The 139,606-nt window shown below is 46.3% G+C and overlaps 7 protein-coding genes across 18 annotated transcripts in view; 2 read left to right on the top strand and 5 right to left on the bottom strand.

The window, feature by feature from the left end:
* DIP2B (disco interacting protein 2 homolog B) overlaps positions 1-33,861 on the bottom strand; it is a 70,498-nt gene extending 36,637 nt beyond the window's left edge. For 3 of the 4 annotated variants that reach the window (XM_064498473.1, XM_064498474.1, XM_064498475.1), the window contains exons 1-2: positions 33,611-33,861; positions 2,251-2,322 (exon numbers count right to left, since the gene is read on the bottom strand). In XM_064498473.1, the coding sequence (XP_064354543.1) occupies positions 2,251-2,322; positions 33,611-33,698 (160 nt within the window). In that variant the 5' untranslated portion in view covers positions 33,699-33,861. Of the gene's footprint in view, positions 1-2,250; positions 2,323-28,762; positions 28,845-28,945; positions 29,181-29,340; positions 29,538-33,610 lie in introns of those variants that run through there. The other variant, XM_026114301.2, reaches the window with a different exon arrangement.
* A 2,395-nt stretch (positions 33,862-36,256) lies between these two features.
* LARP4 (La ribonucleoprotein 4) lies at positions 36,257-59,025 on the bottom strand. Of its 4 annotated transcripts, none has more exons than XM_064498489.1 (16): positions 58,829-59,025; positions 53,803-53,950; positions 52,038-52,196; positions 50,550-50,625; positions 49,840-49,976; positions 49,310-49,413; positions 48,227-48,337; positions 47,763-47,816; positions 46,861-47,070; positions 46,184-46,287; positions 42,263-42,496; positions 41,413-41,461; positions 40,605-40,763; positions 39,902-40,023; positions 39,452-39,620; positions 36,257-39,202 (listed from the first exon to the last, which is right to left on the bottom strand). In XM_064498489.1, the coding sequence occupies exons 1-16, from the start codon at positions 58,844-58,846 to the stop codon at positions 38,855-38,857; spliced, it is 2,202 nt and encodes a 733-aa protein (XP_064354559.1). In that variant the 5' UTR covers positions 58,847-59,025; the 3' UTR covers positions 36,257-38,854. The 4 variants fall into 4 exon arrangements, with proteins under 4 accessions (XP_064354559.1, XP_064354560.1, XP_064354562.1 ...); XM_064498490.1 differs by having other exon boundaries at positions 53,803-53,947; XM_064498492.1 differs by lacking the exon at positions 58,829-59,025 and adding an exon at positions 58,391-58,407.
* Positions 59,026-70,682: 11,657 nt separating this feature from the next.
* Positions 70,683-97,115, top strand: LIMA1 (LIM domain and actin binding 1). Of its 3 annotated transcripts, none has more exons than XM_064498627.1 (11): positions 70,683-70,798; positions 73,863-73,998; positions 76,232-76,277; positions 78,348-78,719; positions 84,113-84,224; positions 85,646-85,800; positions 88,110-88,217; positions 90,444-90,501; positions 91,247-91,362; positions 94,385-94,518; positions 94,935-97,115. In XM_064498627.1, the coding sequence occupies exons 2-11, from the start codon at positions 73,880-73,882 to the stop codon at positions 95,932-95,934; spliced, it is 2,220 nt and encodes a 739-aa protein (XP_064354697.1). In that variant the 5' UTR covers positions 70,683-70,798; positions 73,863-73,879; the 3' UTR covers positions 95,935-97,115. The 3 variants fall into 3 exon arrangements, with proteins under 3 accessions (XP_064354697.1, XP_064354699.1, XP_064354698.1); XM_064498628.1 differs by lacking the exon at positions 70,683-70,798 and adding an exon at positions 71,422-71,436; XM_064498629.1 differs by lacking the exon at positions 88,110-88,217.
* A 2,006-nt stretch (positions 97,116-99,121) lies between these two features.
* CERS5 (ceramide synthase 5) lies at positions 99,122-117,373 on the top strand. 2 transcript variants are annotated; one of them, XM_064498452.1, is made up of 10 exons: positions 99,122-99,374; positions 104,292-104,397; positions 106,540-106,670; positions 107,683-107,740; positions 108,306-108,356; positions 109,062-109,154; positions 110,516-110,644; positions 110,941-111,047; positions 112,938-113,094; positions 116,008-117,373. In XM_064498452.1, exons 1-10 carry the CDS (start codon positions 99,175-99,177, stop codon positions 116,158-116,160), a joined length of 1,185 nt encoding a protein of 394 aa, XP_064354522.1. In that variant the 5' UTR covers positions 99,122-99,174; the 3' UTR covers positions 116,161-117,373. The 2 variants fall into 2 exon arrangements, with proteins under 2 accessions (XP_064354522.1, XP_064354524.1); XM_064498454.1 differs by lacking the exon at positions 116,008-117,373 and adding an exon at positions 114,145-114,202.
* A 2,028-nt stretch (positions 117,374-119,401) lies between these two features.
* GPD1 (glycerol-3-phosphate dehydrogenase 1) lies at positions 119,402-124,574 on the bottom strand. Its single transcript, XM_026114309.2, has 8 exons — positions 124,454-124,574; positions 124,101-124,278; positions 123,369-123,509; positions 122,925-123,063; positions 121,941-122,053; positions 121,409-121,642; positions 121,130-121,236; positions 119,402-120,948 (listed from the first exon to the last, which is right to left on the bottom strand). Exons 1-8 carry the CDS (start codon positions 124,492-124,494, stop codon positions 120,852-120,854), a joined length of 1,050 nt encoding a protein of 349 aa, XP_025970094.1. The 5' UTR covers positions 124,495-124,574; the 3' UTR covers positions 119,402-120,851.
* Positions 124,575-125,461: 887 nt separating this feature from the next.
* On the bottom strand, positions 125,462-132,034 carry SMARCD1 (SWI/SNF related, matrix associated, actin dependent regulator of chromatin, subfamily d, member 1). The gene is made up of 13 exons (XM_064498451.1): positions 131,820-132,034; positions 131,479-131,666; positions 130,614-130,656; positions 130,390-130,512; positions 129,957-130,079; positions 129,693-129,809; positions 129,270-129,371; positions 129,011-129,172; positions 128,799-128,896; positions 128,229-128,364; positions 127,758-127,880; positions 127,418-127,519; positions 125,462-127,179 (listed from the first exon to the last, which is right to left on the bottom strand). Exons 1-13 carry the CDS (start codon positions 131,985-131,987, stop codon positions 127,126-127,128), a joined length of 1,539 nt encoding a protein of 512 aa, XP_064354521.1. The 5' UTR covers positions 131,988-132,034; the 3' UTR covers positions 125,462-127,125.
* A 3,170-nt stretch (positions 132,035-135,204) lies between these two features.
* The window catches only part of ASIC1 (acid sensing ion channel subunit 1), a 12,007-nt gene continuing 7,605 nt past the window's right edge, over positions 135,205-139,606 (bottom strand). The window contains exons 4-13 of one of the 3 annotated variants that reach the window (XM_064498448.1): positions 138,310-138,648; positions 137,320-137,470; positions 136,978-137,105; positions 136,750-136,900; positions 136,604-136,660; positions 136,169-136,322; positions 135,998-136,089; positions 135,822-135,901; positions 135,589-135,693; positions 135,205-135,417 (exon numbers count right to left, since the gene is read on the bottom strand). In XM_064498448.1, the coding sequence (XP_064354518.1) occupies positions 135,313-135,417; positions 135,589-135,693; positions 135,822-135,901; positions 135,998-136,089; positions 136,169-136,322; positions 136,604-136,660; positions 136,750-136,900; positions 136,978-137,105; positions 137,320-137,470; positions 138,310-138,648 (1,362 nt within the window). In that variant the 3' untranslated portion in view covers positions 135,205-135,312. Of the gene's footprint in view, positions 135,418-135,588; positions 135,694-135,821; positions 136,090-136,168; positions 136,323-136,603; positions 136,661-136,749; positions 136,901-136,977; positions 137,106-137,319; positions 137,471-138,309; positions 138,649-139,606 lie in introns of all 3 variants that reach the window. The other 2 variants (XM_064498450.1, XM_064498449.1) reach the window with 2 other exon arrangements.

Below are 139,606 nucleotides of genomic sequence, written 5' to 3'. Positions count from 1 at the left end.
TATCACAGCTCCATCACTTCAGTAAGTTCCATTTACAAAAATGGATGTGGCACCAGGAAAACATGTATCTTTAGGTAATTAACATTGTTGCCTTACCTCTAAAATAATGAGGCAAGCTCCCAGAGGCAATGTGAATGGAGTACAGATTTAGCAATAAGAATCTCCTGAATTATAATCCTGACTTGCTCTGACATGTCATCATACCTTCCTTTGTCTCATTTCACATCTATGAAATGGAGACATACATTAGGTAACATTAGGATGGCACTTTGAGAAATATAATGCACTAAATGCCAGGAGTCAATGTTTTTCTGTTGGTTTTCTGCTCATTAAAAAGGTGACCTAATTCTTAATCCCTCATGCATGACTTCAGGATTTTTACAACAGGAGATTCCCCAGTATAGGGACAGCTGAATACAGGACATATAAAAAGCTGGAGGGCCGAGTCAGAACGGCAGTCAAAATGCCATCTTAATTAGTGACCTGCTATTGGTCTCTAGTTTCCTCCCAAACTTCAGCTCATTCTGCAGCCTTGAAAAGCACGACAATTAAAGTAGCAGGACCACAGATGGTCTTGCCAAACATTTTTTCCTCCTAATTAAACAACATTTTCTGAAACAAACCAAACATGCATGCAAAGCGACAGGCATGAGGGGCACAAGATCATGTTGACAAATGAAAAGCAACTTGTAGAGCTTCAGCCTCCCCTGGACTCCACAACAAAAGCAAAGCTGCCAAGTAGGCAGCTGCACATATGAAAGGAGCCCACATCTCCTTCCAAGGCTCAGGTTCGCCACTGATACACACCTTGAACGGAGAGACTGTAAGACCTGCTTAACGAATATCTACCTATAAAGACTATGAGAGATTAGCCGTAAGTATTAATTTTGTTTTCTTTAAATAACAGATTTGATACAAAGGAAGCAACTGAGTCTTCAGAGATTCCTATCACATCATCGGTTCAGGGAGGCAGTTTTCAGTAGTCAGTGATGTTTATAAGAAAATCTCAAAGCTGAAGGCTAAAATACAATTTCTGCTTGCACTGCTACCTTTGGTACGTTAGCCTAGGCAGAATACACTACTCTTCTGCACATAAAGCACCTCCTATGGCAATAAGAAACTTGCACAAGGCTTCAGCAGACAAAGAGACTCAGCATTTGTTGAATATACAAACAAAACAAAGTTGAGAAACAACTGGGATGGAGAAGACCAGGAATGCAAACATCAAGTGTTTTGGAGTGGCAGAGTCTAGAAGCTACCACATGACAGGGGCAGAATTCTTTTAGGTTCCTTAAGCAGCTGCCTGAAGTGAACTGCTGCAATTTCGGCAGAAAAAAGCACGATGATCTTTCCTCAACAGAAGCAGTGTTGATGGTCAATCAATAAACTTTCGCTCTTTTTTCTTTTGGCAGTAGTTCAGTCTCAGTAAATTACAGTAAGTTAAGGCATAACTGCCTGTCACAATCATTTACCCCCCTAAACTGCAAAAGCCAGACACATTAGCTTTTAATGGTTAAACATTATCAGCATGTCAGCAATGTAATTATTTTGGGTGAGCATCCGCATATTAATTATTGGACATGCTTTTAATCTTGTCCTACAGTTTACAATTATATATAATTATTCTACATGGAGTCAGCCCTATTGCTAAGGATCTTCAAACCAAAAGAAGCTGATGTAAACAAAGTAAATGAATTCACAGAGTCAGGTAAAATAAGCTAACAAATTATGCAAATGCTAATGTTTCTCAAAGAAGAAATTAAGAATGGCTGAAAGCAGGGCAGAATACAGACCAACTTTGTAGTTAAACCATTTTAAAGAAGTTTAAGAATCATTCTTGAGGGCTTCACACTTCGTGACTGATTCAAAGCCTTTGACGTGTCAGCTGACAAGGGAGTAGGAAGTGATTTGTGTATGTGAGAGATAAAGACAGGGCATAAGAAGTGTTGAAATACACAGGCTCTGTCGAGACCCACAAACCAGCTCTGGAATTTCCAGCAATCCCTGGAGTTTAGTACGATCCAGCAAACCAGAGGCAAAATGCTCTGCCGCCCATGACTTCATGGCATCTGTGTAACCGCAATGTAATTGTTAGATAACTAAGAAAACATATATCAAAACATAATGGTTTAAAGTTAACAGACGAAATATCAACGCTCCACCACTCCACAGCCATTTCACAGGTTTCCTTTAATGTCAAGGTTATGCAAAATAATTATTCTAGTTGAAAATTATCATTCTAGTATCTACCTTGGGTTTGTGGGACATACGGAGCCAGAAGCTTTGCTCTCTTCTTCTCATATCCCTTCTGTGTGATGTCCCCTAAAACCAAGAAAAGAAAAGTTAGATTACTACTGTCCTCACTTTTTAGTCTGAGGTTTGTTTGGTTTTCTTTTCAGTGACAAGAAGGTTTAACCTGAACATGCCAACACACATGGAGAAGAAAACCTGAGACTAAATATATGCAAGTATGTTATGAGTTCAAAGTCTCTGAATCACAGAATTTCTATAACCTCCCTTGGGATTATAGATGTGCACCATATGCCATTTAAATGCAATAATTTGAATCAGAACAGCTATCTAAATGGAATATCAAAGCAATGAAAACCTAAAAAGGGAAACTCAAGGCGCATGAAAACGTTCCATAACCGCAAAGCCAGCTATGGTAACAAAACAGAATAATTCCCAAAGAACAGGGCACAGGAAGGTGCAAATTCAGAGTCTGGTCTTAAACTAATCAAATTGATAACAGCATTTAGCAAATAAAGTAAGCCCAATGCAGGAGGGAACACTGTTTAGAGCACCGCAGAAAGCTGAGCTCACCAGACTAGGATGAACAGAGACAATTTCTAGACTACTGCCCAGCAAGCACACACTATGATCCAGAAAATCAGACTTTTAATCATGCCTGTCTTAATATTCAGTGAAAGTAAGTTTATGGGGGCAGGGTATTTTTTTTTTAACTTATTAATAGCTGTAATTCCACAGATTGCCAACTAGGAGAATTATGCAGAAGATAGATGTTTGAGTTCCACAGATGCAAAAACTCTAGAGGAGAATAAATACTAGTAAACTTTTTAAAAAAAAAAAAAAAAACTAATCTGTCTGACCCCAGAGATGTGCCATCTGGCTGCTGTCTTTTGTTTTAATTTCTCACGTTACATCTGAACCACAAGAAAGACTGAAACCTTGAAGGGATTAAAACAAAAAACCCTGCAGCATTTCAAGCCTTTACGTAGCCTGACCTGCACTCATAACCTCATCTCTCTTGGGGCCAAAAGATTGGAAGCGATCAAATATGTAGCAATAAGAAAACAGAATTATTTCACAGTGCTGACTCCTACTAAAGTTAAGCCCACATTTGTATTATAGAAGAAACCAGTGATCATATATGGCACGCTTTCTTTGCCAGGAGCTTGATTATTGTGAGGCAACAGCGTGTTAGATATTGAACAGCCCAGGTCACTGTACTGTTGATTACTTTGCAGCATCTCTCTGCCAGACACTTTCAGCCTGATCCAGAGGATCACACCAGAAAGGTGATTAAAGAGTTTAGGCTCTGAGCCTCCCAACATGGCCCAGCATCTCTGCTAACTGGCCATTTTGGTTATAAAGGTGGCTTTGCAGTATCAAATGTCTGGAAAGGGAAGGAATCACTTTCTTTACACTGGATAATCAAGCCTCAGAATCATTTAAAACACCTAGACCAAAAGTCTCAAAGTTGAAAGGAATACTGCTTAGTGGAGGGCATGCACTTGCGCACAGAATTTTATCGCACTCCTCTCTTACTATGTTTGAGTCAGGCCTCAGCAAGTCCAAACAAATCCAGCAACAGAAAATTAGAATGTCCGTGAAGCACTGAAATGCCAACCAAAGCATTAATTTTAATGCTCGATTGCAATATATAGCTCAGTTAAATTAATCCAGCTCACAAGAAAGGTATGCTGCCAGTGTACCCCTTCAAAAAAGGGCTACGTAAAGCCAATACCGAAAGGACAGCATTTTGTTCAAACCAACTGGGTAAGCTACTACATCCACAAGCTTTTCTGAGATTCCTCCCTCCATTTGCAAAGGCAGTTTTTATTCCCCACACACATTCATTTGGGTAGCAAATGGACCAGGGTGACTTCTACTTCAGGAAAAACAAACCTGCACAGAAAAGGGGAGGGTTTTTTCCTTATAAGCCAACCCACAGATTCATTTATAGCTTGTTATTGTGTGATTAATTTTTCCATAAGATTTAATTGGACACTTGACATTGGTGGTTGCACACTATATATAATGAAACTTCTGCCATAGAAAGTTGTTGAAATTACTAAGGAACACCATGAGTAGTACCTTACTAAGGAATACCAGCATTCTCAATTTAAGTACTACTAGCATCACACTCCCCATTATGAACTGTGAAGCAAAGTGTTCCTTCTATAATCACTTGTTCCACACTAATATCCGAAAAAACAGAACATACCCTTCCTCACAAGAATGCAAGCCCTGCAGTTTGGAGTCACACTTGGAAATCTGAAGTTATGGGAAAATGCCACTGAAAAACAAGAAGGTAACTCAGGCCAAAACACCGTTTGCAGCCTTAGTTATGACGTGAGCCAAATAATTTATATTATTGTTTGAAAACTGGATTTTCTGAGCAAACTGAAGTGAACTAATGAACCAATAAAAAAAATTCTAATGCTATTTGACAATAGCAGGAGAATTCCAATGTAGGGAAACCCAAGCAACAGAAACGAGAGTGAAAAATTCTGGGGCTTCCCTGCAGCCTGCGTCTTTCTATTCCTGAATTTCCAAATAGACTCTGTAAAAATCAACTGCTATTTTGACAAATAGGTTGTCAGTCTGGACCACCTGCCTTACAAGATCAGAAACTGTAAGGCTTACTTTTAGACTAGCCCTAATGAAGTGAAACTAGCCCGTAGAGAATGAAAAGGTTGTTTACTCTTCAGAATACCAGGAATGCCCAGAGGAAAAACTCATTTGCCTATCAAGATCGTCACTGCAGACCGTATTTCCATACCGAAAATGTGGCTGGAACAAAGAATTCTGAGACATTTTGCTCACTTCTGTAGAGCCAAGTGTCTGCCTGTCCAAAACAAGCTCCCGGTAACACTTTCATTTTTCTTTTAAAATCCAACTCATTCTGAATGTTACCCTATCAACAAATGCATAAAGTTATCTTTCACTACTGGAAACAGATGCTTTCTGTTGGGGAGAGGAGAGAAAGGCGCGGGAGCAATTTTGCAGCTTTCTGAAATACTGCTCAAAGATCCCAGTAGCATTTTGGCCTCACTTGAGCATGAAGAGGATGTAGCATTTGATAGTGTACAAAAACTTAGGGGAAAAAAAAAGCCTGATAAAGTTCTTTACTCAGGCATAGCCACCAGCACAAGTTAGAAAACAGAAGACAATTAAGTGTAATAGGAACTCCAGCCAGACACGGGGACTAAGACTATTAGGAAAAAGCACGTGCGTAAGGCATGGGTGACAGGTGTAAAGTCATCTCAATAAAATTATGATCCGATTACTACAACCACAAGAGTTATGCCTAAATTGACATCACAAGTCTTGGAAGCAAATGTCCTTTTAATACGCTGCACAATAGGAATGAATTTATTGTGTAAAACCTCTTCTCTCTAGTCCTATGTAGTCCAAATTTGGTATCAATCTGCTGAGACAGAAACCAAAGATATACAAATAGAGAAACTTTCTTTCGCCCCCTCTCTTTTCTACTGATCGACAGGAAATGGAAACGGCTAGATTTGAACATAAATGAGGATTTCCTCACAGAGTATCATAAATTACAGCAACAGGAAGAGAACCAAGACAATAGGTCTGCAATCTCAAGAACCATTCCCTCCTGCTACATAAACCTGGTAAATTATCAACCCTGCTTCCATAAATTCAATGCTTTGTGACATATGTTGTGCAAAATTTTTCCAGATAGCTAAAAACCCAGCACCCTAATAACCACATCCCATCTCCGCACAGATGCGAGACACAGCACTACAAAGGAAGCTTTTGCAAAGCAAACGAGCGCCGACAATTTAGCTTTAAAACAGTGCTGGTGTTTGCTCACTCCTGGGAAAGAAGCTACAAACACCACCACTTAATGCTGAGGCAGTCTTTTGGCCCTCTCCCAGCTACAACTGTTACTGTTCAGTTGTATTCTATATTTATCTATATCTTAAGCTAGCCATGGTTATGCCTCCACAAGCTGAGGCCCTGATAAGGAAAGGGCATTCTTGTCTAGAAGAAAGCAAAGCTCCAGCTTCTTTTTAGATCAAACCCTTTCACCATAACCAGTCCTAAGACTCTGGTGTATTGTGATTTTTTTTTTTTTTAAAAAACGACAAATGCACACGCGAGCTAAGCTGAATGCTGATACAGCTGAGGTACAGGCACTCATTCCTTGCTGACAGCTCTGTTACCACGATGGCAACGTACAGCTCAGGTGCGGTGATGTCTTCAGCTTCCGGAGATAACTGGTACATTAAAACAGGTCAAAGTGTAAATACGGGCCCCCTTAACCACCATAACTCTGTTCATCAGCCCCACACATTACTGTTTTCTTTACTGGGCTACACTTCCACTTAGTTGTTCCCATCCCGACCAGTGCAAAATTCTGCTACCACCTTCACTTCACCATTACACAGGTTGACTGCATCCTTCTCATCCCAACATATGAGAAACTTTCTCCTGCACGGGCTCTTCAGCTGCCAGCTCAGAACTTCTCTGCTCATTTACACAGCACTCGGTGGACGAGCTCCAGCCAGCCTCACACAGCAGGTCCTCCAGCAGCAAGCTGGCCCTGGCAGCACTTTACCTGGACTGGAGAGAACATCTTTCCCATCACACATTGCTTGATGCGTTGCTTCATTAGTCCCTCCTCTCGCTATGTATCACAATACTGTTCCCCTCTTTCAACTGCAATTACAGACGCATTTAATCTCTTCTCTCTTGTGCCAATTTCTTCACGAGACAGTAAGAAAAACTCTACTTCAAGACACAGCAGATCCTGAAAATACATGGGGTGCCCTTCTGTTGAGTCAGAACGGGAAACAAATCTAGACACAAAGCTTGCAGTTCAATCAAGGAGCAAGACTTCTTTCCTCACTTGGAGCGCTGGACTACAATCCTGACAGCAGACACCTCCATCATGAAATCCAAGAGGCCCTACCTGTTTACGATTAAACAAGTGTATCTTTGAGAAACAGGACTGCCTAGAAAAATGCAAAAGAGGCTTCCAGAATTCCCCTTTATATGATTCACATTTCTTAAGAGAAAGTTGGAATTGATCCTCATCATACAAATCCAGTCTGCGTTTTCTGACTATTGAGAGGGCAAGAGAAAGGACAAACTCAGCAACGACCAAACAAACAAACAAAAAAGCCCACAAAACCACAACAACCCACACAGGGTGGTATGGGCTTACACAGGGCAGAAGGAAGCCCAGCAAATCACGACTGATCAGCCTTGATGTTACACCTATATTCAAATCGCCCAACACAGAGGCCTGAACCGTCAGGAGTCTCACCGCCCTGTGACGCCAGGCTGCTTTTCAGCAATTAGAGTTGATGATCTATTCTGAACAGTGGTGCTCAACCAGTGCAAGGTGGTAACACCAGCTAATCCTGCTGCGCTCAGACAATGCTCCTCTTTCAACATCCCTGCTCCCCTTCCCCCCATGGAATGAGAACACTGAATCATTTACTGTCTAACAAAACCATAATTACTACAGTGGAGAAATTAAGGAAAATGATCACGTAGTGCACAGCATCTCCCCAACAAAGCCTCTAAACACTTGGCTGTATCAAGTAAAAGATTCAAATTTGAAATGAGTTTGTATGCATTAAAAAAAGTTTGTATACATTTTTTTAGAAATTCACACAGTTCTGATGTTTATAGCAGTTTAACCTAACAGAATCCTGGAAATGCTTCTAGTACATCCACTATCCCCAAAATATGTATAGCTATTCTCTTTTAACAGCAAATAATGTAACAAGCTTACAATAAAAACAGGAAAATAAATTCTATTATGACCACTGCATTTGCACTTCAGATCTCTCCCGTATAAATTACCTTGATGACTTTGCCTTTCTTCTGTTTCCTATTCCCCTGCTTGATCTCTAGGTGCATATTACCTGCAAAGTCTCCCCATAGTTTTATTACCTCTAATGCACTCTCAGAGAATACAAAATAAAGCCTGGTTTTGCACAGCTAGATTTTCGATTTTCTGTTCTTGGCTAGAAGTAGATACCAAATCAGAGATACTGAAACCCAAAAGTGTAGCTGAAAGTCTAAAATGTTCTTCTGTTGTATGCCACATTTACACAGACTTTAAGCCTGCGTGGAAGTGTTGGGTGGCATGTTTGAGAAATGCCACGTACGGAGGGTACGTTTCCTTCAGCACTCGGACTGTCTCAGCTATGGCCTATGCAGAAATTAAGTATCAAACCAACCAGTTCATCACTTCAGTAACAAATGTTGTCACCACTCAGTGTTTTTAAATTAGTTAGCATGTCCTCAATCGCAGGCTCCAGCAATCCAAAAGACATTTAAATCTTTTTTCTGAAGCCATGTGTCCAGAGTGTACCTGTTAAATGGCCTTGCAGTCCCAACACTCTGGCTCTAGCTATAGCACTAAAACTATGTTTGAAACAAGTTTAGACAATTCCCTCTGTTTAAGGCCAAACGATGACACAGCTTCGAAGATTCCCTCCTCCTCCTATCTGATGAAGCTGTGTATCAGGTCTGAAGACAATACCAAGGTCTTCCATCTATACTGTCTTCCAGAAAAAATGTCACTGATTTCTTGAAAGAAAGCCTTACTCACTCTATATATCACACACAAAAAAAAAAAAAAAAAAAAGGCAAGGAAAACAAACAGAACAGGTTTGTGCTTTGCAGTTTCCCTTTAACAGTACCCATCTTTTCCCATTAAGAACATGAATAGGCTACTGAAAAAACAGCAAGCCTTACAAAGCTGTGTTTGTTAAGCACAAGCATTATACTGCTACAGTTTCAGTACTAAAAGTTTCACAGACAGATCAGCTCCAGATTAATTTATATACACTACAAGTCTACTTGGCTCCAGCACTGTGGGGACTCTGTTCCCCTGTTTCAAAAATCTATTCTAAAGGCTTATGAATGTTGCTGTACCAAATTAAACTCTTTTAATCCCAACATTTATTATTTCAAAAGAATACAATTCAAGATTAGATGTTTGTGGCACAGTCTACCCTATGCAAATGTTAAATGACAGACTGCCATACTGCAGGGGTCTATGTCTGTGTCATTTAAGGTCACAACTTGCACTTTACTACAAGCCACTTACTATGCTGTAAGCTTTTTAATTTTGCTGGTGGTGTTTTATATTTAAACAATAAAGGCAGCTACTAGAACTACAGTGAAAAATCTCTATCGTACAGCAGCATTTCAGAGTTCCAGATGATTTACTGTCCTTGATTCACCCGTCTGGGCCTGTGTATTACGGGTAGTAATCTTAGACACCATATGTGATGCATCACCAAACTGGGTGAGCTAAGGACAGAGTCTCATTTTCCTTGTGTGCGTGGGCAGGGGGTGACCAATGAAAAAGAGGTGCCACCAGACGAATTTCAACTGAAGACCTTCCCTTCCCCGCAAAATAGAAAACAAATGGTACTCTATTTCCATTTCTGCTGAAAATGACAGCAGTCTTGGTTAGCAAAATGAGCTCTCAAAGGCTTCACAAGACCAGAATGCTGAAAAATACTTGGCAGCTTACCACCATAAATAAAACTGTCTCCTATAGAACTGTAGTACAGTTCTGTTGATTCTTTGGAGCAAACGTGAGAACTCTAACATACATAACGCGTGCCTGGCTTACACAGCATCGGCATGACCCTGGTATTCTCAGCAGTTAACAGTTTCTCTAAAGGACTTTCCCTCAAATGAGTACAGAGCCAAGCTTTAAGCCATATTTCCAGTTCATTCATATGTAAGAACTAAGAAGCCAGAAATACTTTGCCCTTCAGATCCCTACATAGAGGCAAAAGGAGGCACAGTGCACTTGTATACCAGCAACTCAAACCACACTTTCAATGGAAGGGTAACATCTACCTTTACGTGCGTTTTACAAAATGTTCCAAAAAACTCTTAAGAAAACCTTTAAACCTATCACTAAATTCTAAGTTAACTAATAAACTTACTAAATGTTCCGCTTACAACCTCTAACAAACATCTGCAAAAATGCAATCACTGAAGTCAATTTTATAAGCTATTACGTTGCAAAGTGCAGCCGTATGATGTGTTACCCATAAAATCAGCATATGTGCATAAATAGCTTAATTCCATATACAAATAATAAATCTTGCATCTAACCCCACACTGGAAAAAACAACAACTTTTAAATAGCTATAATTTGTCATGGGGAAAAAAAGGAAAAAATGCATTTTCCTTTCTGAATACTATACAGGGCACAAAACCAAGGCTTTGCCGCAAAATAGGATTTTACAGAATCTATTCAAGAGAAGTGTTTTCATCTATTTTTACTAAGTAGTCAATGAGAAGTATGTGGGTTTAGATGTAGGAGCCCTTAGCAGTTTACAATATTAATTCTGCACCAAAACAACACGTTTAAATGAGGAGAAACAGTAAGTACCACATACATTTACGCAAGAACAACTATACTCACATTTATATAAAGCATCACATAAACCACAAAGTATAAAAAAAACACAACCAAAAAACCCCCAAAAGCACACGGATGAAGCAGTTCTGTCCTAAGAAGGCAGGATCTTTTTTTCTGGCCAGTCTCCTGATCATAGGCACTAGCAGAATTTCACAGTTATTTAATCCTTAACACAAATGCATGTGATATCACTAGAATCAAACAGAAGTTTCCCAGGAAATGACTAAACTTCATGCAAGACTAACAGCCCTGTGATTCAGCACTTGTTCAGTAGCTACATCATTGTCTTCCTCAAGGTAGAAACTGAATTATTAGAACATTAGTGTTGATAACCTTCTGCCAGGAGTTGTCCTTCCAGCCCAACTACAAAAGATTGCACATTAGTAAATGCTTTGCCTGTTCTAAACCACATACACTTTCTCCACAGGATAGTCTGGGATTGACAGATGATTTTCCAAATCAAGCCTATTCTTAACACAAAAATAAAGACAAAAAAGTGGAGGCACCCAAAGACAACTGTCTTACTTCAAAATATTTAAGACCCGTGTAGAAAGCCTCCCACAATTACAAAGTCAAAAGATTCCTTTACTTAGGTTTACCACAGCCTGCAGTAAACAACATTCAGTGAAGATCTGGGGCTCTGAAAAACATGGTAATTGATTAAAGTCAGATGTATGAAGCTTTCACCCCACCCACAGCAATCTGCAACACCACAGTTTCCAGTCCAAGGTATTCAATGAAACCAAATAGTCCCTGGTATTTAGTTTGGACTGTTCTGCACCCTCATTCCAGGGAAGGTAGGGCCTTCCTTAGGACTGTTTTCCTCTCAACTCTCTTGCAAAGAAATGGGATCACATTTTTGCAGCCTTCTGTTCAGCAGCTAACATGTCCACAAAAATATTAGGATATTACCATAGTAGATCTGCCTGGGATGAGATTAAAACAGAAGTTACAATGGATTTTATCTTGTGTGCAAATCCTATCACCTACCCTTTCAAAGCTTATGTATTGCTATATTTAATAATTCTCTGAAGTGCACTTCAATTTTTTTTTTTTAAACATAAGCCAACTGCCACAGGTGTTCACAGGTGCTGGCAACTTTCCTCCTCCAAATCTGACACCAAGTAGATTGTGAATTTCCAAAAGACTCTCAATGGTTCTCTGAAACTGAAGCTGGTTTTAGAGAGACACTCACAAGACAAAAGTCACAACGTGGTCCAAAGTCCTTCCTTCTCTGTATTCCAGGTTGTGACACACTTGCAAATTTACTGGCTGATTGCAGCTAACCCAGAATGTAGAAAAGAAGCCTGTGATTAAAAAAAAATCCTTTTTAAGTATTTGATCCTTGACATTCAGAATGCAAACTATTTTTCCCTTACAGCAACGTTCTTTAACTCTACAAGTTACAAAAATAAAGCAAAGAACCGAGTTGCTGAAAGAATGCAGGTTACAACTAAGAGAATACTAACCCTAACCTAAGAAGAGAGATTATAAAACTAACTGGTGTCCTGAAAATAAACTCTTGCAAAGCCCCTGAGAGCAAAGTTTGGAACACTAGAATTAAGTTTAATTGCAACCCCCAAAAGAAAACTCAGGTACCCAGGGAGTCTGGAGTAACTGGGCTGAGATGGGCTAAGAGGTGAATTTCATGGTAAACTCATGAGTAAATTTGATTAAAAACTAAGTAACTAACAGCTCAGAGAGCATTTTTTTAAGCAGCCTGTGCTTAGAAGCATCTGGTGGCCATTTCTGGAACAGGGGAACTCCATTGCCTAGATATGGAAAGCTACGGCACTACACATTTTTCTTAGAGCTGTTTTGGCAATGAAAAGGAACATGCCTGCTGGTTCACCTCACTTCCAGAAGAACAACGCAGCCACTTAAATGACTTTGTCAGCATTGCGACAATGGCAGAAAAGGAAGGTTGAATTACATTTGGAAAGGGAATGTAGTGTGTTCTGTTTCTGTCTTATCATTATAAATAAGACTTTCCCCATCTGATCAGCATTTAAAAGAGTTATTGCCTAAGTGACTTTATTTCTATTTTCCTCAAAGGAAACAACAGCAACACATAGCTGCACCATTCAGAAAAGTAGTTTGGATATGTAACCCATTTCAGTCCTTCTAAGTCGAAAACAGATACTGTAGCTGAAGTTACTTTCTGTAACTAAACTTTAGATTCTTGAATAAAATTCAAGAATGGGAGAAGGAAGAAGTTGAGAATAATTATTCCCCTGTCTATTGATCACATCCTGTAAGTGTTTCTCATCACCAAGTATTCAGACATGGAAATGCAACCCCAATCTTCCTTTAAGCACAATGCTGGCAGAGCACTAACCCAGTTGGCACATCACACTGCATCGTAGCACAATAATTACATACTTCCAGATGCGCAAACGCTATCTGAAATCATAACTGGATGAGCCCGATGGTTATGCATGATGAAACAAAGAAAACTATCTCAGCGAAAGCATTAGTGCTAAAAAAAAAAAAATCCTAAGAATAAATTTTTCAAAAGTGAAGAGGCAAGACATCCATTGCTACATGCTTTCCCACCTGCCTCCTGCCCTGATTTTCCCAAAGAGGTGGTACCAAGTGTATATTCATAAGGATGTCACTCCCATCTCACAAAAAAGGGCAGCAGAGAAAACGATGGCTGCTTCAGAGAGCAAAATACATTGCTTCCCCCCTAGCATTCACGAATCTGAAACGCAAACCACAGGTAGCTTACAGCATTAACAAGTGCACACTCTAGGATACTTACCATTAAACAGTATTAGTCACCATAGTAGGATTCCACTACTTAAAGTAATACAATTATTAAACTTTTACCTGGCCTCAAATTAATCTGTAACACTAGTAATTTGACTTGCAGAAACTCCCACCAAATTCCAGAAGCATACCTGACAAAAGGATAAGTGACAGAGCTGGTGAGCAGCTACTAAACTTTTTTTGGATTTTGCTGCTTTATTTCTTTTAAGCCTGACCAGTGCAAACAGAAGCACTGATAGATATCAAGAGTCATTTGCACTATGTTAAATATCCTTAGACCTGCTCTGCACATGGTAATTTAAAATAACACCAACTCCACCCCAAATACAGTTCTACAAAAACAGATCTACATTCAAGTCAATGGAACACAGCACCGTGCAGTGACCCTTGCCGTGTAAAAGCCCGGGAGCCTTTACAGGCTTCTTTATGCAGAGACCAGACCATCTTTTCTGGATTGAAGAGCACTCCCCATTCAAGTTGGTTACAAGCTTGGGAAACCTGATTTAAATAGAAAGAGCAGAAGAAAAATGAAGTGCACAGCCTGGCACAGGAAGCAGATTTCAGGCCCTGCACTCAGTACAGGCTGTGTTAAGCTTTCAGCTATGTTTACACCAGCAGCCATGGCTTCTTGAGGAATTTCACTGCTAAGGAAACCATGCTGGCATGTCACCAACAAGCCTAAGAAAACCCATTATTCTGTCAGCTGCAATGTTCTTTACAAGAAAGATCATGCAAGGAACAACTTCTGTTTGAGGATCTTTCGATATGCTAAAGAAGAGTCAACGTCTGCTTCCGAAGCACTTTGTTAGGATGCTGGATAGCAGGATGTGGCAAGATCCTTGTTACGTGAAAGCCTTTAAGCTGTGTGGAAGAGCAAAATAATGTGCAAAACACATTATAACAGCAAAGGTTTGAACCCTCACACCACAGCTTAACAATTTAGCCCTATTTTGCAAATCTACCACATAGCTACTGAGCTGGACTACTTCATACAGATCTCTGCCAGCACACCAATTCCCTCTTACTAATTCTGCGCATCAATACTTCTTTAAAGAAAATAGTTTAAAATTGTTGGTACAAAGTAGCTCCGCCCCATCTGCCTTTCAGTTAAAAAAACATGCTATTAGCATAAAGAGAAGGAATATTCAGACCAATAGACATTGCTGTCCTTCCACAATGGTAGGACCCCAGCAGATGAATTTTTCTTGCCTTGTATCAGTATATCACCACCGTCACAATATATTGTCACAAAATTCTGGGAGCAAGTATCCTTTCTTGATTGACACCAGTGGTCCTTGAACCTAATAGGCTTAAAGAAAGAAAGATCTTATTCAACAAGTTATCTCCAAAAACACAATTACTACTTTCAGTGAGTTTTCCTGCTATGGCCTCTTTAGGGGTGCAACATCTCCTTTCTCAGTTTAAATAAACTGAATTCTCAAATGTCTTATTTGCAGAAGGAAGGAAGTGTGGAGAAATCAGTAAGAGTATTTAAGGGCACAGAGTCAGCAATTTGCCAGAAAGAGAAAGAATGCAAGCAAAATGAACAAAAGAGCCTGCAAAAGAAACTGCAGATACAGATATGATTTAGTTTAAAGCTCAATCTTTGACAGCAAACTAATAAGGAAATATTTGCAGTAAAATAGTCTTCGAAAATATTGCATATGTTTATTATAAAATTTGCCACTGCAAACCTGTTAAAAAGTGTTTCTGAGATCACATTTTCCAGTCAAGCATTCACATAATTTTCTCTTGTGGATTTTGCTTATCTTGTTGATTTTTCCTTAGTGAAAAACAAAGCAGAAGATAACAATTGAGTAATCACAACGGATGACTCCAAAACACCTCGCTTGAGAATCTCAGCAGTGGGGAACAGAGGTGCTCAATAAAACAAAAAACAGAAGATGACACAAAGCTCTGGACAATAACTGCTTTGTTTACACAGCAAATAACTAAAATCTCTGCAAAAGTCTACAAGAGAGGCTAAGAAATCATCTCATCTGAGTTCCTGACAGTCCTTCCTAGCCCTGGGTCTACCTAGACCAGTATTTGCGTAAAGCTGCTTTATTATTCCAAATTACTCAGAAAATGGGACAGCCCTTTGCTCCTCTTTGAAATATAAGACCCTTCTCATTACAGAAGGTGTCCTCTCAACAGTCCAATGACTGGTTCTGGTGTGGTTGGTTCTACAGGCAAAAGTAACCTCCCTTCTGGAAGAGCAAAGCTATCACCATGACACAGATTAGGGCCTAATAATCTCGCTGACAGAAGCCTCATGAAGCACAAATTGGACAGCTTCCAACAAAACTGTCGTCACTTTAGAGGATCGCAGAACAGGGATTGGCCCTAACGATACATACGACACTTGTAATATTAATGAGTCAGCCCTCTACCTACATACAACAGCTGAATATCAATGAAAAAGCAAGCATATTTTACATCTGGCACCTGGCATATCAGAACAGCAAGCAAATACTGCTTGGCTGGATAAGCAAACACCTAACTACAAATATTCTCCAAATTGTTTACTTGATTGTGATGTTTCTACATTCTGCTCCCACGAAGGCCAGAGACATTTGATATAGTGGAAATAAACTCACTTTGGTTTATTTATAATAAAAAGGAAAGAAAAAACAAACATGTTCCTCTAATAATGAAACAGCTTTCACTAGGTAAAATGAAAAATTCCTGTTAGTAAACTCAGCATTGAAGAATCAAAAGACAAAATTAGCTATAAACGAATGCGTTTTAACAACAGATCAACTGACCCAGCAAACTGGCCGTTTGGAAAGTAACATTAACCAGTAAACAAAGATGGCCTCTGCCAGAGGCCAGAATGCTGACTGCATTTCCCCTTCATTGTTTCCATCTTGAATCACGAACACCAGATTTCAGAAGGCTCAAAGTGGGATTCAGTCACAGCTCAGGGTTGTCAGCTGAAAAGCATAAACCCCTGTACAGGCCTAATCAGGAACTTACCGAGTACAACGCAAAACAACTGTGAGCTTGTGTACTGAAGGCAGCTGCACAGTTAGAGTAAAAACACAATCAATCTCCAAGCAAGTTCCAAACATTTTTCAGGCCAAATTATCTCATGTACTGAAAGGCAACCGATTTAAATCAGATCTGCCCTCGTATTCTGTGTGCTTCACTTGAACAAATATCTATAATTAGAATGAGGAAAATGCTTATTTCTGACAAGTAAAAATTTTACAGTGTATTTGTGTACAAGCTGCAATCTCTCCAAGAGAGATAAAATATTATTTCTATACACTTACAAAAGCAAAACAGCAGTGTAAATAAGTAAGTGCTTTTCAGCCCTAACAAAGTAAAAGCTGAACATTTCCTTGACACCAAAACACCCGTGTCGGCACTGCTTATTTGCTGGCATGAAAGCAAGACAGGGCTGGAACTGAGCACGAACTGATTTCTGTCATGACAACAATCACTTCCAGATTCAGAAGTCCAACATCACTGCCTCACTGTAAGCATGAGGCAGAATGGGAAAACAACTGCTGGTAGAGTTCATGTCACTAAGGGTTTCTCTGAAACCTGCTGCTTCCCACACAGCACAGCTGACTGCTGCTCTTCTATTTGTTTTTCACTAGAAAATGCATGGACTGGTATTTACAGGCAAGAAAAGTCTTGTTTGGATTTGATATAGTATCTGCTTGGTTAGACTTTAGCTGAAGAGACGAAAAAACTGCGGGATCTATTTTATGGTTAAGTTTATGTCAAACTTACTTACAGAACAGGATGAGCTTCTTAAAAGTTCTATCAATAGTAAATCAAAATAAATAAAACCACATTCCAGATTGTAAGTTAATCAGAACGTTCTCTCAAGTTGACCTCACATGTACCACTACAGGGCAGAAAGCCTGACAAGTCTGCTAAAAGCTTTAAAAAGCCTGAATTAAATATTAATATTCTAAAAATGATGAAGCCAGCACGAAAACACAAGTCTCCTTTGCCACTCCAGTTCTGCACAGCCCAGAGCTAGAGATGAAAGATTTCTTGCAAACAGGCATGCTTTTTTATTTAAAACATACTAGATGGTATTATGAATAAAACAGGAAAAAAGCAGGCTATAGCTGTACAGGTTGGGAACTGTAAGCTATCTGAAAAAACAATAAGCAACAAAATGCATTCACAGTAAACTAGTAGCAACAGTTAATTGTTATGATGCCAGCTAATGAAAAGCACAGCCAAAAGGCTATCAATACCAAACTGGCCTTATAGTTATATTTAGTATAAGAAAAAAAAAAAACAACAAAAAACCAGCAAACTGTGCTGAAGATAAAATTAGAAACCCTCCCCTTCAAAGTCCCACTTTTGATGTTCATTCATATTCAGAACACTCTTCTTCAAGCTAGGTACCTGAAAAGACAAGCACATTAAGACAAATATATTCAGCTCTTTGTCAGAATTTTGCTTTTGCCTTAATCTAACTTCAGGAGGAAAAATCTCCATAAAGGAAAAGGACATTGATAGCACTACTGTACCACACTTGGAGGGGTTTTCTTGTTTTGTTTTGTTTTGTTTTTTGCTAGTTAGGTGTTTAAGATGCTCCCTTATCTTTCAGTTCGTTAACAGAGAACTATCCCTGTTCTGTCCACTTTAAGAATGCCTGGTGTGTCAGGTCTTAATAACAACACAGAATGACTTGCCAAAAACTCCCAAGAAAATCTTCTAATTGAGTGATGACATCAGTTACTTAATTTTAATGAGAATGAGATCACATTTTTATTTCTCTTTCTATAATAAATTTAATGTGAAGGTGACTGTGCAGTTTCTCTTAGCAACAGCCAATCTCCCTCAAAGGTATAAGCAGTATTACTTTAAATAAGGTACTGATCTTTGTTTATTCCCCATTAGCACTTAACTCTAGCAGTATTAGCCTGCTTTTATTACTAAGCAAAAAATATCCAGCCCTTCAGGACATCCATGTAAAACAGAAGCCCAAGAATGTCAACCTTATGGTTCTCACTGGAAAAAAACTGAAGCACTAGCCAAAGTTTCTTTAGGTAGAGACAGAGTAAAATTTAGGAATATACAACTGTAAAGCGTACAAAAAAAGAAAAAAAAAAACACTTAACAAAAGCATCACCAGAAAAAGCAAGCTAAGAATTGCAGAGGGGTAAAGTCAGGCTTATCTTACGACTGAAGTGGGGACACAGGAGTGTCTGATTCCAGCTCACACCATAGCTGTTGAGAAAACATGAGGGAAGCCACAACTGAGCACAGGGTGCAAAGGGTAACTGTAGGTGTTTGGTAAAGCTGCTTTTTCAGCTCCAGAACATGACGCTGGCAAAGTTATCTGATGTCCATGGTTTAATTCCACCTTTCTTTGGGGTAGTAAAGAAGGCAGGGACTTTCCAGGCCTCTGCCTCTAACTTAGTAACTGCAGGAGTTTTACCTCTTCTAGAACCTGGAAATGCTACAGAATACTGTGGTCTATGCATCTGAAGACTTGTCTGAAGACACCGGCTTATTATTCATTTTAGTATCCAGGCTTTCCGTGGTCATGCTCCAGCATGCTTCGTTACTCCTCTCCATTCTATTTTGCACATCCTAGACACCAGCTTTCATTTTTCCCTTGGTCACACAATCTTTCACTAATACAAGATCCTCCACCACATGCTAATTTCTTATCTCTTGCCATTCAGAGATTGGAACTTAACATTCTCTTTTGTTTCGGTATTTCTGCTATAGATGACAACATTAAAAAGTACTTGCATATTAACCATCTGTTACTGTACCTAAGCCATAATCACTAGATACCAGCCATTTCAAAGAGCACTACAATGTTTATAAAGTAAGTGTGTCAATGTAATAATATTAACAGGGAGAGGCTTGTACCTTCTTTTACAAAATATTATATGCAGCAGGATTTGTTTTCAACTACAAATGTAGTGGTCTTTCCATAGCAATTTGAAGCACCACAGATAGCACTACACATTTGGGGGGTGGGAGGGGAGAAGCAGGAAGGGCTAAGGAAGTGTTGACAGCAGTAATTTAAGACAAGATATTTTTCCAAGAAAGAAAAACTAGAGAATTAAAGTCCAAATAGAAAGCTTGCAATCAAGCAAAAACACTGAAAAATGAGGAATGCAGACAACAGGCATTGGTTTGGAATACTGCCTTCCAATTTGTTCAGTAGAACTTGCCTGCTGACTCCGTATGTTTCATATGAGTTAAATTTGTGCCATGCTACTTAAGACTCCTGAGAGAAATCATGATGTTTGGGAAATAAAGCAGCTACTGCTCTTCAATATCCCTTGTACAACAGGATCATTTCTTCTTAAGCATTTGGTGTTCTAGAAGCACAAGACACTACTATACAAAAAGAACCACAAACAAAATAAATGTCTCAGCGCAAACCAGCTTAGATACCCCTACCAAACACGATACTGACCCCGCCTTTTCAGGGACAGCCGATTTGGAGCATCCATAGCCCCCCCTTGCAGAGTGTAGTACCTCAGTCTCTTCTCAAGAAACTCTGGACAGACGTCCCACCTAGCCCCAGCCAACTCTGCCAGAGGAAGAGACAACAAACTTCTGAAATCCAAGACACATCCTCGGGTAGCTATCATCTTCACGAAAAACGCACAAATGCGCAAAAGCCACAAAGAAAGAATGTGCTCACCTGCACTACAGTTCTCTGAAGTGATATCTGTGTTAATTGTGCTCCGCACAGATAATGATTGAATATTCCATGTTACAAGCTCTAAAGGAAAAAACCAAACTAGCCCAGAAACAGTCTGTAGAAGTCTCCCCTTCAACTACAGCAGACAGTACTTTACTAGGGATTCTTAGGACACTGCCGTAACAGCTATAAGTCACTCCAAAATCTTCTTTCCATGCAGAGGGAAAGGAAATGGCAGAACAATGCAGATTTGGAAGTGTGTCTAATCTGTATTGGATTGGTTTTATTGGCTTAAAACTGAAGTTTGAAACATGACTTTGCGTGTCTCCATTTTATTTCAACGCACAAACTGAGAACAAGGGATTTATCACAAGGAGAAAGCAGTCGTCACAGAGGCAGACACCCTTCCCAGAGGCAGGGCAGCAAACGCCTGACCACTGGAGACACCCCTTTCCTTGTGATCACGATGAAGAGCCACGTACAGGCTCTGAACACTTCAATGACAAGAGACCAGCTTTGCAAGCATTCTTGCACAGAAGACACTTTCCTAATGATTTAGGATCACCAGATGGATTAAGTGCTATACTGACAAACCCACAGGATGAAAATCCTGAGAATCACACGCAAGGCTTTAGCATCGAAACACAGCAACCAAGGCCTGAAGAGCTAATGTAGACTGACATGCAAAAGTGTGCAATCATTTCCATGCGGCTGCCTTCATCTTCTTTACATGTGAGGCCAAAAAAGCCCCTGGGGCCGTACTACTGCCTAAATGGGCGCAGGTTTCCTTTAGTCTCTAACAAAGGCTTTAAGCAATTGGCAAGCTGCCCTAGCCTAGCTGTCTTCCTTTTCATATGTGCCTCCATCCATAGATAACGCAGGGTGGCTTTGAATTTGCACCCTGCACAATCGGAGGTAAAGGATATCACAGGAAACCCAAGTCAGCTTTTCCCCTTCATGAGGTAACTCCCTGGAACAACCAACACAGTCTTTTTCATTTACGTACCTAACAGTAAGTAACACTTAAATAGCAGACAATATGTTCAAAGCTCAAACATTAACTGGTTTAGTGAGTTAAGAAGAGAGATACTGTCTGCAATTGCTTGGGGCAGAATGTGCTGAAGGAGCAGAAATTTACCTTTCAACTAGGAAACTACAAAATAGCTTCAAACAATCCCTTTAAAATATGGAAATAATCCAACAACTGCTAGCTTACTTGCATGTGACAATAACTCTTAGAGACTTTTGCCACATTTCAGCCACAGAAAATTTAAGCTATTCTTGCATTTAAGAATAACCACCATTTAAGAGCCTTTGGGAAAATGCTACCTGAAAAAAAAGATTAATATTTCAGGTCAATTCCATTACAGTAGTTTTGAAGACTTCTGAACTGAAGCTGGTATCTCAGAAGTAGATGCTGCGGGTTCTCCTCTACAAGTAAACATCACTCTTTCCCTTCTACCCTTTCAACTGACAATATTTTGCCTTGTGTAAAGTACCTACACATCTCCTCAACCTGCCTTCCAGATACAATAGCAGAGTTGAAAAGGAAAAGCTAGCATGCAGAAAAGAGAAAGAGCAAGGCCAAGACTAAACACAAAACTGACAGCAGAATTACAGAAAAAAAAAAGTCTTCCATCTTCCAAATCTCTCCACTTCAGTTCCTTTCATTGTTCCTTTCCTGAAATATTCTGTAGGCTGTTCTCTCATGACGTCAAGTGTTCAAGAGCAATATTGTTCAATAATGTTATTATTTTTTTTTTAAAGCCCGTCAGCTCCTCAGTCCAGTTCACAACACAGGCCCAGGAACAGCTGTACCAGCACAACCAAGAGGTTGTCCCCTTGCAGGGCAAGGGCAGTAGAAAGTAGCAAACACGTTCTCAGCTGTTCTGTTGCCAGATCTTTCATAACCTGAAGCCAAACTCAATTATAATAGAAGACTATTTACTCCTTCCCCAGTTTTCCATGCCAAGTCTTTCCTTTTATCCTTCTGCCCAAATAGTTCTGTCTCTGCTGGAAGAGGAGTGTGCCTGCAGTGCTGTACAACACGTCTGTGTCTCTTTCGCACCATTTTATTGATCACGGGAAGGTATTCTGTAATTTTAAGCAGCAGAACACAAGAATTAACTACTTTCCTAGAAGAAAAGGCCAAGTTATGGCATCCGGCACAGCACAGATAATTTCATCCCCACCATCCACCTTGCTATATCTATGTGCCCTCTTTCCTTGCTTTGCTGTATCCACTTCCATCTCTAGAATGTGAGAAAAAAAAAAAGTGTCGCCTTTGCTACATATTCAGTGCAGATGAGAGGGAGCCTCCACCGACCAGCCCCTGAAGAGCTGCCTGTACGTGAACCTCTAGTCTACTTGGCTTTCTTGATCAGGCTTAAAACAAGGAATTACCTTCTCACTCCAGGGAAACACATGGGTTGAATGTCACGAGCTGTCACACTGCAGCACTGATAAACCAAGGATTACTGCAGGTAAGCATGCATAAGACAAATCTCTACAACTCTTTTCCGCCAGAGTATCACACTTCATAGGTCACATACAAAGCCCAAAGGATAGCAGTCAGTACAAAAGACAATGCAAAGCAAGTGGTATGTGTTTGGACAAGAACCAAGGAATAAACCCTAACCTCTATTAAAAAAACCCTTGGAATTAATGACAGCCATGCTTAACAGACAGGACTTCAGGGCTCCCCTTAAAGGTCTACAACAGGGAGGAAGAAGGGCCTGACTTTTTTTTTTTTTTTTTTTTTTTTTTTAATTAAAGCCTCGTCTGACAAATAGCTTCATTCAGATTTCTTAAAAATCAGCCTATTCACCATCAATGAGGGAAGGAGAAACATAGTATTAGGTAACTAATTATCTAGTAGGCTACATGACAGCCATCATGATATACCAAACATGATTTTACAAGATCCCAAGCCCTTTCTTTATACCTTCCATGTTATAACTAAATACTACTAAAAGTGTTTTACCAAAGCTTGATACAGTGAATAACCTTCTGATACACAAAAGCCAAGGGGTAATTACATATTCCTGTTTGCTGTTCTAGCCAGACATTTTTTTAAAGGCCAAATGCAAAAAAAGAGTTGTCCCAAAAGCCTTTTAAAGTAACATCAGCGCCAAGATTTCTTTTTTTTTTTTTTTGTGCTTTGGGGGAAAACATGACAGCAATGAACTTACGTGCTATCACAGGCAGTTGTGTCTCAGGTCAAACTTACTAAAACATTCACAAGTATTTAACACTAATGGCGACTAGTCCTACACAATTTTTACATGCTGCAATTTTAAAACAGGATTTAACAAGTAAAGTGTATCAAACACAGGAATAACTAAACAGAACAGCAATGTTTGTTCAAGGTTTCTAGGTGTGGCTGCAGCCAAGACATAATAGGATTATTTATATCTGACTCATTTACTTTGTCTTCATCCATGATTCTCCCTGCTTGGGACTCAATAACCAAGTCTTCTGCAACATAGGACTTCTTAACTTCAGGACATTTTAAAGAGGAACTCAAGAATTTAAAGAGGACAAGAAAACATAGTTATGCTGAGAAATTCCTCCACCTGGAAAACATATCTTTCAGAAATTCCAAAGATACGGCCAATTTAAATCAACCCGTGTTCAACTGAAACTTGCACCACTGGCAGAACTGATTTTCAGATTAACTAAATCTGTTAAAGAACATACGAACTGTCAGCACACCATACAGACGTCCCTTTACCAGTCGACCAGACCGCATGTTTCGAGTCTCCTCCCTTGTCAGTGACGACACACCCTTCTCTTCCACGGAGCAGAGGGCCGAGTGTCAGAACATCTCAGTTCTGTTCCCAGCTCTGCTGCCGATTCGTGAGACTGACCAAGTCACCTCACCTCTGTGCATCTCGATTTCCTGTCTGTGAGTTGAACATAACAGTACTTCCCCTTTTCCACTGAAGTAACTTCCAATCCAAAATTGCAGAAGTGCAGAGGTTTTCATTCCAATTACAATAAGAATTGTTCACATTTTTTTTTAATCCACAAGGGATCACTTTCAAGTTTCTGCCCTAAGAATAAACAAAGGTCTCAGTCCTGAAAAACATTTACATGCACACTTTACTGTTTTCTACTTTAACACAAGACAGACTTCAGTATTTTTTCCAGGATTGTCACAAAAGTTAAAAAAAAAATCTGTACAAAGATCAGTTGTAAATTTGATTAACTGCAAGTGTTTTGCTACACATGAAGCAAAGTAAATGGTTCAATGAGAGCGAGAAACCTGCATTCTTAAAAATTCAATCGCTTCCCCTCTCCAGTTCATCATGCAGCTCCAGAGACTGCACAGCTGAGGTGACTGTGCTCTCCACAACAGAAAAGAGAACACCTCGAGCCACTATTACTGCCCAAAGCTTTGTTATGAAACCAGGGCTATAATTGAGGACACACCATGGGAACATAAATGCTCTTCTCTAGCTTGGAGATGCAATAAGGGATCTGAAGCAAACTTTCCAGCAATACCCTTCTTTCAGACAGAAGACAGAGCATTACAAGAAGTCCTGCATTTAGCCAATCCAATTCCATTGTCACCTTGCTGGAACCACCCCCAGGGAGCATGTAACAATCTTTTTTTTAAACACCAGAAATGGAACACCTTTAGCAGGCATTTACCATTTATATTCAATTAAGAAAAATAAATACCTAAATAAAGGACACCGTAGTTTAATGAGCTGTAGTTCTGTTTATTCTTCTGGCAGAATGCTGAGGATCAAGGATCTTTTATCTCCCATGCTGATCGCCGACTCGGCTCTTCACTGCATGGTGAATAATCATAGACTGGAATTTGCCATGTCACTTCCCAGCTCTCAGGAGTAACTCATTCTCCTTACCGCAGTGACAATGCACATTGCAAACAAGAATGGCAGCTGCTGTATTCAACACAAAACTGTGCTAGCTACAGATCTTGCTGTCTTGACAGAAAGGCAAATAGTGACCTTTTGCAACTGTTTGTTAACTTTGCTCATACTGCTTTCTAGAAAGTAACCAGAAGGCTTAAAAACCCTTTCTCCCCTCAGTTTCCTTGGGCTATCTATGGGATCATTGTTCCCAGACAAGCACAAAGTTTCTCGTGGGTAATTGCAGTGAAAGGTGATGATAAGGACACAATGACTAGGCAAACAAAAAAGTCTTATCGGAACATCCATACTGACATACATGCATTCTCTTCTGTTCTCAGTGAGCAAATTACAGCATTTCCAGAAAAGGTGCTTCATATTGAAATGTCTCTTCTTTTCAAAGATTAATCACCACTCTAAATGAAGAGCTGCTGCAGTAAAGGCACAGATGGGCCAGCAGGCAACATAAAACTTTCCTTAACACATCCTCATCTGACTCTGCCCTCTCTGGAATGATGGCTGCGAAGCTACATAATGAAATCATGCAGACAGAAACTGAAACTGCATCTTCCAACTCTCAACCTGGTGCTTTATGTGCTGTATCATTCCCACTTCATATCATACCCTTCAACTTTACGACCAAAGGGCCTGTCACAACTTGTGGGTGCACTCCAAACTTAGCACTTCTGTAACCTTCCATGGCTTGTGCCACAAGAGCAGCTTGCCTTCCTGGTCACCCCCCTTCCTACTGACAGCAGCACAGTTCAATCACATTCAGCCACAGAACATGCTTGTGGCAGCTACAGCAATTGCTCATATGGAAAAATATTACTGGGAAAATACTTATTCTTAGCTCCCTTTAATGAAATTCAGCAGCTAGAAAGGAGGAGCTGGAAGTATCACATGATCAGTGAATTCCCAGCAGAACAGTAGGCTTTGTCTGCACTAGCGATGTGTGCAGCTGGAATGACACTGGTGCCTCTCCTCTGCGCAGAGGAGCTGTGAGGAGAGTCAGGGACAGAGCAGAACTAACAGCAGGCTGCTAACCTCTTTTTTTTCTTGCAGCAAACTACACATGCCGCTCTTAGAGGAATTTATTAGAAGCTTGTATTAGAGGAACACCAACACTGCTATACTTACACAAGTTTTCTTCATGCAGAGTGAGCTACAGTCTAGAAACATAAGCGCTAAATCCTCTTCTTTGCAATTTATGCTTTATTTCCAGTAATAGCACAGTTTATTCTCAAACTCCTTTAGAACTAAAGTACAGGAACAGCATCCCTGTTAGGAGCCAGAGACAGGAAAAACATCCCAGACGAGCCTCTTTCACTGCTGCACTTTAGACCTGATGTTTGACATTAGTCCTGATCCCAGAGGCAAAACAGGAGTGCTTTATCCACTAAGTCAACCAGCTCCCACGGCTATAGCCATCCTAAATGGAATGCATTATTCCTGCATTAAAACATATGTTTTTCAAGGCAGCTAGCCATCCGGCTGTTCTGAGAGAGATTACAGAAGACCTAATTTTATCAGGCAGAGATACAATTCTTTTGGTTGTTTTTGCTCCCTGGGGACATGGGCTGGTGAAAGCAGGTTGCCCGACTGCTGGGGAACCATTCTGAAAGGCTCAGTTGCTGATCACTGAGGCAGCAACTCACACTCTGGGTTCCCAAAATACATTAATGCACACTCTGTAGGCTCCCATCCCCACAGAATTCAAAGTCCAGAAAGACCTACTTTGTATCAGCAAATCTCAAAACAACAAGAATTTAAAAAGGTTATTTTGGCAAAGGAGTGTTTAAGTTGCTTTAAAAGAAAAAAATTATTAAAAGATTAAGTTACACTAAATAAAATGAGGTGCTTACTACAGTAAAAAGGACAAGTTAAGTTACTATTACATTGACTATCTTTGGTATAAACATAGAATACAAGCAGCAGAGATTAAGCACTATTTCAGATACTCTCCGCTTTGAAGTTTGGAAGAATGTTATGCAACCTGATAGAAAAAGGCATTTTATCCTCCCCCCAAATGCAGGAGACAGTAACAACCCGCTACTGCCAGGCATTATTCAGAATGAGAAATACAGGTGTGAGGCTTTTCCCAAGACTTTTCATCAAAATGTAATGGCAAAATTTGTGTAACAGATGGAACGCTACTGCCTGCAGAGCATCCGTTAGCTATAAATCACTATTTCCCCTCACACACGGTGCAAATTTAAGAGTCTCTCATTCTAATTAATACAAGGAGATATCCCAGCCTGATGACTCTTCCCTGATTTCATGAGCCCTAAGAAAAATTTTGGATTGAATCAAACTTAACAGAGAAACACTTCGATTCCTCTATCTATCCAGCCAGGTCCAAAGAGCCTGGGCTACAGAAGCTGAGTAACTTACTGTGCGATTCAGGAAATGCTTTTTATAACTTTGAGGCATGCAGTTTAAAGAAAACCATTTTAAGAAATTATCTGAACATTATATTTGAAGCAAATCAAAACAGGAAACTATTCAGCTTCTGCTTGCACCTCTGGGACTCCTCACCATTAGTTCACTCTTTGGCTTCTGAAACTTGTCCCTGAACAAACATGATAAATCCAATGAATAAAATGCTTCATGACAAAAACTAATCAGATGGAGGGAATCAGGAAGGAACCCATTACCCTTTCCACAATATTACAGACGAACTGGAAACACGAGGGGTCCCCTGCATGCATTATTTCCTATGGAGATCCAAGCACTGTCCAGAGGCAGCTGTGTGTTGGAAAGACCAGCAATTTGGCTCCATGCAGTTATGCCACCATCCATCACATCTACCATTCAACATTTCACACTACAGAATTTAAAACGGAAAACTGAAAATCATTTACCTAGGACATCATGAAAAGAACAGAGGACACTAACACAGATGTGCCAGGCTAACAGGTCTGATTAACATGTGTAGCCTAAGTAACCAGATGAAACTGCAAATATCACCCATGCTAGAAATAGTAACGATCATAAAGACAAACCAGGAATCACTGCTACCAGATGTCCTCTCCACCCAACAGAGGAAAACTGGTTCCAACTATAGCAAGGCTTCAGAGAAGCAATCAGGAAGGAGGTGGAAGACTCTCTCCAAAGCCTCTAATTTCCTCCTCTCCCTAAGGCAAAGGGTCAGAGTTGCAGCTTAACCCCCCCCCAACCCCTCACTCCTCATTTCCTAAGTATAAAAGAGAGAATAGAAAAATATGCACATTCTTTAACTCTTGTTATTCTTTTTTATTCCAAACCAGATCCTCCAAAAAAACCCTCTTTTATTTCATCACATATATATGGTTCAATCATGTACCAACGGTAACACCTACCTCTGAGTCACAGTCTAGCCAAAACATTTCTTTCAATATTTGCTCTCAACTCACTCTATCCAGCCCTTAAGCATTTTCATCATTCTGCTTTGACCATCTGCATAGTCTAAATTTGTGACCATCTTATGGGCTTTGTTTGAGGCACTGGTGATAGGAAAGATTTGTTACTTTGCTCCTCTGTCAAGCATGACTCGAGCAGTATTTCCTTTTCCTCTGAGCCACAGACATTGCAGAGAATCCATGTATTACCAGGCTTGCGTCACTTTTTCCTGGGTAGTAAGGCTTAAGAAAATACAGTATCATCAGAAGTGAAGGCTCTTATCAGAATCTTTATAAAGTTAAACAAGGCAGGAATGATGATCTCTGGATTTGCGTAAACACTCCCTGTAACATGCTCCAAGAGGAATTTTATGCATTTCAAAGCCCTGCCTCAGAACGGTACCTTTGTTGGCTGCATACAGAACGACTCTGCCAAAGCCATACGCAGATTTCTCAGCAGATTTGGTACCCATCAGCTGTCAGCCCTGCAGGTAAATTAAGGAAGCAACATAAAGGGTTTCCCATTACTAGTTTTGCCTAATGCAAGACTTGCTGGTGAGATGCTGCATAAATGCACAGAACCCACCTGTAAGTCTTGCCAGCTACAAAACAATCAGATCCGACTTGCTCCTATTCATAAGCTCTTCTTCAATCTTCACATTCAACCCTGCACCAGCCATAGTTCCCCTCTGAATGCTAGGGAAATAACTGAAGTGAAACCTTTCTGCCCGCTCAGCAAAATCGACATAAGTAGTCCTTACTCGGACAATTACTTCAGCTGACCCTTCTCCAGTCTACTTAAATTCTGCTCTTCAGTTAATCTGAAGAAAAAAGAAAAAGAAAACCGACTCACCTACTTTGAAAGGTGCCTGATAATCAAAGAATGAAAACCAAAACACACAACTTTCAAAAGAACAGAAAAATACCATGATTCCATAGGAATTTTTCAAGCCAAATAAAATAAAGACTCTACCCACTTGCCTGAGTCAACATGTTTGCTTCCAGTAAGATTCTATCCTATCTGGCAGGCCTTCAGACCTGGGTTTCAACCATTTTGCTGATACTACTTTTTCCAGACACGCCACCATCCTTGCTATTTCTTCTGCTTCTGAAAATCGTAATACAAAGCCTTCCTCCGCACACAAGAGCCTCAGATCTTCAGTAAGAGACAATCAGCCCTAAAAGTAACAAACACAGGTACTCGAAGCCATTCACAGAAACACCCACACAAAATCACAAACCAGACAGCCAAATGTATGTTTAACCAGAAAAGTAAACAGAAACCAGCTCCTTCAATCCATGAAGCAAGAGCAATGATACGATAACCCTGTCACGTAAGCCAGAAAAGATTCAAATTATGTTCCAGTACCTGAACCGCTAACAGGGGAAATTCTTCCTTATTGCTAGGTGGAGTTCCCCTCCCGTTACCTCATGCTTTCATAGATGTCACAAAGTGAAGTTCACTCCACTGACATCCCTTTACTGCTCAAAAACATCAGACAAGACAGAAACCATAGTCAGACAAAAACTGGCAGCCAAATAAGCTCTTTACGAGAACACTTAACACTCTCAGAGGCAAGTTAGCCCATACAGCAGAGTCTGGGAGACAGCTGTCCTACTTTCAGAGCAAAAAGCTCTTGTAACACCCCCATCTATGTTGTACCAGGAGAACAGATTTAACCACACAGACAGTACAACAGCCTCATAACATGTACTGTATAACACAAATCTACTTAACATGCATAATTAGAACCTTTGAATCTGGCTATTTCAAAACTTCTTAGCTCTATTAACACTACTGTGATGACGTTAATATGAGAGAAGCTGTTTGAGAATTTCAGCCCAAAAGCACAGAAATAACTACACATCCCCAACGTGAGTGCTGAAGTGCTTTAATGCTAACATTTTAAACTGAGCAGAGGAGGAATTCAAGCACTGACCATGCTCTGTGCCTTCACTGGCACAAACTGCAAACGTTTTAAGAAACAGCATCATATCGTGGATACAAAGTCACCTTCACACACAGCTGCAGTTCAACCCCCACAGGTGTAAAATTGAGTTCCTGTTCCTTACAGAAACATGAAACCTGTTCATTCTTTTGCGCCTCAGCCAATGGTGGGGGTAAGTCTTCTTTAAAGTTAATATCCCTGGCACTTTAACTCATTAAGAAGCAGCAGATGCAAATACAAAGTCAGCCCTACCCATCATTAGTGATGCATAATGCGGGTGTTACTGACAAATGAAGAAAAGCACTAGAAAGAAAAAAAAATTGAAAGTAAGAAAAGAAGGAAAACACGAGTAATCAGTAGGTCACTCGCGCACTTCCAGGACTTAATTCATTGCTTACATACAGTTATCGTTATTCAAGAATTTTAATTGGAGGCAACAGCACTGATTTCTTCTATAAGGAAATTAGATGTCTCCATGAAGTATGCTGTTTAAGAATCCGAGCAGATAATGTATTTCAAGCTGATAGAAAACAACTGAATTCCTATCCAAACTCATTTAGAAATAAATGAGTTAAACTCAAATCAATCACTGAGGCCAAATGAAGCTGCACAATGAAAGACTAAGGGGGGAAAAAAAAATGATCTCTGCTAGTGAGAAAAGTTTGTTTCCTGAAACACATTCCACTATTTTGCTTAGAAGTTTTAAATGTATTCAGGAACGGGACTGCTCTTCCATTCTGACCACAAGGCTCAGTCAGGAGCTCACCCAGAGATGGCAGAGGTATAATTAGTCCTGTTCCTCTGCCCGCACAGATTGTTCCTGTGGAAAGCCTCATGCTTCATATCACTGCAAACTACAATTTCTATTTCAAGCATATATTAAACTAATACTTCTGTTACACTTTGCATTCTACGTGCTGACGCAGCATCCTTCACAAGCACAATACTGGATAAGATTTTAATACTGTATTTTCCCCCATATTGTTACAAGTTCTCTAAACTGTGTTAATTAATGGTAAACTAGCCCCCCATAAAGCTAGCTGTGAGGCTTAGCATATGGTCTGTTTACACTACTAGCCTGCTGTCTGACTGCACCTGAAGCTATCTTTCAAATAGTCAGCTCAGATGCTGCCCAACATAACATCCTACATCAAGAACAGAGCAGTCTCTCAACTGTTACCATCAGGGACCCTGGCCTACTTGTGTGAACTCATTGCAGGTGCAGGTCCTTGCCTTGTGTGAGGCATTCACGTTCAGAAATGGTGCAATTCTTCTCCTGAATAAGCTGTTCTTATTCAGAAACCCGACAGAAACATTCCCGTAGTAGGCTATCAAACCTAGAGACAAATGAAGCTGCAACAAGGCGGGGGAAGAAAAAGGCTTCTTATCTGAGCAACATTAATTAGTTCAACATGAACCACTACTGCCTTTTTTAATAAAACACTACTATTCAATATTGTTTACTGTAAACAGATCCATCGTTATATTCACTGGAACAATGCACGCATGCACCTTAAAATCTTTAAGCTTAAATCTCTCAAACTAAGGTCTAATTTTCAAGAAATGTACGCTGACAGTCCTTTGCTGCTCGCTCAGTTCCTCTACAGGTCAGACCCTGGTTATCTCAGCAACATTGTGAAAGATGTTTCCAAGGAGCTCGAGGCCACAGTCACATTAGATTCTTTGTGCTGATGGCTTTTGGAGAGAGAAACTGATTTGCACAACAAATACATAATACACTTATTAAAAAAAGTGGGTATTAAATTTGTACACTAATAGTGGATTTAAAATTCACAGAATTACTTACCTAACACAGGAAACTTTAGTCTGTAACTTGGAAGCTTAAGTTATTAAAGCAGCTTGTTAAAATTAGTAGGATGCGACGACCAGCCGTTCTAGCAAAAAGATTATTTTTATTTTCACAGTACTATATAGTAAAAGGTCAAACTATAACAGGCTTTTAGTACCACAAAAAATGAGTTTTAGAAACTACAAAACAAATGTTTATTCAGCACAAAAAAGATTCAGTAAATTCTTCACACAAAATTATTTCATATTACATTTTTGAGCAACATAAAATTATGTTCTTTAGTTCTTTGTTATCACGGGGTACCGAAAAGCAAACAGAGAGGGTTATCACTTTCCTTAAATGTTTACAGTAAACGTATCTGAAAAACATTTGACAAAAAACAGCTAGCAATACAGTTTCAACCACAAATGACTTATGTTAAAAGAGCATTACTGTAGTGTTTTCATCCTGCAAAATATTGAGCACAATATTCCAACGCAGGCAGTGGGAGCTGACAGCACCCAGAAGCTCAGTGAATCCATTCCTAATCTTCAAAATTGCAAACAGATCTCCTTTACATGCTGAATGGTCTGGGACAAGGTGGCAGAGCAAAGGAAGACGTTACCACAACTTGATTTTTCATAAATTTTAATGCAAAGGGAGATTATCGCAACCATGCAGTGAGACCTTCTGGCGAGCCACCGATTATAGCATCAAGTTCAGTACCTTGATGGAACTGGGGCATTTCGAGATAGGCAAAACAGAGCTACCTGCTCTGCAACCTTCCCTCTCTATCCCAAAATGAATCCCTCACCCTACAACTTCGTGAGGGAATTTTACAACGAAGATGTATCTTAGACACCAGGAAACATGAAGACGTACCCATGCGAAAAGGGAAATAAGTTTACTGGGTTTTGCTCTCAGCAAAAAACGTGAACTCTGTGCTGACTAGAGCTACACAAAAGAACTTACTCACAAAGTGAAGAGAACGCTGGTTAGATCTTCACGATTTATCTGAAGTTCCGTCACTTCCCTCCCCCCCCCGGAACCGCCGATTGTCCCAAGAGCCTCCCCCTCCCCCGCAATATCCTCAGGGAAGAGCTTAGAAAACTGTGGAAAAACGCTCAGAAGAGCTTAGAAAGCTGTGGAAAACGGAACACGAGAAGCGCCCCCCCCCCCCCAGCAGGGTCCCCTCCGAAGAGCGCGGGGAGGGGGACGGGGACCGCTGCGGGGCCAGGAAGGAGATCAGCCCACGCAGAAACAAAGCGCGCAAAACCCGCTCCCCCCCCCCACGCAGCCCCCTCCTCTCACACGCACCCACGGGGCCTCCGCAACCCCCCGCTCCCCACGGCCTCCTCGCGCGGCCTCCCTCGCGGACACGCAGAGCGGCGCTCGCGGCCTCCACTCCCGCGCGCGAAGCCTCGCTCGCGCCCCCCCCCCCCGCTGCCCCCAGCCCCGCGGGAGGCCGGCGCGGCCGGGCCCCGAGGGCAGGCGGCGTCCCGGCGCTCCTCACCTTCGGAGAGCTCCAGCTCCAGCTCGGCCAGCTGCTCGCGGACCTCGCGGGGCAGCGAGGAGACGCCCGCGGCCGCCGGTTCGGCCATGGCGGGCGGGGGGGACGGGCCCGGCCGCCGGCTCGGCGCGGCTCCGGCTCAGCGCCGGGGGCTCCGGATCGCGGGCGCAGCAGGAGCGGCCGCCACCTCCGCCATGCTGCGCCCTAGCGCCGCCGTCACGTGACGGGGCGGGGCTGGCCGCGCCCCGCCTCCGCCGCGCGCCCCCGAGCGGCCGGGCCTCGCGCCGCACGCTACCCCCCCCCCTCCGGCGCCCTTTCCCGGGGCCTTGCGCCCCCCGCCGGCACCGCGCCGCAGCCGCGCGGCTCCGCCCGCCGGCGGGACGGCCTCTCCCCCGACCGCGCCCGCACGCACCGGAGCCGCTCTGGCAGCCGGGACCCGGCTCCTCCGTCGCCTGCGGCGGGAGCAGCGCTGAGGAGACGTGGCGAGGCCGCGACCGCGGCGCGAGGTACCGACCCCTCAGCGCGCCCCGCCCCCCGTCCCTCACAGGAGAGGGCGCGCGCGCCCCCCGTCACGCGCCCCCCCGTCCCTCACAGGAGAGGCGCGCGCGCCCCCCGGTCAGGGCAGCAGCACACCGGCGACACACGCACTTGAGAGCGTTGGGGGTTTGGGGGGTTTTCTTTCTTCTTTTAAATCAGCTTTATTTTTTTTTTCTAACTGTTATTTCAATTTCCCATAGCACCTTGGCAATGTCAAAAACAAATACAAATACATGTATTATCATTTTAACATTTAAAGCATGAACCTACTTTACACAAATTTCGTTTTTGGACAGTTTTGACAACAGGAATATACCAGAACAGACAAAAGTAGAGAAGCCAGATAGGTTGCTTTTTCTCCTTTCCCTGAAGCCCTACCACTCTGAAAAGAGATCATAAATGCCAAGGGGAAGCTAGATTCATCCGGGAGGAACAAGATGTCTGTAGTAACTTGAGCTCAATATATTATCTGAATCTTTTGTATTCTATAAAAATTAGAACAAAAACCATGTATGCACAGTCTGTTTACATTTGAAGTTGCATTTTTGGAAACTGTATCCATAACTGAAGCTCCATAAAAATAAACCTCTGGTTCTTAAATATAAAATTTTAAAGTTGTTACAGGTTAGTTTGCAGATGGATTTTTCAGAAATAAGTTGATTTAACTCCATTTCAAGTCCTCCCAACTGTACATTAAAAACAGACTCAACCTCTTGAAGTGCCTATGCTAAAGGCACTTAAGAGAAGAGCCAACTAAAATACTACAACAAACCAAAATTATGTACCATCCTAAAGGAAGCTCAGACTATATGTAATATATACACACAAAGAAGAGCATGATAAATCATTCAGATTAATGGCAACAATCTTATGTTTCAGAAGGAAATATCAAAATTAGAAACAAAAATTCTATTGCATATCTGTAGTAATCAAGGATTTACAAAAAAACTTATCAGAAGCAATTTCCCCCCGAAGTGCATTTCTGTTGCATCGTCTGTAATACAATGGCGTGTTTTACAAATTTAAAATATCATCTGTACATACCAGATATTTTACCCCAGGTGAACACTCACTTGGGTAACAGTAAAAATAGCGGACATTTTCAAGACAATTAAGCTGATATTGACAAAGTAGTAAGGCCATAGCTATTTAACTACAGTAAAGCATTGATTAAGTCACTTATTTGCTACTGATCTGCCACAGTATCATCTTTCTCTCTTAGTTAATAGGGTGGGTTAATTTTTTTTTAAACCTACTGCTAAAACTGCACCATCATACTGTGCCAGGCTAACTTTAAAAAAAAAAAAAAGCAGGAATGTAAGATACTATAAAAAACTAACTTAATTTTAGAAAACAAAAGAAAATTTTGCACTTTAATTTTACTATCACATGCAGATAATTACTCTTTTCACTCCCCAGCAGAAGTACAAGAGAGTGGCCCAATCTTTTCCATGCACAATAATTCGGAAAAGAACTTAACTGGGGAAGTATACTTCTGTAGCTAACAAAAGTCACTGCTTCTGAAAACAAGTCACAGTTCATGAAACCGAAACTGAACTTATGGTATTTAATATCAGCAGAGTAGGAACATTTCTGTTTACGCCATGTGGTGAGCTACCAAAAAGGAACTGAGAACTATTATTTCTCACACTGAACATCTTGGTTGAACACGGGACAGTCTCACCTCTGCTGATAAAATGATACAACTCAACGGAAATCAATGAGCTGCACCAGCAGTCAATCTGGCTCCCAAGTGATCATTTTGTCCCTGTTTCCCCCAGTCTGTCGAACAGGCTAACTTGGTGGATAGAGACGAAACAGCTTGCCTGAGACTATCACGGGGATGAGAATGTAGCAGCTAGCCAGTCTAAGATATATGATTGCCATGCAATACAAGTACTGCAGGAGAACTTGCACACAAAACTATGGTTTTCACAGCCTTTATATTTACTTGGTTGTTCCCCCCGACACACAAAAAATTAGAGAGGAAAAAAAAACCCACAGTATAAATGGCAGTGGGGGGAGGGGGAAGAAGGGGAATGCTGTTAAATCCTTGCACGCAAGTATTAAATAAATAATTATGAGTGCCTTAATCTGATAAAAGTTCGAATATGCTGGAAAAAGCCAACAGGTTTACAGATTTATTTGCATACACTGTACAAGAGCCATAATCTGCTGCTGCACACCCAGGACATACAAAAGCATCCTTTCCACGGTCAAGTTTTTCCAATCACCTTACAAGAAAGATTGAACTGTAGTAATTTGTTCACATCTAATAAATGAAAAAGATTACATTTCACAATTGTTAGAAAAAATTCAAATTCTATCTTTCAGCACTACAAGGTTATTTTATGCACTGCACTGAAAGCAGATGCCCGCATGAATTAGCATGCCAACTTTACCGTGGAGGCCGAAGATCAACATCTGTACAAGCCTCTTCCCGAATAACTTTTCCTTTTGAACAGCAACCAGCTTAAGGCAGCTATTAGCATTCCAATACTTATTCAACTTTGCAATGACAGTGCACATCTATCCTAAAATATCTGTGACTATTGTACAGAACAGATTTTTTTTTCCAGTTTGACTGCAGTAATTGTTTATAGACTTTAAAATGATTAAAAATTAACTTTGAAATCATTGCATTTCAGAGCTTTAACACTTTAAATATTTAAACTTCTCTATTACTCCATCAAATGTAGCATTATCCAAATAAATGGAGAAGGGTTTTGTAAGCATCCCTAAACTGTAGATGTGATCAATGATTTTCACTAAATTAAAAAAATTCCCAAACCCAGTACAGGTAGTTTAAAAGTGAGTAATGATTTTTTTTATATATATATATGTGTATATATATAACATGCGTAGAAATGAACAGTTAACTGCATAAATACATTATATTGTGTTATGAATCAAATCAAAGCAATTGCCAAGCTGAATAATAAGTTAGAGAAATGACAACTCTGGCTTTATATATATATTTATAAAAATAGATATGAGTGTTCTCAAAGCAGCTGATAGAGAATGCCTACTGAGTAAGAAGTCGCCAAGGGTTATCTGGCTAAGAAATCAGAAGATGAAAATTTTCACAGTTATTTTAACTGCCACTTACATTCATTCTAATGGCAACACTAGCATATATTACTAAGATGTTTACGGTATATATCACAATTGAGTTTTCCAGTGTTCACAACTTACGACTTTAAATTTGTACACTTGCTATTCACTAAAAAAAGAAAAAAGTAGGTGTGATTCTTACTGCTGGAAGCTACTTTTCCCTAACACTTTATACAGAACTTCGAACCCTGGCATGCTGATTTTGGCAGATTAATGCATTGTATTTTCCTATTTCAGTCATTACAGTAATCACCTTGTAAACTTAACCACTTACTTCACAATAGTGTTGCAAATTTAGTCAGCATAAAGCTAGGCAAGATGCTACCTTTCAAGTAGCTTCTCTGAACATGAGGGTTTTTTGTTTAACTCTTCACCTTTAGTTTTACTTTAAAAGGTTGAAAGAAAAGTCAGTTGCTACTACATCAGCTGTAAACAATGAGTTCCCAGTACGTATAAACCCTGATTTCTAGTATACAGCATCCAATACCCTACTCCAGAACACAAAGATAGGTCAGTATATGGGAAACCTGGCCATGTCTGCAAATTGCTAACTGTTCAAAAAGAGACATCAGTTTAACACTTGGGGGAGAGGGGGCCAGAACTGTGTGCTCAGAGCACCCATCTGCAAGGCAGAATTCCACATCTGCAACTGGAAGTTCAGGCTCTTTACATGTGAAGCTAACATGTACTGCGTAGCCATCCATCAGTCCTGTACCGGGCCTGCCTCGGGAAAACATACCAAGATAAATGCACAAATCTGTAATAAAGAGATTAGAGAAAGTAACAAGCAATAAAAAAAACCCTAAGAAGTTGCCCTCAAAAGGAGGCGGGGAAAAAGGGCAAATTAAAGATTCTGACGTGCTCCCTTCTGCCTCCTTCCAATTATATCTAGAAGACATTTTTTGCTGTCCATGTGCTCTGATCTACAATCCAGTCTCCTGTAAAAACTATAGTTTAAAAAGCTTGCTGAATGAATTATTAGTAAGGTCAAGAGACTATACTTCAAGCTGGAAACACAAAGTTTACTACAGTAGTACATTCAGTTTTTATCATCAGTGACTAAGTCATGACAACAGTATCTGGCTGCACTCATTCAACTCACACGCCGACCAAGCACCTCCGCTGCAGATGTGCTCTGCAATGCAAGGCCATTAATGGCAGACACATCATCCTACAAGCCAAATGTTAAATAGGTTAAAAAAAGTTCTAATTTTACAGAAATGCTTATTTTTCAAAAAATAATATTCTCTTACCCTCTTCCTCCTACACTGAGGGACATGTTAATTTGTCAATTCATATTTTTCACCTTGTCAAAATGCTAGTTTCACAACCCCAAAACTGATTTCAAGCAGGAAACCCTCTGCAAATTAAAAACAAAAATACAAAAATTATAATCTCTATTATTTATATTGATTGGAATCCTCCAGCATTTGTGAAATCACTTTTAGAGATGAATTTTGGGACCCTCCACAACTTCCCTACAAGCCACACTCCAGTTCGGTATTCCCCTTCATGAATACTGCTTTCTCACAGTCTCCTTTGCTGCTCATTAGTCCACAGCTCAAATTAAATAGACAATAATTGGCTGGACAAGCATTACTTTGGTGACCGGGGTGGCACGTACTGCTCCTTGCCGATACGTCGAGGTGCTCCCTGAGGCGATGATCTGCGTCCAAATTGGCGCCTCTGTTCCCTGATTTTCCCAGCAGCTCCCCTGGGAGGCCCGTTGCCTCGAAACCCAGAATAATCCTTCATTCGACCTTCAACCTTGTCGTGAGCCTTTTCTGAAGTCTTCTCTGAAGCCTTCTCAGGTGTACCATTTTCTTCATTTTTGGCAGGGGGAACTACATTGGTGCGAAGCTCCCTAAGAGGCTGAACAGGAACTGGAGGAGGCTCCTTTGGGGGCTTCTGGCAGACTTCAGCGTAACTTAGCTTACGTGGCTCCTTTGGGATCAAGGGTAGAAGAGCAAGGTTTACACAGCAGAACGACCACTCTATGTCCTTCCAGACTATCCTAGGCACAGCAGCAAGGTACAACAGCGAGAACAAGTACAGTGAACTAGTACACCAGAGCCATGGCAAACTGCACAAGAACACCAGGTCTTGAACTGACAAGAGGTCCCAGGTGCTACATTAGCGCGTTGAAGCAAAATCTGCCCATATTCCCTGCCCATTCCCTGCTCTGGACCTTACCTGCATCAACACAGCGGGTGCTGCACTTGCATTGGTAGAAGGTGAAGTGGTATTTGTCCTTGGCAGCTTTGCAGCGCTGGCAGGACAGACAGACACTGGTGGGGAAGTGTGGCTTGTAACATCTTTCTGAGCAGACACTTCTTCTGGCTTGCCATCTGGCTGAACTGTGCTGTTAAATCAAGAACAATTTAACATTAAAACCTACTAATATGAAAGTTATTTTGAGAAGGTATTTTCTTTCTTTCAAGTCCTAGCTACAGGTTTCACAAAATAGGACTGTAAGGCTGTTACGATTTGTGACTTCCACCTAGTGGCCTCTAGAGAAGCTGCCTACCACAAATGGAGAAGGAAGGTTAAATATTATGACTGTCTTCCAGAACACCAGCTAGAACCTTTGCAAGAACATACAGAAGCAAGTTTTAATACTCTTATTTCAAGCAAACTGCATACCTTAACACCACAGCTTCAGTCCGACTTGGTGAACTCACGCTTGTTACAGGCTGTTGGACAGTGCTGTGCATCTGTTCTTCCTGAGCAGAAGCTGGACAGCTAGACAGCAAATCTTTGCTTTCCTGTACAGAAAACATAAGTTGCAAAACATGGAAAGATGGCAGATGTTGAGCAATTTAAGCACATGCCAGTTCAAGACATCTGAGAAGCAAGGTATTTCCAAAGGCTGCTAGAGTCCTGATTGTAACTTCTTTCACAGAGCCTGACCGCTAAAGCACAATTACCCTTTATATGAGCTAAACAAAAATGGGATAAAAATCAAAAAAGTACAGCTACATCACCCGGACTATCAATGCCCAGTCACACCACCTCAAGTGATCAGACTGATCTGAAAACATCCCTCACCTACGCTATGTTCAAACTGTTCCTACTTCAGCAGCCAACACTCCTCATTTGCCTGCTTTATTCCAAAATAGTACCAAATTTACAATAGTGTAACTGCAGAAGCTTCAGCTAAATACCTCCAAGAAGCCAAGGAAATCCATGAACAGAAGGACAGAAAATGTTATTAACAGACATATAATGACATTTGGACTTAAGGCATTCTAATGCACAGCTCTAACAAGCATTGATGCTTTAAGCAGGGGAGGAGAGACAGACAGTACACGCATATTATTTGCATGCACGAAACAAGAGCAAGTACCTTTTCTTTGCAGATTCCTTTAACGATATCAGACATCCTGCTCTCCAGAACAGGCTCTCCTGGTGTTTTTGCTGTGCTGCCAGGCAAAGGTGGGAAATTTGATGCTAGCAAGTCAAACTTTGGTGTCGGAGTCTTTGTTTCTGCTGAAGGCTGAGGCCTCTAGAAAAAGAAAAGGCCTATTAAGAGAGTTGTATCATCTAGCATTGAAAGCACCGAGTGTCAGGAAATTCCCTGGAAACACCGAATCCCCACAGTTTGATCAGGGGACTTAAGGACTGTGTCATTGCTTCAGTAAATCCAAAGCCAACACACTGCAGTTGGTGTCAGCTACAGTGACATTTTTTCCAGAAGAGATCAGTCTAAAACTACTTGGAAATTGTGAATTACCACAAGATCATCTACTCATTATCTGCTTGAATCCTTCCATACTTTCTTTGGCTTACATGGTCTCTTAATACAAGAACCATGCCTGCTACTTGCCTTATTTCACAGCACCTAATCCAGCACAAGATAGATACTGTTGAGACATTCAGCATTTAGTTACCTTAAAAACCTAGCCATGTATGGAGAAGCATATTTCAGTAAGCAGACAGTAACAGCTTTACTCAAAAAAGCTTTCCTGCATCCCAAGATGCAAGGCAAACTCTACAAAGAAAAAACTGAGTTTGTAAACAATTTCTGTCTTTCCACTCACTGAACAGTTGTACACAATCTGTTTTACAGATGGGCACAAGCTTCCATCCTCTGGCACATGAAGCAAGCCCAGGCATTTCATGTGACTCCTTGCAATAGGGGAAGCAGAACTTACTGAAATGCGGTCATCTTCCCGTCTCCTCCGACCTCTGAAAACATTCCTCCTTTAAAGGCAAAAACAAGTCAGTAAGTGCATTCATCTAGCTCTCAAGTATGCACTCATCTGCACAAAGGGGAGCCTGTGGCAGGGATTCTCAGCAGCCTACTGAGATTTCTCAAGCTACAATTCTGGGATGCTCTCCATCTTCAAGGGGCTCAAACCTCTTATGTTCCTGAAGGATAGCCAGTATGGGAAACTGAATCGTTCTTCCCTCTCCTTGAAGGAGGCTACCCTAAAGCACTGCATCTGAGCAAGCATGTTGACGATTTAGACTTTTTACAGACTAGTACTCTATAGCAACAAGCTTATTGATCATATTTCTCATGTCTCTCTGTCTTGGTCAGCAACTTATTTTTAAGCAACAGAAACCTGAATTAACAGACGAAAGATAAAAACAGTTAATCTTCCAACATTTGGGAGCATCAAATTCCCAAACCGAGTACTGGCTTTGCATTTATGGCAATACAAATTCCAATTTTGCTTCATTGGCTGTTTTAATTCTGGGGACAAGTCAGCTAATTATTTTAAAATAAAAATTTCTTGCTATCTTACTGTAAGGTATTTGGCAGCACAACTAATAGATGTATAGTTGAGCAGGAAGCATCCATGCTCCTAGTAGAGTTAAATGTTTATCATTCTCAATATATTTAAATGTCAATTTTCCCTTGCTCACTTGTTTGTAGAAATATGCTTTGTGCCAATGGTTGACGTTCCTTGGCTCACACAAGTCACTTAAGCCTCCAACACACAATGTCACAACTGCGTTGCTATTTTACAGCAGAGAGCAGTACACAGGATTCCTTACCTGCCCCTGCCAATGCTGTAATCTCCATTCTGCTCCATCTGCGTGGTAGGAGAATCCTTCTGGGAATAACCTTGATCTTGGTGCCCTGTTAACGTACTGTTATGTCGTTCCATAACAAAATTCCTTGAGTTGGTTCTGTTCAGTGGTCCTTCCCCCATCGACATCGTACCGACCGCAGCTGGCCCCTCCGCAGCATGTTCCGAGCTGTTAGATGATCGGAAGTGAGGCTTCACACTGCGTAAGGTACAGCAAGAAGCTGTGGTAACTCAAGGCTCTAAAGAACACACTGCAAAACTGTACCACCAACTACAGCTAGTTCGTAGCTGACGAGAGCAGAGGAGATCAGTAAGTACTGGAACTCCATCAGAGAAGTATTATTTCCTACATACATTTGTAGGATGTCAGAAACTGAAACAAAATTGTTCTTCCTTACCTTCATCTACTCCTTTCATTCTAGTTCTCTTGCAATCCCCCACCCCAAGTGTGGCCATTAAAAGAAAACATCAAGACCATGGCCTGACAGATACTAAAGAAAAAATATAGGGGCAGGAATTGTCTCGGCAGAAACCCCGAGAGGGATTCTTCAGTTGTCTAGGCTTGGAGCATGGGCAGGAGGTGCTTGAAAGTTTTCTGGAGAACTGAGCAATGCCTGAGGAACAGGCTGATCTGGCATCAGCACAGAGTTCAACTGGAACAAGAAGCCAGGAGCAGACAAGGACTGAGCCGGCTGGAGAGAGCAGGGCAGATACGGCTAGGACAGCTGAGAGCTCATTTCTCCAAGAGCTTGAAAAGCCAGAATCTTCATCTCACTGTTCCCGTTATCAAACGCCTGCAACATTGACTTTGCAGTCTGCGATACCCCAGACATTTTACCCAGTTATTGATTATTCAGCATCAAAGCATTCAAAGCACAATTTTCTTTGAACTGAGATGCAGCTGCACATGTTCAGTGGCTCTGCGAGATAAGGCTCAGGTCTCAAACAGAGAATTGCCCAGAAAACACTCACCTACCATGGCACGGAACAGTGGCAAGGAGGAAACCCACCTTTCCAGAGTGGCATTCAGATGCCTTACGCATTAGGCTATTTTCCACTTCTGCAACTCACTGTCTTTCCAACTCAGCACCAACTAGTTTCAGCAAATGAGGCAGGGATCTTGAACTATATACTTCTCATGTGATCAGCCCTGCATAGCTCATAACTTAAGGACAGAAGGAGGATTTTGCATGTTTACAGTATGTTATTGTAGGAGCGTTTAAAAGTAATGCAATCAAGGAGTAAGTTCTCCCTCTGCCAGTCAAACTGCGATACCTGTCTGGAAGGAAAGGTTAACGTCGCTATATGATCTCCTACAGAGCAATCAAGGACTTGACTCCAGGCTGAAAGAGGGCCCTTTAATTTAACAGCCTGCAAATCATGCAACTTCTGGTTTCTTTGGGCCGAGGGAATATTGAAGGGCATGTTGCGGACGCCATGGATTCTAGACTGGCTAACAGAAAGGTAGTTTCCTTCCAGCTCCCACTTGGCCAGAGAACTTAAAGTTGGGAGGAAAAGAAAGCAACGCAGGAGAATTTAATGAATGACAGCAAGTTATCATTTGCCAGCACTGGACTACTGAATCAGAAAAGCAATAAGCGATCTGGTCATAACAGCACAAGATTCTTCCCTTTGCTCTGCCGTTCTCCCACAGTATTTTAAATCAACTCCATGACTGATAGGCTTCTCCACAGCCTTGCAATTAACATCCAGAAGCTTTTCAGCATTTTAGTGTCCACTGAACAAGTGGAAAATATTTCACCTGACTTAATAGCCCAATTCCAAGTGTTCAAATTCATCTGCTCTGTCAAATACATTTTCAGTTATCTTTTAAATGACTGGATAGAAAAATATCAATTTAACCAATATTAGCACTGAGGATCTTCGTCACAAGACACAGCCTTCCATTCCCACAGGCATGTTGCAACAAACGAGGACAAAATAAACATGACCAGCTTAAACAAATGTTTGTTTTTAAAGACAAAAAACAATATTTAACTAGTGACTGCCTGTATGACAAAATAAATTGAGTTTAACGGGCCAGGGGACAAAGCTACAAGCAGCAGCATCACCTTTATGAAAGAACTCTTCTGCAGTTCAAGAGAAGACATGTTGAACAAAGACTAGTTCATACTTTACAGCTTCAAAAAGCATTAGGAACCAGTTTTCATGCCCAATAAAGTCTTCAATCAGCAATGAGCACAGGGAAGAGGAGATAAGCCAACTGACTTCTCCCAAGTTTCTCTGACTTGCGCAGTCCACTCTTAAAATGGAAAAGATGTGTAAGTCATTATTCAGCCCTCAGATCTCATAATCTTACCCATCATTGAGAAGGCCACAATCTCAGCCTGGGCAGAAGAGCAAAGCAGAAAAGAGAGGGAAAGATAAGGAGGAAAAAAGCAGAGAGAACAAGAAATGATGTGAGAGAGTAAAAAGAAGGAAAAGCATAAAGTGCAGGCTGCCCAGACAGTTGACTGTTGGACCTGTCCTCTCTAAGCGCGATACTTGATCATCACTGGGCCAAACCTTCAAGTCTGCACCTCACTATTACCTTACCAGTCTCCCATTTGGGAATAAATCCTGTTGAAGCATAATTAACACCTGCTCCCAGATTCTGAAGCTCTATTACTGCAAAAGCAGAGCTTTGTACTAGCACGAAGGCTGAGCAAGCTTGGCAGGAAGGATAACACAACCCAGACAGAGCAGCAGAACCTGTACACACATGGCCCTGAAGCTATACCTTCAAAGTGACTGAGGTTTTGCAAATTAAAGTCTTAAAATAACCAGGAGGAGTTTTAAAAGCTTAAGATTATTAGGCAGAATGTGATCTATAAGCAGGGAGTGAATGTGTGTGCATTTCGAGATGTTAGTCTTTGGGTACATACAACTCCTGTACAGTTTCAGTATCTGTACTTCTCTAAGATGATCCATATAAAGCTTGTAAAACTCTTCATTGAGGTTTGAGCACAACTTAAGGCAAAAAAAAAAAAAAAAAACACTTTTAAAGGACCTTAGTTAGGTGCTGCACAGCTGTAACTGAATCGATTGCCCAGTCTTCTGAGCACAGCTGTACTACCATTCTCAGAGCCCTGTATTAAGGCTCCACCGAGTCACTGCAGACCTAACTTCCAAGTTCACCTTTTGCCAACAGCCACAAACCTTAACTGCATCACAAAAACATTAATCGTACTGGCAGTTGTCAACTGACTTCTCAAACAGGATAAAAACCTAGTCCTACGCTATCAGCCCACATGCTGAATACAGTAAAAGAACTTGCAAATAAAACAATTTCCACCCACGCAAACAGATTACTACTCCATTGTATTTACAGAGCACTGTTCCAGCAAATACAAAGCTGTTTCCTCCTCTCCGATGTTTATATCTGAGCTGAGTCCTTACAGTTATCTGGAAAGATGGCAATATAGCAAATAAATCACTAACAGACTCAGCATCAAGCAGTTTTAGCACACACAAGCCAAGGCATGCAACTCTCAGCTGTATAAACTGAGTGGCTCTCTACAAAACTACTCACACATCAGGAAAAGCTCAAGTTTGTTTTGCAGCAGTTTACAACCCGTATATAACAAACAATTATAAGTACTACCTTAAGAGGAAGTTATTTACGTGTTTGCTGAAATTCCTCCGAGGTTTTTAGAGGAGATACCTTTGCTCTCTCCAGCACATATGTCCATTATTTTGGGATCTCAAACTGCCGACTTTATCTTTTTTAATCAAGTAGAGTTGAAAAATGCCATGTGTATTTGATAAACAAAGCAAGTAACCTAGTCCCGTTATGAGGCACTGCACTTTACAAGCGCAAGGAACACTTAAGGATCTGAATACTGTAAATTCTCAGAGAGCAAAGCAACTGACAGAACTATCTTACCGATTTCTATGGAATGGGCGACCTATACTCAAAGAAGCAGCATTTGTTTTATATGATCCTGGTGTATTAAAGCCATTCATAAATCCACCGTTAGGAAAGGGGGCCTGCAACAGACAGAACAGTCTCAATGGCTGAACTAAAAAGAGAAATGTTTGCAGTTATATGAGATCAGGTTCAGCAGTTATTCATCCACTCTGTTTATACTTTTACATTGGGCTACCATATCCAGTATATTGTAATCTCACTAGTTTAAAAAAAGCCCCACCAGGTTAGCAGTCTGCAAATCTACTTTAGTCTCAGAGTCCTCTGGTTCCAGAAAAAGCTACAAAGCTCTTCCAGTAACATGAGTTACTAGATAACAGATAAATGGAGTTTCACACCAAAATTCCTTGAAATAAACTGCAGCCAATGGCAAGCCACATGGCTCCTTTGACAGTCTTGCATTATTAGGTCCATGACATCAACTGAAGGGAAGTACGATAAAACAGAAGCAGAGGGATCTGACTAGAAAATCTGTGCATCCTGCAGCCAAAACACCCGCCACCACATTGTTTTGTTATCCAAATTATTATTTGTGTTTTGGGCTAGCTGTTGATCTGTGATCTCAGGCCTGAGTCCTAGTCAGCAGATTCTTAAAACCTTCCCCTCATTTTCCCCGATTAGCAGCTGTTACTTACCAGTGGTGTTTCGAAGTAAGGTGCAGGGTTTGGAGACCATGTCTGAGGCACAATGCTGTAAATAGAGTACTGCTGAGGACTATATACAGGCTGCATAAACAGTGGTGAGGCAAACTGTGCTTGTGTTTGAACAGGCTGAGTATAGACACTAGAATCCACTACCCGGTAACCATTCTTAGCAAAAAATGTGTTGATGGCTTTTATCCTCGCCTGCAAGAGATGAAATGATATTACATACATTACCTGGGAGAAGAGAAGAAGCAGAACTTGCAACTTTTCTTGCCTACTGAAATTATAACAGAAGGAGTGGGGTAAATTACTGCTTACAAATAGAAACTGTTATAAAAATCAGTCCAGATCACATTCTTAAAATACGCTAAAGGGAAGGATGCACACGCTGCTTTAGCCAGAGAATCTCTCAAGTTTTCAAAATAAACGGTGCTTTCTATAGCAGTGACTGTCCAGACTCCAACTTGAACAATTTTACAAAGAAAAAGCCAGATTTCAGTCTCCAGCAGATGCTATTCATTTGACTAGCTGTCCTCTTCCAATACCAGCCTGCTTCAGCATTATTTATGGAGCAGCTAACTCAAGCTAGACACTCATGACAGCAGGAATCCCTCTCCTGAGGTCTGCAGAGAAAGACCCAGATTTGGGGGGAAATGAAGGAGGGAGGATGAAACAAATTCAGTTCACACCTCATGAGAAACAGCCCTGTGAATAACAAGCAGCCACTGAACTGTAATTTTTCAAAGCCATATATGACCTCATTCAAGTTAACCTATAAGGCAAGTGTCATGACCTATCCCATGGCTATTCTTTACTTTTTTCCATAAATTCACAATGTTATTCGAATAACAATGTTTTATTCTGAAATCTCTCACCATATAAAACAGTCTTACCATTACTGGCTTGCCCTGAAAGGTTTTCACTTCTTCCCTTAAGTATTTAAATGCCTGCATATACAAAGAAAAAGATAACCATTAGAACACGTTGATAAAATAATACTTAAAGGATATTACATGACTTAACATGAAATCCTAGCCATGTGCTTCCCTGTTAGGCCAACTAAATTCACTAACTCTTCAAATTCAGCATATCAGATGTCAGTTCCTCACGTACTCAGTGCCTGGGTGCTGTAATTTCATTATTACAGAGGCAAGAGTCAGACAAAGGAATTATAACCCTAGTCTCCCAGCTTTTCTTCTGTATCAACTACAATGTGCCAATAACTTCTTAAAATACCAAAAGGAGGATCAGTAAATAAACTAACATCTTAGCTGCGAGCAGCACACACCATTCTCCCGAGCAGGGGAAGCATTATTAACGGGACTGGGATGTCAGTAAGAGTTGAAAGCAGCCTTACCTGTTGCGCATCTGTATCTGACTGGAATGTAACGTACCAGTTGTTGTTGTGAGCAAACTCACAGCTTATCACTTTGGGGCAGTTTTCATTTTTAAACAGAGCCTTAACCTCCTGAGGGAGAGAGAAACTCAGTTAGTCCAGGGGACCTAGTCCAAGCTCTAAGCCGCAAGTTGAACACTAAGCCAGCAAACTCAGCTACAAGTTCCTCTTGCCTGGGTACACGCTCACCCCTTCACAGAGTTACCAAACACCAAATTGTACTTTACCGGTTCCCAAATTCAAGAATATTAGCCCAGCATACTGAGTCCTCAAAGTTAAAAGCAGCAGGCATACCCAGTAAGAAAAGTAAGACTACAGAGTAGAATTGGTGGTATTTAATATTAAAGAGGTAGCAAAAACATGCCTTTAGATCGGGAGAGCCATCTAGACAGGACTGACTAAGGAATACTACCAAAGCACTACCAAACTCGATAACTTTGCAATAATCAAAGTTTAAAGAGGGAGCAAATCAGCTGTTCAGCATTTGCATTAAAAGTACTTATTAAAAATGCTAGTAGACAAACACCCTGTGTTACAACTTTAGAAAACAAAGAACTAAACAATTCTGTTAGCCAAATGTCAGTAGGAATTTTATTATCCCCTCTCCTCTGAACATAATGAGCTCAGCTCACACTGGGTCACAATGAATGAGAAATGTTTAATAATGTTTGTAGCTGCCAAAACAACCGTCTGACTTCAAGTAAAGTTACTGCTGTGACAAAAATTCAGCCTGAATTCCAAGCTATGCCCTGGACTGATTTTATTTTTGGATCTGAAAAGAAACCAGTTCAAGCTCCCTTCCAAAAAAGCCTTGGTAGCTCAAGTTTCTATGGAAAAACTTATGTAAGAGCATTTTAATGTATTAGTAAAATAATGGAAAGGGGCAACAACAAGTTTTTGGTTTGGCTTTTTTGATGTTACACCAAGGCAGCAAAAAAATCACTTCAATGGTTTACAAAAAAATATCAGAGTTGAATTAAATTAAACACCAGTCGACCTTTAAAGCAACACTTGCTGTTTCAAGCAGCGCGTTTTTCTTTTTACCTCTATAGGTGTTGTTTCAGGGATCTCACGAAGAATAATAATACATCGTTTGTGGTTTGGTCTTACTTTCTCCCCTCTCTCATCCACTTGTACCATAGGAGAAGCTAAAATTAAAATACAAAACTTGGCTTAACATTGAACATTGTATACTGTAAAAGCTCTCAGCAGTACTAGACTCCTCATATCCAATTTGTAACAAAGTACTTTGACAAACTGCTAAACAAAACAGATTTCCTGAATTCAGAGTAAAAGGACTGTTTTATCAGCAGTATTCTGTTAGAGCTTCAGTACATTTTAGTTACTTGTCTGAGGCTGCCTCCATCCACAGTTCAGGTATCTAAAAAGCTCAGTCCCAAATTAAATTGAGTCTAGAACAGCCACTTATGAACAACCATCATTTGGAGGAAAAGGTTCCCTTCACCATTTTCTTAGAACAATATGCCATAACCAGCTAAGATACTGACATACTTCTCTAAAGCAAGCAAGGGTTTTTTGTTCTCCTAATATAGACATCAAACACCCAGACTTACATCTCAAAACTTCAAGAATAAGATCCATATCAGTTGTCAGCTTCTTAATACCTTCCATGTTGGCAATTGTCCATATTGGAACAAACTGATCACTATCCATTTGAGACATCAGATAGAGATCCTTCGAGAGATTCTCACTAGAAACACAGAAATGCAGCCCTTGAGACAAACCCTGGACTTTATTAACAGAAGTCTTATAACAAAAGGACAACTACAGGCTTAAATTTTCACTGATAATATTCACAGCTACTCTAGCCAAAATGTACCCAGATTTCCACCCCCAGAGAAAAATCCTAGCAGACAAAGCAGAATGAAGATAATTAAAATTAAAAATAATAAAGACAACCACATTTGGAAAGACATCCTTGGTTATAGTGCTCTGCATGATACTTCGTCTGCAAAGGATCTTGCCAAAGAGATATTTTCTGGTAATACACAGCTAATTATCTCAGCATCCTACAACTGTGAAACACAGAAGTTAAACTGGATTCTCATTAAAGGACAAGACTGTATGGACAAGACTGAGACAGCTGACACCACAAGGTGTCTGCAACAGTTCAGTGAAGCTTGTTTTATATCCCAACCAACTCCTTTCCACAGCTAACTTTATAAATGAAAATGCAAGCGCAGTACATATAGAGCCAAAAAGGAAATATTTGTCAACAACTTTAATAAAGGTTTCATATACAGTTGAATTAACTGTACTATACCGTGAGAAGCAGAATTCGAGTTGTTTTTTTAAACATTCTCTAATGTCTTCTGTGGACACAGCAGAGCTGCCTTCACCTAAAAGTTACATTTACAAAACACCATCAGGTCTCAGTTCCACATTGAGAACACAATGCAAGAAGCAGTTTCATTGCATAATACAAGTATGAATCCTTCTGGATAAGAACAAGAGAAAAAGGCAATTGAGACATTCTTAAACAGCACCATACTGTGCATTCCAGCTTGCGTCAAGCCTGTTGAAGCGATTTAGCTCCCATGGTTTACATGTACTTGCCCAAGTGCTGTGGCTGGCTTAGATCCTCTAAAGTACGCGTTGAATGGAAATTTCAAAGTTTCTACTAGGAATTTACAAGTGATACCTTAACTCAGAAAATATTTACTAAACTGAGAGCCAAGGGCTTGTTTTCTGCAGTGAGGTGAGATGCACATACATGGCTTGTTCTTTTGTTTTCCCAGGTAACCAGAGAGATACCTAACAGGCCTGGTGAGTTAATTACTAACTACACTAATGGCTCATATCTGCACACATATATTTGCTACATTAAGCAGTTTCAAGATGTGTCCACAAAGAACAGAATATCGCTCATTTCTATCAGCACTATCTTGGGAAATACATTGGACTTCACTAACCTAGTTTATAAATTGCACTTAAACTTCCCAAGATCTTCTCCCCATGTTAACAGCGTTAAATCTCAATTTAGAAGTTAAATTGTAGAACAAGAGTGGAATTACACTTTCAGAATTTTAATATACAATAATGATTAAAAAAATGCTGTGCCTGGTTACCTTTCCCAACTTTGCCTCTGCAAAGATAAATTCACTCCAGTTTTGCTAATACAAGAACCACCCAGAATTAATTTTGGGTAGAAAAAGGCTTGCTGATTATATCCCTCCCTCAGAAAAATCAACTTTTTAAAAACCTCCACTTGAGGGAAGTGTGGACTTAGCTACTACTATTCCAGTTGCAAAAATAAGCCTTCTCACAGCTATGTACATTCCCAACACTACCAGAATACAGGTGGAAAAGCATAAACAAGCTAAACCAAGTTCTTTCTAAATAAGAGGGTCACCTGGCCTATACATAAAGACTCACCATACTGAAAGAGACAAAAATCAGTGAGTATCGATATTACAACCCAATGTTTTGGGATTCCCTTGTGACAAGGGCATTAGAAGACAAGGTCTTTCACTTATGGAGTTCCCATGTCTCTCACACAGAACAGATTCACTTCTCATAGGTTTGCCGATAGGAAATGCTTCGCTTAAACACTACAGAAAGGGAGCCTCCTGCTCTGCTGAGTGCCTCACATAGCTGTGTTATTGTTCTCCAAACGCCTGTGCTTTACAAGCAGTTGGACTTTAAAATGTCTAGAGAAAGGCAGATGGCAATCAGAAAGGACAAATATCAACTGCACAAGACTTCACAGAATTAGAGGAATTGACGGTGTTACTGTAACATGAACACTCACCAGAAACTTCATAGATTTGGTATCCGAGATCTTCAGTTGCTAGGACCATTCCATTTGCAGATGCCTCATCCACTACTGTGCCATTTCTTGTAGCCTCACAAGATGGAGAATACATCACTTCATATTGCTTGCAGCTATCCTCTGAAATCTCTATGTTACCTGGCAAAAGAACGCATCATCAACGGAAAGCCTACTATAAGTTTCAGAATATTTTTCGTTTGAAAAGTTTTGGCTACCAACTTTAAAAGAATAAATGCAATAATTGAAAAGCTTATACCTTCAACATCTACTTTGTACTGGGTAGCACTTCCTACCTCTCTATTTTCAGAAAGATCTTCTGGTTTGCACTAGGGTCTCAGCAAGAAGGATAAATAAATAATAGGATCATGAAATTAGAAGATTGCAAAAAGTGGCAGAGGATCTAAAAACAGGCTTACCACCTGATATTTAAAATATTTAAATTAGGTTCCTAAAAAACGAAGTACTTAAATAGCTTACATCACTGAAAGACTTATTCAACACATTACATGATCCTTGTTTATATAAAGGACTCAGGAGCATCAAGTGATTGTTATAAAACCACACAGGGATGACGCTGAAATTGGCCAATCTCTTGTTCGAGACACTTCAGACTTAGTCTTCACCACAGCTGCTTGAAATAGAAACAAGCGTAATTTCAGTTTAATCCGACAGAGTCAGGCAAGATAGATTATGCAGAATCAACTATGCTCTACTAGATCTTTTCCACACTAATGACTAATCCACTAAAAACGTACTTTTAGAAGTGATACTATTCAAGCACTTACCATGACAGTAGATATTGCTTGAAAGCCATAAAAATGTGTTTGGAGAAATCTCCCTTAACTTTTCAAGCGGTGCAACATTGACATGATTATTTCATATTGTTATGAAGAGACAAATGAGTGTCTCAGCCAGTGCACAAATTCAGTGCTCTCTCAATTTCTCCCAACTTATCAGAAACTCTTCACACAGCCACACAACCTGAACCCTCCCTCCTTGATCCCTAACTTTTCCTAAGCCTTTTTCCAGGGAATCTTCTGCTTCCTACTTTAACAGACTGCCGCTATGTTTCAAATAACCTCAGCTATACAATTTGCTCCATATCAATTCTAAAATGAATAGAGAGCTAAACCACTGGAATCTTTACTTAATTCTGGATGACAGGATTAACCATGTGGTAAGGATGGAAAACAGGGATCGAAACTGAATACAGACTTAAAGCAGCTAACTATAAATGCTTTGCAATTTCTGCTCCTGTACAAATGCCATTGTGCAGCAGTTCTCAGCAGCAGCTCAGTAATCTACCAGGCTTGCAGGTGGCCCTCAGATCTATAATGTTCCTGTTCACGGGGTCAAGAGTATACTAAAGTGCAGCAGTGGTGAAAGACAACCATGAATCCATTCTGCACATTTAGCAACCTGTTTCCCTCTTAGCGCGATACTTGGTCATCATCGGGCCCCTTGAACACTGTTACTCGAGCTCAAGCATAGCTCTGGATACCTCCCTGAATTCCTAAACCAAAGCTCACTACCTGGACATCTAATCTCTATAAACAATTATCTTTCTATCTACTGATTTGTCATATTCATTTATACTCATGACTACACCAGCACTAATAACCTCAAGGACAACAGCATGAGGTTGCATCTCACTGCTAGGCTAAGTCTCAGAGAGAATACCCGGTGCTAACTAGCAAGGAATGCATCATGGCCAGCATTTAAACCCAGGCCTGTGACATCTCACCCTCGGTATGAGTCCCTTGCGCAGCCGCTGTTTCCTGCCATGAGTGCTCAGCGCCATTTGTTGCTGGCACAGCCTCACCGCTCCCTTGGGGTACTTCTTGCCACACTTTCGCGTTAGGGTTTAAGCCAGCACCTTTCGATGTTACCTGCTGAAGAGACCAGAGCACTTTTATTAGAAAAGGAAATCCAGAGATGATTTAGAAGTCAAGCCAGACAATACAGCTGAATTTAGCAACTTCCTGTACAGTTCCACATCTCAAGTTTCCAACCAACTATTAAGCACCAATGTCATTTTTCATTGAGAAACAGGAAAGTCCTCGGTATTTTCCAAGTATTTAGTTTCTACCTCCATTAGAAGCACTGCCTTCAGCCTCTCTTATTGACATCCAGTAGCATCAGCAGAGAAGCTGTGAAGAACTCCAATAACTCATAAGCTTTTAAGGATTTGACTTTCATAATCCTCCAGCCCCCTTTCACCAAAAAGAGAACTTTTCCCTACTGAAGACCTCTTCCTAGAAAGGAAGGTTATAAAAAAGAAAGAAAAAAGCCACATTTCAAGGAGAGTAAACTGACGAGTTACTGAGTTTCATCATGACACCTATCTGAAGAGAATGTCACCTATATCACACCCATACATGACAGCCCACTTCGTTCACAACACTTCCTTGAATTTATAAGGCAAAACCCACTACTCCTAGCTCAAATCTCACACAGAAGCCTAATTCAAGAAGAAGGAAGTTTGGCATTTCAGAGGCTAGCCTCCTAGAGTCTGAAATTAAGGAGTGGCTTACTACCAGGCCTCATACATAAAGCAAAAGGATAAGGAAGCAGTTGCAACAGCTTTAGAGATAATTCCTTTGCCAAGGTCACACCTAGTTCCAAAGCTATTTGCTACAAGGACAAGCCCAAATCCAGTAACAAAAAGCCTACAAACACTGCAGAAGTTCAAGACAATCATGAGGGAGGGCAAAACAGATCACAATATTTGCGTGGCCCTCTTTGGGATGTGAAAACTCCTAGACTCACTGAAACAGCAATGCAGTTTTTCCCCTTTCATGAATATTAGAAGAAAAATATAGCTGGAAAGAGAAAGAAGAACTAGCAGTAACTTAAAGTGAAGGGACACAAGCACATTCCCCTTCTTATTTTTCAGAGTAGTTGCTCCTCAGGAAAACACCTTAGAAGAAAACCCCAGTAGTGTTGCACCCACATAATGATCACAGCCAGCATAGTTCAATTCTCCTGTTGAAGCAGTTCAGCGAATTGAAGACTTGGCCTTGCTCAAGAGCTCTTCACTCCTGTGACACAACGTACCACTCCGCTGGGACACCTGCTCAAGAACCGAAAGCAAACAGATCCCTTTTCCTGAAACAGCCCTTCCATCACGGAAAAAAGACAAGGCGCTTCCAGGAGATGATTCATTGTCCTATGAAAATAAACAGTGTCTCACCATCTTTTGTCTTAGAAGTCAGTGCTCAGCTCAAGCTGAAAGTAACTTTAAGGAATAAGTATGATACACGGCAACGGGCACACGCTAGGGAGGCGACTGCGCCCCTGCAGCACGTGAGCCATCCCGAGGATGGCGGATGATGCTCCTCACTTCACAGCATACTGAATATCGAATGCAGTAACGCAGAAGTCCAGAAATCACAGGTTCATGCAGAAAGTGCTAAGAAACCAACAGATTCAGGCTGACAGAGATGAATGGATCTATTAACACAATGACCACGCCTGAACTATAGTGTGGGCTACTTCCTCTTTGTACCTGAAACACTAAATGAGCTGTAACGCAGCTCCACGAGACCCAGCTCTGATGTCATTCAGCTTAACAGCAAGACCCCGCAGACTCAGAGAATAAAAAAAGTCCCCAATTTTCATAAGTTTTCTGAAAATGGTGTGTTATGATCCAGCAGCAGTGCCATTCAGCTCTAGCAAGTGGCCCTTCAGAAGAGTAGGCCAAAATATCAATTCTTGCTTATTTGACTGCAGCTAACAGACAAATACTGAGCCTCTTTGATTGGCTGCAGAACAATCCTCCCAGCTGCTATCGGGAACTTTCATGATGAGGTTAAAGCTTTACAGAGATACAAAGGTTAGGAACGCTCATGGGTATCCACGAGCTGACAAAGCTGTCCTCTTCGGCAGGGCTTCCGCTTAGTTCACATCACTTTCGGCAAACGTGGATCAGAGCTGCTCCTCCAGAAATTCCTCCAGACCGACTATCAAAACACCAGTCTCCCCTTGAAAGGACAGCAAAGAAACATTTTTTCCTATCGCAAAAGCCTAAATTACATTTAACAGAATCACTTAGGCCAAGAAAAATGAAAATATTCCGAGTTTGTTTTAAGGTATTCTGGTTTCAAATCAAATGCAACAATCGGATCTCCTTTTGACCCGACTGCAGCACATCACGTAAGAACTATTCAGTGCTTGGAGGATCCCAGATAATTCTCAAAACATACATTAACTTTAACGGTTACGAGAGAACTACTTTCCTTGAACACAGAGCGCCTGTTCATTAGCCGACAGGAGCCCTCCAGAACTAGAATGCGGCTCCTTCATCGCTGGGTAGAGCGCACTCATTTGCACGAGCTGCGCCAGATGAAGATGTGTCAGTGCCCCACACTGCTGGCTACGTGCAGCTCTGGGTGCAGGAGGGGGCAATGAGCTCCCCCTCCGCTCCCCGTCACCGAGGCGGCTTCCTCTCTGCCCCGGAGGGTTCGTGGTCCTCCCCGGAGGGGCCGCAAAGGCCGGAGCCCCGGCTGGCCGGCAGCTCTGCCCCCCGCTGCTGCCGTGGAGGGAGACCCCGCTGCGGGGCCTGCAAGGCTTCGCACAACCGTGCTGCGCTGAGTTTTTATGAATTCCTCTTTGCAATCCCAGGATTTCCTGGAAGATATTGATCAGAGAGCGCATCTGAAGCAACAGAAGCAGAAAACGGTCCTCCAGGACTTGTCCAGCTTTAAATGTTTAATGCCACAGTCCTGTACAAACCACGCACTTTTTTTTTTGCCACCAAGAGTGAAACAGGAAGCCTCACACGCGGAAAGAGGGCCAGCAACATCTAGCGCTTCACGCGGGCCTGCTTTTCTCACCAGGAACATCGCTGACAACAATTAGTGCAGGAATTCATCCATCTGAAACGCACGGATTTCAATTTTCCCAGTAAGGTACTAATATAATCACATTACTGAATTAGAAACCCACGTTCAGCTGACCAAACCTCAGAGCAGGCATAGGAAGCCATTAGCACTTTTCAGAACACATTTAATAATACTCCCAGTGCACCTTAATTATCATTAAATGCTAACAATATGCTGGCTCTCGCTGAGAGCAAAAGATAAGATCTACCCTAAAGACTAATGAATGAAAAATAACCTGAGCCTTATACAAATCTCTCACTACACTGAATATCTTCAGCTAAGAAAATATTTAAGGTAAACAGAACTCCGCTGTGCAGGAATCTATTCACAATCAGCTCACACATATATCAGCTGAACATAAAATATGTCACTGACAGATAAAATAACTCAGCTAATCCTCCCAGAAGCATTTCAGGGCTTCAGACACAATCTCGCTCTGTGCAGTGTTTTTCAGACACCCCCAAAGCTCCTAGGATAAGAGGTACCGTCTACTTTAAAGCATTTGACTGCAGCATTTCAGAACACCTCGTTAAGAGCTTAAGTTCCCCGTCCTGGCGGTGAAAAGGCACCTTGAGGAAAGCAAGTCAGGATCGCCCGCAGAAGCTCAAAGTTAAACACCGCCGCTTCCTGAATGAAGATCACAAAACTAACCTGTAACGCTGTCTGTGGAAAAGAAGGACGGAGATCAAACAAAGCAACTGAAAAATCAAGTTGGAGCTCTAAAAGGATTTGCTAAATATTTGGACGCGCGCTGCCTGGCTTCACAGGCTCCCGATCGCTTCGGTTCCATCGAGCAGCCCGAGCCCCGTTCACAAACCGCTGCGTTTCACCCCTGCGGGTCCTGGAAGCCGCCTGGCGCTGCCCCGCGCGGAGGGGACCCGTCCCACAGGCCGAGCACGACTCCGGGCCGCAGGCACCAGGCTGCGGCTCTGCTCAGCTTCGACAGCTCCCCTGCAAAGTTAAACGCCACGAAACTAGAGTCCTCACGCTCATTGTTCCAGGGTTACATCGCGTTTTATTCTCTCCGCGCGAGTCAGACAGGATTCATGTCAGAACTGAGGTGATCAGCTCGAAAAATTGAAAGTGTAAATAAAACAGGTTGGGAAGCAGGTTCTCAATTGCGGTGTGTATTTAGGTATCCGTGTGAGAGACCTCCAGGGCGCCCCGGAGGCCGAGCTGCCCCTCGGCTGCTCCCCGAAGCCGATCCGGAGCGGGGCCGCCCGCCCCCGCGCCCTTTCTGGGCAAAACTCACTGCGAAGTTCGACGGCGCCACGTTCGCCCAGCGAAGACCGAAACCGCCTCGCACCGGCTTCCGCGAAACGCAGGAAAACCCGCGCCGAGCCCCGGCGGGGCCGCGCCGCCGCGTCCCCGGTGACCTCCCCGCGGGGCGCCCGCCCCCGCCGCCCGCCGGTAAATCGCCGTCCCCCGCGGCGCCACGAGGGAACTAACCCGCTCGGCGCGGAGGCCCCGCACAGGCCGCGCCGCCCCCGCCGGGGGCCCGGGCTCGGCCCGCCGGCAGCACCGGGGCCGCCGCGCGTCGGGCGCCGCCCGGCTGCGCCCCGGGGGAGCCGCCCGGCGCCGAGCGGGGCCGCCCTCGGGCCGCGCCGCCGTAACCTTCAGGCCAGGCCGCGGCGCGGCGGCTCCCCCGGAAGGTCACGGCGGTGCCTTTCACCCGCCGCCGCCCCCGCGCCGAGGCGCCGCCGCCGGCGGAACCTTCCAGAGCGCCGGGCGCCCCCCTTGCCGCCCCCCCCCTCCGCCGGGCCCGCGGCCGCCGCCGCCGCCCCCGGATTTGCTGTGTCAGCCCGTCCCCTCCCCCGCCGCCGCCCGCCCGCGCGGCGTGCGCGGCCTGCCGCCACATGGCCCGGCCCCGCCGCGCCGCGCCCTCACCTCCACGAACAGCAGCATCCTGCCGCCCGCGCCGAGGCCGGCGGGCCCGGGACCCGCGCCGCGCTCCCCGCTGCCCGGCGGCGGCCGCGCCAGCGCCAGCGATAAGGACACTCGGGCTCCGCCTCCGGCTCCGCCGCCAGGGCCCGGCCCCCCGCCGCCCGCCCGCCGCCTCTTCCGGGGCACGCCGAGCGCTTCCGGGCCGCGCGGGCCGGCCGGCTTCCGGCGGAGGGGGGGGAGGCGGTGGGGCGGCGCGAACCATTGCGCGAGGCAGGAGGGGGAGGAGCCGCCCCCTCCCCATCCCCCTCCCCCCGGCGGCGGGAATGGGCTGCGCCGGCCGCCGCGCGCGCCCGCGGGCGCCCTGACAGAAACGGCCGCTAACGGCTGCGCGCGACCGTTAACGGCTGCGCGCGGCGGCTGCCGCGGGCGGGGAGTTCCAGTCGCAACGGGGACGCGCACATCCCTGAGGAGGACTGTATACATATACACATACATACATATACACATACATACATATACACATATATACATACATACATGCATATATACATACATATATATATATTTCTTTTTTTTCCCCGAAGATCCCCACGCTCTCTGCAGATCGAAGGCAGCAGCCTCAGGCGGGGGGGGGGGGGGGCGGCCTGTAGGTGTCAGTGTTGAACAGCGCAAGAGCCAGTGTCGCCCGGGACTGAACGCGGCGTGTCCCGCACCGGGCCTGTCCCTGCCGCCGCCCCGCCCTTGCTGCGCACAGGCCCCTCGGTGGCCTTTCCGTGGTTAAAGCGAGTGGGTGAACCGAGGACACGGAAATTAACGGAGGGAAGGACCGGTGCGAGCCGTGCGGGACGGGATGGGCCCCGGGCAGCCCCGGCAGCGCGCCTTCCCGTGCCGGCTTCACAGACCGCGCGTCCGGACGGGGAAGGGGCCAAGCTGCCAGGGCTGCCACCGCCGGGGACGGGGTGGGGGGACGCCGGGAACGGGAGGGAAACCTCGGCTGCGGCCAGAGATGTCGCAGGACGCAGGATTTCCTCCAGACGGTTCCAATATAGAAAGGGCACAAATCCACTGAGGTCTTGCAGTAGCTTTGTGGATCTGGGCCAAACAGCGTCAAATCAGCTCGTCTGCACGGGAGGGACTCAGCAGAGCCCACGGGAACGTGGGTCTTTAATTCCAGGCATCACGCGTTTCACGTTAGCACTGCAGGGCCATCGTATCTGAAATGAAAGCACCAGACTGACAGATGAAGGACCAGATCTCACCTGCTGATAGCGTCAGGCCCAGGGGAACCGCAGACAGCTCGCGCGGGCCTCGGCCCACTGGCGTTACGCGGGGCCGCGTGGGCTGCAGCGGAGCGGTGCCCCGAAGGGGATCCCCGCCGGGGAAAAACACCTTGACACCACTTTGCTTTAGCACAACGGGGAAAGGACGTGGAAAGATTCCACAGAAATTATGCAGCAAATTTAAGAGCCTGAGGGTTGTTTGGGGATTTTAGATGATCAAGAAATACGCTGCTAAAGAAACAACACATTTTGTAGTGGGTTTGGCTCGGGTGAAGGATACAGTTTTGCAGCCTTCAAGGCTCAAGATACTTGTCAGGACAATGCTCCTACACTCTGCCGCCTGCATAGCAAGGTAACCCGGACCCTGCTTAACAATATTACCTGCAATTATGGTCTAGCAAATGGAGGTGTTTAAGTTACAGCCAGTGAAGTAATCAAGGTCTATCCACGAGATTAGAAACTGCAGCACAAGCTGTACGATAAGTTGATGGTCCAGCTGGCAGATTTTGCGGGAGTTTCACTGAGCAGCATCTCCAAGATGTGCACATAAGAATGAAAGAAAAGCAAATTAAAGTGAAAGAATAAATAACTTGGAGCAAAATAAATGGGAAGTGGCTGACTGCAGTCTGTGGAATCAGTGTGGCGCCCTTCCTTCCGCCCTGTCGATGCCGGGGCCCTCTGAATATAAACTGCCAGGGACAGCATGCGAGCAAACCATTTTCAGAGCCTTATTTATTTATGACATGTAGAGAGACCTTGTTTCTGGTAGTTACAGTACAGAATTGCGAACCTGTTCCTCATTCTCATTTACTTCATCTACCAGATGTAATAAGACTTAGCACTTTTCATCTTCAAAGCACTTTGCAAACATTAACTCATTAATCCCTATGCCCCCTGTGAAGCAGTTAAGTATTATCCGTGTTTCACAGAGCTCTTTACCTCCAGAATCTGCTCATTAATTTTTAGTGCACCCATTGCCTTATAGTAAGATATCAACCCAATGGAGAAACTGTCGCACAAAGCAGTTATGAGCCTCATTTTCAGACGTGCTGAATACCTGGATATCCTACAGGAGCTCAGGACCTTTGAAATTGGGCCCTGCTGTGATGTAAATCATTGTTAATGCTCAGATTAGATCATTTTCCTGAGGCTGGTGCTGCGCTGCTCCTGCGAGGTCACCCCATTTAATTGAAATGCCTGGCCAGCAAAGCGGTCGGTGTGCCATGGACATCAGTCAGGGTATTTGCAGTTTTGGCAGAGTCCTTACACACTGTAACCACATTGGCTTTAAGTGCAGATGGGGTGGGAAAACAGAGCCGGTCTGTACAGCTAGTAAATAATTCATGTTTTATAACAATAATTTTGTCTGTCTAAGGGTGCAGAAGCAATACAATTCAAGGTATAGAACATGCTATGACCAGATACGGTTTTACACATATCTAGAAGGCAAATACAAACATTCGTCTGTTGACACCATGGTCAGGTTTCTTTCCTGTTAGTCACCGTCTACTGTTAACTCACAGGAGGGTGGCGAGGCGAATGGTTTTCCTTGAACTCCGTCCAGCACTGCCGTGGACTCTGCTGCCTGGCTCACCTCTCTTCTCCCGGAGGCCTTCTCCTGACAGGTGCTTTTGGAGCCACAGCAGAAACAATTGCGTCTTCTATCCATCATGTTGCAGAGCAGAACGAACGTGATGTATATACGGAAATACAGAGCAGCGCTGTGAGAACAAATGAGTGGCGTGATACAAAGCCCCTTTTTTACAGCAGTCATTTGCTCAGCTTTGTGGAGTCGAGCTATAGAGTTTTATTTTTTATTATATGTCAAAGTATCTGATTATCAGAGTGGGCACCAGTAGGAAAAAAATAAGTTAAAATTGGGATTTCCTGCCACCTAACTTTATTCTGCTACATTTACTTTTGCTTGCTTTGCGGTGCCCTTCTTGAATTTGCCATTTACTCCCCAGTGGAAGACAGTGATCCAACGGCACCCTGGATCTCATCCTGCCTGCTGCTCTGGAGCAGGAGCATCCCGGGGTCAGGATGGGGCAGGAGGAAGATGAGGAGCGCGACACGTACATCTGAAACACTAAGCAAAGCCTTTCCCAGCCATCGAAGCCAACAGGACATTTTCAGCACCCGCTGATTTCGCAAGAGGAAACTCCACCTCAAAGCGGTGCCGAGGGCACAGCATCAGGAATTTGTCCTTCAGAGGCCAAAAGCTGAATGCTATAACCACCAGGCAGACCAAAAATGCAAACGAGCAATACCTATTGTAGTCAGAAGGCCTGGAGCAGCTACACTGGCAACAAGATTAATTATTGCTGGGTGTGAGCTGGAACCACACACCCAGCAGTCCCAAGGTTTGGGTTACTCCCTAGTAAAGTGGGAAATGTTGAGCTTTCCCAGACTTGTACTTAGGCAAGGATTCAGTTTCCTTTCTCCTAATATTTTACATCTGTTCTACCTGCACCTAAATGGTCCTGAGCTTCAACCACGCAGCTGAGTGGTCGAAACAAACATCAAGCCCTGTGCAAGACGGGAATACAACGCGCTCTCCCTGGCTCTGATGAAGCCCCTGCACGGCGAAAGCTTTACTCACCCGTTACACTGAACACCGGGTGATGCCAGCACAGCTAAGCCACGTTTTGGCCCCAGTGTTTTGTTCAAAGGCAGAAGGTACTAAATTTTGTCTGGTTATTACACCCCTGCTGTCATCACCATTATCAGTGAGGAATAAATATTGACGAACGCTGAATAAATATTGAGCTGGCAGCACTATCTCTGCCCCAGCTCCGTGTGTGCAGTCCTGGAGAGCCAGCGAGCCTCCAGCAATCGCGGCGGAGCCGCTGGGGTTACAGGGTGTTCCCGGCATGGAGGGCTGCGGACGCTGGCTGGGTCTCCTTGGCCGCTTGGTAAACACGCCAGAAAAGGCTGGTCTCAACAGGCCTGTTGGAAACATCTGGCTTTAATTCTTCTTTAAAGCCATGACATTCATTTGGACACTAAACCACTTTCCTTTCATCTGTCTGGAGGACTAACCCTGTGGCAGGGCAGCTGACTTTGTGACTGCCATTACAGCGTGCTGACTTTCGTTATCCCGCAGGAAGAGAGAGGTCACGGGAGAGCCAGGGCTGCGCTCGTCGCAGGAGGAGACTTCTCAGGAGAGGCCAGCAGCTCCCAGCTGACATTTTTTCCTGCTCTTTTCCCTATCTAGAGTCCTTTTTTTTGAAGTCATTTCACCGCATAATATATTTCTCTGTCAGCATGTCTCAAAGGGGCTCAGAGTCCAGCTCAGATCTGTATTCCCTCTTAATTCACTCAACTCTGAGAACCAAAAGCATTTGAGGACTAGATGTAGGTGACACTGTCCTAAGCAGACAAGCGAGTGCCTCTGTGCTGGAGGGAGAAGCTGTGTCTGTTTAGAAAGCCCTCAGCTGAGAAGGCTGAAGCCTTTGCGTGGGCTGGCATGGTGGGAAGGCGGCTGGGGGAATTAGGGATAGAAGCAGAGGCAGAGGAGTAAAAGGTTTCATCAACAACCCTCGCATGACAATTCCGATATCAATAAATAATGACCCTAGCAGGGAGACTGTGTTTTGAACTCTAAAATGTGCTTTTATACGGTAGAAGAGGCCTGAGGCAAGAACACAATGCTGGAGAGATCAGCAGCACTATCACATGATCCCATGACGCCTGTAACCACAGCGAAGGTTTATCCGAAGCCAGTGAGACTCTTGGCTCCGTTTCCAGGTCTGAGCTCAGCGGAGACTGTGCAGTTGCATTTTCACAGACTTCCATCGATGCTGAAGTAAACAATTTGCTTTCCAGGCAAAACCAAGTTCCACCAGTGCGGGATGGGTGCCTCGGGCAGCCTTTGAGCTAGTGAACAGCAGTTGCTGGCTCTCGTTCCGACGCGCAGCAGCGCAAGGCCGGCAGCGCAGAGCTCTGGCTCCACGGGGCAGCCAGGCAACGGCGCTGAACAATCCATTTCCCATGTCAGGCTCTGGCTACGCCCAGAGACTTGGCAGTGCCGAGTGCATATACCATGGCAATGATATTAAATGGAACAGCTCTTCTCATCTCCTGCCCACCCTCCTTCCCTGCTAACGAGCCACTCTCTTGAAACCACCACAGTTGCCAGAATTTACCTTTTTCTTTAAAGTGCTTTTACATAAAAGCAATCCACACAGGGAAACGTGAGGCAATATGCTGGCCTGTGCATGCGTAGCCCATGCCCAGCGCTGCCTGGGAACAGAACGGCCCAGCCATGGGGCACAAGCACTGGTTGCTAATAGCTGGTGGAAAGTCACCTGCAGCGCGGGCTACGCTTCGGTACCCACGAGCTTCCCTTCTCCTTGTTGCACCAAGATCACTTGCAGGACAGCCGGGGAAGACGTCAGGTATCAAGTTACCAGGAGCTGATCTCCAGTGACCTGGTGCAAGACAGCTGAAGTATCCCTCTGCCTCTTACTTATCGTTTCACCCAGGACTAAGACTTCCTGACGGAAAGGGGGAGTGAGTGAATCAGGCTGAGGGAGGAGAGAGCTGGAGCAGGAAATAGAGCTGCCAGGCTGACTCAGCATGGGTTCCCTCCTGAACCTTGGACAGATGGGAGCTGGGAAGGATGTTAATGTTTAACTTCACCACAAGTCTCTTATTTAGCAACAGGCAACTGAGACTCATCGGCTTCTCGCAGGAGACATATTGCTTTCCCCGGCGCTGCTCTGGTGACGGTACCGCAGCAGCCTGGCCAGGGACTGTGCTTTCAACAGGCAATTAAGTCCAAAGGGCCCCACAGCAACTGATAAGCTCCAGAAAGGAGATGGATAAAACCATTGGCAGTAACCAGTTAATCTCCTGTCCTGCGCTTCGCTGGGCCCACAAATCCAGGAAGGCAGACTGACACCATAAAAAAGGAAGAGCTTGTCAGTCGCCAGAGAAGAGCTGTAAGGAATGGTCTTCTCCGAAGGGTGTCCAGAGCCTCCTTCCACCCTGCCTGTTCTCTCTCCAGCGGTGTTGGGGGCTGCAGAGCAGGCTCGTGGCCGGTCCTGGCCTGATAATGCGTCTTCCTGCAGATTAATCCCCCGAGTGCAGCAGCTGCTACGGGTAGCTAGAAAGTGCTGATTCTCATTCCTGCGCGAGGGGGAAGAGGTCAAGGGAAGGCAAGGATGTTCTCTTGGGAAGAAAGTGGATCTGCAAAGCTCCAGTGATGCACAGTCTGATCTCACCTTCCCTTCATTGTCTCTCTTTCTCTGTCTTGAATTCTTCTTCTCAAGGGCAGTTCTGTCTTTATTTGACTGTCCCAATAAGAAAGAGAATATAATGCCTAAAACATAGGGCTAGGACACTGGCCTTCAACCCCAGCTCTGACAGTGGTGACTCAATAGCCATTTCGGACTCCTGCTCCTTCCTTTGCTCATTGCTAAATGGGGATGAGGCTTCCTGGACTTCTAGTAATTGCAAGAGTCACCTAATGATTGCTAATTAGGAAGCTCCAAAAACAAATCACTGTATCAGTCACTATGAAATACTCAGTTGTTACAGGACTGCTCAGTGGAGCCTCTTGGATGGGAACACAGATTTACAAGCTCAGCCGCCACCACTGATGCCAGGAACAGCCATGACCTGCCAGTGAAGGGGTCTGCAAGAACCATTCAGCAGCTCCGGCTTTGTCCTGCAGAGAACACGCATCCTGCAGGGAATCTATTCATCCTTTCCATTTGTTGCCTTTGCAGTAAACTGAAATGCGTACAAAAGGGAAGAAATCCATAACTGTGTTCATCGGGTAGATCCGATATCTTTCTCAGTCCCTGAGAGGGCCGAGCGTGAATGAATTCTGTAATTCAAGATAAAGAAGCAACTGTGAGTGTCCGAAAATGAAAGACCTCACAGTGAGTAACTGCGTGGTTAAGGTTACCTGTGGACAAAAAGGGGGCTGGAACACACTGGGAGATGTATCGGGCTGTCCTGTCAGCGCTGCTAGGAAACGTTGCTGTACTGGAGGGAGGTTGGGATTCTTTCATCATGAAGTAATAGCAGCTTTTGCTTTATAAGCCTCCGATGTGTAAAGCTATAATAAGGCAGCATCTGTGCTGAGACCTGAATGGTACAATATAGTCATAAATGATCTGAAAAACAGGTAAACAATGAAGTAACAAAGTTTGCCGATGACACAGAATTATTCAGGATATCCAGCCTGACTGGAATGGGTTAGAGAAGGAGCTCAAGACACAGAATACCTGGGCCATAAAATTGCAGGCAAAACTGAATGCAATGAATACAAAGGAAGAAGCTGAGGTAAAGCGACACTAAATATAATTACACAGTAGTGGGGTCTAAGCCAACTGTTTCCACTCAGGAAAAAGCTTGTGGAGTCAGTACGGGATAGCGAACTCTGCATTCACTGATGGTTAGAAAACAATAAATATTTTAAAAGGAACATAGAACAAAACATGCAAAATAAACACTTGAGCTGACCTTACTGTAAGGTACTACCACGCTTGTTCTCTACTGAACTTCACTTGTGAAGTCAAGGTTTGGTTTATTGGCTGAGATGACATACTTGCAATTGGAAGAAGGAATACTGGTCTGCCTGGATGAGAGCTAAAAATGGCCCTCGGACCTGACAGCGGCACTTGCCCTTTAACTTCTACTTCATAAATATTATGTCGTATCTCCTGGCTTTCTGGAGCAACAATTTTCCATAGGACTTAAAGTTTCTGCTCCTCAGCTGCAAAGTCACCGCATCTAATGGAGAACCTGTGGGAGCTCTCCTCAGGAAAGTGGTGCCATGCCATTTTAATGATGGTTGTATTTTTCTCTTGTCTTGGCTCTGTAAAAAAGGGAATTTAAGGACTGATAAGTGTGTTTGGAAATGAAGTAAAATTCCAGTTTAATCACTGATTAAACAAACCAGAACTGTTGGGAAGGGTCATATGAAGTTCATTGGTTGGGTGGAGATCTGAAAAAAGAAATGTCGTGTGGGTGTGTTCGCACTGTCCATGCCACCGAGGGTGCCTTCAGTCGCTGCCCTACCCCGGCGCTGCGCCCCTTCTGCGCGAGGCTCGGCAGCCGCAACAAGCAGAGGAGTCAGTCAGAGAACGCAGCCTCTCAGGAGGTGCTGCTGTGCCCAGAGATAGACCCTTTAGAGGAAATATCCAAACGGGAGGACTGAGAAGACAGAAAATATTTCTTCAGATTACCCTCCCTGGTAGAAATGGGGAGTAATTCCACTGAGACGAGTTGCATCATGCTGCTCCAGGAGCAATACGAGACAAGACACTGGCCCTTGAAAGAAACAAACACCATGAACACGTTAATAATTACACCTGAGACCATTTTCCCAGAACACGTTCATATCGTATTGAGCCGCCACCCTTTATACCTGCAATTCCCAACAATTTCTTACCAAAACAACTGAATGCCAGAAAACATTAGAATCAGTTTAAATTGATGCTGAGTTCAGAGCTGTCAGTTACAACCCAGGAAAGAGATCTTGAATCACCGGCAGTTCTCCGAAGCCACCGGCTCAGTGTGCGACAGCAGCTAGAAAAGCTTTCTGACTGTTGGCTGTTTTCCAGAATGATATCGAGGCGAGGACACAGGGCCTCGTTTCGCTGTTATATAAATCCTTGCAGCACTTGCATCTGGAGAACAGAGTGCAGTTCTGGACTGAACATCTCAAGAAGAACGTGATGGAGTTACAAGCTCCAGAGAAGGGGATGGACCAGCTGCCTTAAAAAGGAGCAAGCACAAAGACTGGCACTCTTCAGTTGAGAGAGGAGAAGGCTGAGTGGGATACGACTGAGATTTACGAAGTCATGAAGGGGGTCAAAAAAGTGAATGCAGACCTGATAGCCACCAAATCCCTCTACTGAAGAACGAGGCGGTACACTGAGACTACGAAGAGATCAATTTAAACTTTTTGACACAAGTCTGGAACCTGTGGTCACCAAATACTGTGGAGACAGACAGTATAAACAAGTTCAAAAGGAATTAGAGAAATGCACAACAGGTCCAGACACGGCTGCTAAAAGGACTGGGCAAGGATATACCGAAACATCTCTAATGTGACTACGTGGGCTGCCGGGGGGGGACGGACCACAGACAGTACTCAGGCTCATGTGCCTTCCCAAACAGCATCTCCTTTTGTCACCACTGGAGACAGGACAGTGGGCGACAGGTGACATTGTTCTGACCCAGTAGGATGTTTTTAATGTTCTAAATTAAATCCCGAAAACTTTACACACAGTTAATCAAGGCAGCGTGGCATCTCCTCACTGCTACTCTCCTCTGCCTTTCAGCCCACCCTTGCCGTTGTGTGCAAAGCCTCGCGTTACGCCGTGGCCTCGTTTAGACGCTAATCCTCCGAGCAGCTCTGCGCAGGCAGATCAGATCCCCTTGCCACACGGAGCTCTGCTTTAGTCTTTCATACACAATTTGGCTTTTCTTTATGTTATTAATTGTCTGTGATTTTGATTAGCAATCTGGGAGCTGCTGTAATGTAGATAGTTAGTGAGATAGATCATTTTATCCTTGATACTTGAATAATTAAAGTTGTAGGCACTACCGCAGTACATTTTGGATTCCTAACGTTTCCAAAGAATTACTCCATCATACATCTTTAACTCTTAAAATCATAATTTTGTCAGTATATATTCATAGAGAAAGATGCTGATTTCTCCCTTTGAAAATCTTTGTTAAGTCTATTGAAATAATAGTATTTTCTATACAGCCCTTAGTCCAAATAAATCACTAATTTCCATGGATGAGGCTACACTCTGGTATACAGAAACGGCTTGTTAGAGATGCCTGAACATTGGCTCCTGTCGTCATTCGAGATGCCCCCACCAGGAAGGGGGAAGCCACTCCAGAAGGGTACAAGGCTCCAGCTGTGCTGCGCTGTGCTGGCTGGTCCCGTGCAGGTGTCTCGGAGAGCCGAGGGTGCCCGAAATGGCAGCATTAGGCCACTGAATCAAGCTGGAAACGTCCAGCTCACATAACCTAGATAAACATGCAATTTCCTGTACAGGTCATTTAACAGCGGCACATATAAGTTTATCTGACGTGCTCTAATAACAGTGTCGCATCTGCTCTGCCTGGACATACCTGCAGACTTTCAGCACGCAGATCACCGTGCTCTTTGTTTGTTTAAGCTATGAAGACTATAATTTGTGAGCTGAATGTATTTTCTGGGCCATAATTCAGGCTTTTTACTGGAACAAGTACATTTCACATGTCAATGCTGAGATTACCATAAAAGTAATAGCAGCGCATTAAGTAGTCACTTCCTGTCGTGATGACGAGGGCACCTGCTGAAGGCTCCCGAGCAGGTCTGCGAGCGCCGACGGGGAGGCTCGGATCCGGGGCGGCTCAAAGCAGATCCCGGCTGGCGGCGTGACAGAGGCCGCGTCGGACTCAGCCTGCGCAACACCGAGAGCCCGTTGCGCAGCATCGCGTCCAGGCGGGTTTTGAGTGTCTCCGGAGAAGGAGGCTCCACCACCTCTCTGGGCAGCCTGTGCCAGTGCTCAGTTTTTCCTCATGTTCAGACGGACCTTCCTGTGTTTCGGTTTGTGCCCGTTGCCTCTTCTCCTGTCGCTGGGCACCACTGAAAAGGGCCTGGCCCCATCCTCTTGCCACCCTCCCTAAGGTATTTGTAGGCATTGGTAAGATCCCCTCCCGGCCTTCTCTTCTCCAGGCTGAACAGGCCCAGCTCTCTCAGCCCTTCCTCATAGGGGAGATGCTCCAGTCCCCTAATCACCTTCGTAGCCCTGCGCTGGACCCTCTCCAGTAGCTCCATGTCTCTCTTCCACTGGGGAGCCCAGAACTGGACCCAGCACTCCCGCTGTGGCCTCACCTGGGCTGAGGAGAGGGGCAGGATCAGCTCCCTCAACCTGCTGCCACTGCTCTGCCTGATGCACCCCAGGATGCCGTTGGCCTTCTTGGCCACAGGGGCACATTGCTGGCTCATGGTCACCCTGGTGTCTGCCAGGACTCCCAGGTCCTTCTCCGCAGAGCTCCTTCCCAGCAGCTCAGCAATTTACACGCACTTTTTTGTCACTCAGGAATTTGGTACTTCACAGATTAAGAACAATAACAAGGAGAGGAAGGAATACAAAGCACCTAAAGCTATTCCTGAAAGTATGCGGCTCAAACACCTCGAGGAGCCACTGCCGGCTGGAGAGGGAAGGCCTGCGCCCTGCTAACGAGGACGCGCTGAACGGCCGGCGTCTCAGGGACGCGGGGCGGCGAGTCTGGCTGCTGCAGCCCCTTCTGCAGCTTGCAGCAGGCTGGGCCGGGCCGCGGCGGCTCCCAAGGCCTTTCGGGCCTGGGGCTGCTGCTGGGAGACGGGGCCGCCTCTGGGGGCGAGTGTGGGGACCCCCCTCGGGGCGCACAGCCCTGCCCGGGGGCCGCCGCGGCACCAGCTGCTGCATGCGGGGCGGCGGGGGCGTGGCCAGGCCGCAGAGGGCGTGGCCATGCCTTGGAGGGCGGGGCCATACAACTGAGGGCGTGGTCAGGCCCCGGGGGGCGTGGTCAGGCCCCGGGGGGGCGTGGTCAGGCCCCGGGGGGGCGTGGTCAGGTCCCGGGGGGCGGGGCCGGCGCGGCTGCCCGGCGGCGCCTCCGGGCGCGGGGCGCAGTCGCTGCCGCAGCCGCGACAGGTGCGCGCGGGACCCGCCTCCGGCCGGCGCCGCAGGTGCGTGGGGCGGGGGGGGACTCTCGGCGGGGCGGGGGGGCGAGACTCGCTGCGCTCCGCCTCGGCCCGCGGCGGCTCTCGGTGCCCGGGGGGGGGGGGCAGCCGCGGGGCGGGTCCCGGGCGCGCGAGTCCCGTTTGCTCTCTCCGGGTCGCTGGAGCGGGGCCGGATCGCAGCTCTTTCCCTCTTTGACGTAGTGCAAAACTCTGCATCCCCCTTCTCCTCCTCCTCCTCCTCCTCCGGAGCGCGTCCTGCCCTGAACATCGTCTCTCTCGGCTGCGCTACGCAGAATGTGTGCGCTCGTTTAAAATTTAATGCTTACAATAAAGGACTATTTCCTGAAATGACTTGGAATAAATTATTCAGAAGGGGCAGCAAAAAAAGGACAGAGATGCTTGAACGTGGTGAAACTGTAACGCTTGGGAAAGCGCTGAGGACGTGGAATGGCGTGAAAAACATAGGAGCACAAGTTTCTGGGCATCTTGGAGTTGCGTTTCGTGTCTTTTCTAGCGACCGAGGATCCAAACAAGCTCCTTAACTTTCCGTTTGGAAGTTGTAGCAGGAGCTCCTGCCTCTGCGAGAGCTCTGCCAGGACCGTCCCGCTCGTCCTAACGTAGCTCGGGCTTTAAAGGGAAAACCGGTAGGTAAAGTGAGCTGTAGTGCAGCAGGGGAAATGCATCCACCAAGCAGCTGGCACTGAGCGGGCAGGGGAATGCCTGGGCGCCCAGAAGAGCTTTGTTTTCGGGGCACTTGAACTGTATTTTGTTTTCTTTTCCTGTTTTGCTTTCTGTTTGTCTTGTTTGGCCTGTCGGTCCCGGTCAGGTGCGTGTCGACGGGCAGCCTGGCCCCTCTGCCAGGGCTCTTCTAACAAATGCTGCCGCTGCTTCCTGCGCAGAACTGGCTCCCTGTCCAAAAAGACAACTTAAAGTGCAAAGTGGTGCCTCAGATAATCTCTTGCCTCCAGATTAATCTTAAAACAAAAGTTTAATCTGTAGCTTTACACAGCTGTTTCAGATTTTTTTTAAACGTGGAAATACTTTTTAGATGTAAATATAATCTATAATCTCTGTGTATGCATTGTGTGGCTTTATTAAGTCTATATGCTAGATGTTTGCTACTGAACATTGATGATAGGGACTAAATTTTGTAATCACAGAGATGATTATTTACTTGCATGGTTAATATGCTTTAAAAAGTGAGAAAAAAGTGAGTGCTTCCTCTTATATTCTAATTAGAAGAGCCTTTTTCCTCGTGGATGATCACTTGTGCGATTGGCAAAGACTGGTACCTACGCTGAGCCTGCGGATGGAGAGCATCCTTTTGCTGGTCTAGTAAACCTGTACGAAAGTGCACAGGTTAATAGAGTGAGAGTAACTTAGTGACACAAAACGTTTTTTGGAAACCATGAATTTCAAAAAGTAATCTGCAACATGAGTTGCTCTTGCCCGTTGGAAGGGGCAATGGAAGTATTTTAGAGACTGCCTAAAGTGGAAGGTGCGAGTCTGGAGCTGCAATAAGCTGCAACTGGAAACATAAAATTGAACAGTAGTTTTAGTGTGTTTCGACATTACAACAGAAATAGTGTAACTCTTATTATTTGCCAGGATAATTCAATCCGTACATCTAAACGTACCATCTAAATCATTGTTTTGAAAAACGTACCGGCATGGTGCGTCGTTCCCTCAGTTACAGCAGGTGAATTAAGGAATGTTAGAGAAAGTCACATTCCTCCTGGTATGTCCACGAGGACAGCAAAACGGTAACCGGCTCCTTGTTTGGTCTGTACACAGCAGCAGGGCGCAGCACTAGGGAGTCCTGGCTCCAGCAGCAAGCGGGCACTGTGCAGAGCCAGTTCCCTGCTGCCTCTGGTCCGGTTTCTCACAGAATCGGTGAGGCTCTGCGTGCTGATACCTGAATTCCTTTCAACTGAGGCGCTGTAGAAGCCCAAGTCTTTGTCATTTTATGAGCAATTCTCTTATATGCATAGGAAGATTTCAGAAACATGGTCTTCCCTGCATTCAATTGACTGTTCGTATCAGGCTTTCCTAATGTGCTGCCATTTAAAGTGTGACTAATGGTCCAGGAGTGCATACCTGCACTCAGACTTCTGGCGTTCTGTGACCTAATGGTGCAAATCAGTTAAAGAAACTGATGGAAAAAATGAGAACGAGATCAGCCTCAGCGATCTTAGCATTGCAGGATCAGTTAATGCACTTGCTACAGGCGTTGTGTGACATGAGACTAGGGATAAAAGAAAAGAGGAAAAAAGGAAAGGCGTCGCCCCACCAGTTTTATTTTGGTCTTATCAAAGAACTCTAAATTACTCCCCCTCCTTTCCTCCTCCACAAAAAAAAAAAAAAACAACTAAGTATGTAAAGAAAAAAATCTGATATAGTCTTGTTGGCTTCTGTGGTGAAAAGCTGTACGAAATCTGTTCCAGTTTACAGCAGTAAAGGGCAGTTAAAATTATTCCTTTAGGTAACTGATAGCTATTGCAACATGAAGTTTACAGCTGTCTCCCTGAACAGAAGACTTATTTCAGCTCACAAAGGAAACGGCTGCTGCATTAAGAATGAACACCACAAGGGTAAAAGAAAAATGTTTGCATAGGAATTACATCCGCTTAGGTTTCATAACTCTAGCCTTCTTACATAAATGCCAGCATATTTGGTTGAGAAGCCAGAACAGGAGAGGGCATATTAGGGCTTCCTGGAGCATGCGCATGTTCATGTGTGTTAAAGAAATAGTTTCACATCAGCATCCTTTTCAATCACAGCTTGCTTCTTACTCCTGTCCTGGCTTACAGCTTAACTCTTACCCCTTTCATTGTGGCTAGTGTTTTATCAAGAAGACCATCTGAAAGGCATCTTCAGAGGAAACTGCAACTTTAATCTGATGTCATTTCTTAGCCAGTTGATGCACAAGAGCCTGGATGACCAGGACGTGGTGGCAACATTCAGGTGTTGGGAGCACCTGAATGATGACTTAGTGGTGAATCATTTTGTGAAACTGCTTTTCAGCTCAAATACTTCATATTGACTAATACTTTACTTTTTTCCTGAGTAGGTATTCGCGGTGATAAGATGGAGCCCTCCCCGTTTAACAGAAAACAATGGATTTCACAGTCTCTGAGAATCACTGCCAAAGAGCTTTCTCTAGTCAACAAGAACAAGTCATCAGCTCTTGTGGAGAGGTTCTCCAAGTAAGTGCAGTGAGGCTTTTGAACGCAATCAGTATGTGTTGGTTGGCAGCTGGTACCTTCAACAATGACTGCTTCACTGACAGTTGCTTTTCTTCTTAAAAATAACATAGCTCTGCAGACATTTAAGTTTCTGGTTGAATATGTGCTCTGCAAATTTTTTTTTAGTTACTGACGAATTATATTGTTACAGCAATTAGAATTATAAGCTTTCTGCTAGCAGAAAAGAAAGTACAACATTCTCTGTCAAAATACAATAAGCTTTTGAAGGTAGAGTATTGGAGTGTAGCAGCTATTGCCATCACACTTTTACTTAATCAGAATGGGCTTTTGCAGCCTGAGCATGAGGTACGTAGGTTCCTCTCTAACGTGGCATTTCTTGCCTGGCACGATGAAAACTAGCAGTAATGCTTTATTGGTTAACAGGAATACCAGTTAGAAACTGCGCTTCCGACAACTGCTAGTTACGGATGTAACCCCCGAGGGAGAATCCTTTCAGAGAGTTTCACAGTAGTCTTGTTCTTTACAAATGTCCCCTTCCACATGTCTCACGATACTGCGTAGAAAAGGAATACCATCTCTCCCTTTTGTCTGAGAGGTGGATGATAAATGACAGTCAAATAATAAAGTAATATTTTATAAATTGGGAAAGACCGTTGCTGAGTGGCAGCAGCCTGTGTGTGTGTTCTGGAAAAGCTTGTGCTTCTAGACTGTGGCTTGGATTTTCAATGGGAGTTGCACAACCAGGTCCCCTGGGCTACTGCATTAATAGTGTTTAGTCCAAGGTTTTGGAGTATCTAAATCCTGAGTGTGGGGGAAACTTTATGGAGTCTATAGGGAGAGGATAATTGCAATCTGGACTTTACAGAAACATAGCCGTTATTCTTTAAGTACTGTGTCCTAGGGAGAAGCTGCTTGCTTTGACCACTCTGTTAAGTAATTTATTCACTCACTGAAATTTGATTACAGAACCTGGTCATCTTGCTAAATGTTGATAATCCTTTGAAAAGGGCTTACTGGAAGTAATCCAAACCGCTATTTCTTAATCAAGTAGGGTCCCTCTACATCAGCAGCGTCAATGCCTTGAAAAACCACAGTGCTGTCGGCTTTGCCAACTCTGACACTTGCAGCAAGGAGTATAATTTTTCTAAATTGCTCTTATTAAATATTTGCATGTGAAAACACTTTTTCCATCCCATATAATGTTTAGATTATGAGTTTTGACAGGTCAGAGACACGTAAATTTGCACCTAACTGCAGAGACTTAAACAATGCACTGAGGTGGGCTAACTTACAGTGCTGTCTGGGACTCTTCAGTCCTTGTTTGTGATTTCCACTCTGGTACTGGACCTTCATCCCCAGGGGTCTCTTTGTTGCTTCTTCCAGTATTGACTTCTCTTCCTCCACAAACTTACTTCTCCAGCAGCACGACTCATTCAACATTTGGAAACTGTGTAGTATAGAAGACATGGGTTAATGCTTCTGCATTTATTAAAGAGGGCCAGCCTATCTAGTTACAGTAAATACAGCAAAATTATTCAGATACGATTAATCTGTGCATTTCAAAAGGAAAATGCAGTCAGCTTGTGCAGTATCCTGATTGGCATGGTGTATGTGCTCCTAGCTGTGGAGGTACTTATGCCCGGTGGAGTGGAGTGCAGATTGCTGGGAGTTTTCTATAGCTTCTTAAAGGACTTTGATTCATGATCCAGGGTGGCTTATCTTCAGAGGGCTGCGATTACTGTTTCCACTGCTGGGATGGTTCAGCTGCTCGTGAAGCAACTGCTGAATTGCTGCAGTTTACAACCCAGCATAGTAAGATAAACTGGCACTTATGTAGATTTTCCTTGTATGCCAAGCTGTAATTTGTTACGGTTCAGCAGCTGCTGTATAAATAGCTGAGTTATTCCTGCAAGGGGGCAGAGTAGACAGCTGGGTGGGGGAAACAATAGAGCCATTCCAAGGTAAAGTGTCTCTATTTGAGACTCGGAGTGTTTAGATGATGAGAATTATTAACGCATGCTATTACTGTAAGCTGAATGGCTTAAAGTGTGTCTATCGCTTTACATTGTTCAGATACTATTTACTATTATTTTTTCCAGTGTCTGGTTTTATCTGATAGGTCTGGGAAGTGCATGAAGTCCTAGCTGGAGAAAGAATCTCAGCTGTCTTCAAGAGCATTCAGTATTCTGATTAAAACTGTGGTTTTTTTTCCCTTCCTTCCTCTTTCTCAAAGGTATCAGAAAGCAGCTGAAGAAGCCACTGCTGAGAAAAAAAGAAATGTAAGTATTTGTTTCTTAGGCAATAAGCAATAGCCTGCAATCAGAACAGATCACCTACAGGAACTGTTTCTGTGACAATTGATTTGGGGAATATCAAAGTTGTTGCTGCGTGTCCTACAGAAAACTTGGCTTAGACACAGTTTCTGCCTTCGGCCCATTCCCTTTGCCCTTTTCCAGGGTGGATGAAGCACAAGAAAATCAAGAGACTTGCCCAAAGCTATATGTTGAATCACCAGTTCAGTCCTAAGCGAAAGCCCAAACCGGTTGGCTGTCAGTCTGTAGTTCTAACCACAACACATGAATATCCACCTCTTTGTTCTTAGCTGCAGGCAATTATGTGGTACCTCTTCATAACTAAATTTAGACGTCTGCTTAAAAGAATCTGTGATCCTCTCTGAAATCTAGTGCGTGTATCTGATAACTGTAGAATCTATTGAGGGGAATCATCTCTGAAGTGGTTTACGGGGTTCAAAGTGCCCCTGCGTGAGGGGGGAGCCCTCCTTTTGGCCCTCTTACAGCCTCCCATCCCCTCCTGTGAACTGCACGCACTCACTGGTCTGGAGCCAGGGGGCCCTGGTGGAAGATCGAGCACCAACATTGCAGGTCTGCATCTATAAGCAGATCCTCAGTTTAGTATTCATTTAAAAAGACCAGAGATATTTACGGGATATATAGGTAAGTCTTTGCTAACGTGTGCATCCTTGATCTTTAGTGCTTGAGGAGTCATTCTCCTGTTCAGGACATAGGTGTGATAAATTAGTGTTCTAAAAATTGCTATCCAGTCTTAAATTTTCTTCATTGCTTGTATGATCTGGGACAGGCAAGTCCCAAGCAAGAATGACTTGTGTTAGGACATATGCCGGGACTTCATAGGCAGCAACGTGCTGGTGTCCAGAGACGTTCCTGTAGAAACCTGATGTGCGGTTTTGACTACTTCTGCTACGTTACAACATTTGCCTTACAACTTTAGTGCTTTCTTTTAAATACAGTCAACTAACACACTGATCTTTTTGAAGTCTGAGTGGATTCAAGTTAATTTGCAAAGCAGTGTTCAGAATGTGACCAGAAGAGTAATAGGGTGAGAGACTTAAATCCTAATATAGCTGCTAATCCCGGTTAATTCCCGTAAGCCTTACAGACCTGTTCCACTTGCAGTGAGTTTGATACGTAGTGGTCTCCATGAGGGACAGACAGCAAAAATGCCATGCTGGCAGGTACTACATCCGAATGAATCAAATGTGGGGTGGTCTGTTACCCTGGGGAGAGGGAACCACTTGTAAGCAAAACTAGTCTGGAAAGCACTTGAATTTGAGGAGTACTGCTCCGTGTATTACCATCAAACTCACCATGGTAAGGCCGAGCTTGTGGTCTGTGTGTTTGTATCCTGTCTAGAGCTTGCAATGTGTCGTGCGAGATAGAAGACAAATTCCACCAAATTATCTGGTATTTATAAACGTGAGCACAAAGAAATTTAGTAGTCAGTGTTTAGCTTGTGCCTTACGTCGTATGGTATAAAATATGGAAGATGGAGATCTCTCATAACTAAAATGCTGCAGTTAACTGATGGCAGAAATACACAGCTCCAAAAAAGTAGTCGTTTCTGAAAGATAATCTATAGCTTTCTGGAACAGCCTACCAATTGTTGTCTCCAGAAGCAGCTGGAAGACTGCAACATATGGCACAGCACCCATCTCTCATATGGCTGCTTTTTCTGTTGTTTGCTCGTTTGAGGGCTAGAGACCCTCGCTGTGCGGATTTGGGTCCCTCTCCTCCGTGGGTAGATTGGAGCCTTTTGTGTGTCATTTAACTCGTTAGCCCTCGACTCCTTCTCCTTATAAGGCCATGCTGTGTGATCACTTCCTGCTCGAGCTCCCGACTTTTCTCCTCGCCCCCTCCTTCCTCCCCTGTCCTGGATGCCTTCTCCATGTGGCACCGCTGTAACTAGTCACAGCTGTGCGAGCAGAGCTGCGAGCGGTCCTGAGCCACTCGCTCCTCTTCCCTCTGCGCCCGGGGGAAGCGCTTTGATGCCTCGCCGGGCGCGCAGCTGCCGCTGACCTCTCCCCTTTGCAGAGCGCGGAGAACCGGCCCCCCCGCGCCCAGAGCGGCGCCCTGAGCGCGCTGCGGCGGCGGTGGGAGAGCCCCGCGGAGGCAGCGCGGGGGGCCGCGGGCAGCCCCGCACCTCCGCCGGGCGCGGAGCGAGAGCCGGCGGCTGCCCCTGGCCCCCCCGGCCCGCCGCAGCGCCCCGCCGCCCGCAGCAGCAGGCTCCGAAGCCGCTCGCCGGAGAGCGGGAAGATGGAAAACTGCCTGGGAGAGCCCCGGCGGGAGGGGGAGAAGCCGGCGGGCGGCGAAGGCGCGGACCCCGCGGGGAGGATCGAGAAGTGCAGCGTCCCGCTGAGCAAGCTGAAGATGATGTTCGAGAAGGGCGAAGCAGCCCAGAGCAAGGTAAGGATCTGCCCCCCCCGTCCGGAGCCCGGGCTGGAGCCCGGCTGCCTCTCGGGCACCGGGGAAGGTCCGGAGGGAGGGAGGGGCCCGGGGCTCCTGGCTCCGCGAGTAGCGCTTCTCCTCGCTGCTCTGGCTGAGACTTAACTAGCTGGTGTTAATAACTCCTTGGAGCTGTATGAAGTGCAGGGGTTGTGCATGCTTGGGATTGCCCGTTGCAGATTTTAAATGCATTTGTTTTTGATAGAGTGGATCAATCAAAGATGAGGAAAAAAACGTACGGAATATATAAGTATTCTCTTAAAGTAAGTTGGGAGTGTTTGTGTCTTGTCTGAAGACTGAAATAAGTTATGTAAACATGAATTGTGTAAAAATATTTATGTGTGTGTGTGTATATATATATATATATAAAAGAAATAACAGTTTGAAGTAAGCTCAACAGTCTCGGGCGGTTGCAGATGAGATGGAAGCACTGCCAGGGTTCCAGGGCTAGCTATGCATATTTATATATAAAAGTACTTATATTTAACGTATCTATCCAGATGTATGCATAAAAGCACTGAGCAAATACTCCATCTTTTCTTTGCTGTGCTCTCATCTTTGTATCTTAACAAATGTTTCTTATCAAGAAAAATTCTCACAGGGGAAAGTCAGCAGAGATAGCCGGGGAGCTCCTGCCCTCGCTAGTTTTGACTTGCAAATGCACAGGGCTTGCATTTCCCTGCGACTGCTCGTGAAATCCGACCCCGCATGTGGACTGCAGACTGCGTGTCCCGGGGGGGAATTGCTTAACCAGAAAATGAGTTGCATATGCCAGTGACTTGCAACATAGTCCTGAGGCCTAGATGCTGGTGGATTTTCCAGTTTTCTCATAGTTTCCTATACTTCTGGCTTTGTCTTACTGCGGGTGGTTTTCTCGCAGTATTGAATAAAACAAACAAATTTCGTACAAAAGTTATTTCAAATATGCAACAGTTAAGGGCTTCAGAGGAGAAGCTCTGCGTTAGAATGAATTTTGGGTCTGAATCAAAGACCGCAATCAAAGCCGTCTTTCACAGCTTACGTTTTTAGCCCGTGTCCTGTGTGAGTTGCCCTGTTCAGAGGGCTGGCGGCGAGGGTGATCTCCTGATAGCGGCTCTCGGGGAGCTTGCTGCAGGATTAATCAGTCGGGATTCCACAGGAAAGTACCATTTTGCAGATGGATGTCAAGTAACTTTATCTTAGCCTGGGGAATAAATTGTTTCTGGGCTGAGTGAAGCTGGGATTGGTATTTCTGTCGAGCTTAGTCATCTGTTGAAAACTAATTGAGTACAGTACCCGTCATACAGTAGATATGAAGCTATTCAGGTTAGGTTTCCCTTAAACTCGGTTTGTTCTTATCCCACGTTCATCTGGTTACTTTTTAATTTAGGATGAGAAAAAGCATAAAGTGTTCTAAAGTCGAACTGTGCGCGAGGGGGGAGGGCTCGGTGATTAAAAGCACTATTGTAGGATTTCTGGCTCTGGGAGTTATCCGAGGGTTGGGGGATGATGTCATGCAGTCACGTATAATGATAGTATGGAGACACGATTCTTTTTCACGACGGTAGGAAGCGACTGGAGCAGTGGTGTAAATCTGGCTAGCTGCGTAGCTGGCTCTTGGCTCTTCCCTTTGTGCTTTTCCTGAGCTCTGCCCATTGATGAAGCACTGGTTTAAGTGCAAGGAAGCCTTCAGCTCAGGGATGGTATTTATTTCAGTGTTAGGGCATAAGTGCTGTTGAAGCTTTGCTGACAAAACATCTGTATAAGATAAGTAGCAACATGGCTATAACATTGAGGCAGTAAAGGTAAAATGATTTGCCTGGTCCCTGGGCAAGCATGTGGCAGAATCCAGATTAGAGCCTGGATTTCCTGACCCAGTCACGTACTCTAAATCACGTTGAACAGAAAGAAACCTATTCTGATTTTCAGGGACATAAGCAAAACCCACCTAATTTATTCATGTATTCATTCAGATCTTGCTCCATCATCAGCAATTTAGATGCAAGCTAGATTTTTTTCATTACACCTTCATGGAAGAAAATGCCTCTAAACATGTTAGCTGGAATCAAAGCAGGCGTGTCAGTCTAGATTGATTTAGTATCATGCAAATGCTGAATCTTAGGTCTTTATCGATTTCAAAGAATACTTCCTGTTAAATGACAGTAAAAACTTGCACAAGGAAGCTTAGAAGAAAAGCCAAGCCAAGCATACCTGCAGCAGTTCAAAAGAAAGTTTCCAAATTGGTTTGTGTTTTTTCCTTTAAGGCAAAAACTTACTCTGTCTTGTGTAGTTAACCTAATGTACTGGGTCACATTTGACACAGTTAGTTATAATGAAATAGGTATAGCTTTTATGTGGTGTTTTGCCCAACAGCTCCTTGTGCCCTAGGCAAAGTGTTGCTAACTCTGTGGTACTTCTGCTCTTGCCTCTTTTGTCTTAGATCCTTGGGGCTTTCCAGACACGAGGAATATTTTATCCCGTTTTGCAGGTAGCAAAAGTTGCCCTACTGGAATCGTGCCCTAGTCAGGACTGTAAAGGGAACTGGGTGGCGTGAGCGTAAGGCTGGGAGTCATGGATTCCTTCCCGCTGAAGCGTTGCCTTCCATGAACCACAGTCACCCTAACTACTTGCGGTCGGTCTATTGATTGTAGTGGGGAGAGAAAGTCCCTCATCTTCTCTTTGGAAAATGCTTTTTTTTCCCCCCCTAGTACTCTGCTTTTTTCCACAGTGTAAGAATGTTCTGCACCTTTTACATTAATGGTGGCTTTACAGTTGCAGTTTTTAGTATTAAGACCTGTCTCTGAATTCTGTGTAAAGCTTTTGCATTTTGGTGTTTTGAACTTGTTTGGGATTTTACTTTATCAGGACACGGTCTAATTGTGTCACGCAGCTCATCTCCAGAAAAGTTCTTCAGGGGAAGCTGTCCCGATTGTATCACCCGCAGCGCCCGAGGTGGCCCGGGGACGGCAGGAGGGAGAGGCAGGGCTGCGGAGGTGGTTGGGCTGAGAGCTGCAGCGCTCATTAACTCGGTCTGTGTAGCCAGGCGTGAGGGAGCTGCCCCCAGAACTGACTTTTCCTGCTGCAGGGGATTCCTCAGCATGGCCATATAAAGTGTATATGGGGGGGGGCTTTTTTGCTCTTAAGTCAGAATTCACATGGCCTTCAAGTCAGGTGAAGGTAACTCAGAATCACACGGAAAAGACTGTTTCTGATGAAAGTTGAATCCTAAAATACTGGCAAAAATCTGAGGTTTTTGGTTGCTTGGGAGGAAAAACTTGATTTTGTGCACGTGTCTAGATAAGGTTCTGGAGCCTGCTCCAGAACTTCAGTTGGTGACTGATAAACGCCTTTTGTAATTGTTTGGCAATGCAGTGGCCCTTTGCCAAGCCTTATTTAGAGGTTTAATTTCTTTAGTAATTTATTTTAGCAATAATTGAGAATTCATTGTCTTTTCAACATAAAAAAGACTTCAGTGAAAGTATGTTGAAGTGAGATTCTGAGACAAAGGAGAGTGAGGAGAGGCAACCTGAACACGTTTCCAGTCTTGATTTCTAACTGACTTTTTTTCCCCCCTTAAAAGTGTTAGTAGTTTCTTTCAGCGAGATTGGAATCCCAGACATTTCATCTAGAGTTCTTGAATTAAGACCGTCATTCCCTAGTAGTGAAGTCTTCTTTATGTACTCTGCTGATCAGTTAAACCTCCCATGTCTGTATTGCAGACTTATTTGTTCTCTTTGTAGCTCTGTCGCTCTCACTGTGTGCAAGAAAATGTATGTGGTGCTATATTTAAGAAAAAGAAACCCAACTTCTCTGAAGTCAGCAGGGCTGAGATGAAGCAGTCAGGGTTTTCAAGTGGGCTAATAAATGTTTTCTCTCTTCTGTGTCCTCAAAGGATCTCGTCTTCAAATGCATTCTGCCTATAATGCTCTCTTACATATGCTGGTCAAAAGTTAGACTCTTTAAACAGCAAACTGCTGAGCTGTAAGAACTTTAGATTTGTGGGCTCAAGGTGATGTTAAAGTGGACGTAGGCTGAATAAGAATCATCTAAGGATGGTTTGCACAGAGTAAGGAATCTGCAAGTTCTTACAAGTGTGCAGACACTCCCAAACTGAACCTATCAACACATTCAATGGAAGGAAAAGACTTGTCATAGCTAAGCTCTTTTCCAGTAAGAAACATTACCAAAGTCTTAAACCACAGAAATAAAAAATATTTCCCATGCTAATGGAAAAAAAGGTTTTTCAGCTGCATTTTCTTTTCCTGGTAAAGTTGCTGTTTTGTAAGCCAAAGCAGCCTGATTTTTTTTCACAGTGATTATCTTACACTGCAGCTCTGTTAAAGTAAAACTTTGGAATTTCCTTCAGTTTGGTGACCAGCAAATAAGAAACTTTGTTGGAAGCAGTGGGAGAAAAAAATGTGTGGTTGAAGCATCTTGCCAAACCTGCCTTTTTCCTGACTTTAGCCTCGATCTTAATTTCCAATTGGCTCTGTGATTTAACTCTTCCTAGGGAGGGGAGAAAGATCTATCACCTGCTAGTATTTTATAGGTTGACTTTCAGCTGTGAAAACATCCTATCTTGATGAAGTCAAACTCTGCACTTCATGAGTATTTAGCGAAGCTGTTGAAATTTCTTTTCACAATCTTTTTTTTTCCTGAGCATTAGATTTTTGGGGAGTCGGTCTCATCAAAAGGCTATCAAATCTGATTGAGCCAGCCAGAGCATCTGTCTGGTAGTGCTACAAAACACCCTGTCCAGCACTTCAGCCTTGCAGATAGTGATTATCCTGGATATCTGAGAATATTTATCTCTAGCACTGTTCTGCTTAAGCTTCAGCCTTATCAGACCTAATTAGGGAATTATTTGGTACTGAATGCATGAGCTGTCCAAGTCAAAAGAAGTAACTCCAGATAACTTTCATTACCATAGAAGTCGTTCTCTTTTCTGTTGTTGAAAATTAATGCATATGTATTGGTAGATCAGTCTTCTCATCCTCTTCCTGATTTTAAATCTTCGTAAACTGACCTTGCATATTAACTTACAAATAAATTTCATGAGATGTGAACACCTAGGCTGAAGTTTTGTATTTGCAGCGGCAAATGCCTATAAATATGATCTTTGTGGTTCTGTGACTTTCCAACAAAGACAGCTAGTCAAAGGGCACCTACGGACCTCTTCAAGAAAGGGTTTTCCAGGTGACGCAGGGTTATGTATTCTGTGATCAAACTTTATACTGGTTAAATAGGATGTCACCTGCTAGACTTGTTTAGTCCAGTAAAGCAGATTTGCTAGTGACACCTGTGCATCTTAAAGGATTATACGCAACAATCTTTCTTTGTCCAGGCAGCTGATAGGTGGGTTTTGCCTCTAACAGGTCCCTAGGGACCAGAGGAAGACAGCAACAAGTGGAAGGAGGATTTCTGAAAACAGCTACTCTTCAGAGGACTTTGATGTTGGCCAAGGAGAGAAGAGCCACAGTACCTCAGGTCAGTAATCCTCTTTCTTTTTTTTTTTTTTTTTTTTTTTTTTTTTTTTATAAAACTACTTTAGACAATGGAAATAGCCTTATGTCCTTCAGAAACAGCAGGAAATGGAGCCATCTTCCATCTGTAAGGTCCTTGAGAGCATCACATTTAATGAACTGAATCATGCTGTCAATGTGAAACCATTATCCCCTTAAGTGTAGGACACCAAGGCACAGGACATAACTAGCAAACTGAAGAACGGAACCTGTTTTTCTCCTGTGTCTTAGTCCTAGGACAATGTTTTCTTCCTTAATAGTGAAACTAATTTAGAAACTAAGTAGCAAACATTTCTCTTTTGTGTAAATGGACAAGACAGTGTGCCTTCCTTCTGTTGCTTTAATTCCTTTCCCACCTCTTACCTTTCCCAGAAATGGGTAACGACAGCTAGCCTTATGACGTGAGCAAAATTATGTATTTTTCATAAGTTTAAAGGCACTTTTCTAACAGAGCATTTACAGGCTTCTGTGTTTTCAGCCTATGGCTAATATTATATGTTACTACTTAGCGGAACAGATTGTGTCCTTATTTGAGCAATACTGGAGAGAATGGCAAGAACTACTTATGCTTGCTTATTGTCCCCGAGAGGGACCTTAATGATTCACATAATATTTTAGTCATTCAAGGCCACTAGCTAGCGAAAGGTCTCTTTTTATCATTTTGTATTGAACGATTAAAGCTATTACTAAAGTGCTGACCCTTACACAAGGAAGTTAGCAGAACAGTAAAAGAGGAAAATCTAATTGGCTCACATTTGGCAGCAAAAATGAAGGATGGATGGCCAGCACTGGGGAATAGTTCTGGGAGATCTGGACCTATGTAAAGAGTTAAGCCTGTAGGTAAGCTGCCAAATGTTTCTTTCCTCTTGAGATAAAAGCAGATGCTTCAAAATTGTGCTGCCAGGATGAGCAACGCTAAACTGAGTTATTTCATAAAGTGTTTGTTTTTGAGATCCTCAGCTGTAATATGTCATGTGAGAGATTTAATTTTACAGAAAGGTTGGAAGCGGCAGGTGAGACTTCCCCCCTCGCTTCCCCTGTCTTTCCAAAAAGACTTTGAAAACTATTCCACTACAGAAATGAAGTATATTTCCATTTAGGCACTGTAGTAGCTGCTCTCATTTAACAATAACAGCAAGACAATCTTCAAGGTTCGAGCTTATTGCTCCTGAGACTGCTGGCGAGACTCCGCGTCTGGTGAATACGCTACTTCTGAAACTGGCTGGGTTAATTGCGAGACTTGGAGCACACACCATTGACTCAAGCGTGCCTGTGTTTTCAGATCTGGAATTTCTGTGGTCTTGGTAGTGGGGAAGGGGTGGGATTTGTAAATCTCTACTGGTGTTTCATGGAAGTCACCCTTTACTTACGTAATTCTTTTTCCAGGACATCTCATAGATAGTAGTCCAGTACTCAGCCCAGATAAGGCAGAGAGCAAGAAAAGCCTGGACATGCCTCGCTTGACAGAAACTTCAATAAAGGATAGGCTGGCCAAGTATCAGGCAGCTGTGTCCAAGCAGGGCAGTGCCACCAACCTTCTGGTAAGTCTGTTGTTCTTTGGCTCGTGTAGAAGTGAATTTTTGCCTCAATCTGAGGCTGAAAATAAGGTCTTATGGAAACCAGGCTTTTTGAAGATAATGTCATTTTGTTTTGAAGAGAGTTTTTTGCTCATGAGAGTAACCTCTAATAAAGAGTTTCCTCTACAGGCTGCAGGAAGAAATAAGTATTTGCATCTTCCTGAAATAATCTTGAAAGCTTTCCAAGAAATTAATTGCTGGCACCCTGACTGAGGTCCTTCTGAGACATAGCTGATATTCTTTTCCTGTGTGTGTATGCATGCTTTAAAAATCTCAATTCAGTGTTTGTAAATTAGCTGTAAACTAGGGGAAAGTGAAGCACAGTAAGATGGAGCGACTTCCAGTGTCACACACGCATGGAACCTGTATCTCCTGGCCTGCAGCCTTGGGTTCTCTAGTCAGTTTTCCTCCCTTTTGTCATTGCCTTCCTTCAAGTCTTCTCATCCATTACATGAATCCAACTATTCTGTTGCAGTGAATTAACCTGTGCCAATTTTGCAGCTATTTGAACAGGAAATGAGCAATTAATGAATCATAGTAAGCTACTGCATCTGAGAGACTGCAAGAATCTAAGCTTTTGTTAAAAAGTGCTTAAGTGCATTTGCTGGAACTGTCTGAAGATTTTGTTTAGTAATAGGAACTTTTATTGTTTAAGTATGTCTTTTTTTAACCAGATCGATAAATTCCAAGGGGTGGGACCTTTTTAAGTTAGAAAACTTTCACTGGCAAAAGAAGCCAAAATTGTTGGTCCTAAACTTTAGAAGAGCACAAGTTTCTTGGGTATCTTTATACAGATGCAAAAATCTCTACGCAGCTGAAACAATTTCTGCATTTCATATGCAATGTGGGCCTAATTCTGCAGCCCTTGAGAAGAAAGTGAAGTAAACTTCATGACATGAGTGGAAAGTAATTGCAGGCAGTGCAACAAATCTGATTAACTGCTAATGGCTGATTTCTGCGTCCTGTTTCTCACCTGTATTTGGTTGGCTAGATTGCCTTTTTCAGTTTGTGGCTAAGGTCTGTAGCTGATCCACTAAATTATGTCCCAGTAGCAAGAGATTTCCCATAGGCATGTCTTGAGACTCTGTTTATGAAGCTCGAAGACTATCAGTTTGGGTGTTAGTCCAGCCTGATGCTCTTAGGATGTTTCATTTGGCAGAATCTCTTTTGATTTTGGCCTGGTGCGTTGACAAGGACATTAGGTAAAATGGAAGCAAACAACTGCAGCTGAGGCCAGAGTTTGCAGTACTTCTGTGTTCCACCAGAAGCCATAACTCCTTTTTCCTCCTTCCCTGATGCCAGAAGCAACTATGGGTCTTTTGATATGGTAGTTTGGTATTTGTACTTCCCTTCTCTTCGTGTGTGTCACACAATCTCTTTTGGGAACAACTATTTTGAGGGCATTGTGGTAGAGTTAGGGCCAGATTAAAACTGATAGACATTTTTTATAGCTGGTTAGAGTATGGGTGAGAAGCAATCCTTTTATAGCACTGCAAGTGATACAAGAAGGGGAGGGAGAGATGATGGACAGGATATTTATTTACAGATCTGTACGCTATAATAATAACATTCAATTACATTCCTATCAGACATGATTTTTTTCGTGTGTAGACCTGTTTATAAAAATCCAGTAAGCTGCTGCCGCTGGCATTTGGTTGTTTCTTTCCCATGTTACAGAGAAGATGTCTTGTGAAAGGCATGAGTCTTTCATTGCCACAGGATTCAAGATAATTGGAGAAAGAAGCACGAGGTTTCACTGGATGTTTTTTAAATGTCTGAAAGACTCTTTTGAGAAAAATCTTAAGTCAGTTTGTCAAGAGCAAAATCTTAGTAGATAACAGAATTAGGTTTTTGACTGGTGTTGAAGCAAGGGTAGAACTTGCTTTTATTTTGAATTGTATTCATCAGTTACAGTGTTTGTCCTGAAATACTTGTAATTTCAAATGAAAGGTTAACCGTTCTGGAAAGGGGAGATGTGGAGTGAGCAGGGGGAAGTGAAAGAGAGATTTTAAGCAGAAATCTAGAAGTAGAGAAAAGGGTCTTTTTAGAAAAACATTGGCATTATATCCATAGAACAGAGTAAAATTCTACAGCCTTATCTTACGTTATAAGTGATTCTAATAAGGAAGAATGTGTAGATTTTTACGCCTTTCCCTTTAGTTATGACCCTATTTGCTAGGAAAACAGTTTTAAAAAGATTTTAAGAGAAATGGAAAGCAAGTACTTTCCTAGGGGAAAAGAACCTGTCAACTTTCAAGTGCTTTATTCTATAGAATGAGATTCAAGCCAGTGAAAGTGAACTCAAGAATTACAAATCTGAGCAGAAGGAGAATATGCCACCAAGTCTTGAGGACTCCATTTCCTGTCAGGATGGGGAGAAGGTAAGATGCTCATACTGGTGAAGATCAAGGACTTCACTTGAAGTGGAACTAGTTGAAGAGGCAGAGCCGATATGCTTGTTCCACATGCCATCTGAAAATTGAACGTTACCAGCTGATATAAATTATTTACATACTGCAGAATTCCTGATTTTATTTTATTTTTAGGCTATATCTGAACTATAAGCTCTGCAGGTCTCAGTGGGAGGCTTTTAAGCGGTTCCTTTGTAGAGAATATCTAGAGATAAATTATTAACAGGTTTTTAGAGAGTTCCCCTGTCTTCTCGGTAATAACATACCCTTAGTGTGGCAGAATCCTTGAATATCATGCTGATGTGGAGTTTAATGGCTTCAGCAGCTGACTAGAGCCAAAACCTTTGAAGGTTTTTTTTAATCTCTGCCATTAATACTTGATGACTTTGGGAAAGCCACCTAAACTTTTTTTATGTCATGTTCCCTACTTGTAAAATGATGATTCAGAGCTAGGTATTTGTTTGACGTTTAAAAAATATACATAAAGAAAGCTTTGTGTGACCCAAGCGAAAGGAGTGGGTCACTTTCTCCTGCATTTAGTGGCTAAATTTTGATTAATGTAACTGAGAATGCCAGTTTGGGTTTGTTCCTGGTTTTGAGCTTCAGCTGTAAATGAGGCTGAATTACTCTGTGAATACAGGGATATTAAAGCATGCTCAGACATTTGTATACTAAATTGGGGATAGCAGAAGGGATAAAAGTAGCTGAATAATAATTGGGGTACTGTGTATTCCAGCCATTCTGAACACGTGGCAGCCTAATGCCAGGAGGGCTTTTAGAGCTTTCCAGCCTTCCTTGGGCAGAGGGCCAAATTGGTGCTTTCAGCTGTTCCTCACTGACAGCTGAGCAGCTTCATGTTTAATTGGTAGAGGCTGCTTTTTGCTAAAAGGTGAGTTAATTAAAAGAACACCTGTTAAATCAGAATACTTCCCTGTTGTTGAATGGAAGATTGACAATTACTGCTGAATACAAGAAACTTTATTCCATTTACTTTATTGACACTCTTACTGTGTTGCATCCTGTTGAGGGGTCCAAGCATGGTAAAGAACCTGAACAGTGTTTGAGAGTCACAGTTGTCATTTTAAAATTACAGGATAAACTTTGGTATTAGGCCTAATTAAAACTATTAGTAGTAAATGACAGAAATAGGAATTTCTGGGAAAAAAAGGAAACAAACTTGCTAGCTTTTTCTGTCATTTCCACACTAAATTCATGAAAGATTTAGTAACCAGGCACTTCTGACTCTTACAGACACAGAGCATGCTGATGTACTTCCCAATAGACTAGTGTTCAAGCTGTTCTTTTCAATAGGACAAAGTATGTTATTTTATATAACTTGCTTCCTCATTACTGCATTAATTTGCAAACTTCAGTTGTCTACAATGAACCTTTCAATCATTAAAGCAAATTAGTGATGTTCTCCAGCTAATCTCGTTACAGCACTTTAGTTTCTCAGTGTCCCTACTTCTAGCTGTATTTGATTTAATAGTAATATGGCCATGTTTAACCAAGAAATCTATATGAAGAGCTTTATCTGTAACACACTTAGTATCTGAAACTGGTTTATACCTGGCTTATAAAGTTTGTTTAAAAAAAAAAAAGATTTCTGAAGGAGGATGAACAGGATAGGTCCAGGTATGTTTGTCCTAACCTGGGAACACCAAACTCTTAATTCCAGAAAACTTTTTTGAAAACTCAGCTTCCCCCCCCCCCCCCCCGCAAAGTACTGTGTATGTTTAATGTTTCAATCTCAGATTTGTCAAATCTCAGAGGAAGTCATGAGAATTCCAGTGAATGTGTATTCTTTGGTGGCAAGGGATTTCTTAGTAAGAAAACCTAGGAAGTACACCAGCAAAAGCAACAAGGCTTTCTGAAGACTAAGAGGTGTACAAGCTGCAGGTGTTTGGGAGCACAGAAGTATGGTGTGTGTGTGTGATCACTGCAACAGATGTTCTGAATACTGCAAGGTGTGAAGTTGTGAGGATGTCTGCCTTGTGGCAAGGACTGAGCGTTCCTGGCAGTCAACTGGACCTTGTGCCTTACAGAACAGCCAGTAGCTTCACGTGCACCTCAGTGTGGCCAGTCTCTTCCTCTTTAAGTGCCTTACTCCATCAAATTGCCTCTTGTGTTACTCGGGCCAGGATTATTCAGACTCGTGAAGGTCAGAGGTGCTCATTGTATGATATTCTCTTGCAGGCTCCTGTGGGTGAGAACAGCCTGCACTTCCATTCGGGTCTTTCTGAGGATGGCAACAGTAAGTACCCATTCTCCTGCCTCGGTAAGAGTAGACTGCATGGCGGAGGAAAAATATTAAACCCTGCCCTTTGTGTGTATGATGCTTAAGGTCACTCTTGCCAAATGATGAATTTGACCCAGTAAAAATCTGCCTTGTACTAAAAATCAGTCCTGTGCCTAATTCCAACTTTATAATTTATTTCAGGTTTAGAAATTGGTTTGTAATTGTAATTCTGAGACATCTGTAATTCTTATTTGCTCTGATTTAACATATTTAAGTGTAGCTTCCTCACCATTTGGGCTTAAATTAATGGCTGTGGCAAATACTATATCAGTCAATAGTCTGAACGTAATTATTAATGCAGGACAATTACCAAATATCTTTAGTGTTGTCCAAAGCTACCAAAGTTTCTACTCAATAAAGTGCTTAAACATGTTCTCATGTTGCATTAGCTTTACACCTATTTAAGCCCACACATAAGCACTTTGCAGAAATGAAAAATAGTTCGTGAGAGTTAGATGTTGGATCACTGTATATTAGTTTCTTTGATATATCAATGCAGTTTTTTTCTGTACCAACACTGGTAAGTGGGAAGAGTAGACTGATCATTTTAAAATATATTTACTTGATCTAGATCTAAAGATTTAAGAACAAATGTTGGGGCCCTTAGCTGGTAGGATTGCAGTTCAGCCTTACCAGAATAAGCTTTCCATGGTTTTCCAATCACTGCAGTTATATTTTTCTTCCTGTTCTTCTACCTTAGTTGGACTCAACTTAGAGAGCGAGACAGAAGTTCAGAAACCTGGCAACACAAAACAGCAAAACTTTGGTTCCAAACCGCTTGGCCAGACAGATGCATCTCTGCCAAAAGCAATGAAGGTAAAGCAGCTATTTATTGTTAAACATTAGCAATGGTTAAACTTAACTTTCCTTCACTGTTACTGAAAAGTCTATACAACCAATCAATGTGCTCCCAAGGAATCTAGCAGTGACTATGTCAATATCTGATCAGTCTTCCTCAGACTGTGTTCACAAAAGAACTTAAATTCAGAATGGAAAAATATCTCAAAATTGTCAGTTTTTCTTCAAAGATGAAGTTTGAATTGCTTGCTGGGAGTTGCCCTGCTGCTGTTAGAACAGTTTGTCCCTGTGACAGTGGCAATCTGTTTCTCTTCAGTATGGGAAAAGGGAGTTGAGCAGGAAAGTCGGGATGCAGATCCTATCAGGGCTCGTCTGTGCCTCTGGTAAAGTCAGGGTTTCTAGAGACTGGCATGAGGGTCCTGATGCTGAACTTCAGAGCCTTCAGCAGGCTGGGACCTGGTTCTCCACCTTCCTCTTCCAGCTGTTCCCAAAGCAACTGCAGTTTAGTGTGTAACTCCACAAAGTTTGGGTTTGGCACACTGAATAGCAAGTCTTTAAATTTTCTTTAGCAGGAGCTCTAAAGCATAAAGCAGGTGGAGAACGTCTTGGATAGGAATGTATTTGCTAATCTTATTAAACACAAACTGCAGTGCTGAACATTTTGATCACGCTGTACTTGCTCGTCACGTGTGCTGTCTGGAGTTAGGATGCCTGTTCCCTGTGCTGCCACAGACTTCCTGGCTCACTCCTGAGGAAACAACTGTGCTTTTGTTGTTTTCCCCATCTTTGAAAAGAACAGCACTGACCTCGCCAAGACTAGTGAGATGTGGCTTCCTAGTGTTCTGGAGTATAAATGCCAGTATGTGAAATTAGAGCTGTCTATAGCTTTTCTATAATTTCAGTCTGTTGAAGCATACAAGATACATACATGCCAGCTATGCATTTTGGTCCCCTGTACAATCGGGTTATAGTATTAGAGCCATTTTAGCCCTCTGCCTTGTTACTGCTTTTGATGCTGCACTGCTCGGATAGAAACCTAGATGCTGTTTATTCATGTAAGGTTCCTATTTGTCTCTTCCAGCTTCTGTTTCCTGTTCTTGGTTCCTAATCTCTACTCCTGCCTTCTGCTTCCCTCCTAATGTGAGCTCAACTCTCAGCTTTCTCTCAAGTTTTTTGTATTAATTGGGCCTCACCTTCCTCCTGTAGCTCCTATTTGTAGTATGCCTGGAAAGGAATTTCTTTTTCTTCACACCCCAAAACACCTCTCCATCAGACACAGGGCTCATTGTTACACAAGTAAGTTCCTCCTCTTAGATGGGGATGTGCATTGCAGAAGCACATGCCAGCACTGTAATGTACTCTTGCAAAACTCGGCTCCCAGGAAGAGTCATTTTTTGATGGGAAAGCAAATTGTTACTGCCTTGCTCTCTGTGGCAAGTGTGGATGATTAGATTTTTGTTTGGGTCAGTAATTATCTCATGTTTGAGACTGCATTTAGCAACTCAACATCGAGAATTCGTATGCAGTTTTGGCAACACTCAGAGGGTTTTATTTATTTTTTTCCAAAAGGAGCTCTGAGCACTGAGATTGCAAGCTTTTGTTGGTCAAGCTGTCATCACAATTTGAACTTTAGTATAACTTCAAACAATGCCTTAAATTTAAAAGAAAAAATAAAAACCTGTTAAACTGGAATTAAATTTGCAGCAAACTTTATGGTTGTGACAAACTGACTTCAGCTGGCTCTGTCTTCAGCAATCTGTCCCTTACGTATTGTAACTTTCATTGCCTAACCATTGTTTCTAGTCTGTTATAAATAAATTGCTGTAATTATTTGTCTTCCTGTGACCTTCCTGTTTTTTCTTTAACCATCATATTTTTCCTCAAAGCTTTTTAGTAAGTTTGTAGTAGGTCACTCTTTGCCCCCCTCCCAAAAAAACCCCCCACAATATCAATGTGTCTCTGCACACCCATGGATATGGAGCCTGGGCACTCTTTTACCCTGTTGCTAGAGCGGCTGCAATCAACATGCAGTCCAAAAAAGCCAGTTTTTCATCTTCCTGTTATTTCGGTTTTTTCTATATTAAAGTGTGTTTCCTACTGACCAACCTTAATAGATTCCAAGAAGTGAACAGCATCAAATGACCTTCTTTCATGGGCAATGTACTTGCTTCCTTGTTGCTGTCAGAAAACAAAGTCTGAAACTATTCCCATACAGCACAGCAGTGACACTTGACTCCTTAGCGTTTAAGTTTACTCTTACACTAAACTCTCAGGAAATTCTCTTCGTGAGTACATAAACAGTTCTAGTCGCTTAATGTCAAAACCCTGCTAACATTAAGTCTTGAATAAATTTGAGGGCCGTGTGTCCTGAAACCTGAGTATAGTTTCTTTGCTACAGAATTGGAATTGCTTACAAACGAAGTCAGAAGTGTTTCCTGCTGCCTGCATCTGTGCTGAGACTATTTCCTCTTCCTTAAAAGAGGAGAATATTTAGCAAAATTGGTTTGTCTCAAACTGTTGAGCAGCCTGTTCGACTCCTATTCTTTCCCCATCCCCTGCCTCTTCTTCTGAGGTTGTTTTGGCTCTTTTCCTATGCTTAATTCTTTGATTTTTTTTGATAAATCTCACACTGATTGTAATCTACCTTAATATTTCCTCCTCATGTTCCAACAAAGAAAACTTCAGGTTGCAGAAATAAGACAGCTTTCTGGGAACTGGCTCTGTCAAAGTTGTGACTGAGAACTCTAGTATTTCCACTGTTACTTTTCAAACGCTACTTAACTAATGATGCTTCAGCTGTGGAATTCTTGGGGGGAAAAGTCTTGGGTAACTGCGAAGCCAAGGCAGTCCTGTGGGCCTGCTGTAGCCTTTTCTCCGCTTGTTGCCCACCAGCACCCACTGTACCGTAACTAGCAATGAATCGCTGAAAGCGAAATGTTGCAGACTTTCTGAGAACTCGGGAAACTGTGTATGAACCCAAGCCAAATCTCATAGCAGTTGATTCATTTTCCAGTTAACCAGCTTTCTCTTCTTCCCTTAGAAGTTTCAGTTGCCAGCGAAGGAAATCTGTGTTGGGTGTCAGAAGACCGTGTACCCAATGGAGAGGCTTTTTGCCAACCAGCAAGTGTTTCACATCAGCTGTTTCCGCTGTTCCTACTGCAACAGTAAACTCAGGTAAACATACTGCTACGTTTGGCTGCCTTCTAGGAAGTTCAGCTATCCTAAGTCAAATAAGATGCTGTTCAGGCTTAGCAAAGGTGAAGGCAATTTTAATACTGTGGCTTGAACAGGAGCATAGGAATGGTACTGTAGTCCTAGTTCTGCAGCAGCCTTTGCACCTGGTGCAATCTGTTTTGAACTCTTAATGTCATTTGATGGGGGGGGTTTGAAATATAAGTGTAGACAACTCCTGAAATTTGAAAAGATGACCATACAAACCCATGGAAGCCATGACTGCTGTAAAGTTTGTCTTTTCTAAACATGTTGCAAGACTGAAATTGAACCTCTTCAGTAACAGAACTAAAATGTACACCTTGTTTGGTGGCTGAGATGTGCAATGTTAACATTTGACTTAATATCTTTCTGAGCAGTCTTGGGACGTATGCATCTCTGCGTGGGAACATTTACTGCAAGCCTCACTTCAATCAGCTCTTCAAAGCTAAAGGTAACTATGACGAAGGCTTTGGACACAAACAGCATAAGGAATTATGGGCAGGCAAAACTGAATGTGAAGAATCCCTGGAGAAAACTGCCCACGTAAATGCAGCAGAAAGTCCTCAAAGTCCTGGAGTAGAAGATGCCCCAATTGCAAAAGTGGGAGTTCTGGCAGCAAGCATGGAAGCAAAAGCTTCAGCTTTGCCTGAAAGAGAAGAGAGACCGGCAGAAACAAAAAAGCTCAGGATTGCCTGGCCACCTCCATCTGACCAAAGTATTCAAGGAAGTGCCTTAGATGAAGGCATCAAAGTATTCAAACCCAAATGGCCCCCAGAAGAAGAGCTTTCTAAGCCAGATGTGCAGGAGGATGTGGATCTGGATCTCAAAAAGTTAAGAAGATCTTCCTCACTGAAGGAGAGAAGTCGTCCCTTCACAGTAGCGGCCTCATTTAGAACAATGTCTGTTAAAGGCCATAAAACAGAGAATTTATCTTCTCCTCCTAAGGCAGAGAGAGACTTCTTGAAAAGAAGTGAGGAACTGGAGAGAGAGGTCCTGACAGACAAAAAGCAGAAAGAAAAGAAGGTTGAGAATAGGAACATCCAGAATGCTGAAAAGAAAAATGCAGAGGAAGAGTGGGAATTGTCTGATAGCAAAGCAGTAGAGCATAACTTGGTAGAAAATGGCCAGGTGAGTGCAGAGATGGATGAGGAAGAACCTGCTGTGGAAGAGCAGCAGACTTTAAGTGAAGAATTTCTTGAGCCAAATTCTCCTAAACATTCCAGCTTAGCCAACATCAAGATTGCTAACGAATCATCTCCTAACCAGAATCGTAAATCCCAAGATGTTGGTTTCTGGGAGGGTGAAGATATGGAAGATCTATCTGTGGAAGAACAGATCAAAAGGAATCGCTACTATGAGGAAGATGACGAAGAATAAATTGGCCTTTTACTAGAAAATTTGCTGCAAGGTGCTGGGCCTTTTTAAATTGGTATTTTTAGCTTTAACAAGCAGCTGTCCTCTGTGAAAGTGATGCTGTACTGCACATCGACATGTAAGGGAATCATATGTGCACATTATCTTGAATACAAAAGTACTGTGGAAGCCTGCAAAGAGTATGGTTAGTTGCATGGAAGTGAGTATCTGTTGATCTGGAATAGCTTCAACGGGTATTTTCTCTCCACAGCATGAGAACAGAATTGTCTTATCCTTATTGAGCTTAGTACTTATTCCACTAACAATTTACAGAATTTTACTGTGCTCACAAAGGTGGTGCGAAACAGGCTTTCTGTAATACACTACTTCTACCACTACAAATGCTACTGCAGTGCTTAGGGACCAATTTCAAAGGGACTTTCTGGCCTGCTTTAAAAATGGTAACTGAATGCACTTTAATACATGTAAAGGGCACAGCTGGGATATTTTTTTTTATAATGAAAACCCTAATTATGTTTATGCTTAGAATCCAACAACTAAAGCATCTTAAACTGAGTGCAACGTGAATTTCTCTTTTTAATCTCAAAACTGCCTGTGATCAGTGGAAGACTTTCTACTCTTTATGCTTCTCTGTGCAACTGGAATGGTATGCCCATTGCTGGAAGATACGTATTTTAGTGCTTATCCAGAAGCTGTGCTGACTGACAGGACTCTTTGAAGACAAATCAACACTTGCAGGAGCCTGCAGGGCATTACTTGCGCATTTCATACGCATTTAAGTGTTTTTTTCTTTTTTTAGTAGATTTCATCCTTGATTCATTTAAAACTGCAGATAATTTTTAAGGCCTTTTGACAATTATGAAATCCTATTTGTACCAAGCTGCCAGAAATCTTTTCATTATGGCTGTGAAATTATGCTGTATTGCAAAATATTTGGGATAAAACCATATGAACAGTGAGACTTTTTGATTCCTAGCATTGAAGCTTAGTACATTTTTAAACTTGACTGCATTTATGAATAATGGAATATGAATGGTGGAAGGAGGATGTACTTTTATATTAGCTTTTATTTGTACTGTATTCTCATGAGAATTAGCTCTAACTATTTGAGGTGTAAAATATTCTGCTTTCTTAACAATCCTGCTAAGTATGAAATCTTCAATAAAGTTCTGTCATTTACATTGTTTTAAGTCTGAAGACTGGTTCATACTCATTTCATAAACAGCGTTTTAGAAAGACCTTGGGAACAGATGGGTGAGATACTGATTCTTACTTGAACCTGGAGACTAGAACAGTGATTTCTTGATGCCACTAGGTGACACTGTGCGTCCACTTTTTTGGTTTGCTGTCTAATGGCGGGACCATGCTCTCATACGCTTCCTGGAAGACTGATTAGAACAGGATGGGCAGAAGAAATAAGGACACGCAGATATTTTACACTTTCTTTGTTGGCTTCAGCTGGTTCTCAGGCACGGTAGCTGGGGCTACTGAGTGGTTTTGTTTGGTTGCTGGTTTTTTCCTCCCCCCTTCCTAAAAGCTGCTCTTTCTTATAGTTGTTTTCACTCAAGCCCAAAGTGTTTTTGAATGGGTTAGAGGTGGGCTAAGACCTGGAGGAAATGCAGTAAGCGACCTGCAGCAGAATCAGATGGTGCGCTTGTGTATGACATTGGCATAGGAAAGGAAGGAGAGAGAAGAGAAGGGAAGCCTGTTTTCTTGCTGGAGGGTATTAGCAGTTGTGCATCATGAGGCATAAGACACACTGGCTAGTTTTTTCTTTAAGGGAGAAGTAAGACTTGATTGGGAAAGGCAGAGGTACTGCAGAACTAAGCTGATGTGTGAGTACAAACTGCTTTCTTTAACACTTAAATCCTTCTCTCTATTAAAATCCATTTGGGATCAGATTTCAAATTACTAAGCAATCAGAGCTCTTTCTGACAGGAAACTTTGTACTAAGCATAGCTGAAAAGGAAGGGAAGAACAGGTTTTCTATGCGACTAATCTAACATAGGATATCCTGAAAAATGATTCAGTTGGATTCATTGGATGTGTCTACTACTTGTTTCTTGAAGTTGTGGTTGAATTTTACAAGGCATACCCAGTTACGTGATACTAAAGCAACACTGGCTGCAGTTACTGGAAACTTTGATGTTATATGTCATTAATTCTGGTCGAATCCGAGACATCTGTGAATCCTCAAGATACAAGAATCCTTACTGCTCACTCAGATTTACCCTAGCTGAACTTCAAGAAGAAATTTCCACTGTTGGGTACTTTATTAAAGTCATTCCATTAAAAAAAAAAAAAAGAAAACATGCACCAATCTGTCCTTGAATCTATTAGCTATCATAGTATTTGAGTGCTTAATGGGCCATTTAATTTGCTCTCCGCTGGACAGATGCCAAAAGGGCTATTTTATAAAAGAGGGATCATTTGCTACAGTGTACAAGGAAGTTGATGCTGACCACCTTTACACTGTTTGAGAATCTAATTAAAATGTTTACATAAGGCTAGGTTTTGTTACTTGGTAACCCTTATCCCTGGACTGTTAGGCCAGAACATAATAAATAAGTTTCCTGAATATTTTTTTTTAAAAAAACCTCTTCAGACTAGTCTAAGCTTTGCCAAAACGCTCTGTTTCTCGCTCTTTTGTGCTTGCGAGTGAAGCCAAACAGATGTGTGTAAAACTAACCGTTGGTCTCTTCTCACAAACTCCTCCTGGGTGCAGCTGCGCGGCCCTGCTCGCAGCCCTGGGCCCTTCCCTCAGAGAGGGGGCTCTCGAGTTACGGGCTAGTCGGGGAGGAGGAGGTTTATCTGTCACAGGTTAAAGGCGGCTGCCTCATCCAGGCCCTTCCCGGGCGAGGGGCCGGCCCCCCGCGGAAGCGTGCGCGTCAGGGCCGCTTAACGACTTCAGGCGCGGGCGGTTTTGAGCGGAAAAGCGGCTTTTCCCCGCTCGCGAGCAGCCACGACGCGCCTGAGGCGCCGCTCTCCCCTCAGCGAGCTCTGAGGCGCGCAGCGCGCGCGCCGCCCCCTCCCCCCGCCCAGCAGTGCGCCTGCCCCCAGCTAACGGTCCGCTGAGGGGGGGGGCGTGGCGCAGCGGTAGCCCCGCCCACCGCGGGCCCCGCCCAGCGGCGCGGCGCATGCGCGGCGCGGCAGCACCGCCCCGCTGTGGGCTGCGGTGGCCGCCTCAGTCAGCGGCCGCCGGGCGGGGGGGGGGGTGGGAGGAGGCGGCGGCGGCGGCGGAAGATGGCGGCGGCCGCGGCGGCCGTGCTGCGGGCCTGGTTCTGGAACGAGCGGTTCTGGCTGCCGCACAACGTGACGTGGGCGGACCTGGCCGGGGAGCCGGGCCCGCCGGGCAGCGGGCTGCAGTACCCGCGCGCCGGCCACGTCCTCTCCGCCTTCCCGCTGGCGCTCGGCATCTTCGCCGTGCGGCTGCTCTTCGAGAGGTGAGCGCGGGCCCGCCCCCGCCTCAGGGGGGCGGCGGCGGCGGCGGCGGCAGCGCGGCGCGGGGCCGCCGGTGTCTCTTAGCAACGGGCGCGGCGGGAAGGGGCCGCCGAGCGGTGCCCGGGCAGCGCCGAGGCCGAGCCGCCGAGGCCTCCCCGGGCGGGCCGGGCTGCCGCTTTCGCGCGTGTCCGTGGACGCGGAGCATCGCGTAACCCTAGAAAACCGGTCACCGCGCGCTGCGAGGCCCCGGCGGGACCCTCCTGCCTCTTCGCAGGGCGCTTCTGCGTCGCTGGGGGCGGCGGGCTCAGGCCTGGGACGGAGGTTCGCCCGCCCCGTCCCGGAGCTCCGGAGCGGCACCTGCGCGACAGGCCGCACGGCCGCGCCCGGCCTCCCCAGCAGGGCCCTCGTTCACGGAGACCGTTAGGTGAGGCAGGCTGGAAACACCTTGGGCTGCTGTCGAACCGGTTCATTAGAGACTTATCTGATCTTAAAAGCCTACACAGAAAGGGCTGGAACGTTTCTAAGTGTGAAAAGGGCTATAAACAAAGCAGGAATCCAGTCAGTTTTATTTTGCAGACTTCTTGTAAGGAACACATTTTTTTCCCCAAGCTTTCAGAGATTAAACAGGAGGGGACTAGGGCAGAGTAAAAAGACAGGAGACCTGTGGAGAAAAACGTGAAGCAGGTAAGCAGAGAAGGGCAGAAATTTGAAAGGTGCTTTTTTTTTTTTTTTCCTTCCATCTTATCTTCCTGCAACCCCCCCTCAAAAAATCCCCCCAAGCTTCAGAGAACTATTCTCTGCTCAAACCAGTGCAGAGGACTGAGGAGCACAGAGATACGTGGCAGTGCCAAAATGTCATCCTAGCCTGGAGTGCTGGTGCTGCTCTTGGCCAAGTGTCCCTGCTCGCCAGCAGACCAGGAAAGGGAGCTGCGAGGGGGAACATTCCCCCGACAGGGATGTTGCGGGGATCGGGATGGAAGGTGTCCTCGCTCCCCTCAGACCCGATACGTCCAGGTACGTTAGCTCTGGGAAGAAGCGCAAAAGAATCTCTTTTCTCTGGAGCATGAGACATTTGTAGAGATGCAGCGCATCTTACTGAGCTCGATCAGATAGTCCTCCTGATAACGCTTGTTTTGTCCTTGTAATGTCTACGCTGTGTTCTCTGGCTTGTGAAATTCCTCTTGCAGTGTTAATTTTTCATGGGACTCCTCCCTAAATTAAGTCTTCCTCCTACACAGGGAAGCCTCGAGACCATGACCTGGTTGCTGAGAGGGTTGTTTCCTTTTCTTCAGCTGTCTTTGCTATAGAGCATCTCCGCAACTGTATCCTGAAGTAAAAGCAGATTGTAAGAATAATGCCTAGGGCCATTTCTAGTGTGTTTATTTTAAAGACCATACTTTTTTTTTTTTTTTTTTTTTAAGAAATGCTCTTTCCTTCTGCCCTTTTGAACATGTCATAAAAATTCAGATTTGTCTAATAAAATCCCATTGTGCACATACCCTGTACAGGCCTTGGGGATGATTAAGTCAAATTGCTTCCTTGACACACGATTGGCTTGTGTGGACTTGATGACTCAGAACTTGAATTATATACTTTTGCAGCTCTTTTGTTTTAGCTTTTCTTTCTTTCCTCTCTTTCCTCCTTTCCTTTTGCAGCAGGTCTTCAGTGTGAGGAAGTGCTTTTTCCCCCTCGTGGAATGACTTGTTACATTGAGACGTATTTCTGTTAGTGGATGCTACTGTAAATTAACCTCTGCATCAGGATGTCAGTAAAATCTTCCTTGAGTTGATTGTACGTGGGGAATAGTGTGTGAGGAGTACAGAGATGAGGCAGGACTCACAGCTGCAGGAGGGGATTTTTGTGCAGATAAGATGAAGATGGGCTTCTGCCTACAGCTCTGTCCGTTTTCATTTTTTCTCGGCTATACTGGCTGTTATTTCCCCCTACACGTCTTCTCCCACTGCAGGCACAAAAAAATTCCCAGGTATCTGGGAAAACCTGGAGCCTGGCTCTCATATGATGTGCTTGTGATTACGCTGGAATGCGTCTTCACTAGTCGACATTCTTGTCACTCCACGGGTCAGAGAGAGGATCTGCAGCTCGTGTTCACTCTGGCAAAAATGTGGTTCTGGCTGTTACTTCATCAGGTCTGTCTGGGAAATCGGTGCCAGTTGTGGAAGGAGCAGGTCTGTTCTTAATACAGTGAAAGTGAGAGGTTATAAAGAGATGGGCTCTAAGTTTGAGTGCAGCTGACTCCAGGATGTGCAGGCATCATAAATCTTATAGGCGGTTACTAGACAAACTTGAGTGTTCCATAAAGAAGGATCTTGAAGTTAGGTTTGCGAAGTAGATACTTGTTATAGTATATGATACCTGGGTACTTGAAAATCTGTGTCAGTTACAAGTCAGTCTATCTCAGTAACCAGCATGCGAAAGGTAGTTAAATAGGTATAAGTTCAGCCAGTGAGCAGATCCTTGTTCAGAAAATAACAATATAAGTGTGTAAATGTAGATAATTCCTTGCTGGAAGGGTGCGGCAGAAATTCGACCTTGGGAATAATTGCTGCAATTAAAAGATTTTTATGGAGTCATAAAATAATCTAGGTTGGAGGGGACCTCTGGAGATCACGTCCAACCGCCGCCTCAAGCAGGGCCAACGTTTTGTTTAAATCGAGTTCCTCACGGTCTTGTTCTGTTGTTTTGAATATCTCCAAGGACAGAAATTCTTCAACCTTTCCAATTCTGGGCAACCTTTTTCAGGCTTAACTCCTATTGTTCGGCAGGTTATTTTCTCTGTGGGATGCCCGTCAGCCTCCGAGGCGGCAGCTGGCCCCACAGCTGCGGAGGGAGCGTGCGGTGTGCTCTGCTCGGCGGACTCGTGAGCGTGAGCCAGGCGGGCCTGGTCCGGGTAAAGCCCCTATTCATAGCTCGCCAGGAAGCCCTGTCGAAAGACAGCGGTGACTTCCAGCCCCCTCGCACGATGCCACTACTAGAGTTGGAGAAGCTACGTTACGGCGTTCGGTTAGACTTCCTTAAAAGTCATGAAATCCATTGCTGCCATCCTTTTTCCTTCCCGTTTCTACGGCTGGGGCTACCTCCGTTGTTGTGGCTTTATTTATTTGCTTGTGTTGGTGTTTGTCCGCTGCTGTGCACCTAGAATTGTTTGTGGGGTTTTATTGTTTTGCTCTTTGGTCACCTCCATGCTTGATTGAGTAACTCGAGACCTGTTGTGTATCTGTAACCTGTGGCTTACTCTTGGGTTTTTTTGTGTGGGTTTTTTTTTTGGTCACTTCTGATTTCCCTAAACAGTTGCTTTTTTTTTTCCTGAAGCCTTCTAGAGAAGGAAGCCTACTACTCAGGAGTAGTTTTGTACAAAGTTTTGGCTTTTTATTTTTTTTAATTAATCCTTATGTCTCAAAGTGAGCTTTTTCTACTTATTTCTGTATCTTTTTCTTGCTGCATCAAGCTTTGAATTCTAAGATAATGCCAAAATTTTCTATAGATCAATATGAGTTTCTTAACAATTGATTCTTCTTTTTGCCTACTCTTAAAACAAAAAAGGATCTCCTGAATAAGAAATTAATTGAATGGGTGGATTTGCAGATTTTCAGGTGTTCTCTCTTGTGTGAGGAAAATGATCCAAACTTTAGGCCAGCTCTGGATCATTTTTCTGATAGGGCTGTAAGCAGTGTCACCCACAAAGTGAAATAAAAATATTTCACATCCTGTGATTACATGTGCGTACTTAGTTATTGTTGCAGTGGTGTATCCTGTAGGAAGGAAGATTATAAAGAGGTAGACTTTTATGGGGGTCTGGCCAAGTGTTTTATAATATCATAGCGCAATTCCTGGCTGGTGGTATAGCTCGCAGAGGAAGCAGTAAGCCTTTTGAGCTAGGAAGAGCTGAATTAAAAGGAAATCACCCTTTCCTCCCCCCCCATGGCTGTTGAAATGCACAGTGCATGTGAAGAAACTGAAGGGCAGGACAGTGAAACTTAGGGTTATGGAGTCACAGTGTCTATTACTCGTCTAACAAGTTCTTTGCTCTCAAATTCATCTTTTTTTTTTTTAATTTTGCTGCTCTTTGCAATCCTTGTCCTCCGATAGGAGGGGAAACTATTTACATATTCCAGTAACACATGCTTTTTTTTAATCTCATGGCCAGTTTGGCACTAAGATACTGCAATGCTAATTATTTTTGAATATGTATATCTTCATTTGAGTTGCAAAAATGGTTGTCTTTTCAATGCCTCTTAGAGGAGAAAGCATCTGTGCTCTGAAATTCACAGAGCGTTAGATCAGCTTTTGGAATCCATGTTGCATACGGGGTCGAAGGAGATGCTGGGATCTTGGGGCTTTTAGGCTGAGTGCTTCTTGCATCTTTCCCACTCTCCCTGCCACTTAGTTTCATTTTCCAAAGGGGAAAAAAAGGATGTCTGTGTCCTTTAGAAACTGTCACTTGAACTTCCCCTTTTTTGCAGCTCTGTGACCTCCAGAAGCCTTCTGGAAATGAGGCATTTTGTTTGTAGTACCACAAGGGCCCTGGTGGTTATGTTCACAGAGGGCTCTCGCCAGCGATCTGCTGTTTCCTTTCTGAGTACTGTGAATCACTTGGGGGAAGGCATCCTGGTCCTGCAACCAAGGGCCTTAAGCTTTAATCCTCCTGTTTAGGAGATGTGTGTACTACATGTGCTGTTTACGGTTACCAGCTGGACTAATAAAGGATATTACCTCACCTGTGAAGCCTTGCGCCGTTTGTGGCCCTGCAGAGGTTTCTTTGAGCAAAATGAATGGAGACCTTCAAAAGCCTCTTGGATAGGTTTGGCAGTTTGTGACAAGTCAGGGTCATTGTTATTTGGCAAAGAGGAGGGAAATATGTATCTTATTTTAATCCAGCTCTTTCTCTGGAATTCTTTCAGGTTTATTGCAAAGCCATGTGCCATAAACCTTGGCATTCAAGACAGTGGACCTCACAGAGCTCAGCCCAATGCAATTTTAGAGAAAGTGTTTACATCCATCACTAAGGTGAGTCACGCTTCAGATTCTGCTAGAAGTGAAGGCTTGTAAGAAAGAGCTTGTTTCTTTCTGTTTTCTACTTCTCTAGTTCTAGAGAAACACGTTTCACAGTGTGTGTGCACAGGGAACATGCTCCTTCTGTGTATACTCTGCCTCTGACATGTCTTCTTTCTTGTAGCAAAGTAAATTCTCTTCATGCCTGACCTGCGCTTTTACAAACAGATTTTTTTGAACGAGAAAAGTTCTCTTGATAGGAAGATGTGAGTCTCTTTCCCTTTAGTTCTCTGGCTTTCTGTCCAGGTTGTAACTCCTGTAACAGGTGGTAGTTCTTCCTTTAGTAAAAAATTTCCTAATGCCTTTTGCTTCCTATTGGAAAGGTGCTACTCTCTTGAGGGCTGTTGCTTTGCTGGTCTTACTGGCCAGTTGTGTGCATGCCTCCCTCTTATTTTTGCTGTCTACTGTGGAATTGGATAACAGCTGTCACAGTAGAAGCCAGTTATAGAAGGAAAGCCATTCAGTCAATGGAAGTGTGCCCTGATAAAGGGTAGGACATTTAATGTTGACAATAGGTATTTCTTTTGATTGTTTCTTATGGCCATTCTCTCGCTTAGCGTAAGCTGACAGTGCTCCTTCACTCTGGAATGACAGTGCTACACTGTCCTCTATTGAATGTTGGCGGTTAAATCAACACTAACAGTATGATAGATTTTCATTAAAGATAATGAAATGGAAGGTTTTATGTTTTGATCTGGTGATGCTGAACTTCATTCTGAGTGGAGCAGATAAAGTGCTCGGTGAATGGAAGAGAAATCCTATAAAAACCTTAGTAAAATTTAGCTCATGGGAGTGTAACGTTTTGAGGTATTTGGAACTGAAAGGCCCTTATAATTTGATGTCATTTCTGGGGAGAACTTTTATGTAGGGGATGTCCTTGAAATTAATGTTTAGGAAACCCAGGAGGAAGCATGCTGTGCAAAATTTAACTAGCTCGTAAAAACAGGGCTGCATTAACTATACTGCTGTGCTTGCGTCCGCTGTTGGCTTGGATTTGGAGAATCAGCAGGTAGGGTGGCACCGATGCAGAGGAAAGATTACATTGCTGTTCTGAAATTGGAGCTCTGTAAATAAGCTGGATTTCTTTTTTTTTTTGGAGGCAGGTTCACTTGCAATGCAGAAGTATCAAGTAGCCTGAACCTTTACAGTTTAGTTAAGAGGAGAGAAATCTGGTTGTGATAGAATTACAGGAAAGTTGTTGTGGTTTCAATATTCAAAATCGAATGGCAGATTACTCTACTTTTCAGCTGAAAGGTCTGGTGACTCTTTATTAAATCAGCGTTCTGCATAGCTTTTTGGGTCTGTATGTAACTCAAGTAGTAAAATGTGTTTATCATCTTTCAGTTGTAAGAGCTCCCTGGCAGAGCTTGTCTGACACTAACATGGCTTACCTCAGCACTGGGCCATTTTAGAGGTAGTTATCAGGTTTTGTTCACTTTGTCTGCACTTATAAATCCATTTATGTCATTATTCAAACAGATAAACTACCGATACAGTTCCCTGTCAGAGAACAATGATATATTCTGTATCGTACAGTTATTTCAGTTTTCAAATTTAATTTTATTTGTAAAGTTTAAAAGCAATAACAGAAACATCACCATCTGTATGGTGCCCTTTTGGAATATGCAAACATTTTGTATGTTAAACCCCAAACCTTTAAAGTTTAAGGAAACTTCACAGTGAGTAGCAAGCCTTAAACACATTCAGCTTTGATCTTCTTGAATTCTGGACTACTTGAGTTGGTATGCAAGTTTTAACGGGTAGGACAGAACATTTTAAAAACTTCTCCCCCAAGTTAAGAAACAGAACAATTGCATTTTGTGTAATAATGTACTGTCAAATGACAAAATAGATGAGGAAATGTTAATCCAAAAGCATTCTGAATAATGAAGTAGTCAGTGATATGCGGAGGTTAAACTTGAATGAGTATCTGTGGTAACAGGTTCCTGCTTATAAAATTGTGTATATAATGCCTTCCTTGTATGATTTTTTTTTTTTGTTAATTGTGCATCATTTCTACTGTATAGAGGAGAAGAATCTCAGACTGAAGGCAGATTGAGAAGTAGGAGAAATGACACTTGTTTTATTTTCCTTCAGTCTCCAGATGGAAAAAGGTTAGAAGGCTTGTCAAAGCAGCTAGACTGGGATGTTCGAAAGATCCAGCGCTGGTTTCGTCATCGGAGGAACCAGGACAAACCCACCACCCTCACTAAATTTTGTGAGAGCATGTATGTTTGTGCGGAAGCCAGGATTTGGCTTCACCTTAGAGCTCCAGTTGTATGTTTTCTTTTCTAACTGAAATTGTGATCAGCTGCTAACTTAGTGTCTTGGGGTTGGCTGGCGGAGATAAGTTCTTATATAGGAAAATGGAGGAAATCGGGAGGGCTTTTTAGAAAGCAGTGTTTTAATGTATTTTGTTTGAGTGTGTGAGTACCCAGAACACCTGTACAGGACTTATTCCTGTCTAACTGTCAGTGATGAGCAGCTCTAGATAGTGTATTGTATCCGTGATGCCGACAGTAACGCTTCAGTGGGCCTGTGTGTGTGCATGTATGCAGGTGCGTGTGCACAACTTGAATAATTATACTTAAGTCTGCTGTCCGCACAGTTATGTTGTAGATCAGTGTTTTTCCCGGACAGACTGTCCTCATGACTTATGCAGTGATGTATGTACTTTTATACAGGTGCTTCTTGGATTCCTGTTCTTTTCATTTCAGTTCATTCTTTTGTTCTTTGTTTCTTTCTCAGTACTCCAGTTGCCTCTGTTAGCGTGGTAGCATCTGAATATTTTTTCCTGACTTGTTATTTCTTCTGTGCTGGTTTCTTTCCTTTCTAGTAATTTTCTTCATATTAATTCTTCCCCCCCAGTATGATTTTGTCTACTTAAAGCCACAAGGTAAGAGGGATAAATACATGTATTAGGATACCTTCTGGATAACAACAGCTTTTCTTGTTATCTTGATACTGTATATTAAAGCATATGAACAATGCGCATTCACTCTGAACTTTATCTCAAACTTGGCTGTTGATGTGAACTAGTGTGGTGTGAAAATTCTTAAATAGGTTTATTCTTACAGAAAAAGGTTACAAATGGAGAATTACAAATTGTTGGGTGAATACTTTTCAGGTGTCAGATTTGATTGTTTTAACAGTTGTTCCAGTTTTTATGACAAATATTAACCAGAAGCTGTTTCTGTTTAATATGTTTTATTTTAATCTTATTTTTATTTCTGTTTCCAGGTGGAGATTTACATTTTATTTAAGTATATTTTTATATGGAATCAGGTTTCTCTGGTCGGTGAGTTGTCCCCCCTACCTTTTCTGTTTTGTGTGGCATGGTACTGGACTGTGTCTGTCTTGCTGAAATTTAGGAGGTTTGATTACCCATGCCTCTTCTCCTGTGCTTGCACCTAACTTAAAACAACAGAGGTTTAGTGGTGATGGTCATCTTTGTTTCCTTACTTAAGATCCTTAGGTTTCCTTTTAAAGACCTTCTTGACAGTACAGGAAAGCTTCTAAGCTCCTCTAAAATCTGGTCTTATGAAAATATTAGAAACTTTCTTTGTCCAGTTACCCCAGAATAGGAGAAACCTGCTTTTTTCCTTCTGCTGCTGCTTTTTTTTCCTCTCCTCTTTCCCCATATTAATCTCTCTGAGTCATTAGTATTAGATCTTTATTCTTGGAATTTCCATGTGTATTATAGCTTGCTTTTGGCTACAGAAAGAATATTTTAAATCCCTATGATGTCTTAGAATAAATTTAGCATGGATGGTAGAATCAAGAGGAAATTTCTGTGGAACAATACTGTAGGTGATAGGGCAGAAAAAAATCTAGCAGAGTAATAACTTTGTTCTCCCCTTTAGGCACCCTGGTTTTGGGACACACGACAGTGCTGGTACAACTACCCTTTTCAGGTAGGAGATAAACACTTATTAGATTCAAATCTTTTGCACAGCTCCAGTTTTTATTTTTCATTAATGATAGCAGATTGAAACTCAGTAGACTTGAATGCTTCTCACTTTCTGTGGAGTGGATGCTGCACAGGCTGCAGCATGGTAAGCTTTCTAGTTAGTGAATGGCCATCCTTTTTGGAAGGTACAAAGATGGCATTTTGCTCTTTATATCTTCAAATCTGGTTTAGGGCTGTCAGCAGCATCCTATCCTCAGATAGAACTGACTCAGTTCACATTCATTGTATATTTAATTGCTGCTGAGATTATTAAAAGTGAATTTTACACATAAAATTATACTAGTAACTTATTTATGATGTTCTTTTTGCCTTTATGCAGGAAGTATAGTTGTACAGAGGCCAACCAGTCTGTTTTAGTGTCTAGTTTTCCTAATCGAAGAGGCTGCAGTAGGAGTTGTAAACATGGACAAGTGAATCTTACTCCTTTAGAATAAAGTTCAGACACACACATTTGTGTGACTAAGTGCACATTAAGATTTCTGTTGCTTAAGCTTGTTTTTACTAAACCTTAATTCTGGATCTTTTAACTTATGCCTCAGCATTCTGGAGGAACAGAGTGGGATGGGAAGGAAGGAAGGAAAAAGTGGATTTTAATGTAAATTTTGAAGTACTTTGTCTTTTAACTGTGCTATGTTTGTTTGTTTTCCAGCCTCTAACATCCAGGCTTTATTATTACTATATCTTGGAGCTGGCCTTCTATTGGTCTCTCATGTTTTCTCAGTTTACAGACATTAAACGGAAGGTGAGATTAACCAGAATTGCACTAACCACTTTGCTAAATACATAAGACTAACAGAAAATGTCAGTGTGCCTGGCCAGGAAAGCTGAAGCACAGTAATAACTATACCTTCCTCCTCACTCGCATCTTTTTGTAGCCTGCCTCCTGCTGTAGTCGTTACACAGTCCTGGGGGAAAGGGGGGGGCAAGCCTGGTATGTAACCTGTGTCTCCTTGAGAGTCCTTTTCACCTTCCCAGGAAAGAAGGAATCACTCAATACCTCCCAATAAACAGTTGATCAAATCACTGCATAAAAATAGACTGAGGGCTTGCAAGAAAACATGAAAATAAGATACTCTGAGCATTAGCTTGCTGAGCAGGATGAGCGAATGGCAAACACTAAAGCAATAATAAATGGTTTTTTGGAAAGTAATGCTTCAGCCATGTGTGTAGCAGAACGATGACTGGTAATGACTGATAGAATCTAATTACATTGTGCTGCTCTAAGATTTGGCATGTTATTACTGTTGAAAACAGTTCATAGTAAACCATGGTTTATTGCTTCTGTTACGCAAACCACAAAGTAGTAAATTATCCCAATTTTTGCATTAACTGTTCAAAAAGAAAAGCTTGTCTGGGATTTGTTTTGTATCGAAATATTAGCGGGTGAGGCAGGTACTGCAGGAGATCTTGGAGCTACAGGAAGGGAGGGATTAACAGCATCTATGATACCATTTATAACATTTAATTTTGTACTCTGACTTTAACAAAGTGGACTACGTTCCCCACTGCAAACATGGCAAGACACCGATAGGGAGTGCAAGTGTTGCACGCAGGGGTGCAGCTGAAAAAGAGCCCTGAATGTATGTGCGTAGTACCATTTTCTTTTTTAACGTAGTGGTCTAGTTCTTGCTGTTGGACTATCTCGTGCTCTTTGCCTGCTGTGCTCTGGCAGGCTTTTGCAAACTGACAACAGTAACAGCAGTGTACTTAAATTTGTGCCAAGATCTAAAAGGATCAGCAATATGTCTGTAAAACCAAAAGGAGCCAAAAATAAGGATCATACCTTGTCCTGTCAGTCTTTTCAGTGGGGTTTGCAGCCATACTTACTTCTACTGCGTGTGTATGTGCCAGGGAGACTTGTGCTGTGCCCGTGTTTGCGGAGCTTTGACTTCACAGGAGCACAAATGTTGGGACTGAGACCTTTCTGGAACCTCTAGTGATGATGGGTGTTCCTGCATGATGAGCTGTGTTTTATATAAAAGCGGAGTCAAAGTCTGAACTGAAGTAATTCTATGACCCCAGTTAGTCAGTTCTGTGGCTCTGTTTCAAACCTTTGTGTTTGTTTGACAGCTAAAGGTTCTTCGTTCACTTTTCTGCTTCCAGGACTTCCTGATCATGTTTGTGCATCATTTGGCTACGATTGGACTCATCACATTCTCTTATATGAATAATATGGTGCGGGTTGGGACTCTGGTGCTGTGCCTGCATGATGCATCAGATTTCTTTTTAGAGGTGAGTTTGCTTGATGTTTCCTTTCTAATCTTTGTGTACCTAATGCTCGTGCGGTCTCAGGGGAGCAAGCTGACTTTCCCATTCTGGATAAACAGCATTAAACATGCCATAAAACTTGTGCTGCTGATCCTGCCTTGTCAGCTTTTCCTCATAACTGCTTTAGTGCTAAGAATAATCCTTAAATGTTCCAAACTGCTTAGAAATGTGATGGTTTGAGAGTATCAGAGCTCTACAGCCTGGTAATTACATGAGTGCACAAAGGGAATAAATGCTTTAATGTTTCTCGTCTCTTTTAGGCTGCAAAGCTAGCCAATTATGCCAAGTACCAGCGTCTGTGTGATGCTTTCTTCATGCTCTTTGGTGTTGTATTCATTGTTACGCGGCTGGGCATTTATCCTTTCTGGTAAGCACCTTGAGCTGTAAAGTCTTGTTTGTTCTTCCAATCCTTTAAGCAAAGGCTGTGTATTAAGATGTCTTGCAAGCATTACAGCCCGTCCCTCAAGGCAGCCTGAAGCTGCAGACAACGTAAATATTGTTTCGAGCAATCCTAGTTTGGAACTAGGTATGTGAAGAAACCTCTCAACAGTCAGTCGAGGGAATGTGAAAAGTGATTAGAATCCTAAAGTGCAGCTGCCCCCTCTCCTCTTACTGCAAAGTGATGACAGTGCTTATTAGCTGGAGCTGAGTCAGCTGGTGGCTGTTCTGGAAGACTCGAGAGTAGTTTGTTTCCCTTGATTTTTAAGGCGTTTTGGAAATAGAGTTACAAATGAGGCATGGTCTCCTGAGGTAAATTTGATTTCTGAGTATCTGGCTTAGTCATCACTGCCTCTTCTGATTTCTTATAACACTCTTGTCCTATCCTTGTGCCTTGATTGTTTGGAGCCTGAAATAGGTCTTGGGTTTCTTGGAGGTAAAAGCCTGGCTAAATGGCTTATAGCTCATCATCCTATAACGAGATTCCCTCTCACCCCAACAGGTCAGGCTTGGTGAGGTTTTCCTGGTGATGACGTATTGTCTAGGTGTTTCTGTTGAAAGGATATTTTGAAAATTTGGCTACAGCTGATTATTATTCAGTTTGTTTTGGTTTTGCTCTGTATATTTATTTCATGGGCAATGGGCAGCTGTGTTTCCATTTGTCCTGAGTGCCTTGAAGGTGGGGGAAACAGTGCTCAATTTACATTTTGGTATCAGGATTGCAATTAAAGCTCCCACTTGTTTTCCAGTAAATGCATTAAAGGAATCCGGATAGGGAATAACTTTGGTACTTGTGTCTCCATAGGCTGCCTTCCACTGACAGATGAGATAGTTGTCATTGTTTTTCTTGCTGTTGTCTGTCATGAGGTGATGCTGTTGCATCATGCTATTGCTGAGCAGGCCTGTAAATCTTTAATGTGTTTTCCACAGGCTGTAATGTAATTCCTCAACTTTACAGAGAAATTCAGCAAGTTTTCTGTGGTACTGCAGACACTATTTCATTTCATGCGTATTCCTTTCCCTAATTAGTAGTATGAAACATCAACAGGCCTCTGGAATTTGCATGTAATTGAACTGTAAACTGGCTATGAATTAGTTGTTTCTGTAGCTGTATCTTGTGGGGGAGTTGGATTCTTCTTTGAGAGCTCATTTTTCTTTTCTTATGAAATCTTAAAAGCTATGTGAAATTAATGGCATCTTTAAAGGTCTCTCCACACCTCTCTACTTCATAAAGTCTAAAGTGTTTATCAAATTACTTAAGTACTGGCAATAAATCGCAGTGACAAGAACAGCAGCAAAGCATTAATGAAAGAATGCACAATGCTTTGTCCACGAAGCAGTTTCGAGTCCTCCAACTTGGCAGGAGAAATCTATAAAAATCTGAGGGAAGGGAATAGCACATAGGGAGGGAGGCCTACTGGGAGCAAAATTCCTTCCTGATCTTTAAATATGGGTGAAGTTCGCCCAAGTATGAATTTGTTGATGGTTGTTTTGATGGCCAGTGCGGTTTGACATCACTTCCTGTAAAGTTATTATAAAAGCTCATGCTGTTGAGAAGGAAATTGGCAACAGATCTGTATATGTAACCAAATTGTAGAACATCTTCTATTTGTTGCTCAGTTCAAATGTTTCTAATTAGCTCTGGCCTGTCTCCTAACTCTGGCAAAAGACTAGAGGCATCGCCACTCTGACAGGAGAAAAGCAACAGATGCTTAAAGAGATACAAAGCTGTTGTGCATCTGGCCAGTCATCTGAATTTAGAGCTGGAAGCCATGTTAGCAAGCAGCCGATCTCTAATGTGTTTCTGCATCTCTTTTAGGATTTTGAATACAACCTTATTTGAAAGCTGGGAGTTGATTGGCCCTTATCCTTCGTGGTGGCTATTCAATGGCCTTTTGATAACCCTGCAGATCTTGCATATCATTTGGTCTTATCTCATCATTCGCATTGCCTACAAGGCCCTTGTGCGGGGAAAGGTAAGATTGCTGGTGACTGTTGTGCGTCCTCTTTTCTACAAGCTCTGTGAAGGAATCGTGGCAGCCAAGAAAGTGGGCCCTTCCGTGACCCACGAGGGATGGTCCTCGCTCTGAGATACTTGAATCAGGAATGCTTTGTAGGGTGTAGTTTGGTTTTTTTGTTGTTGTTGTTTTACCCTGGTTGCTTTGCAGACTCAGTTGCCAGGTGTAAACCAAGGCAGGGGTGCTTCCCTCCCACTTCTGGTCATGCAGGAAACATCATCATTTTCTGATGCATTCAGATGTTGTAATAATAGTGATGGTGATAATTTGTTACATGCTGTGTTCAAAATTTAAGCTGGCAGAAGGCTCTTTGAACCATCATTCAGGATGTTTTTCAACTTCCAACATTTCAACCTCAACTCGTTCTTGGGTTGTGATGGGGATTCCGTGTCTTCCACTTGTAAGCAAAAACACGAGCTTCTGGCTGGCTGTGCGTGCCCAGGCAGCGAGTTACAGCATGCGGAGGAGGAAGAGTCATCAGAAGCGCAGCAGAGCCTGCTGGTTGTCACTGGGCTAATGGGATGCTGGCGTAAGAGCGAACAGTGTTATCCTGCTGCTGCAGCCTGACTTACCAAGCAAAAAGGTGCAGTTCAACTGCAGTAGCGTGAGACAGGGCAGGCCAGCCTAGAAACTAATCTGACACACAGCTAACCCAGCGGGAGAAGCTGCTTCCTTCAGAGCTACCAAAGAGGATAGCTGATTTGCTAGCAGAAATGCCATTTTTGTCAGATGTTTGGTGTTCAGATCCGAGCTTCTCCTATGGCTCTGCTTTATTTTGCTTTAGACTTCTAAGATGCCCCTACACATGGAATCTAACCTTGAAAATTACTTATATCACAGTTGTGTGTGCAGTGATTGTCAGAAGAAGGCATGTTTCAGAGTATGCACGTGATCTTATCATCTGTCCCCTACAGCTGCTACTGCAAGTGTCTTAGTTTCTGTCTGTGTAGCTGTTTCTTTATCTTGAGGTCTACATCTTTTTCCTTTCCTTGCTTCTCTCCTGACCAGGTGACCTAGCCAGAGACAGGACTCTAAGCTCTGTACTCTTCATTCTTTTCTCACTCCTTTTCTCTGTGCCAGATTGGAGCTGGACAATTTCATCCTTTGCATGTAAGTGTAATCTGTGCTCCTGTTTGTACACTGAAATATATCTGTGTCCGTTTCCAGGCTGAGACAAGTGCAAAGCTATGGTCTTGGGGCTTCAGATGGGTTGTGCCTTCTCTTAAAACGTTTGTCTGCCTGGTTGACGTAGTGCTGGTCCTGACAGTATGCTAAAATGCGGGTTTTCCCAAAGGTTAAAGCAGGTCCTGCAGTTTGTTCTCATCTGCTGTCAGCTGGCTGTGTGACTTTTTATCTTTCTACTATAGGCCCGCAGCTAAAAATTCTGATACCTGGGTGTTTTTAGTGCTCATTAACACTCTGTTCAATGAAAGAGGACAGCAGAAATCCAGTCGTTCTTGTGAGAAGCACAGGAATAGAACAGTCACTTGTTCCCCAAATAATTTTGAGACATGGGAAACATGTCGAGGGATTTCTGCTTCCTTCCAGTGACCCTCTCAACTTCCAGCATGGGAGGGGAGTGGTGAAACATATCAAAGTTTTGGCAACAGGCAGAAGTCAGTACATCCAGCAGGCCTGTCAAAACCCGTCCTGGGAATCATTAACTTCTCCTGGCTTTCTGCCAGATCTTCCTTTGTGTTTGAAAACTTCCTGTCTGGTGCTGTTCAAAACCCATAATCCCAGCTCAAAGCAAGCAGAGTAGAATTAAATCCCGAGCACAGCTTGGAAATACACTAGCCACAGAATAAATGCTTGCGTATTAAGTAAATGAGGCCTATTAGATGCACACACACAAGCGTGGAGAAGCCTGTCTTGGGGCATGTAAAGCATGTGCCATTCAGGCAGTCTCTTCTCAGCAGTAGTGAGTTTATGGTTCTGGCACTTAGCCAGCAACCAAGGTACTTATTAGCAGTTAGAGTTGGGTTTACAGCCTCTTCCCTTCACCTTGTTGTGCACTTGGCTCTGCAGTGTTGGGACACTGCCCTCCCGTGGCACGCTGAGAGCGGCAGGCAGCAGAGTGTGCAGACTCCTGGCCAGATCTGTGCCTGGGTGTGTTTTCAGAGGTTCAGACCCCACATAGAAATCAAATCAGCTGGATTTTCAGTCAGTCTTTTAACTGAAAACATGAATCTGCAGAGAGCAGATATAGGTCTCTGTTGGCCGAGATCCTTGTTCTGTTCCTGACCTGGCGTTAGGTGCTGTCTTTGTTCTGCAGCCCGCTGTCCAAACATGTTTGGCTCATAAATGAAGAGTTCTCGTGTATGGAAACTCAAGCTGTGAAAATGGGAGGCACTTTGTGAGCCTGGTAATGTGATAAATATAGCTGGTTAATTTTGAAATATCAAAGCCACTCTCTACAGGACAGACTTTTTGTCATCATACCCACTGATTATTCAGATGTGTCTGAAAAGTCTGTTAATTTAAAATGAATTTGTTGTTTGGAAAAGCAGCCTTTATCTAACTTAAATGCAGCTCTTGGAAGAAAAGAACAACCAAAGATCTGTAGTGTCCTCTGTGGATCTGGTGAGAGCAAAAACAGTGTAGTGCTTTCACCTAAAATGTACAGAGTATTTGGAACATGGAACCCGTGTTTCCAGACTGTCTCTTTCAGCTTTTTTGTCTTGCCTTCGATATGTGATTACAAGCTCCTATTCATCAGTTTGAAGTGATTCAAAATCAAATGTAGAAGGTAACTGTAGCTGACTGAGACTGGTTAATCCCATGGACGCCACCTTCTAACTGCTGTTTCCTGTGAATGTATCATCTTCCCTCCTCCCTTTCCCACTTCCAAATTTCATCTGAAATGTTTAGGTATCAAAAGATGACCGCAGCGATGTAGAGAGCAGCTCTGAAGAGGAGGATGTGACTTCCAACAGCACAAAAGGAGTTTTCAGCACTTCGAGCAATGGCTCCAACCGCATTAATGGCCACGTGGCTAGTGGACAGTGGACAGAAGAGGAGTAAGACTGTGGGCTGGCCTTGAGCAAACACGAACTTGTCTTTAAATGTCTAGATGTGTTGAGCTCCACATTCCCAAGTGATCTTTAATCAAGATACCCCTTCCCCAGAAACCTCCAGCAAATCTGAAATGAGCACAATTCAGACCAGTCAGAGGCTTTATGTGACAGAAGGGATAAAGCCAATTACTAGGGGAAACACAAAGCTGCAGATTTCATTTTAAGCCATTTTGTACTTAAATCGTTGTCCCATTGATATTTGCGGAAGTATTTTTGTTTGTGATAAACTGGTTTTTACTAGGATCAACTCAAGATGGAACAAGCGCGGACTAGGCTGGCCGTGGACTGCAGGAAGGTTAAGGTGCCATTTCAAAGACTGTTTGCTCCCGTGCAGGTTCAGCATGTTTCCTCGATGCGCTCCAGAAGCCACTCGGAGCACGGAGAACGCAGGGTCTCATGTCTTCAAGTCCAAGCTACCCTGGCTGTAGCAGAGAGACTTTTCTCACTCCTGCTGTGAGTGACCTGGACTACAAGCTTTGAATTGGATTGTGCTACACCAAAACCATTGTTCTGACTTGCCATTGGGGTGCTATCTGCTGAGGAGGTTATAGCTCGTTATCTCTGCTGTCATGAGGGACCAGGCTAGCGTTTGCTGCCTATTTTGGTGCTGTGAGACCCTCTGAAGTCTTAGCTGTAACCTTCTGAAATGGTGGGGGGGGGAGCTTTGCTTGTTGCCCCTAAGACAACTCTCACAATACATGCCTTTTTAAATTTTTTTTCTGTTGCAAGTTTTGGAGACTTTTCTAGACCTACTGGATAGAGCTGGCTAATCTAGGACTTCAGCAGGGGGGGCCAGTGCGGGTGGGCTGTTTTTAACTTTCCACAGAATACATGTTTCAGTCCTGCTTGTCTGTACTTCAAGACAGAAGTGACTATTGCTGCTCTGATTTTGCAACTGTATGGAGGAATCACTGGGCTGGAAAGGCAGCCGCACCATAGGCTTTGCTTTTTTTTTTTTTTTTTTTTTTTTTTTTTTTTTTTTTTTACTTAATGGTACTTTGGGGCAATGGAAGACCTGTGTCAATCATGAGCAGAACTTTGGAAACTTCTTGAGTTGTTACCATTTTATACTGTTGTTTACTCTTATCTCCGATTAAAAGATGCTTCAGAAACTTGTTCGACTTGTTTCATCTTGGGAAAATAAAATCGTTCAAACCATCTGCCCCTTTGTGTATTTCTGAGCCCTAGAAACCTGCTGCTCCCTTAGAAACCGGAGCTGAGGTAGATTCTGCTGTCGTGAAATTACAAGATAATATTGCTCTCTGCTCCCCTCTCCCAGGAAAAACGCAGTGCGTCACTTGGCGTTTCAATATACTGGTTTTTTTAATTAGGCTCCGTTTCCCCCCCGCCCCATCCCGGGCGCTGCGGGTCCTTCCCGGTCTGCTCGGACCGGCCCCTCGGTTCAGTCAGGGGGTCGTCGGTGGGGGCCGCGGCCGCCCTCAGTCGTCGGCGGCGGCGACGGCGGGCGCGGCCTGGCGGGCGCGGCGGCGCTCGAGCAGCCGGTAGGCGCGGACGCCGCACAGGTACCCGCCGTAAAGCGTCAGGAGCATCATGGAGCCGGAGAAGGCCTTGTAGCCGAAGTCGGCCAGCTGCTTGGCGGACACCATGGCTGCGCCTGCAACACAGCGCCGCGCTCAGCGGGGCCGGACCCGCCCCGCCGCCCCCCTGCCCTCCGCCCCCCGTCCCGGTACCTGCGCCAGCCGTCGGGCTCCGCGGCCACCGGCGCGGGGCTCCCGCTGCGGTGCGCTTCCGGCTTCGTCGCCCCGCCTCTTCCTGTCACGTGAGCGGCGCCGCGCTGCCTGCTGGGACTTGTAGTCCGCGGTGGGGGGCGGGGCGGCTGCAGCGTCGCCTCGCGCCGCGCCGTTACCTCAGGTAACGGCTGCCTCAGCGCTGCTGGCTGGGCCGCGGCCGTCCGGGCTGCTCCCCTCACCGTGGCCCCGGTCCCTCCCGGGCTGCTCCCCTCAGCGCGGCCCCGCTCCACTCAGCACAGCCCCCACTCGAGCCCCGAGGCTCCCGCTCGTCGCCCCTGCCGGGCCCCGGGCCGCTGCCCAGCGGCGGCGGCTCCCGAGGTGGCCGAGCCCCGCGCCCGCAGCGCTGGCTGTGCTGAGTGCCCAGGACATAACGCCAAATGGCAAAGGGAAGGCTTTTTATAGCTGAGCAACCGCTGCGGCAGCGCAGGGCAGGGACTGGCTTTGAAAGCGGGAGGTTTGTGTACTCTGGGGGCTGGTAAACCGCTGATAGCGGCTATAGAAACTCGGTTGCTGCCCGCAGCGCTGCGTATCGGCGATTCTGTATCCAACCCCGGCGAGGAGGGATGCACAGAGCCCCTCCGTGTTCGGTGAGCTCACAGCTTACTGCGAGGCCGAAGCCAAATTCCAGCTCCTGCCGTAATCCGGGCTGGGGCCGGCAAGGTCATTGCAAGCGTAGGAGAGAGAGCAGACACGCTAGGGGAGAAAGCTCAGAGCACCTCTGTGCTGTTCCAGCCCTGGAGCTGGGGCAGCTGAAGCACTTCAAGACAAGGGGAACTAGAAGTTGTGCAAGGCCAGGAGGAAGACACTGAACTTTATGCTCCAGCCTCATTACAGTTCCCCACAAGCTCCTTTCTGTACGATAGCTCAGCTGAAGTTAAAGGTCGTAGGGTGCCGAGCAAGAACACACATCTAATAAAAGGCACAGAAACAACTGCAGCGCTGGCAGATTAAATTCCCTGAGCAGGAGCCTGAGCGGAGGGCTAACCGTCCTGCAAAGGTCACTCAGGGCGAAGCGTATTTCAAAGAAAGTCAGGGACGAGGCAAGGCCAGCAGGGAAAAGCAGTTGTGGAGAGATTGTTAAAACAACACGGCCTTTCCCCAGAAGCCAAGGCGTCAGGGAAAGGGAGGCTGGGGCACAGATGGCCCAGGGGGGTCCTGGCCCTGCTCCAGCAGATCCTACATAGAGGAGTGAGGATTTTGTACCCAGTTAAGCATTGCAATCTCAACCCTCTTCAGTCCTACAGCCAAATTTTGACACCAGAAGCACTGCTGAGAAAAGGCAACTTACGTTTTGCAATTGAACGTTGTCCCGCCGAGGCTTTCTCGCCTGTTCTGGGACGCCGTGCAAGGCTGCAGAGGCGGGAGGGAGCAGACAGGGCCCTGCTTTGCCCTCCCAGCAAGTGCAGCACCAACGCAGAGACAAGGATGCACTGGAACCACGGAGCAAAGGGTGGGTCTCCCCTCCCCAAATTTATTATTTTAAACATCCATAAAGTAGACTGCCAGTCAGAGACCCAGCGGCACTAGGACCCGGAGCTGCGGTGGGCAGCGAGAGCGGCAGCAGCTCCCGCCTGCCAGCCCAGACGGGATCAGTGAAACGCTGGACACCGGCCCGAGCAAACACGAGCGCAGAGCGAGCCAGCTGCAGCGGCCCGGGAGGCACGTGGCGCGCGGCTGGACAAGGGGCAGGTTTCAAAGGCACAAGGCAGCATGAGGCACCGCGACCTCTGTCCTCTCTCATGATGCTGGAAGCCTCCCTGCACCGCTCACAGACCCCGCAGCCATCGCTGCCCTCGAGCTGGCGGGCGGCTCCCAGCACTCACAGGAGAGGCAGCAGGGAAAGGGGGAACCTGCTTTCTCTTCTCAGCTCCTGTAAAGCCACGCGTAGAAGCAAAGATGGGGCTAAGGCACAGGCTGGAGCAAGCCAGAGAGGAGATGAAAAGCCGCTGAGGATCATTTGTTTAAAAGCCCAACTGCTTTGGCAGGTACGCTGCTGAGGGACTCAGGCTGCCAGCTGCTCAGAAGGAATTTGGGGCAGTTGGTCCCTGCGTTGCCAAAGCAGACAGGACAAAGAGACCCGAGGGAGGAAGGCCATCCAGGGACAATCAGTTGGCACGGAACTAGCGCAGGCAAATCTGCGACAAAAGAGGAGTTCCTGGGTGCTGAGGCCAGGTTCGACTGCGAGAGCAAAAAGCCGAGGAGAGGAGCTGGGAAGTCTCCGAGGGTTCGGCACCCCCGGAGCTGCCCTCGCACGGGGGAGCATTGGCCGCGCCGTTTGCCAGGAGCAGCTGGTGGCAGCACGTGGCAGGGTGGCAAAGGATGCTTTCCTGTGCTGGTGCGCCTTAGAAAGAGGAGCGATTCTCACCCCCTTCGAAAGTCCTCAGGAGCCTTGATCGTGTCGGTGGAGCCTGGCAGGGACCTGTCGCCTCTCCGTGAGGTGGCTAAGCCAAAAGGAGCAGCAGCAAGCAGGAAAGGAGCTGTGTCACACGAAGCCGCCCCACGGGGCTAAAAGCAAAGCTTGTCCCCACAGACGGTGCCTCCTGCGCAGCCCGTATCGAGCAGGGTGGCCTGGCAGAGCGCCGCTGAGGACCGAATCCATCGCAGCAGGAGGGAGCGAGAGGAGGAGGATGCCCAGCCTTCCTCAGGACAGACCCTAGGCAGCAGCAGAAGCTAAGCAAGCCCTTCAGAGAGGGGGAGATCAGCAGGTACCTCCGCGCGGATGCCGGGCAGTCTCCGGGGCTGAGGAAGGGAACCTCTGCCCGTCCCGTCTCTGCAAAGGCTCCCGGGAAATCCAGGCTCCTGACGAAGCGGCAGCAGCAGCGAGGTGGTGCAGGCAGGGGTGCTCTGCTCCTCTCGGCAGCATCGACGGTTTCCCGGCGGAGCTCCCTTACATGTGCACGGGGTGGTCCTGGAGACACTTGATGATGTCAGCAACAGGTTTGCCCTCGTAGCAGATCTGATACACAGCTGTGAAGAGGGGGAACCTGCGGGCAGATGGACAACGTCACCCCCCACCTGTGACCAGGGCTGGCAGGGTGGAAGCACCCGACTTCTCCTGTGACACGCGGGACCGCTGGCAGGGCGGTTTCCCCTCCCGCATCTGCGGGAAACATCCCAGCCCTGAGAGCGCAGACGTGGGAGACGAGGCAGCCAGGCGGCACTCACTTCTCCACCGCGTTCTTGCTTTTGAGGATGTGATGCAGCTCAGCAGACGTCGGGGGGCCCTGCAGCTTCTGCCCGTTCAACATCTCCTTCTCCAGCTGCTCAATAGACTGGAACAATCCAACAGTGAGTGCTGCACCTGCAGCCTCGTCCTCCGCCCCGTGTCCTTCCCTGGAGCCAGGCTGTAGCGCTGGACCGGCGAAGCAGGGTGCCAGGCCGCTAGCCAGCTCCACCCCGCAGGTCCCCACGTTCCCTCGGTGCCCGCTCCCCTCCTCTGCTCACCTTCCCCGTCTTGGCAAAAGCCTCGGCCACTTTGCGGTTGCGGCCGCCGTAGCAAGTGGTGATGAGGTCGGCGACCCCGCAGCTCTCCAGGAAGGTGGAGTGGGTGACGGGGCCCTTGCAGAAGAGCTTGGCGAAGTCGATCATCTCCATCAGCCCCAGACGGATCACGGCAGCCTTCGTGTTGTCCCCAAAGCCAAGCCCGTCACAGAAACCAGCCCCAACAGCCACTATGTTCTGCAAGAGGACGACGGCACAGAGAGGTCGGTTCCCTGTGGAGCCCAGAGCTTCACCATGTGCACGAGCTGCCCGTGCGATCCCAAGCACAGGCTCCTGCCTTTGCTAGTGACCATCGTCTCTCCGAGCAGCCAAACGGGACACGCGCACGGCCTCCAAAGCCCGTCTCAGCCTGCCGCAGCGCCATAGCCGGGGGTTCGTTCAGGGGCAGCCTCCTCCCCGCAGCTCCCCGCAGAGCCCACGGGAACTGCCGGCTGTGCCGACCGGCCCCCGCGACCCCGCCGAGCAGCTCGCCCACCTTGAGAGCCCCGCAGATCTCGACGGCATCCGCTTCGGGCACCACGCTGACCCGGAAGTTGGGCGTCTGCATCAGCTCCTTCAGGACCTGCCCGTGCTGCACGTTCTTGCAGCCTGACAAGACAAAGGGAGCGGGAGGAAGGCGAGAGTCAGAGGTGACCTGTGCCCAGTAGATTAGAGGTGTCTTCAGAGGTTGCAGACTTTGGGTTGGAGGCTGCTGTTTCCTTCGGTCCTGCAGTGCCCTGCACAAGAGCGTTTCCGTGTGCTAGCAAGGATGGTGTGTTCAGCTTGCACCTCTCCAGCCCCTGCAGCCTCCTGCACGGCATGCTTGCTTTTGTTTAAAACACGGACACCTTGGATCCTGTAACTGCTAACCCAGCGAACTGTTCCGTTGGCTTTGGACGCTTTGAACAAGTCACAGACAGGATGGAGGACGTGAGGAACGGTCGCTGGATGAGCTTCCAAGCAGCCCTGCTGGCAGCAGCGCGAGATCCAGGTGAGCGTCCCCGGAAGCCCAGGGAAACGTAGCGGGGAGCTCAGCTTATTTCCTAAAGGGTCTCTCGGGTCAGGTGGACTTTCTCGCTTGTTGATCAGTCAGAGAGGCAGAAAGCTGGGAATGCAGCAGATTTCTGCCTTCAGCCAGGACTCGCTCCCCAGCTGGGCTTTCTTACTGGTGGGAGAGTTGACCCTGGCAGTGATCGGCTCTGTCCCTTCACCTGGGTCAGGAGACCGGCTGGTGCTCGCAGGCCTTGCTGACAGCGGCTTTCAGACACACACCTCTGCCTTTAACGAGGTGCGCAACCGTGTCGCCAACCCCGCAAATGCTTCAACATCCAGCCCCCACGGAGCCTCGCTGCCTCCACGAGGAGAAAGGGCCGGCTCACCCTCGGCAGGGGCGGTTCAGGCTGCCCCACGTTCCCCCCTTCGCCCCGTCCGGCTCATCAGCCGTGAGGGCTGCTGGCGAGGGGGGCTGGTGGCCGCTTACCGATGGTTGTTTCGCAGAACTTCTCGTCTGCCACTTCGTTGGCAATGTTGGCCCCCATGAGGACACTCATCTCTATGCCCAGTTTCTCGCGGATGATGTCCGAGATCAGCTTTAGCCCATCTGGTCCTTCGTCCACCCCCTGGAACACGACCAGGGACAGAGGTGACCGTGTCCCCCCCGCAGGGACCTGGCCCTACCTGCCCCGATCCCCCCGTTCCCTGCACCGCATCCCACCACGACGGTCCCCGCAGGGCTCTGCTGCGGCCCTGCCTCTTCTCCCCCCACCACTGCTCCTCCAAATCCCCATGAGGACCCGGCCCCCAGCCCCACGGCCCCCAGCCCCACGGCCCCCTCGTACAGCCGCCAGCTCCTGCCTCTCGGGGCGGGCGGCTCCGGCCAGGCCCCCTCGGCGCGGTCCCCCGCGGCGGTGCTCCTCCCGCGCACCTTGATGAGCGACATCCCGATGGCCTCTTTCTTCACGTGGCCCTTGAGCTGGTCGCAGACTTTGCCGATGAACTGGTGGGGCACCACGAACAGGAGGACGTCAGCCCCGGCGCAGGCTTTCAGCAGGTCTGGCTCTGCCACCTGCGGGGAACGCGGCCGTCACCGAGGACTCGCGCCTTCAGCGCGGCAGCGACAGGGGCCAGCCCCAGGCCAGGATAGGGGCAGCGAGGACGCAAGGTCAACGCCCCATAAGTTCCCCTTCTTGGGGCCCAGGGAGCTGCAGCCTGGCAGGGCGAAGGGCTCAGCCGGAGTGGGCTGATCCCGAGCAGGCAGCAGGGACAGAGCGAGGAGCCGTGATCTTCCTGGGGATCCCGGTGGCCTCCCGGGGGGCTGAGGGTGCCGCCGTGGGGCAGCAGGACCCACAGGCTCGCCGTGCGCTGCCGATGCCAACCCCGAGGCAGCCGCATGGCTTCAAGCCCAGCCCACGGGACGCCGGAGCGGGGGCAAAGGTGGGCAGCGAGAGCAGCCAGCCGGCAGCCCGCCCAAGCGCAGCGCAAGGTCACCGGGAGCGCGTCACCCAGCCCCGGGCGGCCCGGTGCATCCCGGCCGCCGCACGCCCGGCTCCAGGGGCTCCGGCACCTCCCAGCGCCGTTATTTATTGCCTGCCGCCTGGGAGCCCAGCTGCGAGCGCTGGACCTTGCACTCAAAGGGGCCCCGGCGGGCTGCACTCACCACGTTGGAGGGCAGCTTGCGCCCCGGCAGGTACTTGACGTTTTCGTGCTCCGTGTTGATGATGTCGGTGAGCCGCCGGCCGCCCACCTCCTCCTCCAGCACCCACATGCTCACCTGGGTCTCGAAGGCGCCCAGCCGCGCCGCGTTGCTGCCCACGATCTTGGCGATGGCCGAGCCCCTGCGCGGGCAGAGCGCAGCCGTAGGCGGCAGGCGCCGAGGCCGCCGGGGACGTCGGTGCGCTACGGGTCACCAGTGCGGGGTCCCGGTGCCCCGGGGACAGCTCGCACCGGGGGAGGAAGGGGCCGCGCGGGGCTCGGGGAGGGGGCTCGGGCGCCCGGGCGGCGGGTGCTCACCAGTTGCCGGAGCCCACGATGCAGACCTTCTTGCCGCCCATGGCGCGGGGAGCCGGGGCACTGTGGCACTGAGCCCGCCGCGGCTATTTCAGGGCAGCCGGCAGCAGGGGCGGCCCCGGCCCGCCTCTAGCTCCGCCTGGGGCAAGCGGGTGCCCGTCCCGGGTCCCCCCCCGTCTGGTGGGAGGCAGCGCGCAGGGCAGCGCTGGAGGCATGGATCACTCCCCTGAAGCAAAGGTGACATAGCTCAGATCCCAACCTCAGCAGAGCCAGCCGGCACGACTGCCCGGCCTCCCTCCCCCTTTTTCTGCAAAGAAATGGATCCCCTCTTCCCGAACGAGGTGCCTTTTTTCAAGTGAGAAACATGAACCATCTGAGTGCAGCTCCGGGACGACTCCAGCGCCGTAAGCAGAGCACTGACTGCTTGACCTCAGGCAAACTGCCCTTTCCTTTGCACGCAGAGGATCTCATCCCTCAGAGCAAGGCTGCACGGGATCTGCAAGGCATTACGTTCCCGCTTTATAAACAATTACTCAAATGGTTCTGTGGGGCAGGATCAAACGCCGTTAGGGGAATAACGCCTTTTCACACAGCTTTAAAACAAACTTACACTTTTCAAAACTGTGTGTAATGCCCCCGGGGCTTATAAAGGGCTGTCGCCATTCTGCAAGGCAGCAAGGGGAGCGTGGAAACTAGGCCGTCTAGATTTTATCAGCAGCTTGGCCACTGGATTTCCAGTTTTACTCAAGTTACTTTGCCTGTTTACCACAAAAGGAATTGGCAAAGGCTTAGCAGGCTCTGCAAGTCAGAGGAGCTCCTCACATGAAAGGAAGGCACTGTATGAAAGGCCAAAGCGTGAAGAACATTTTCTCTCCAGTTTCTTATCCCAGCTGGCTTTGTTAAGAAAGAAAAAAAAAAATCTGTCCTTCCTAGGCAAGTACACAAAGTGGCATCCACCGAAGCAGCTGCTGAGAGAAAGCTTGCTGTCAGCACAGAAGGAGGGAGAACAGCTTCCTTCACAGGAGGCTTTTATTAAAACTGGGTGACGTCTACAAGGATACAGTACAAAAAAAATTTTGGTCCATGGAAAAAACCATAATAATCAGTTAAGAAAAGCAGTTACTCTGCAACAGCTATGTTTGCCTACGCAGTACTCAGCATCCTTCACGTGTGATTACCCTGAGGAGTCAGTGGCTGCTTCGTCAGCACCAAGACCTTCACCCCAGTACCACAGAGGAGCCATTTCGTAAGGGGGGGAGAAGGGAGGTCGAGAGCCTATTACTCACAGACATGTAGTAACACAGACACAAGGAGTAGGGCCACCCAGGCTCCCAAATTCATAGTAAGCTTCCCAACCACACCGAGACAGGCGTGGGTATGAGGGGGGCTTGTCAGTAACATGATTTTGCAGCTACCTCCAAGAGAATATGACCAACTTCCGAGTTCATTTGCATTTCAGTCCCGAGCAGAAATACTGAGATCCAGGTTAAGAGAAACCATTCTCTTATGCCTGACCACTAATTAATTCACTATTAATTCATTCCATGAAGAGGCATCCGGGCTGCTGCTCCCCAAGGTAGAGAAAAATCTACTTGTACATTCCTGATCCATGCTGGGCCTTATGGCAGCCCCAGAACCTAAAACTGCCTAAACAGGAGCTTCAGCACGGAAACCTCTGCTAACTCGCATATGCTTGGAGCTACGTCCATCCCCAAAGACTGTCCTGTTACACCCTCAGGTCCACATCAAGGAGCCTCCGGTCCCCACAGCAAGTGACACAGGATAACTGTCCCAAAGGAATGAGCCTATATCATTGCGCTCCCGCGCAGTTCCAGCGGGCAGCTGCTGCATCCCCTCTCCCTGCTACAGGGAAAACAAGCAGCCAGATGGCTTGCTGGAACTGCAAGTGGAGGTCTTCTAAGTGCAGGGAAGTCTCACCGCTCCAACGCTTCCACATCCCTGCCTCAAGCCAATGCCTCATCTCCCCTGCGATCCCAGCCTAGGACAGCCTGCCAAAAAACGTGAAAGAAGCAAGAAAAAACAGGGACAAGGGAAGAAGCAATTCTCTACACAGTCCAGTAACTCTTCCTCAAGGAGGAGAGTGACCTACGAGGCAGCCCGCTGCAGCAGCGCCCTCTGAGCGAGGGAGGGGAGGGCAGGGAGGTACGTCAGCTCGCGGCATACTGCCCACTACATCTCCTGGCCCCTTGCTATAAAATCAAGCAGGGAAGAGACTAATCGCAGAACTCCATCCCTGCAGCAGATCCAGGCCTCCCAGACCCAGGTCTCACGTGTGCCACAACTAGATGCTAGTTGAGGAGGAAAGGGCTGTGGTTTCTGAACTTGAGAGGCTCCAAGTCAGCAGTTGTACTGGCTACTGGGGACACTACAGGCAGGGCGGAGTCAAGGGGAGGCTCTCAGAAGCCTTGGGACTGACAAGGCAACAGTCAGGAGGAAAACCAGGTAGAAGTGTGCTCATTGGAGCCTGTCTGCTCGCCACACCCCAGAAGACCCCAGGTGTCCTGGAGCTGCCCCAAGAGGGACAATGCCAGGATGGATAATGGTGCAGGCCTCAGCGCTGGAGTGGGATTGTGTGAGCCTTAACAGCATACTCTGCAGCTCTCCGTCTCCACAAGTAGCTGTGATGCCTTCTGGTTGGGGAGGAGTGAAACGGCCTATGTGTTACGGATTCCCAGGGCCTGCTCCAATTCCTGCCGCCTTTGCTGCACCTGCGGGAGAAGCCAGAGTCACAGCATTAATATTCTCAGACTGGACAGCACGGAGCGCCCAAGTAACAAAGGCCCCAGCTGGAAAAGGGTGAACGCAAACCGGGACCAAGATTCATCAGCAGAGTCTACAAGTGAAGCTTAGCACTGCCACCTTTCACTGGCAGTATCCGCCCCCGAGGAGTGACAGGTACTCTTGGCCACCAGGCGTGGAGGGGAACCCCTGCCCGGAGACACTCACCTTGGAGTAGAAGTATCTGCACACGGCTTCCTGAGCCCACGGCTGGAAGTAGAACTCAGCTCTACGCTCCTCTTCGGGATTCCCAACAACGTCAGTCATTGTCTGGAGAGCACCAAGGACAGAACGGTTGAGGGAGCGCCAACGCTCCGACTGTACTGAGCAAACCCGCACCCCCTCCCGTTTCTTCAAAGAAACCTCAGTACAGTCGCGTCAGGTTATGCTCCACTCCAATTCTAGCCTTGGTTTCTGAGCAGCAAATTGTCTGTCTCTCAGTGGGAGCTGGTTCTAATAAGGGAAGTCTGTGACTGGATCCATGTTCCACACAAGACAAAGCTTTTACCTTCAAATCCCGGCACTGGGACTGTAGCCAGTCATTGATGAAGCCCTGAGGGTCTCGGGCAAAGCTCAGCATGAACTCTCGCTGCGTCTTCAGCTGGTTAATTGTTTCTATTGTTTCATGGATCTGAAAGACAGAAGCACAGCAACAAGACTGCTGAACAGGGGGAAAAGTTAGAGGGGAAACATCAAGAGATCCAGTACAGGAAGGTGAATTCTGATACTCCCTGGTTAACCTGTACTTTTCAGATAGGATTCTCAACTCTGTTTCCTGTGTTACCAGTATTCCCATTGACCATTTGCTTTAAAACTTTGTTTTGTTGTAAAGCCACCCATTTCTAACCATGACTGACTCCACACTAGATTCCAAACGCAGAGCACGTGCTGAACTCCTGTCCTGCTTGGAGCTCACCTGCTCCAAGGACACATTCACATCCAGCAATGAGGACAGCAGGAGTGAAGGAGCTCTTCCTACCTTGTTATCCAGAGCAGCAATTTCCTGTTGACTGGCTGTAGACAGCAGGAAGGAATTCATCTGAGTCTTCAAAGTATCATCCACCTCCACATCGATGTCATAGCAGGCTGTTTTCTTCTGGTCATTTGGGTCAACACTAAGGGCAACCACGAGAAAGAAACTGAAGCAATCGAGTAGCTCAAGACAGCGCTGAACTGTAGCTCCTCTAGGACGCTGCAGCGTACGGACTGCAGGCAGGGACACGGCAAGCTAGTGTCAGCATCGCCTCTAACAGCAGCCAGCAGAGCCCCGCGGGTGGCTTTGCAGCACAGGGAGCAAGTGATTGTTCCAAGAAGACTTTTATCTACACAAGTGTAATGCCAAGGACAGCATGAATGCGGGAGTGCCTTGTGGGAAAGAGGGATTTGATTAATAGAAGAGGCAGCTGTTCTCACACAAAGAAATGATGGCAGGCAGCACAGGGGAAGTGCTACTGAAAAATCAACATATTATAACATCTTCCTGTAGCAGGCTCATCCATTCTTTCCACCCTTTTTCCTAGAAATATGAACTCAAGTGGACCTGTCTCACCTGATCACATGGTTAATGATGATCGGTTCTGGGGGCATGAGCAATGCATGGAGTCTTTGTGGGATTTCAGAGAACTTCATCCGCTGAGATTCAAATATCTGTGACAGAAACACAGGGCTAAGGGGAGGAACGGGAGCTCAGCGCCAGGGATCACTGGCTGCTAATAGAGAAAAGCTGGAACAGTCGCTTGTTCCAGCCACAGACACCGTTACCTGCTGGAGGTATTTGTCACAGATGACATACTCCCGCTCATGGGGGTCCTGCAGCTTGTGGGTCTTAATATATTGCCACAATGCCTGGATGATCACCGGACGAGTCTGAGTGTGGATCCCCAGGAGACGAGCCAAGCGGGGGTCCAATTTGAACTGGGGAGGCTGAAACAAAAAGCACAGAACGATGAGATAGGAACGTGGTGACAGACAGGGCTCAGTGCACGCTACCTGCCCAGCAACACCGTTCCAAACAGCTTACCTGGTAGTCGAGCATCAGGAGGACAGTACAGCGCACGTTTACATCTCCCGGCCTCTTCACCTGGAAACCATCTGTCTCCTGAGTCGTAGCAGTCCTGTGCCACTGGGACACACAGAACGGGAGAGCGCGTTCAGCGGCACCTAAACTCTTGGTTCCCTTTGCTCCTGCTTGGTACCCAACATACCTCCCAGTAAACCCACCCACCTACAGAGAGTTAGTCTTATTCACGTATAGAGTTTGGAACAAGAGTTAATGCACTTGCTCAGACCCCCAGCAAGTCAATGGAAAAGCTAAGATTTCGATAGCTCCTGGCTCCCAGCCGCCTGTTCAAGCCACCACTACCTTGAGACACGAATGACATACCAATCCTGTCTGTTGAACAACCACCCACTTTTAGAGATAGTGCAGCAAAAAGCAGCTCACCTCCACCAGGTGATTGTCTGGGCCGTACAGGTCTTTATCAAGTTCAATGACCAGAGATTTAAAGAAGGATGAGAACTTTCTTTTCTGTTTGGTGGCATCGTATTTAGACAAAGCAGACTGCAAGCAACACAGGAAGGAAGGGTGTTAGGAGGGCTAATCTCAGCACTTAGTGGTGGACCTAGAGCCCCATTTAGCTTATTTTATTCAGAGACATCAATGCATGTCTCCTTTTCTCCCGAACAGGGTTGGATGTCTCACACTCACGTCTTCCAGCAGCCTTCCTTCCACCCGGAGCTCCCAGGAGGCAACTGTTCCTTCACCATCCTCTGCATCTGACTTGGCTGGATTGAAGGTATTGGAGATAAAAATACGTAGCTTTCGCTTTTGCTAAGAGAAAAAGCATCAGCTAAATGTTAATTTTGAAATAAAGAACTATCTTGCTCATGTTTTGCTGAAACTAAGAGGCTCTATATCCTTTTCTGTTTCATGTCCCACCTCTCCCAGGTCAGGCAGCAAGGAAAGAGGAACATCAGGCGTTCCTGGCTCTGCTCCTTGGTGGGTGTCTAGACTATCAAGGTTCCTGATGCACCACGCTTACAGGGACAGGACCCAAGTTCCAGTGCCCTCCTGCTCTCTTAACTAAGGTAAGAGTCTCCAAACCTTGCTCACAGGAACGTTGAACATGATCCTCCTCTACCTTAATGGGTCGCTTCAAGGCCTCTTGGATATCCAGGCGTTTCCGCATGATCGTCTGGTCCAATTTCCTTTCGAAGGCCAGTAAGTCCATGTAGGCCTGAGACTCGGGTACAAGTTCACGGATCTAGAGCAGAGCACAAGCCAATCAGGAAGGCAAATCACCGTTAACTCCCCGCACGTCTCCAACCCACTGCAGCTCAGCAGAGGCAGCAACGTGCCACTCACCCTCTGAGGTAGAATTTTATCAGCCATCTTCTTCTTTTTAGCGCTGTTAAGGAAGGAGATGCACACACACGCATTAAAACAGCAACCGCTCTGTCCCACGTAACCGCAGGCATCCGCGAAGGGCGCGAGGGTGACGGGTTGTTCTCTGGTTTAGTGCTGCAGCATCAGCAGTGCTCTTAGCCTGGGCGCCAGCCTCCAGCCCAGCCTCCCATTTCCAGAGGCTCTTCACTGCCAGTCCCCGCACAGGCAGGAGGCTCCTCGCTGCCACAGCCCTGCCCCGCGAGGCAGCCAGCGCCGCGGAGCTGACGAACACCGCCGCGGCTAACCGGTTACCTGAGCGCTTCGCGTCCCCTGCGAGAGCTCGGGAAGTGGGGTAGCGTCACGTTGGAAGGGCTGTGCTGGCATAATATTGAACCAAAGTGACTCTCGAGCCTAATTTAGCTTCGGTTTGACACGCTTTAAACCAAGAAACGAGTTAATGATAAGGCTGCCATTATGCCGCCAGAAACATAACAAGTTTGCCCTTGTCTAGCAGCTGCACGTTAACACTTTCACTGCCTGGAAGCTCCCCTCTCCCAAACAAGTCGCCGCACAAGGAAGCGCGAAGCCCTTTGAGCCGCCCAACAAAAAGCGGCAGTGAGGAGGCCCGGGGGGGCCCGGCCCGGCGGCAGCACCCCAGAACAGAAACGCTTTGTGCTGCTGGGAGCAGCCCCCGCAGAGCCGCCGCGGCGACGCTCCCCGATCCCAGGACGGGAAAGGGGGGATCACCAGCCCCTGCCCACGCCCGTGGGGGCTCCAGGGGAGGGAGGGCGGCGCGGGGGCACCGGGGGTGTCCCGGAGGCGCCCCCGGGACGCCGGTCCTTACTTGTGGTTGCGGTTGGGCACGGCCTGCGGCTGCACCTGCTGGAGCTGCTGCGGCGCCGGCCTCTTGCGGGCCTGGTCCAGGCCGGCCTGCGCCATACCGGGCCGCACCGCCGGGCTCCCGCCGTAGCCCGGCGGCCCCATGGAGGGGCCCTGCGGCGTCAGCCGGCTGCCCGGGAGCATCCCGGGGCGCTGCGGAGAGAAAGAGACCGCTCCAGTGCCCGCCGGGCGGCCGCGGGGGCGAGGGCAGCGCCCGCGCCCGGCCCCGCCGCCGCCCCCCGCCCCGCCCGGGCCGCCCCGGCTAACGGCGGCCGCGCGCCCCCGCCGGCCCCTCCCCCGCCTCACCGGGTAGGCGGCCCCCGGCAGCGGCGAGCGGTACAGGCCCTGTCCCGGAGCCGGGCCCATGCGCACCGGCCCGCCCGGCGTGCCCGGCCCCAGCGCGGCGGCCCCGGCGGCGGCCCCGCCGCCGCCGCCGCTGGGAGTCACCGCCTGGAAGCCCGCCCGCGCCGCCATCTTCTCCCAGCACAAAGGGGAGCGGGCCGGAACCGGACGCCGGCCATAGAGAGCCCGCGCGGGGCGGCGCGCCAGAGCGTCGCCTCCCGCCGCCGCGCGACGCCTGTCGGCTGGAGGATCGCGCTGCCGGGCGCGGCGGGGGCTGCGGGAGGGGGTGCGATGGGGGGGTGCGGGGGGGGTGCGGGGGGGTTTCGGCTGAAGGCCCAGGCAAAGGGCTCCGATGCCCCGCAGCACTGGCTCGGGCTGCTACAGGCAGCGCGGTGGTAGATTTAAAGGCCACTTTCTGCAAGCATTAGCATTAAGCTCCCCGCTCCCCGGAGCGCTCACCCTGGCGCCTGCTCGGAGAGGAGAGACACAAACGCAGCCAGTATTAATTTGGGGGGGGGGAACCAAGCATACAGTCACAGCACAAGCAGTAATTAAGCAATGGATGGTGATCGTCTAGGAGGACGCCTGTACGGCGCGCGGTGTTGCTGGGGGGAGGCGGCGGTACCTGCTCCGCCAGGCCCGGGCACGTGCAGCCGTCGGCTGTGTCTCCGCACCGCCGGTCCGTGCAGCCCGTTTAACGCCACCGCCGACGGCCTTGGCGCCCGGCCGCCGCGTGCGGCGTTCACGGGGAGGGAAAGCGGTGGGACTTATCTGCTCCGTGTTGTTCGGGGGCACCTTTGAGCCAGACTTAAAGCCTGGCGGGAGCCTTTCGGGGGGGCTGGAGCTGCCTGGCGAAAGCGGCAGGGAGCGAAGGCGAACCGGGGCGGCGGAGGAGGCCCAGGCGGCCGCTCAGCATGGCGCGAGCAGAGGGGCCGCGGGGCCACGGAGCCCTGTGCCGCTTCAGCGGGGCCGGGAGCAGCCCCAGCTCCGTGCCCCGCCGTCGGCCGCGGCCCTCAAGAAACACTGGGAGAAACGCCGCCGGCCTCCGCGGCTCGGTGCCTCCCGCCGCCTCACCTCCCTCCCGCGCCCTGCCCTGCGGTCCGGCTGCTTCCCCCGCCCGTGCTCCTGGCCCTGGCTCTGGAGCCGCAGCCAGCACTGCGTAACTACACCCCAGCGCCCGCTTCTGCTGGCAGCTCCAGCACGGGCGAGTGGTAACCGGGGATTGCTGCCAGGGAGGAGGGAGGTGATGCTATCCCGCCGCGGTTTCCTGCATCCCGCGCGATTAATCCCCGCGCTGCCGGGTCTCAGCAGCCGCGGAGACGCTCCAGCGGCCGGGGAGGCTCCTGCGCGACGGGAGGCTGCGGCGGACGGAGGGGACCTGCCCCCAGCACGGCCCGGCGGGGTGATGGGGGGCTGCGGGGGGGATGACGGCCCTCGGCACGGGGCTGCCGCCTGCCCCCCGCGGCAGGAGCTGCCGTGATGCCGTGGCGGAGGGAGGGAGCGCGCGGTCAGCTGCTCCGGCTACTCACAGCGGCTGCCTGCAATTAATTTTGGGTCATTAATTCCCTCCTGGGATTAGCTATGTTATCTTGTTCCTATTCAGAGCCCAGGCTGTCGCCTGCGCAGCACCGGCTCTGGCAGCGAAGGACCAGAGCAGCAGAAAGTCAGCTCTGGTTTAAATGCAAAACACCCGTCTGCCATTTCCCCGAGCAGCGGGGATGTGACCAGCGCCGAGGGGCCGGGGGGGAGTTTGGCATTTCGGTTTTCACCGCCCGCTCTCTGCTGTTCAGCCCCCGTGGGGTCCTGAGGGCTTTTCCTCATGCCCAGTGCTGGATGCGGTACCTCGCTTTTGCTCTCTGCAGCTGGAAACCTTTAGAACAGAAACTGTGTTTACACACAGCTTGTGCTACAACTGCCACTAAGTCGGTTAAATTAAAACCAGGTGAGATCCCAGCCCGTGGCGCGGGTCTGCTGCAGCGCAGGTGTCTGTGCGCAGCCACAGACGTGTCGGAGCTGTCACGGAGCAGCAGCTGCGCCTGTGTTAATTCTCATCCCCCCGGGAGCAAAACTCGGTTCCCATCCTCCCGTTCCTGCGGCTCGGTGAGAGAGAGAGGCTCGGTGGTCACCAGTTATATCATTCTTTATATCGTCGTTAAGAGTAGCAGGTATTGATGTACAATGCATCTGTCATCTTGTTGTGCTTCCTATGAAAATGTGTGTACATAGTACAGATACCAGAGAGAATCCAACACTTTATACACTTGAAGGCATTCAGAGATCAGTAACAGAAAAAAAATGGCACAAGAACAAGGCCTAAATGCTACTAGATGGATATCTACACTGATATGATGCATATAGATATATATATATATGTACACATATATATATAGTCATATATATTATATATAAGAAATATAAAATGAGAATGATATAATAGAAACAAACGGAAAAGTCTATGCTTCGGTGGGCGAGCATCAAGGTCAAATCCCAGCCCCATCTTTAAAAGCTTTAACGGGAGAAAGAAAGAAAATAAATAAACGAAATGCAATGAAACACTGGGAAAAATCCATAAGAAAATTTATGGATGTGGCCGACCCGTCGTCTTTGGGCGATGGCTGGGTGCAAAGGACCGACCCCCCCTTCCTAATTTTGGTCAGGAAGCAAATAAGAATAATAATGACAGTAATAGAAACGAAACCGAGGTTTCAAAATCATAATTACTAAAAGACTTATTGCAAAAAGCTCTTAAGTAGCACTTCAGCCCCGGCGGGGCTCTGGCTCGACGTGCGGGGGCTGGCGGGGGCCGGGGGGCCGGCGTCGCCCCCCTCGCGGGCCGGGGCAGGTCCCCGCGGCTCGGGCAGCCCGGCGGCGCTGGGCGGGTGCCCGGGGCAGGGTGCCGAGGAAGACGCTGCGGAGGGCGGGAGGCCGGGAGAGGGGAGGCCGCGGTCCCGGGGGCGAGCGCGGCTCTGCCGGGGCTGCGGCCCCGCCGGCTCCCTGCCGTCCTCCCGCCCGGCACCGGAGGGGGGGTCTCCTCCTTTGCACCCTGCAAGCGTGGAAGCGAGATGGACATGGAGACAACGGACGGACAGACGGACGGGGCTGCGGACGGAGGCTCTGCGGCCAGACGGCTGCTTCTTCTTGGCTTCTGGGTTTCTAGTTAAAAAGGCCGAGGGGCAGGAGACGGGGCAGCTCCGTGCCCCAGCCCGCTGTGCGTGTGGCTCCCGGCGCCGCCGGGGCGGCCGGGCCCGAGCGTCCTCGAGTCCCTGCCCGAGCGGGGCGGCCGCCGCGGGGGCCGTGCGCCAGGCTCGAGGCCGAGCCGAGCCGCCCGCCGGCCCCGAAACGCGAGGCCGCGGCTCGTGCGGGCGTCGCGCCGCGGCGGGGAGCGAGGGGTCCCTGGGCGGCGGCCGGCGGCTCTCCGCGCGGCTTCGGCGGCGCGGGCTGGGCGTCCCGGCGGCGGTCAGCAGGTGAAGTCCTCGAAGGTGCCCCGGGCCGGGTGGTGAGGTAGGATGTTGGCCGCGTACGTCATCCCTGCCGGGTGGCCCCGGATGCTCTCGCAGGGGTTCTGCGGGGCGGACGGGGGGGGACGGACGGGGTGCCACCGTCACCGCGCGCCGGCGGCTTCGCCCGCGCCTCGCCGAGGGCCGTCCCGGCTCCTCGCGGCACCTCCGCCCGGCTCCTTCCCGAAATATCCCCCCGAACCGCGCCGCCCCCCCGCCACGCGGCCGGCACTCACGTGGCGCTTCACGTCGTCCATGCTCAGCGCGACGCCCTTGTCCGTGTTGCTCCTCTTGTGGTTCTTGCGGCACTTTCCCCGCCGGCAGAGCCGGTGCTTGATCACCTGCGGAAGCCCCCAGGTCGGCCCCGGTTCCGCCCCGTTTCGGCCCCGGGGGGTGCGGGGCTTGGGGCTGGCCGGCCCCGTGTCCCCCCCGCGCCCCGGCAGCGGCTGCGGGCACGGCGGGGACTCACCTCGTAGGCGTAGTCGAAGAGCTCCAGGATCGTGAGGATGCTGGCGCCGATGAACAGCCCCATCTGCCCTCCGATGTCCCCTGCGGAGGAGAGGCGGGCAGTGAGGCCGGCGGCAGGCGAGCAGAGAACGGGCACAACTCGCCGCAGCGGTGATGCCGCCGGCCCCCCGCGCTCACCCAGCAAGCCGGCCACCTCGTACGCCTTCTTCTGCTCGATCGTCTCGTAGTTCAGGGCCTCGAAGAAGATGTCCAGCACCAGGATGTTCTCCCTGCGCGAGAGCGGGGCGGCGTCAGGCCGCGCGTGGCCCGGGGGGGCGGCGGCTGCCCGGGGGGGCCGCGGCGCGTTACCCGATGTACTGCTCCGACTTGTTGTACTTCTTGGCCAGGTACTTGGCGGAGGCCTTGCTGGGGATCTTCACCATGGAGAGCTCTTTGCCGTAGCGGGTGACGTTGCAGGGCATCTCGCAGATGCAGTACTCGCTGTCCTTCTCCACCAGGAAATCTGGCGGCGGGCGGGAGAGGGCGGCGCGGAGGTGGCGACGCCGCAAAGCCCAGCGCCGCCTTCCCCCCCTTTCCCTCCTCTCCCCTCCCCGGGGCTCATTCCCGCATCCGTCCGGGCTCCCGCGGCGCCCGGAGATGCTGATGGGGCCGCGAACGCACCCGAACCGCCGTGGGGCACCGATGCAACCGCGGAGCCCCGGAGCCGACGGGCTGGGACGCCCACGGGGCTGCGGGAGGGCTTGGAGGTGCCGAAAGCCGGCGGGGAGCAGCGGGGAGCCTCACCTAGCGCCGGGTCCGCGCACTCCTTGTACTGCTCCGGGGTGCAATAAGGGGCATCGCCTGGAGGGGAGGGACGGCGGGTTGGGGCCGAGCCGGGGCGCGGGGGCCGAGGGGGGGGCACGGGGGGCACCGGGACCGCGGCGGCTCACCGGGCATGTGCACCATGCGGCAGTTGCAGTTCTCCACCAGGTAGCGGGTCTCGCAGTCGATGCGGCAGGCCGTGATGCTGTAGGTGTCGTAGAACTCGGAGTCGCCCGCCGCCGCCTTGCAGTCGCCCCAGGGCGGCGGCAGGTAGATGAGCTGCGGCGGGGCGGAGGGAGGCGTCAGGACGGGGCCCCCCCGGCCCCGCGCGGCCCCCCCGGCCCCCCGGCTCCTACCCGCTGCTCCTGGCAGGACACGAAGGTCTGGAAGCCGGGCGCCACGCCGAAGCCCAGCTGGTCGATGAGCGGCGGCTCGTCCTGGCTGTGGATCTGCACCTTGATCCCGGCCTCGAAGGAGGTCTCGTCTGCGGCAGAGGGAGAGCGGCTGAGCCGCGGGGGGACCCGGCCTCCCGCGCCTGCCCGGCCGGAGCCTCCATCCTCTGCTGCGCTGCCTCCCCGACCCTCCTGCTCCGGAAAAGCGCCGGCTCTGTTTACACGCAGGCGCCGGGGAGCGACGGAGGCGAGGAGGAAAAGGGCAGGAAAGGACGGACGCGAGGGAGGGGGGCCGCGGCCGCTCACCCGTCTCGCCCCACACGGGCAGGTACTCGTCCTGCTGGATGTCCAGCATGATCTCCAGCCCGTTGCCGGTGCCGCCCTTCATGGTGATGAGCCGCGGCTTGCCGTCCTGGCCCGAGTTGAAGGTGTAGCACTTGCCGTAGCGCGTGAAGACCTGCGGGAGAGGACGCGGGGCTGAGGCCGGGCTCGGCGCCGGGCACGGAGCCGGGACCTGTCCCAGCGCACGGCCCCCGAAACACCGGCGGGGTGCGATCCGGGCCGCGCTCCGGCCCGTCGTTGCTGCCGCAGGGGAGCCGTCCGCCCGGGAAGGCATCGGGAGCACTCGGATGCCTGGGAAGGTGTTGGGAGCAGCTCAGACTCCCAGGAAGGTGTTGGGAGCGCTCAGACACCCGGGAAGGTTTCAGGAGCGCTCGGATGCCTGGGAAGGTTTCAGGAGCGCTTGGATGCCCGGGAAGCTGTTGGGAGCACTCAGACGCCCAGGAAGGTGTCGGGAGCAGCTCAGATGCTTGGGAAGGTGTCAGGAGCAGCTTGGACACCTGGGAAGGTGTCGGGAGCGCTTGGATGCTTGGGAAGGTGTCAGGAGCAGCTTGGACACCTGGGAAGGTGTAAGAAGCGCTCGGACCCGCTGGCGCAGCTCCAAACCCGCCGCTCCGAGCGGAGCAGCCCGCGGCCAACACGGAGCCCTGCGGCAGGTCCCGGCCGAGGGCAGGGCAGAGACGGCGGCTCCGGCTCTGGCTGCCGCCCGCAGCCCCATCCCGGGGCACGGCAGGTCCCCGCGGCCGGCGCCGAGCCTGGCACGGCTCCCGGGGTGAAATATCAGCCTGTCCCTGCGGCAGCCGGCAAGGACGGCGTCCCCCGCCGCCTCCGATGCAGCAGCCGCGCCGGCAGCGCGGGCGGCTCGTCCGGGCGCATCCCCGTCGCTTCTCCGCGGGGGGACGAGGGGCGGCGGGGGCCGGGGACGCCGGCCGGCGGCAGCGGCGCGGGGCTACTCACCGCGGCGAAGTCGCCGGGGCCGCAGCGCTCGCCCCGGTAGCTGCAGCTGAGCAGCATGTCCTCCAGGCGATGGCAAGTGCGGTTAAAGAAACCGTACAGATTGAGGGGCTCGTCGTCGGCGCCGGCGCCGGGGGGGGCCGGGGCGAAGCCCGGCTCCGCGGCCGGCTCGTAGGCGACCAGGGGCGCCAGGTAGAGCAGGTCGCCGGGGCTGAGCTGCGAGAGGCGCGCGCGGTTGACGTTGCAGAAGGTGACGGCGGGGAAGGTCATGGCGGGGCTCTCCTCCTCCCGCAGCAGCGTGACGTGGTGGTACTCCAGGTAGTAGGCGATGCGGTCGGCCACCTGGTAGAGGAAGACGGAGAGGGAGAGGAGGAAGGCCAGCGCCCAGAGCGCCTGCCGGGCGCCCAGGCCGCCCTCCACGAAGATGTGGCTCAGCCCGTGCAGGGTGCAGCTGCCGGCGAAGGCCACCAGGTCGGTGGCCGCGTCCGCCGCCTCCTCCTCCTCCTCTTCTTCGTCCTCCTCCTGCCCGTACAGGAACTCGTCCGCGCCGTCCTCGCCGCCGCCGCCGCCGGCCGCCGCGGCCCCCGGCCCGTCCTCGCGGGAGAAGGAGATGGTGCAGAATATCTGGAGCGGCATGGTCCGGCGCGGGCGGCCGAGCGCGGGGATGCTCCGAGGGCAGGCGAGCGGAGGGTATTTCAGGAGCCGGACGGGAGGAGGAGCGAGGGGCGGTTCTGCGGGCCGCCCCGCTCCCCGGGGACGCAGCGGAGACGGCGGCGGCTCCGGCAGCTGCCGGGGGGCTGCCCGCTCCGGCGAGCGCCGTCCGTGCGCATCCTCCGTCCGCGGCGCCGGCAGCCGAGCGGCTGCTCCGGCCAGGTCCTCCCGCCGGGGGCCGGGCTGTTTCCAGGGCCGCCATATGCCGGGCTCTCCGGGCTCTTCGCTGGGGCGGCCGGCGCCAGGAAGAGCTGCCCAAAACGCCGGCAGCGCCGTCTCCTGCTGCTTGCACGGCCGATGCTCCGGTTTCCCCGGCTCCGCGGCCCTGCCGAAGGCGACGCGCCCAGGGTCCCGCTCAAAGCCCGGCGGCTTTTTGCACGATGTGGTTGGTGCCGTGATTCAGGCGATAGATCCCACGGAGCAGATCCCGGAGGTGCATCGTGAGCCGGACGATCCCTCCTCGTGCCGGACGATCCCTCCTCGTGCCAGACGGCCCCGCGGTGCCGGGCCTTCCCGAGGGGCGGCCGTGCGCTGCAGCGGTCCCGGCCGGTGCCCGTCCCGCGGTGCCGGTGCCCCAGGCGCTGGTCCA

Source organism: Dromaius novaehollandiae, chromosome 28 (genome assembly GCF_036370855.1).
Source record: "Dromaius novaehollandiae isolate bDroNov1 chromosome 28, bDroNov1.hap1, whole genome shotgun sequence".
NCBI classification, from domain to species: domain Eukaryota; kingdom Metazoa; phylum Chordata; class Aves; order Casuariiformes; family Dromaiidae; genus Dromaius; species Dromaius novaehollandiae.
Note: the sequence above shows the minus strand (reverse complement) of the source record. Positions and strands in the feature narration are given on the sequence as shown.

What these genes read in the sequence shown, in the direction of transcription:
- LARP4 (XM_064498489.1), bottom strand. An exon ending in CCAAATCTATGAAGTTTCTG is followed by an intron (nt 50,626 to 52,037) that starts GTGAGTGTTCAT and finishes TGTAACTTTTAG; the next exon opens with GTGAAGGCAGCTCTGCTGTG. An exon ending in TTCAGGGCAAGCCAGTAATG is followed by an intron (nt 47,071 to 47,762) that starts GTAAGACTGTTT and finishes CATCTCTTGCAG; the next exon opens with GCGAGGATAAAAGCCATCAA.
- LIMA1 (XM_064498627.1), top strand. Translation starts at nt 73,880, where the DNA reads ATGGAGCCCTCCCCGTTTAACAGAAAACAATGGATTTCACAGTCTCTG. An exon ending in TCTTTCTGAGGATGGCAACA is followed by an intron (nt 90,502 to 91,246) that starts GTAAGTACCCAT and finishes CTTCTACCTTAG; the next exon opens with TTGGACTCAACTTAGAGAGC. An exon ending in CTCTGCCAAAAGCAATGAAG is followed by an intron (nt 91,363 to 94,384) that starts GTAAAGCAGCTA and finishes TTCTTCCCTTAG; the next exon opens with AAGTTTCAGTTGCCAGCGAA.
- CERS5 (XM_064498452.1), top strand. Translation starts at nt 99,175, where the DNA reads ATGGCGGCGGCCGCGGCGGCCGTGCTGCGGGCCTGGTTCTGGAACGAG. An exon ending in TGTTTACATCCATCACTAAG is followed by an intron (nt 104,398 to 106,539) that starts GTGAGTCACGCT and finishes ATTTTCCTTCAG; the next exon opens with TCTCCAGATGGAAAAAGGTT. An exon ending in ACTAAATTTTGTGAGAGCAT is followed by an intron (nt 106,671 to 107,682) that starts GTATGTTTGTGC and finishes TTCTGTTTCCAG; the next exon opens with GTGGAGATTTACATTTTATT.
- GPD1 (XM_026114309.2), bottom strand. Translation starts at nt 124,494, where the DNA reads ATGGGCGGCAAGAAGGTCTGCATCGTGGGCTCCGGCAACTG. An exon ending in GTTCTGCGAAACAACCATCG is followed by an intron (nt 122,054 to 122,924) that starts GTAAGCGGCCAC and finishes TTGTCTTGTCAG; the next exon opens with GCTGCAAGAACGTGCAGCAC. An exon ending in AGATCTGCGGGGCTCTCAAG is followed by an intron (nt 121,643 to 121,940) that starts GTGGGCGAGCTG and finishes GTCCTCTTGCAG; the next exon opens with AACATAGTGGCTGTTGGGGC.
- SMARCD1 (XM_064498451.1), bottom strand. Translation starts at nt 131,987, where the DNA reads ATGGCGGCGCGGGCGGGCTTCCAGGCGGTGACTCCCAGCGGCGGCGGC. An exon ending in GTGACAAATACCTCCAGCAG is followed by an intron (nt 128,897 to 129,010) that starts GTAACGGTGTCT and finishes TTTCTGTCACAG; the next exon opens with ATATTTGAATCTCAGCGGAT. An exon ending in TTGCTGCTCTGGATAACAAG is followed by an intron (nt 127,881 to 128,228) that starts GTAGGAAGAGCT and finishes TCTGTCTTTCAG; the next exon opens with ATCCATGAAACAATAGAAAC.